Genomic DNA, 144,179 nt, shown 5'->3' on the forward strand with positions numbered 1-144,179 from the left:
CTGATAATGATAACAACTAGGAGTGTAATGTCTCTCTAACAAAATATTTATAAAACTCACTATGGGAATGGGAGAGGGCAGGAGGGATGTGACTGAGGAAGGTACTGCCCTGTATTCTTTGTAGCTAGCACGTCTGTTCTTCCTAGCTTTTAAAAACTCTTCAATGTTTCTCAGTTAATCTGGAGTAGATGGAACAGGCCAGGGAGGAAAGATTAGAAGAAAGGAGGCAGGGTATGAAGTGGTGCCAGGCTGGTCCTGAAAGGGAGGCAGATACAGACAGGAAGACACAGAGGGTTTAAGGATGAGGTGGAACAATGAGACGGCTGCTCAGGTGTGTCCTGCTGTTGCTGATACTTCCCTCAACTGGCTTACTGCTGAGTAGGCAGTGCCTGGCAAAATCTGTGGATTTCCCCAGCTCTGAGTTCTCTCTGAGGCTTCCGGCTCAGTCTGGAGCTGAGATGAACTCCGTGGGCTTAGTCTAGTGGGAAATGAGCTCTGAGAACAGCCTGGAGTCCTGGGAAAATTCACACAGGGATCCCCTTAGGCTGGACCAGCGTTCACAGGGCTACTGTGAGACCAGCCCCATCGTCAGAGACCTGGGCATTGACCATTCCATGGGGAAAAGAGCTGAGCCCAATGCCAAATCAGATAGGAGGGACAAGCTGTGTTCATTCTCATGTGACTGGGCTTTGTGGCCTGGCCCACGGATGGCAGGCTCAGGATGCTGTCTGGCAGAGAAAACCCTGGCAATGGGTTTGAGATGTCTTGGACTCTTTCTTGTTAAGCTTTTTGTAATACATTCTTGTCAACTTTCCGTCCTGAAAATACCACATTCAAAACTGAAAGAATGTTAGAAGTTGCCTGCTCCAACTGCCCAATGGTAAACACACCGTGCTACAGTTAGAGAGCTGGTCAGGCAGCCTCTGCCTGGATATTTACAGTGACGGGGAGTTCATTACTTCCAAAGGTTACATGTTGGCAAGAAGGTCAGAAATAATTTTTGAACCTTAAACAGATATCTGCTTCCTAGTCCTAGCTGAAAGGCTAGGAATAATGAGGATTCCTTCAAATGTAGTTTTGCCTGATTGTTATCTCTCTCTGTCAAAAACACCCCAATTCTTAACATCAAATTTTCAAAATTCAGGTTAGATTTCTTTTTATCAAAGTTATACTATACATTCATTAAAGAGTCAAACAGTTCTCGAACACCGATTGTAAAAAAGAGCAGTTCCCAACAACCGCCCCATTTCCTGGCTGGAAGCATCCACATTCAGCTCCTACTGCTGACTCTTGGAATACTTACACCCTTTCTCTGACTAATATCCTTGTAACACAGTCTACTGACTTTTTCAGCTTTATGTATAACCGATTTAACTTTCTACTTTGGAAAATGAGGTTTAAGCTCTTTTTCAAACCCCATCTCATCTACACACCCAAAACTTCATTCTTCCAATATTTTGATAAAATTACATTATAATTTTGATCAGCTCATTATACTTGCTTTACATTATTAAGAATCTGTACAGACTGTTCAGAGCTGTAGCAAGTTTTCTGCTAGGCTTACTTTTTTCTTCCCTGCTTTGTTTTTCCTGGAGATAATAATTGTCTTGGTGGTTCATACCTTAGAATTCTGTGCACTTAACAATTCAACCCCAGACCTTCTCCTAATGAATAACTTTCTCAATATTTTCCAATACACTGTCTACAAATTACATCTTCTTGAATAAATCTCTTCAGATCTCCTTCAATGTGGATTAACGACATGCTAGACTTGTCACAGAGCTCAAGGAGCCACTATTGGGAAACAACAAAGGGAATACATCGACCAAGAGCAGGGAACAGATCAACATAATTTCCTTAGCAAACATACTTAAAATAGTGGGAAAATTGTTTTCTTTACAAACACAAACACACACACAAACCCCATAAAGAATGGTTAAAGAGACATCAAACCCATTGCCCTGCCATCAAATTCTGTATAACATAAAAATAACAGGAGGAAAATATCATATAAATATGAATCTCAAGGGGGATGGTGTACCCTCTGGCAGAGTGTGTGCTCAGCATTCATAAGGTCCTAGATTCAATCTTCAGTACCCCCATTAGAAAAAAAATTAAAAAGAAAAGAAAAATGTATCAACTTTAAATATTTACATATGTACAAACATCCTCTTTTAAAACTCTGTTCTACAGGATATCCCGGGTTAATGAGAAAGTGCCTCTTCATGACTGTGATCCTGTTGATATTTGAGGGAGGAAATTGGAGTATGAATACAAGAAATAAAATCCCTTATGAAATAATGATCCTGGGTGACAATCATTATTGGCTGCTGTCATCACAAAAAGAGAGTCAACTGGACATTATATACCTCATGACAGGAGTACAAAAGTTCACATAACAAGTATTCTTGCACAAAGTTGAACCTCAATCAGATCAAGCTTTTAGGGGAGGATAAAATCACTTAGCTAAAGCAAATACATAGGATGGAGAAACAAGTCTAACACCACAGGGGAGAATGAAATCAGCCAAACAGGAAATAGAGAAACCCCTCAGCAATTTCAAGGAAAATGAGAAACAGGAATAGTATAGATTAGAACCCACTTGAGAGATATGCTAGCTGCAATGTCTGAACCTAGTCTGGACCCTGATTTCAACCCCAAAACTACTTAAAAGTGTATTTTTGTGACAATCAGGGAATTATTTTGTAACCCTAAAAAAAAGGAATTTTCCAATTTTATTGGAAAGAGAACTTGTCATTTCACTTATGAAAGGTTAAGCTATGTAGGGTTGTCTTCAAAATGATCCCGTAATGTGGGGGGGGGAGGTGGGGATGAAAGATGCAACAACAGTGACTCTGAGTTTATAATTCTGGAGCTGGGTGACTGATATAGGCAGGCTGGCTGTGCTGTTCTCTCTACTTCTGTACATGTTTGAATCTTTCCATAAAAAATTTGAAACAAACAAAAAGACTTCAGTGTTTTATAACCCTCACTTTGAAGGTTAAGAGGTTGGCCCAAGTAGTGGGCACCTGCATTGGGCACTGAGATTAGAAAGAACAGGCACCTGGCTCCAGGCTGACCTGGGACTACCTTGACCCTCCTCTTCTCCTCACCATCCACAGCCAGCCCATAACTGCATCCTGTCAGCTCCACTCCCCAAACGCATTCCTCCCTGGCTCCCACCATCTCTCATCTGGCCCACTCCAAGAGCCTCCTACCCGGCCTCCCTGCTTCCTGGGTCCCTGCAATTCATTCTCCACATTATCTTTGCAAAATGTGAGTGAGAGAAAATTACTTTAGTGCTTAAACTATCATGACTTCTTCTCACTACACTCTGAGTCTACACTCCATTCCGTGTTCCTGATGACCTTCTAAACCTCGTGTCTCATCACTCTCACCAGCGCTGGCTCCAGGATCTCCTCAAACCTGCTGAGCACATTTGTGCCTCGGGATCAATGGACAAGCTGCCTCTATTCCTGGGTTGAATTTTCCCAGATCCTCAAAGTCCAGCCTCCTTAACACCATCTCAGCTCACATGTAATCTATGCAAAGATAGCTTTCTTGACTCACTTCCCCCCAAGTCTCCCATCTCAACACTGTGTTATTTCCTTCATTTCAATCTTACATTGTTTCCTTATTCGCCCGATTATTTTTCTTTGCTCGGTTGTCCTTGGCCTCCCTCCCCCCAGCATCCTTGCCCAAACAGCATAAGCTCCCAGGGAGCAGCTGGCACTGGTGCTCTGAGAAGACACATGCTGAGTGTGACATTACAGTCACGTGGTGTAGTGAAATGGTTTTGAACAGCAGATACAGCAAAGCAGTGAGAATTTCTCTCTTATTTTATAATTTAAGTGAAATCTAACATTTACTCCTGTTTAATGAAGAATTTGGTAGATCTTTGTTCCCAGTTCCTGGACAGCAACCCCTAAAGCCTTGAAATTTCCCAAGATTGGTGTGTATTTGTTATCCATGGTGGACCCTTGGATGGCTAGTGTTCATGGGATGACTCAGGATGGGGACTGGCCAGCCAGAGACACCAACCATGTGATTAGAGGAGTGGGGCTTTGAGCTTTGTGACAAGTGAGTGACCACCAGGAGAGGAAGGGGCTCAACGTTTAGGGCTAAGGAAAGGTTTGAGTTACAGTTAGGGTTTGGGTTAGCCATGTTGGTAGTGACCCAATAAGTCATGTCTTTGTAATAAAGCCTCCAGTAAAATCTTGGGGCAACAAAGCTCACAGCTCCTGTGAGCTTCCTGGTTGGTAGCACTCTTGGAGGACTGTCACACTCAGATGCCATGAGGGCAAACCTGAGCCCATCTCAATGGAGTGCTCTCCACAACAGCTCACCTGATGAGATCTAAGGGCTGCTTCTTGTCTATGCTTCGAGGAGGAGCCCATTCCCCGTACAGAAGGCCCTGTTCGCTGGGGCAGCTGAGGTCCTCTGACGGAGGCTGAAGTTGCACTGGGAAGCAGAAGCAAACAGGTGAGAGTCACTGTCGCCACGTGTTCACATGTTCTGTTGATAAAATGTGGTGCTAACACATCATGGTCATTTGTAAATAAGGGGCCCTCACTTGCCAGAAGGGATGAAGGTACCATGTAATTTTTCATAATTCTCACCCAGGATTAATACTAACCCCTTGAGGGTCACTTGCAAACGTGGGTGGAAAGGAACGCTTGGATGTTACAGTCCTGGGACCACCGTGGGTACCCGTTGAGAGCCTTGCAGATGCTTAATGTCCTACAACCGGGCCAGTCTTCCTCAGCAAAAAAACTAGGCCACCCAAGTGCCCAAACTGCTGCAGTGGAGGGACACCTGATGGTCCAGCCCCCTCCTTGGACACCCAGAGGAACCTGGACTCTGGCTGGTTAGGGGCAGGGTCAATTCTAAAACCCAGGCTTTTTTGTCCCCAAAATTCAGTAGTTATTCGGTGACCGCACATGGAATATAAACAATAAAGAAATTTGACATGATGTTATATATTTAGCTGACTCAAGAAACAAAATTTAAATCCAGTCATTCTCCTTCCCACCTGACCTACTTTCCTTTCTCCTGTACTAGAACCAGATTATTACCCACCCAGCATTAACATGGATCCTGACTCCACTTACCTCCCTCCCAAACACCACATAAGATCATTCCTCAGCCTGGATGTGCGACCAGCAATTAAAAGAGGCTTTAGTGGAAAAGAACTGGTTGTGCACTGATGCCAACTAATCACTGTAGAATCCTGGTGTCCCACATTAATAATCATGACAGCTGTTTGCAAGTGTCCCCAAAGCTCATTTCAGACTGTAACTGCTAATTTTGCTGGGGCAAATATATAAATATTTAACATGTGGACTGCTGGGCTGGACTGCTATGCTGGGTCTCTGATCCAGGAATTTCAGTGTCTGCTCCCTGCACACAGCTCCCTCTTCTGTTCATGCATGTGCATCAAGCAGCTGTTTAGTGTCCATTTTAATATCTTAAACAGTGCATTTCAGTATTGTCTTCATCCACAAATACGTGTACCACACAGTAGTAATGATCAATCTCAGTCTTTGCTCTCTTTGGTCTTAGAGAGTCAGATAAATGGATAGCAAAAATAACAAAGTCATAGAGTGCTATAATTATAGTATTTCCTTTATTTCAATGACAGGATTTATTTAAAGAGCTTAGATAAAACATCATTGCATTTATGGCATCTTTAATCGTGTGAAGCTGTTACATTTTAAAAACTTCATTTCATGTGAGATGTTATCAGTTAGAGAAGTGCTTCTGAATTTGAGGGGTTGCTGTCATCTCAGACGGAGTCCCTAAAAAATGTCAACACTCTGCAGTATTGCCATCATGACAAGAACCCAGATGAAATTTGGAAAACCCTGTGGCTTTCTAGTGCAGACAGAAAATGGTATTTCAGGGGGAAAAAGCCTGAATTACAGAAAATGATAAATTAAATGGTCTAACATGCATTTCCCTTACAAAGAACTAATACTTCTTTGGTTGATAATAACATCTGTCAGTATTTATGAAAAGAGCTTACAGATGCATAGTATTTACTATTAGCCAGGGCTGTTCTAACATTGACACAGATTCATTAATCCCCATAGCAACTCTATGAGGTGGGTACTATTATTATCCCCATTTTATTGATGAAGAACTTGATAAACACAGAGGCTAAATGACATTTACAAAGTCGACAGCGAGAAACCAGCATAGGTGTTCCAGCCTGAGTCTACGATCTTGGTTACTACTCCTTTATTTATTTATTTTTTTTTTTGGTGGTGGGAGATAATAAGGTAATTCTGATGTGGGGTGGGGAGGTATTTAAGGTTATTTGTCTATTTTAGAGGAGGTGTTGGGGGCTGAGCCCAGGACCTTATGCGTGCTAAGCATGCACCCCATCACTTGAGCTGTACCCTCCCCTCTTGAGTCTATGCTCTTAGCTGATAATCCACACTGCCCCACATGGTAACTCTGGGGGAACTACAGTTCATTCATTCACTCATTAAACTCAGCCTTCCCGGTGCCTGGGATTCAGCAGTGAACAAGACAACATGGTTCCTGCCCTAAATGAGCTTGTCGCATCCTGACATATTATCTTCCTTTTACCCAGGAAGAAACAAGGTCAAGAAGATTAGCCTTTTCCTGTTAACACCAGAGGATACATGAGGTGCTTTATTTCATTTCTGCCATTTGACTTACATCATGGGGAGGGAAAGCTGCCTTGCAGATCCCAGAGCTCACAAGCCTGATAATCCCGAATATTTTTAACACTGTCCCTTACTTGATACTTGATCTGAGAAAGGATGAAGTAAACCTAAAAAGATTCTAAGAAAGAGTGTGGTTTATACAGGGTAATTAAACAGCCACTGTTCACTCTCCTAACAGGAATCTGTAGGCATATTTCTTTTCTTTCTCTTTTTTCCTTTGTATGGGCAGCTTTTAAAAACCAAACCAAGCCAACCAAACCAAATCACTGATAATTCAACAGCAGGTTCGAAATCACCCCCAAGACAGCAGCTAAACTCGGGTTAGACTTACAATGTGGCTTCTGGTGGCTGGATTGAAGAATGTATCTCTATCCTGAATATAAAAGTCATTCACACAGCTCTTCTCAAATAGGGCAATGAAAAACTCTTGCTCCGGTTGATAATAGCTTCATCCACTTGGAGGACTTTCATAAAACAGCTGAAATTATCAAAGGCTGAGGACCGGGTTTTCAGATCATTGGGCTTCAGAGGCAATTTTATGTGCAGTATCTCAGCGTATATACAGATCACCTCCCACAGGGTGTGTACTTTTGCAAATACAAGCTTGTCATCCAAAACCTATATTGGGAGAATGAAAACACAAACCAGGAAACTATTTTCACATTTTTAATACACAGATTTTTCTTACGTTGCTGTTAGTTGAAGCACTTGTGTAAACACACACACATATGACACTGGTAAAAGTGAAGATATATTAAATAGATTTGCAAACCATCATACATTTTTGCCTTAAAGATAATGTCTTTGTTGAAATTACTGAAAAGTTATTTAAAATCCTTACATTTCATTCATAAAATAAGCAATGTTTTAGATGAAAAAATTTTTAATTTGTAGTCCAAATTAATAACTAAAAATAGAAACACCAAAATATTCTTTGCAGTGGTATTGCAATGATAATTTTTTAAATTTCTGAAATCTTGGACTATTTACATATCTGTTCAATATAGTGTTAAACAGCCATTAAAAGGGATTTAAAAGAATTATATTTATTGATATGAAATATATAATAAAAGGAAAAAGCAAAAAAATGTGAAATAATAATTTTCCTTTTTGGAAGGGAAAAATATCTACATTTGAACAAAAAGTTTAGAAGGATTTTAAGTTTCTCTATGTATAATTAAGGTACAGATGATTTTTAATTCCTCTGTTCTTTCATTTTCAAATTTGGGGGGTAAATTTTTATAATAAAAAAATCTTTAAAAAGGTTCTTGCATAAATACATTAATAGATATAATTATGACTACATTCTCTGGCTATTAAAAAAGATCTCCTAGCTTTGGATCTGAAACATACATTCCATAATGCAGATTCTGACTGACTCTCCTCCCAGCCCACAACGTAGGCACGACTAGGGTGACATGTTTCAAATATCATTCCAGGTAACATGCAGGCTCCCAGCCAATGGCTGCAAAGGGACTGACACTTATCTGGTTGCTCCCAGCTGTAGACCAACACAGGTGAGGTTAGATTCATAGGCTCATGTTTTCTCTGTCAAAAGAAATCAGAAAATGTTAGGCTTTTACTTTCACCAAGGGAACAAGAAGTTGTTTGATTTTTTTATGCAAAAAAAATAACAACAAACCAATTTGAACCTGAAGAAAAGACATTTGCTCAAAACAGCACAGTAGCAATGAAGGTGCTCTGGCAGGCAGGGACTTTTTGGATTCCTGTGAGTGCTGGACTCCTCACATGGAATTCCCTTGGCACTCCAGAAGGCATGTGGTGGTCCCCATGGATTTGTGGCCATATGTGGTGCACAAAATTCTCTGGCTTTGCCACAATTTCAAAGCCTTTTTTGGCTTATGAAAGGTTTTGCACTCAAATGGAGTTTTCTTGAGTCCACCCACTGATGTCATTCACCAGAGTTATAGTCCAGATCTGACATTCTAGACTCTTAAAATCTTACATACATTCAAATGGTTCAGATTTGAATGTGTATTCACCTCTGCATGCCTGGGCCAAATTCGATATAGCCACCCGGACAAGTTCTGCAAAATACAAAGAAATTTTTCTCTCTGCAAGGCTGATATGTCTGTGAAGCTTTAAAAACTTCTGCATCTACAAAAATAGGGAACCAATTCAACAATATCACATCTATCCATAATGCATGGCAATTTAAAAAAATACTGTATTTACTGCTATTAAATTCTATCTGGCTTTTGACAAATTGTTTCCTAAACTGTAAGGAAAGTATATAAATGTAGAGAATTTTTGACCTTTTAAGAGAAAAAGGAACCCTCCTACTCTGTTTGTGGGAATGTAAATTGGTGCAGCCACTATGGAGAACAGTACAGAGATTCCTTAAAAAACTAAAAATAGACTTCCGTGTGATCCAGCAATCCCATTCATGGGTATATGTCTGGAGAAAAATATAATTCAAAAAGACACATGCACCCCAATATTCACAGCAGCACTATTTACAATAGCCAAGACACTGAAACAACCCAAATGTTCACTGACAGGTGGCTGGATAAAGAAGTTGTTGTATATTATATATATATATGTATATATATATTCATATATACATATATATATTTATATACACACATATATACACATGAGACACACACACACAATGGAATACTGCTGAACCATAAAAAATAAAATAATGCCATTTGCAATAACATGGATGGACCTACAGGGTATTATGCTAAGTGAAATAAGTCAGAGAAAGAAAAACAAATATTCTATGTATTAACTTATATGTATATCTAAAAAATAAAACAAATTAATGGCTATAATAAAACAGAAATAGTCTCACAGGTACACAGAACAGACTGGTGGTTACCAATGGGGTGAAGGAGGAGAGGGGAGGCAGGAAGGGGTAGGGGAATGAGAGGTAAAAAGTACTACATAGAAAATGGATAGGTTACAGGGTTGTATCATACAGCACAGGGAAATATAGCCATTATTTTATGGTGACTTTAAATGGAATATTATCTATAAAAATGTTGAGCCTCTGTGTTGTACACCTGAAACTAATATGATGTAAATCAACTACTCAATTACAAAATTTTTAATCAAAGATTTCTTTTCATATTACTTGCAATAATTTAGAAGCCAGCACTGTCAATAGAAACATAGTGCAAGTCACAATTTTCCAGTAATCCCATTTAGAAAATAAAAAGGAACAGATGAAATTAATTCCAGTAATAATTATATTTATCCCAAAATATCCAATATACTATCATTTCAAAAGTGTGATTAACACTTTTAAAACTTATTAGTAAATATTTTACATTATTTTTGTTGTACGAAGTCTTGAAAATGTATTACGTATTTTCCACTTATAGAACATCTCAATTCACAATAGCCACATGTGGCTGGTGGCTACCATACTAGACAGAGCAGATTACACCATTCACACTTCTTATAAATTACCTGCTCTTACTTCTTTAAAAAAACTTGCAGAAAAGGCTCTAGATATTCCCTATATCAAACAAAGCAACCTTGACGGGTGGGGAGTATCTTCATTATAAAGTGAAAAATAAAGGTAAGAGCCATGGTTACATGTATGTTAATGTAACAACACCTTCTTAATTCATTCAGGACTTTACAATCTTTCTTCATATGCCAAGGATTCACTGTCACTGTGCAATGTTTTTCGCTATTATCATCTTTGGAATTGACAGGCTTCTGATGACCCTACTTAGTGCATCTTTGCATAAAAGAAAATAACAAAACAGAGAAAAAGACCTTATTAAAGATAATTTAGGGAGGAGGGTATAGCTCAAGTGAAAGATTATATTCTCAGCATGCACAAGGGCCTGGGTTCAATCCCCAGGAATTCTTCTAAAAATAAATTAAATAAAAAAATCTAATTACCATCCCCCTGTATAAAATTAATTAATTACTTTAATTAAAAGTTAAAAAAATATAATTTAGTGCCTGCTTATCAGGCTACAAGTGCTACAATGAATGCCCCTCCCCCCATTAATTTAGAAGTCTCACAGTATTTCCCAACATAAAGGCTAAAATATAATTCAGAACACTTTCTGATGGTCAGCATGATTTTAACAAAAAAGTAGATAATTACCTCCCTGGTGTCAAAGCTCTGTCAGAGATGGGCACAGAAAATTTAGTAAAAATGATTTTGCAACTACCTTTGAAAGAAATGCTGAGAAATGATCTTTTCTGTTGGAAATTAGCCTGCTTTTACATTCTTCAGTAGGCATACATGTTTACAAACCAGGCAGGAACTGGATCCTATTTTACACATACTTTAGAAACTGATCTGAATTTTGCTCTCAACCTGCAAGGCTATTTCTTAGGTAATAACATAAGCTGGCCACTATACTAAATTTTGTTTCCCTGTTTGCTTAATCCTCACAACAACTCTGTAAGCTGCTATTATTACCCCCATATAACAGATAAAGAGCTTGAGGCAGAAAATAATTTGGGTAACTTGGTAAGTGGTGGAGCTGGGTAAGACTGCAGCCAGTCTGACACTCAAGTCCATTCTTCTAACCAATGTCTGATACTGCTACCTACATTCAGCAATGACCATTGATTTCATATTTAAGTGTGTCATTTCTAAAAGTGCAAAGCTATATTAGTACTGCTGTGTAAATTATTCTTTTGAGATGTGATTGTCAAAAAAACAAAAACAAATAAAATCAGGGTGCCACTGAGGGGAGGGCAAACTGAATATGGAAGGACACAAGGGGACTTTTTGAGGACACAGTTGCACAACTCTAGAAATAGCTAAAATGGCTGCCTTGTACAATTCTAATGTGTGAATTTTCTGGCCAGTAAATTACACCTTAGTAAAGCTATTAAATTAAAACCTGGGATACCAAATTAAGACTAAAACAGATATATATATCACACAAAGAACAACAGGCAAATATCATTATTTACTGCTCCATTTTCCTTCATGCAGCTTCCTTTCCTCACCCATTCCTGAAAGGATGATTCATTTTTAAAATAGTCTTTTAATTTATTCAGAAAATAATTTTTGACTGCCTACTATGTACCCAGGACTAGTCTAGGCACTTGGAATAGATCAATAAACAAAACAAAAGTCCTGTCCTCACGGAGCTTGGTTGGAGTCTTGCTGGGTTGGGGGGTGGAGATGACAATTCACACAACAGAGAAGCAGAGTAGGTGGCATGTTAGGAAGGAGAAACCATGGAAAAAAGTAGAAAGGGCAAGGTAAAGAGAATTGAGGGTATGGGATGAGGGTTATGTATTAAATACCACAGCAGCCCACACTGAGGACTGAGGTTAGAACTAGGACTAGGAGGTGAGAAGTCCCAGGTGGACAGAATAACCATTACCAAGGCCAGCATGTTCCAGAATGGGGGCACAGCTGGAGCTGCAGAGAAGGATCAGTGCAGATCCTATACAGCCTTGGAGGACGTTGTAAGGACTGTGGCTTTTACCCAGAGTGAAATGGGGAGGCACTGCAGAAGGATGACACAATCTAACTTAGGTTTTCAAGGCTCACTTGACTACAGGGTGAGAATAGTCAAAACGGGTCAGAGATGAAAGGAGGGAAGCCACTGAGAAGGGCTGTGCAGGAGGAGAGGACAGTGGCTTAGGGCAGGGAAGCAGCAGTGGAGGCAAGAGCCATGGTGAGAAGTGGCTGGGTTCTGGATATGTTTTAAAGGCAGTGTTAAACCAGATCTATTGACAGAATTCATGTGGGATGTCAGTCAAAGTCAGAATAACTCCAAGTTTTTTGACCCAAGCAGCTGGAAGGATTAAGTTTCCACTAAGTGAATGGGGGAGGCAGCAGAAAGAACAAGTTTGGGGGATAGGAGGTCCAAGAGCTCAGATTTTACACATGTTGGTTTTAAGATATCAGAGTTCCAAGTGAAGATGTCAAATCAGCAGAAGATTGTAAGAGTCCAGAGTTGGAGAGAAAAAGTCTAGCGGGAGACAGAAATGTGGGAATTATGGGTCACACAGGTGGTACAGGAGGACATGAAACCCAGGTACTCAAACATTAAGATAACCTGGTACTAACCATAGAAGTTATCTTTGAGGGCCTGCCTACTAGGTGTGGATATCAGTTCTATTTCCCGACCACTCAAGTTTTAAAAAGGAACTTACAAATCAATTCATGCAAGACACTGCCTCCAGTGGGTGGGTCCAGAGCTGGAGTGGGAGAATGGGATGGTGCACGCTACTCCCTACGGCAGAATGTGTGTGCGTGTGTGTGTACGCATGTGTGTGTGCACAGGGGGATGAGTTACACCTGGCTTAAGAAAAAGAGCTTGTAATTCTAGAAGTTGAAAGATGAAAGAACATCCAGATCTGGTAGAGGGAACAGGGGAAACACTGTGTACTGTAAGACATATCCACATAATGCCATTTCCCACCATCCTTTCATCAGGAACACAGTTGGAAAGGGGGGAATTATGTAGATACGTATGATGTACACAAATTTTCTGACTATGTAACACTGAATATCTACATATGTAGCAAGTTAATGATATTTATATCTGCTTCAAGTTTAATAACAAGTTCACAACAGAGGGAAAATAAAATATTGAGGACTGGTAGAAGTATCATAGAAGGCCTTTCAATGCTCAGAATGGAAGCAAAAGCAGCTTCACCCCACAAAGAATGTCATTAAGTGTCAAGAATGTTAATATTTGCTTAAGAAATTGAGAGTTACAACTTCCTGCTTCAAAGAATTAACTTTACGACAGATACCATACTATAAGCAACGTCTATAGTGGTGCTTTCTTAAAGCTATTTTTAGTTCCTGCTTTTTCTGATGTACTCCAGAAACTCTGCAGAGAAAACCTTCTATTCAAAGGCTTAAAGGAATGAAAAATGAAATAACACTGCATTCTTCTAAGTGTTCCCTGTACTGAAAGTCACTTGCAAATGCAGCACCCTGCCACAGGTCTACATTTTTAACTATAAAGTATTTTGTGCAATTTTTCAATTGCTATGTGACTTTGTGTCAGTCTCTCACTCAGAAGCAGAATGGAGTACCAGAAAATGACACATCATGTCTAAAACTACAGATGTGGAAGATGAACGTACACCAGGAAACAGCTAAGTGGGAGGGTAAGGTTTAACATTTAAGTTACCGTAAATGCAGTTACACATTCTCCCTGCTTCCCCTGTGAAGTGAAGAACTAGTCTTTTCCAGAAAAGTTCTCATTCTGAGAACTGTCTTCTTTAAAATATTTGGAGATTCTTTTTTAAGGTTCTTTCACTTTTAAGTCTTTCCCCAACTCTACATCCCATAACAAGTGTTAAAATTATCCAATAGCCTATTGTTACAAAACATACACTAAAAAAGCTGAGGTTTCCCAGGGCTTGGATCCCAGAACTCTGCTACCAAATAATCCTAAAGTCTTCCTTCCATAACTGACTCTTCTGCCAATTCCAAGCTGTGGGCAAATTCAGCTTCTCAGACCAGGTAACTTTCTATCTCTGCCTACGAACACTCTGCTGCCAGTAAAGGGAATCTCAGACAGGAAGCACACAAAGCCTCTAGTGAGGGTTGCCTCCTTCAAACAATCGAGATGCCATCACCAAGCAAATATTTAAACCTACTGCAAAACTTCTGAAGACATCTTACAAAAAATATAGTTTCTATAGATGCATACTCTTTGCTCTGTAATAGTGATTTCCAATGGAGGGAACAAAGGACCACATGACCCAAGCAATTTTTTAAAACTGCACATAACCGTCCCTCTTCACATGAGGACTCAGGCAAGCCCATCTTACAGGTAGGTGTAACAGAATGACAGCACCTCTAGGATTAGGGTGAAAAGCAGCGAGGTAGACTTTTAGTGAAAGGGGGTGATGTAATAGGCCCCATTGCCCGCTTACCTCCCACCACAGGACAATCATCTCAGATCGAGAACAAACACTTTGGGAAACAGAGGTTGTTAATGTTTTTATGGTTTTCTGCTGGAAATAATGCCCTCAGTCATGTGAAGTTGCGGCTGAAAAATTGAACAGGAGACCAGACATTTTCACATTCAGGACACAAATTCTCAGCCCCCGGGTGGCCACCATATCTGCTCTCCCCTTTGCCTGTTCACCCCAAAAGCTGCAGGACTCTCCTGCTTGCAATGACACCCACCACTTCTCACAAATTCCTGCCAAATTGACGTCAGCAGCTGGTGGTGCCAAAGTCACCATTTGTACTGCTCTGAAGTCCCTCCATTACTTTATATCCCTTCTATTTTCTCTGTTGTCTTCCTAGCTACACTTGCATTCAAAAGCTGGTTACCGCACTAACATTACCTCTATAATAAGTCCAGGATATAGGAAGTAGAGATTCAACTGTATCCAGTCCCAGAATACTTGTCATGCCACTCTAGTTTCCCAACAAAATACTCTGTTATCCCTCATCTCACCCAAAGAACCACTGCATTACTTAGAGGTTGTAAAAGTTGAGGGCTTTCTCTACTGGAAAACACTGTGGCTTGTGGCAGAGTTGTGATTTCAGTTTTTGCAACTAGTTACAGGCAAAAAGACGTGTTCCATAGATGTTCTTCAAGCGTTTGGAATTTAAACTTTTATTAGATTCAGAGCCGGCACACTAACTGTAATCTATGAACATATGGCCATATTACCAAATAAAGGTCATGTCTGCCATACAGCCATGTAAGAAATTGAATTACACCTGCATCCTGTAGGCCTTTAGAATTGGATGTGAAGCATCCTGTGAGATAAAAAACCTCCTATCCAGTCACAGAACACCTTACACACAACATCACATTAATGCCACTGAATACATTACTATAGTACATGTATGGTTAAGTTACATCTCCAATTTCTCAGAGCTGGAAAGGAGATGTCTAGAAAAGCTGGAAAAGCTCAATTACCAAAACAGCTGAAAAGTTAAAGCAGACTCCTGCACCTCCCAGAGTGGGGGGTGGAGGGGGCCTTGCCCACCACCCTGTCCTCCCCCAGGACATGGCATGTGGGGAAGCAGGCAGGATTGGGTGTCTGGGACTCAGAGGTGGAGAGGTGATGAAAGCAAGAGTGGAACTGCTTTGGTCCTAGAACAACAGAGCTGTAAAAAGCTCAGCTTCAGTCAAACCCGCTCACTCTCCCAGTTTCCCTCCCACCCATGTGACAAACAGAGCACAGTCAGACACTTTCTGCCCATGACGGTGACTACAAGCAGGAAAGGGACCAGGATAAAAGCATGTCCTATAAAAGATCAGTCTGATTTTAAAGACTATGTTATAAACAATGAACAGCACTTTCAGAGTGGGACACTTGTGAGGCGCTCAAATAGGGAGGAGGTTGCGGATCCATTTCCAGCACTTCCATGTCTTCTATCATTCCTATTTCTGACCTTTCCTTTGCCACTTTTTGTGGCACTGCCATCACTGGCAGGTAAAGGGGCAGCAATGGGACTTGGCCGTTTGGCTGATGGGGCTACATTTCCCAGCACTGGAATGAAAAGGCACTGGAAGTGGATTAGCTGGAAGATACAAACCGCGGTCCTGGGATGTGCCAAAAACTAACCAGTTGACCCTGGGTTAGGCTCTTAGTCTCTCTGGGCTTCCGGCTGTTTACTTATAAAAGAAGGTTTTGTCATTCCACAAATATATCCAATATGAAATGTAACGTGAAAGTCAAACATAATGACATCTCACCTGCTTGCCTCAGGGAACTGTACAAGCACTGAACACTGTGTGAATGTAAACACAGAGTTAAGAAAACTGTTGAGGTAAAGCACTAAACTGAACATGGAGATTAAGTTTTATAGATTTTCTTGTCTTTCTTTTTTAATTGCAACACTGAATTAATAGTTATTAGCTATACTCCACACCACCACCCCTGCGAATAAATAAAGTAGATAAGAACTGCCTGGATGCCTGCTATTGCCCGATGCTAAGCAGGGTGAGGGGTATAAAGGAGGATGAACAAGGGAGTCTTCTCCAGTTACGAGCTAAGTGAGGAGACACATAGGAAACCACCTGGGAATGGTACCAAGTCAGTACTCAAAGCCAAGGTTACAGGCTACTGTTCATAAACACTGCAGGAATACAAAGAGGAGCTAGAAGTACTTGGAGTAAATAGGGAAGACTCTATGAAGGGGATGGTTCTCCAACTAGTTCTCAGGGAAATTCTAAGCTGTTTTAACTGAGGACTGGATAGGAAAAGGCTGGTGACTCCTGGTTTTTAATAAGGCACAAGTTACCCTAGGAGGCTAAGTCACATAATGATTGGAATACATAAGGTAAGGCCAAAATGATGGAGGGTTGAGAATACCTGGCTGAGATCTGGTTGTGGTAAGTCTTTGACTTGACTCTAGATGTTGGAGGGTCAAAACTGTAGGTTGACTGAAAGTGGGGGGAGAGAATATCCAAGAATTCAACAGAAAGAAAAATTCATGTATCAGGGATGAAAGCTCTTCATGAGAGTATCAGCAATCAGAATAGACACTTGAAACCAAAAACATACAGTTCCAGATGCTGACAAAATGTGGAGGGTGGTGAGAGAAAGATAAATCAAAGACCATTCCAAGCGTTTGGTTATTCAAGACCGGAAGAATGATTATCCCACTGAATAAGTGGAGATGCTGCAAGGAAAAAGATTATGAAATTAGCTTCAGACATGTTGAATCTGACATATGAGCTAAGAGAAGGTGTTCTCTAAGAAGCTCAAAATTCAAAACTGAAGCACAGATCTAGAGTACAGGCTTAAGATGCAGGTGGACAAGACATGGTACATCTCCTAAAAGTAAACATAGGCAAAACATTATCTGACATAAATCTTAGCAATGTTCTCCTAGGGCAATCTACCCAGGCAATGAAAGTAAGAGAAAAATAAACAAATGGGAAGTAATTAAACTCATAAGTTTCTTCACAGCAAAGGCAACCATAAGTAAAACAAAACAACAACCTACGAATGGAAGAAAATATTTTCAAATGATACGACTAACAAAGCCTTAATTTTCAGAATATATAAACAGCTCATACAACTTAATAACAAAAAAAAAAAAAAACTCAATCCAAAAATAGGCAGAAGACCTAAACAAGCATTTCTCCAATGAAGACAGAAATGGCCAATTGGAACATGAAAAAATGCTCAATATCACTAATAAACAGAGAAATGCAAATCAAAACTACAATGAGGTATCAGCTAACAGCAGTCAGAATGGCCATCGCTCAGAAGTCCATGAATGATAAAGGTAAGAAAGGCTGTAGATTGAAGGGTACCCTCTTACACTGCTGGTGGGAATCCAGTTTGGTGTAGTTATTATGGAAAGCATGGAAATCCCTCAAAAAACTAAAAGTAGACTTACCCTATGACCCAGCAATCCCACTTCTGGGTATATAACTGGAAGGAATTCCAATGTGAAAAGATACCTGCACCACAGTATTCATAGCACCACTGTATACAATAGCAGAGACATGGAGGCAAGCTAAATGTAGCAACAGATGACTGGATAAATAAGTTCTGGTATATTTATACACTGGAATACTACTCTACCATGAAAAGGACAAAATAAACCCATTTGCAGCAACATGGATGGAGCTAGAGATCATCATTCTAAGTGAAAGCAGCCCGAAACAGAAAAATACCAAATGATACCACACATATGTGTAATCTAAAAAAAAAGACAAAAAGACACTGTGAACTCATCTACAAAAGAGAAACAGACTTGCAGACTTAGTAAACAATCTTAAGGTTACCAAGGAAAGGGGATGGGAAGGGATAAATTTGGGAGTTTCAGATTTACAAATGTTAGCCACTATATATAAAAATAGATTTTAAATAAAGTTTCTTCTGTATAGCTCAGAAACCTATGTTCATTATCCAGCAATAACCTATAATGAAAAAGCCGATACAGCCACCAACTGAGGAAGCGAGAGAAGAAAGGAGAGTTAGTTATGCTGAGCTAGAGCCCACCTCTAAAACCCTCGTCAGCCACTGAGGCTTCCCCGAGTACACTGAGCCCTCCTCCCAGGGACAGGCTGACATGACATACATCCTGCAAACCTGGGGCAGCAGAGACTTTCCCCAGGTCTGTCCCTGGGGAAGATGGGAGCAAGTCCATCTGCTCCCCCTGGCGCAGCACCCCTCCCCATAGCCCCCGCTTCCTGACCGCACCGTGCCTGCCTCTCAGGAAACCACTGACTTGAAAACAAGTGATCCACGAACCTGGGGCAGAGTCAGGAAGATGGGCAGCGACCTGGCAAGCTGGTCGATTTGCCCCCATCTCCCCCACTGCCTGTCCAGGGCTCGGCCTCTGCTACTCCAGGCACGGTCCCCAGGTCAGCCTGCTCCCGGGAGGAGGGCGCGGTGTGGTCGAAGGCAGTGGCTGGTTATGGGGTCTGCCCATGGGAGCCCGTGGATTTGCTTCAAACTCCCCAGCGCATGGCCTGAGCTTGGCCTCTGCTGCCCCAGGTTCGTGGAAGTCAGGTTACAGGTCAGCCTGCTCCTGGAAGGCGGGTACTGTGCTGTCAGGGAATTGCGGCGCCTGCGATGGCGGGATTGGGGCTACCTTGTGAGAGCGTGGGGGTTGCGACCATTTCCCGCTGCTGCTGCAACCATCCCAGCACACTGATCGCACTGCGCCCACCTCCCAGGAGCAGACTGACATATAACCTGAGTCCCACGAACCTGGGGCTTTAGAGGCCTCCCCCAAGTTCAGGTCGTTGGGAAGATGGGAGCAAATTCAGGGGCTTTCATGGGGCAGCCCCCATTCCATCCGAGGCCCCGCGACCGCACTGCAACTGCCTCCTGGGAGCAGGCCCTGGTCTGAGGGACATTCGGAGATGCTCCGGAGCCATCCGGCACCCTCCCACCTCATGGGGCTGTACCTGCTCTCCTAAACTCGGGTATAAGCGGTGGGAAAAACACGGGGTTCAGGAACTACTAATAGCGGGGTTACCACGAACCACAGCGGTGGCTGGGACCCGCCTCAGGGTCCTAACGGGACGCGCAGCCTGGACCTCACCTCTGCACCCCTCCCTGTGCGCCTCCCCAGCCGCACAGCCCAGGCGTCACCCGCCAGCTCCCCGAGCAGAGCGTCCCCACCAGCGCCCCCTTAACTGCCCGGCAGTGGCAGCTGAGCCGAGGGTAGGCGGCGGCCCAGACCCCAGGCCGTGTTCCTCTTCCAGGAGCGGGTCCAGGAGCAACCGGCTCCCGCCAGCTTCCACGCCTTCTGGGCGGGTTCCGGCATCCGTGCGTCTGTCCGTCTGCGTGTGTGCACCCCTCCACCTCCCGCCTGCAGTGCAAGCTTCTCGGGTGGGTCTCCTGCTTTACAGGACCTGGCCACTGGGGCTGGGAGGAGCCAGCTGGGTCCCCTCCTGCTGGTCCCGCTGAGACTCCATCCCCAGAGCCTTCACCCTGCCACCGACTGGGTCCTGGCACTGAACTAGAACCACGACTGCCCTGGGCCAGGCCACACACCGCCAGCCCCACTTCAACTGCTCACCTTCCCCTCCCTGTTACTACCCTCCCACCCCTGGCCAGGCCAGGCTCCCACCAGACCTTGAAGACAGGGCTCCTTCTCCTCACACTGAGGTCCCTGCCCTTACAATCCATCCTGCTAGGTCCTAACCTATGGCCCCTTCACCCACAAGCTTACCCCTCATGCCTCACCACAGGACCCCCAACATCCTGAAATTGTCCCCCTCACCCCTCAGCCATGTCAGTTCCACTCTCAGTGGGCCCCACACCCCTCAACCTGTACCCCCTCACCATGGGATCCCCTTCACTCTGAGTGCACCCCTACCCTGAGCTCACTCCCTCACCCCTCACCCTGTAGTTGGGGTGGGAAAATCCGGGCTCCAGTAATGATGACTACTGCCACCAGTGAGGGATCCTGCCCAGTGTGCACCTTCATACTTAATGTCTTAGGCTGCATGGCGAGGCAGGCTGGCCTGAAGGAGGTTCGAATTCCCGCCCTGGCACCCTGATCCCCGCACCTTGTGCCTCAACTGACCCGATGGGTCAGGGTGATCCCAGGCTGACAGCCACTGCCCTGTGGGCCTTGGGTGGTTGATTGTCCTGATGATGATCTGGACCCCTAGGGCGGAGGCACTGGTCACATGGAACTTTGGGGTTGAGGAGCTCAGAGGGTGCACTTGAGCCCAGGGGTAGACATCAGATGATGGGCTGTGTGCGTGGCCTGAGCTCAGCCCAGGTGGATGCAGGGATCTTGTTCATTCACACCAGGCCAGCGGGAAGAGAGACAGGAGCTTTTAAAATGTCAAAGTTAGGAAGCCAAGGCTGGAGAGCAAAGTAGGAAGGTGCACTGGTCAGGCCACCATGAAGCCTGCGGCGACGCTGGTCCCTTGCATCAGAGGAGACTGGCAGTTGACTGGCCAATGAGACATCCCCTGCTGTGGTATAGTTTACAGGAAATTGAAGGGATTTTGACAGGTAATTTTAATCCAATAATTGTCACTTTCTCTGCGGGAGATCAGGTCCAAAATCATGGTGAATCTGGCAGGGATTCTGCCTGAACTCCAGCCTGGGACAGTGGAGGACCCACCCAGGAATCATCCTCTTAGCTCTCACCAAAAGGCTTTGTTATGGAGAAGAACAAATCTGAGTCCATATTGGATCTGTTCCTTTTCTTTAACCCTCTGCCGTGTTTTCTAGACTTAGTCTTGCTAGCTCTGCAACTTTTGTAAAACAATGTTGCCTTTAGCCTGAAATAACACTTTTACACTCCTATAAAGATAAGAAGTTGCTGAATAGAAAAAGTTTGTTTTGTTGCAGATTTTATGGGAACACCATGATCTGACCCATGTGGACAGCTGCAAAAGATTCCAAGAACAAAGAAATCCTACACCAAGAAGTTTGCAACAACCAACCACAGCCCCTCCCCTTTTTAGTAGAAAGGGAGCCTGAAGTCTGACTTGGGGAAGATGGTTCTCCAAGATATTAGTCTGCCATTATCTTGGTCTGCAGCTATCTACGTAAACCAAGTCATAGTGCCTCTGTAAATCCTCTAACAAAACAAAAGTTATTTTCTATTCTGCAGCTTGTTGTCTTTATATAAGTACAAAAGTGTTAATATCCTTAAAGATCAGAGCCTTAAAAATAGGCTCTCCTGTATATTTCAGGCTAAAGACAACATTGTTTTACAAAAGGTGGAGAACTAGTAAGACTAAGCCTAGAAAAGAGGACACAGGGTTAAAGCCAAAAAACAGATCTTCTATGGAGTCAGATTTTTTTCTTTTCTATTATAGTATATTCTATTTTTGTTTTAAGTATATAAGAATAAAGTTTAGCCTTTTCCCATTTTAAATTGTGCAATTTTAAGAAGCATTAAGTGCATTCACAATGCTGTGAGACCAACACCACTGGTTGCAGGCTATTTCCTTCCTCAAAGTAAAAGCTTGTATACAAAGTGCACCCCACACCCTACCTCCCCCAGCCCATGACAAGCCCTAATCCCCTTTCTCTCTGTATGTCTTTACCTATCCTGGAGGCTCCCTATCAATGAAATCATATAAAAGGTGGCTTTTTTGTTTGTTTGTTTGCCCACATATCTTAAGTAGGGACGGGTGATTTGTTTGTTTGTTTGTTTTCATGTGAATTAGCTTTTTTGTATTTTGAGAGGAAAATCCAGATGGATTAAAGATGAGACATACCAAATGAAGCCCTTTTAGTAACTCTGTGCATAATCTCGTGGTAGGCACTGCTGTTCTAACTGTGAAACCAGAGCCAGAAGGGAGATGCTTAGCTTTTCTTGTGGCAAAATAAAACCAAACAAAAGCAGAAAACAAAGACCAAGAAAGACAGCTGGAAAGACAGACCACAGCCTGGAAAAAGCTTTTCTCATGACCCAAGGTCCGAGAAAAGCTTCACGTCCCTGTGGTCCAAAAACTCTCTTGAAGCCCAGTGTTCTGAAAAGAAACAAAACATACACAGGCAGTTCCAACAGGAGGCAGTGCAGGTGGCCAGTGTGTGCTAGAGATGCTCGACCTCTCAGGTGAGGACACAGGCAGATGGACAGACTGCAGAGGCAGCATTGGCCACCATCACACTGGCAGGTCTTTAGCCCGGTGACAACCAGCCCTGGTGAAAACGTGAGCAGGCAGAGGCCCCAGGAGGTCCCCTGGAGGGAAGAGCAAATGGATGCTCCTCTCCGGCAGAACAAGGTGTAGGATACATCAAAGCGCCACAGGTGCATCCCTTCCCTAGCAGTGCTGATCCTTAGAGAAAATCCCACCAAAGTTCTTGCATAATTTCCAAAGATAATTTTTCTTCAGTAACATGAATTCTAAATAATCAATATGTCATCAAGGGATTTTCAGAAGTGACCTGCCCTGGGCCCGAAAAATACACACACATAAATACACACATATGCACATAAATATATACACACATACATACAGGAAAAGAGACAGACAGTCTGAAACACAGAGAAGCAGGGGGAGACAGAAACAGAGAGAGAGACAAGACAGAGAGAGAGGCACTGAGAGACAGAGACAGAGAGAAGGAACACTGGAGCTGGTAATGAGTGGAACTCACGCACATTTTCACAAGTCAGTCTACATGTCAGAACCTGGTCCTATAGTCCATCCACCCTCCAGGGGAGAGTGTGGGGATCACACAAGGGTGTGGGAAAAGAAGGTAAAAAATAGGAAGCCATTGTGGGGCAGCCCACCACCGAGGCCGAGATGGGACACTGGGCCTGTATGTCAACATGACAGAATGACCTAGGAGGTTGTATGCCAGAGCGGACGATGTCAGAGTTGTATTTAATTTCAGTCTGATGACAGGGAGCTGGGAAGCAAACAGCAAGGAAAGTGATTTTCTCCAGATCCCAGGGCATACCCTGGCCTGTGTGGCATGTGCTCTGCGCTCTTCCAGCCCTCTATGGGGTCCTTCCTTTGCTGAGTCTGTGCACGAGCTCCCTGTGATGCCAGCCCATGGGGGTGACAGATGCAATAGGTGTTTCTAGGTCTAGAGACAGGATGGCTTCTCTAGGAAACAGGGGCCAGAATGATCCCCACTGTGCCGATGGGGGGTTGGGGAGACCCTGGGAGGCACGTGGCTTGTCCAGGGTGATAGCACTGCTGAGTTGGGGGAGCCAGTTTTGAACCCAGCTGTGTCTTCAGAGCTGCGGCGCTGGCTGCATCCAGGCCTTCTCAGGGCTATGGGAGGGCGCTGAGTTGGTGTCACTGTGTGTGGAAATTGCATGGAGTGAGAAATGAGAGATCGGCAGCCCAGAAAGGACGTTGGGGAGCTTTGTGTCAGGAGGAAGCTTGGATAAGTGGACTCCAGGAAGTGACCTCAGTTCCTTGGCAATAGAGCCCAACAGAACTTGGAACCGAAGTCACCAGGCACCCACTCTGTAGAGAAGACCCTACTCAGCTCACTTGGTTGGAGACAGAGGCATGTTCTGCTGCATCCCAATATCCCGAGGCCGCAGCCCCCGGAAAGCCCGCAGCGAGGGGCTGCACCAACGCTGCCGGCTCTGAGTCAGGTCTCACCCAAGGCGCCTCTGGCCTTTTGGCCAGAGAGATCCAAAGGTAACACAGGGAGGCCCAGGGCAGGCCCGTCCAGGCAGGGCCACCACTCAGATCCCACCCACGTAGCCCCACGGCCCCTTCCTGGAAGGTGGAGGTGGAGCAGTCATGTTGGGAATGGGTTTCTGCCTCAAGCAAGAGCAGGTAAGAGGCCTGGGGGCCCTGTCACATCCACAGCCCAGGTCAAAGCTGGCTGGCTGGGATATGGAGAGCCAGGGAAGGGTCCTACTGCCCGAGGTGGAGCCCATACTATCTTGGTATGTCTTTTCACTCCCTGGTGTCTGAGCTGAACAAGGTCCCAGTCTGATCTGGCAGCAGAGGGTCGAGTGGACAGATTCAGGAGTGTTCGTGGCCGGGCAGGGCTCTGAGACTTCCAGGCCGTGTCAGCTACTGGTTACCGTCATTGCAGAGCCAGATACCACATATTGAACAGAAGCTGATGAATAAGAACACCAACACCCCCTCCCCAAATGAAGGGCTACTGTGCCACTCTTCTGAGGGCCAGAGCAGTCTCCAGGTGGGTCTGGATATGGAGGGGTCCCAACCCCATGGCCCAGAAATCAGTGGGGCAGGCCTCCGACCCAGACATCACCAAGGGATCTCCCGAGGGAGCTGCCCGGTGCTGACAGGAAGCTCAGCACAACCGGCTCTGACCTGGAGCACCATGCCCACTTCACTGCAAGTCAGGTGGAGGACCAGGAGCCCTGAAGCACAGTCCGAAGGTCAGAAAGGCAGGGCTGGTGCATGTGTGTAGGTGAGGGAGGGGCGAGGGCTGGGCCACACAGGGAGTTGTCTCAAGAGGCTACTGTTGGGACCAGAGCAAAGAATGGCCTTAGACCACCTGTCTGGAAAAATTCAGTCACAGAACACATCCTGTGGGCACTTTCTGGGTGGGAGCTGTCTGGAAAGCTCTGGGAAGGTTTCTGTCCTTGAAGAGGCACATGGAAAGGGAGGCAGGTGGATAATTTTTCCTCTTTCACAGCATGAGCTCTTCCACAGGACTTAAAAGTCTCTCCACATCCAATAGTTACAGAGGAGGCAGGGGCAGGGGAAGTTGTCAGAGACCAAAAAACGGATGATCTGGATCCAGCAGGAGACCCCGAGCTCCCTCCTGCTGCTCCTGCAGCTCCTCCTGAACCTGCATCTGCAGCTGGACTGCTGGGCAACGGAGAACCAGTTCAGGCATCACCACCCCCTCAGACAAAGCCCCCTCTGCACCCACCTACACCTTCTTCTCCAAAATGTTCTCCAAAATCCCACCATCAGTCCTCTCCTCCCACTCCCAAACTTGATGTCTCTTCCGCTGGAGATGTTTTTGTTTGGTTTTCTTTAGTTTCCTTTGTTTGTTTCACATCATTTATGACATCCTTTATTTTTCTTTTTAGAGTTTCATGTAATAAAATACAGACATTTCCCCTTTTAAATTGTTCAATTCAGGGGCATTAGGGGCATTCACAATGTTGTGCGACCATCACTACCATCTAGTTTCACACTATTTTTTTCCTCAAAGTGAAACCTTGGATCCAGAGTGTGCACTCCTCTCCCTCCTCACCCAGCCCCTGACAATCACAAGTCCTCTTTTTTTCTGCATGTCTTTATCTCTCCTGGGTGTTCCTTGACAATGAAACTTTATGAAAGGTGGCTTTTTGTCTCGGCCCACATGTTTTAAGCTGGGGCTGGTGATTTTTTTGTTTTCACTTGAAACAGCATTTTTATTTTTTTAAGGGGATATCCAGGGGGATTAAATATGTGATGTACAAAATGAAGCCATTTTAATAACTCTGTGCATAATCTCAGGGTAGACACTGCTTTTCCCCCTGTGACAGCACAGCCAGAAGACAGAAGGGAGATGCTTAGCTCTTCCTGTGGCAAAAACAAAACCAAACAAATCAAAAAAATTAGCAAAAGCCCAGAAAAACGGCTTGAAAGACAAACCACATCCTGGAAAAAGCATTCCTCATAACCCAAGGTTGGAGAAAGGTTTCCCATCCCTGTAGTCCAAAAATATTTTGAAACCCAGTGATCTAAACAGAAACAGAACAGACATGGGCAGTTCCAATGAGAGGCAATGTAGGTGGCCATTGTGTATCAGAGACGCTTGACCTCTCAGGTGAGAACACAGGCAGACAGAAACACTGCAGAGACAGCACCGGTCACCATCACACTGGCGGGTCTTTAGTCAGGTGACAACCAGCCCAGGTGACAATGTAAGCAGGCAGTGGCTCCAGCAGATCCCCTGGAGGGAAGAGCAAATGGAAGCACTTCTTCAGGAGAACAGGGTGCAGGATGCATCAAAGGGCCACAGATGCATCTCTTCCCCAGAAGTTCTGATCCTTACAGTTCATCCTGCTAAAATCCTTAAACACCTATTCAAAGGTGCCTTTTCAAGGGTGTTCATCACAGCACTGGTTGAAACAGTCAGAATTAAAGCAACACTGATGTTGATGGAGAGGGGATGGAGTCCATTCGTTCTGGTCCATGTGGATAAATGAATGCTGTGCAGTTGGAAAAGTGAGTGCTTGGTCTCAACCCAATGTCAAGGGAGGCCTCAGGGTGGAAGCATGCAGACCCACTGTCTGCATCCAGCGTCCCATCTGCACGACCACATATGTGTGAAATCAGAATAGATGTAAATTGATCTGATTGTGAGTGTGTGAGAGACAGAGATGGAGAGAGACATACTGAGAGACACAGAGACTGAGACATAAGCACGAAATCATTCATGACAGTCACTTCTGTGGGTGGGAGTTAAAAATCTCTTTTCTTTTAGGCAATATTTCAGTTTTTTCTAATGTGTCTGTATTACTCTACTAATTCTAAAAGGATTAAAATCCTATGTTAATGTGACCCATTCATTACTCACCTGTGGAGTAATTAAAGTGCATTAATCCTATTTTTAAAAGAATTTAAAGCCTTCTCAGGACTCAGTTCCATGTCAGCTCCATGGCAGTTGAGGTTCTCCAGGAGGTCGTGTCTGTTCTGAATCAGCATCCAATAGAAGTGAGGAAGAAGTACCAGACTTGGACACTGAAGACTACAATAGATTACTGTTGAGAGAAATTAAGACCTACATTCACAGAGAATAATCCCATATTCATGGAACAGAAGATTTCATTCTACTAAGATGACAATAGTCCACGAATAGATTTAAGGACTCAAAGAATGCCTACCTAAATCCCAGGTGGTGTTTTGAAGGAATTGACAATCAATCTAAAATTCACGTGGAAAATCCAGGGGCTCAGAATACATGAGTTAATCTTGAAAAAGAAGAACAAAGTTCGAGGAATGGAAATTCAGATGGAACCCATGGTTAATACAAAAGCACTTTAAGCTGAAGATTCCTGAGATTCAATAGATGTAGAAGAAAACTTGTCATGGAAGCCAATTCTCTCCTCTCCGTTTGCCCTATTAAGTTAGGTTGATAAAAAAGCCTTTAACTTTCACCATTTAACATGGTAGTTACTTTTCTGGTTGGCTCCTGCATGTGTATAAATAAACCGTTTCTCTCGTTCATCTACTCTTTATTTCAGGGGGCTCTTTGGGAGGGACTCTGGATGATGGGGACGTGCTCTTTTCTCACCTTCTTTAGTGACATCTTTTGTCTATGGTGAAGTGCTTAAAAAAAGAAAAGGCTCATTGGTTTGGGGTGAGATTTGGAATATTTATACCTTTGGAGACTCCCTGGAGGAACAAGGGGGTTCAAAATTGCTGGGAGAATTTACTGGTTGTCTTGTCCAAATGCCAAACAAGACGCTATTTGCAAGGTTTTCTTTTTTTTTTTTTTAAGATTCTTTCCCTAAAACAAATACCCTATCTTAACCCCTTGGATGATCAAATAGAAAGAAAAAGGAGAATCATGTCTGACCTAAGAACTCTTCCTTCACAAAATGGAAGGACAGAATCAGATTCAGAGCAAAAGTTAAAATCCATTTATACCATCAACCCTCCCACTCTTCTGTACATTGTCCTCATGTAATCTGACTGATGGCGCCCTGGAGAAGGCCCTATGCCCGGAACTCGTGCTCATTTTCAGAGCTCAGCCAAGCGGGAGGTTGGTCCCTACGGACTGATAGGGGCTATTTGTGAAATCTTCTCTGCTGAGACCCACCAGACTGAAGGGAATTGTGTGCTCTGAGGGAGAGAGATCACACCAAGTCTCTGTGGAGCCATCTCTGAGATCATCCCAAATGCACACAGCTCTAACTCTGGACACGGGGACTTTTGATTGGCATCTTAGTTGGAAATCTCCTGGATAGAAAGAAGCAGATTCAAGATGTTGCAATTGGATGGGCAGGTGGGCCTCTCGAATTTGTCGATGAGGAGGACGCACAATTCTCTGCAGAATTAGGAACACCCATCTCTGCTCTGCTGACTTCATCTACAGAGAAACAGAGACGCGGCCCTAGGGGGAATTCAACACCCACCAACACTTCTTACTGACGTCAACGTCCCCACTTTATTCTCCTGTCAGGTCTCTGCAAAAAAAACCGTGACTCAGCCCCAAATATCACAGACCCATCACCCTGAACCACTCTGTGTCTGTGTCCAACTCAAGCATTAAGGCCTGTGACCGTTACTGTCAAATCGTGTCCTCTTTTCAGCCCGTCTCCCGCCATCATACCAGCCCAACCTCGGTGTCTCTCTCCAGGTCAGCAGCACTCTTCCCACTGGCTTCCCATCAGCTTACCTTGCCCTGCTTCCATTGCTTATTCCCCATATGTTACCCAAAACAGTCTTATTAAAGAATGAATCAGATCAAGTTGTTCTGTTTTGCAAAATAATCTCGTGATTTTCCATTGTATTCAGAAGGATATCCAGAGTCCCTACTAAGGCCCTGTGTGATCTGGTCCCTCACCCGTCTCTGCAGCCTCAGTTCTCACCATTCTGCTCCAGCCCATCTTCACCGCCCAGATGGTCCCCACCAGGACAGCTGTGTTTGTAACTCCAAGTCTTGTACTTACACTTCTCCCGGCCTGGGAGGCTTTTCTTGTCTGTTACCTACGTGGCTTATACTTTTGCTTCATTCAGGACTTTGTTCAAATTATTTTACCCTCAGAGAGGACTTGTCTGACCACATTATTTAAAATAGCATGCACATATTTCCTATTCAATCATTTTCTCTCCTAATATGTTTATGTTTCTTTATGGCAATTATTAGTACCTGGCAGTACATAATATATTTATTGGCTTACTGGTTTATTGTCTGTCTTTCTTACTAGACCTATATTCATGGAACCACCAATAACTGTTTTAACCAGTAATTTTCAAACAGCCTTTAAATGAATTCTCTTATAAGATGAGAATTTCAGAGGCTTCCCGGGTTGCTTAGGGGAAAAAAGAGAAAGGATTCAGGTTGAACTAGGTTATTAAGGACCTGGGAGTTGGTTATTTATTTTATACATAGTAGTGTGTACCTGTTAACCCCAAACTCCTTATCTAGTCAAAGACCGAGCTGACTACTATTTTTAAAAGACTTCTTTTTCTTTTTAAACTTGGGTTGTTTGAGGTCTCTTTTCTTCTTTGTTCCTTTCCTTTTTTTTTTAAAGAATTTTTCTTATTTTTTTTTACATTGAGATACTGCAAATTGAACTCAGCATGTACTCTACACCTTGAAATATACATCCCCTCCAAAGAAAATTATTTTTATACTTTGACAATACCATATTGAATTAAGATTTTTTTGTTCCATTTTCCCTTCATAGAGTTTATAACTGAGGGAGAGAGTCAGAGGAAGCCCTGGGCTATCCCTTCCTTCTCAGTGGGTTATTACACAGCAGAGGAGCTTGGCTGTACCCAGGTCCAGCTCACCTTTCTGCTCTGAGGGCCGATTCAGGCCACTTCTATAAACAGCGGTGTGTTAGAAGCAGCAGAAAGACAACTAGCGAACAACAATGACAAAACTGGCCCACCTGCAGTTGGACATCATCTGCTCTGAAACAAAACTCTTAAACCTCTTCTTCCTATTAGTGGGTGGTTTTCAAAATTATTCCCAAGGAGATGAATCTCACTCCATTTTTCTGGATTTTTGGGCCTTCTATGACTTTAACTGCAGGCTTGATTTTCTGCAGAATGTCTGCAGGGAAGCCAGGCAGAACACGTAAACAGACCCTGCAGGCCACAGCTGAGGCCTCTGGTCAAAGCATCCTTGTTGTGCAGAGCCTACATTCATAGGACCATTTTCATGACTGCTGTAAGTAGTTCTCATCCAAGTGTCCCACCGAAAATGTTTCTAGATAAAAGGTGGCCTGATGCAGATGAGCAGTGGGGATGTGGGATGCAGATGGCAGACATACTAGAAGGAGAGAAGGGGAATGTTTCTTCAGGCTTCAGTTTGGAAGATTTCTGATTTTTATATGGACATTAAACTTGGTCAGGCTTAAGCGCTGTTTTCTTTAAGATGGGGTGATGTACACGTATCCCAACAACTTCTAAAAAATATGCTGAAGCTGGATGTGACAGACTAGGGGACAGACAGCTTAGAGTGACACCTACTTTCCAGGATGCCTATGATCTCGGGCTCACAAAGAGGAAAAGAATACACATATCTTGCCTGTGTAGTTCTATGTGAAATTATTTTGACCCTTACCGGATGGTGTAAGATCAGAAATCATGTAGTCTTTCTTGCATCGCAAAGACGACAATTCTTCTTGATGTCTCAGCAGACTGTTTCTGATGGCCCGGTGTCTGTGTCAGCCATTAGCTGTATAGACTAATAGCACACAGCCACCCGTCCCTCAAGGAGATCACAGTGTGTCGTGGAAGAGAAAAATATAAATAGATTTTCAAAACAATGTGGTAAGAGTCACTTGACATCATGTATACTGTATGTTCAGAGGGGCTCTTGCACTACCTGGGGCAGGGTTCTAGAAGGTAGGGAAGGTGTCAGAGAGGAAATGCTTCCAGCACTGACATGTGAAGGATTCCAGTAAATTTCTAGACCAGGAGAGTGCGTGGTGGGGACGGGATTCTCAGCAGCTTGCGTGTCTCGTGCAGAGATCTGGTCATGTCTAAGAGCACTTTGCACTTAGGGAAGGAAGGTCAGTGAGGCTAGAGGCTGTGAGGAACTAACGGAAGCTGAGGCTGAAAAAAAGCAGCAACAAGGTGATGAGAAGTTGTAACGTTAAATCAGGGAGCGTGGACTTCCTCACATATGCAGCGGGGAATTCTTTGGGGTTTTAAGGAGGAGAGTGACACAGATTAGCCATTAAAAGTGAGCAAATTGGATTGTTCACTCTAAGGAACAGCACTGGGGAGACTAGCAAAGGGTGTGAATTAATGCAGTGGGGAGCAAGGAGCAGGGACTTAGTTGGGGGACATTAAGGAATAGAATTGTAGTACTGACGGGGGTGAGGGAGTGGCAAAGTAAAGGAAAACTCCCAGATGTATGTCACGGAAAACAGATGGGATAGTGATGCCATTGTTTGAAAAAGTAAACCTAGTTCTGAGTGAATGTAAATCCAAACATACAGAGCTTGTGATTTTTATGGGCTAATCAAATGGGAATGTGTACTTGTCAATTAGAAGTATATTTCTGGGAATGAACTGAGATGTCCATGCTGGAAAAGATGTGACTGTTAATCAGTGGACAGAGAGCAGGTGAAGCCATGGGAAAAAATACCACCCACTGACAGTTTAATAAGGAAAAGGGAAGGAGGGCACTTCTGGTTCAGAAAATATGGCAGACCGGAAACTTGAAGACCCACTCACTGAACACACATAAAAACGAAGGACACAATGCCGCCAATCTTTTCTTGTTTTTTTACAGGCACCTTTATTGTGATATGATTCCTGTACAGTAAAATAAGCATATTCCACATGTACTATTTGATGAATTTGATAAATGTCTACACCCAGAAAATCATCACCACAATCAAGATAGCTAACATTTCCATCACTCCCCAAGAGGGGCACTTATCAAATTCCCTTATTTATCACTTCCCATCCCCTTCTCTCCCTGGTAACTGTGAGTTTGTTTCTCTATGTCTGTGGGTCTGTTTCTCTTTTGTAGTTAAGTTCATTTGTGTCTTTTTCTAGATTCCACATGTAGGTGATATCATATGGCATTTTTCTCTTTTTCTGGCTTACTTCACTTAGAATGACTATCTCTACGTCCATCCATGTTGCTGCAAATGACATTATTTTGTTTTTTCATGTCTGAGTAGTATTCCATTGTATAAATATACTGCTACATCTTTATCCAGTCAGCTGTCAATGGACATTTGGGTTGTTGCCATGTCCTGGCTGTTATAAATAGTGCTGCTGTGAGCATTGAGGTGCATGTGACTTTTAGAATGAGACTTTTCTTCTGACATATGCCCGGGAGTGGGAAGGCTGGATTATGAGTTAAGTCTATTTTCATTTTTTAAAGGAAATTCCACACTGTCTTCTCTAGTGACAATGCAGCCTGTTTTGTAAAAGCAGAACCATGCTCAGAAAGCAACGTGTATTTCTAGGGGCCAGACATGAAGTGCAGTGAGTGTGGCCTGTTCAAGAATCAGAGGGCAGTCTGCCAGGGCTGGAGGAGAGTGACAAGGGAAGTGTGGTACAGGTAGGATTCAGACCACATGGGGACCTGACAGGCTGGGATAAGGAGCCTGGACTTCCAGTCATCCCTTGGTAACCATGGGGCTCTGGTTCCAGGACTCCCCCCAGACGTCAACATCCATGGATGCTGACGCCTTTTGTATAAAATGACATAGGACTTTCATGGAACTCATGTACATCCTCCCATGTACTTTTGTTTTTACATATACAAATTTTTTTTATTGAGTTATAGTCATTTTACAATGTTGTATCAAATTCCAGCATACAGCACAAGTTTTCAGTTATACATGAATATACAGATACATTCGTTGTCACATTCTCTTTCACTGTGTCCTCCTGTGTACTTTAAATTATCCCTAGATTACTCATGGTATCTAATACAACATGAATGCTATGTACGTAGTTGCCAGTTTATGGCAAATTCAAGAGTTGCTTTTTGAAACTTTCTGTTTTTTCCCAAATATTTCCAATCCACAGTTAGTTGAATCTGCCTGATAGGGAGCCACTAGATATGGAGAACCCCCAAGATCCTTCTTCCCACCTCCTAAATTTCCACTGCAAGCACTGAAGTGTTCCAAACATAGAAGAGCGCCATCTACCTGCTGGAAAAGCTGAGGAATTCCTTCAGCATATATAGCACAGGAAAGAAGTCTTAGGGCCAACTAGTGGGAAAGGAGGGCCTGCCTGGAGAGGAAGGAGGAAGGACCACAGTGGAAGCCAGCTTGTGCCCTTACTGGAGCTAGCTGATAGCAGTGAGGGACACCGAGGAACTGGGGACACGTCACGTGGGAGGCAATCCTGGCCACCAGGTGCAAAGTTCACATAGCTGGAACCCAGTTTGCAAGATCAAAATAACAAGGGGGGAGAGGGGCTGCCTCAGCCCCGGGATCCTGACAACTGCCACCGTGCTGTGACCCCAGCTAATGCGGCTCCCCTAGTAAGCCAGAAAAAGAAAACTCTGAGCCAAGATATTGCAGATACCACTGCAGCCACACAGATAACTAGATCTCTAAGCAAACAAAATGTAACCACCAGAAACTGGAATCTTTCCTTTTCTCTTCCTTTGGACCTTTGGACAGGGAGCCACACATCTCTGATGGGAACCACCTTTAATCCGATAGAGAGCTCACTTTTTCAGGAATAAGCATGGAGAAAAAGAGTGAGGTGATGGTTTAAAGTGGAAGTCAGAGCGGAAGCCCATCTGAAAAATGGTAAAAACATGCTTCTCAATGAATTCGAGTTATGGCAAAAAGAAGGAGGAAGGTTAAGAAAATCTCTATTAATATCCATTCACCATGCACGACTAGCCAGCCATAAAAAGACAGCATCTTAAATTAAAGAAAAAAAAACTTTTTTTGTGATGAATAAGAATGCCTTATTTTAAAACAAGGCTTGGGCCATCAACAACATGCTGAGAGTTGTTGATGAGGAGAACAAAAAATCTGCATAGAGATATGTAAGTGTACCAAGTCCACCGTTCAAAAAAAATTAGTCAATCATGTGCCCAGTTGATTGGGAAATCCCGATAAGTAAATAACTCAAAAGTGGGAAAGACATGGGATTAAATAGTGGTAGTGAGCAATGAAATCCAAGATGTTTATACCTGTATTTTCTTTGTTAATGTAACAAACTTAAAGCAACTGTCTAAAAAGTAGTAACTGGAGCATACAAAAACACACACTCACACACATACACAATTTGGAACAGCAGAGAGGTAAATTATGCTTAATTTATCATTAATAAGGAACAGGATCTAATAGGTTATTTCATTTTTGAGACTCTTATAGGAATTCTGATCCAACTGCATATAAAGTTATAAACTTAGAGTTGATTTATAAAAATTTTGATAGAATTTTGATTTAGAGGCAATATAGCTTCCAAATCACTGAAGAGAAAATTAACAATAAAAAAATTAATCAATTCAGGTAATATGGAGTAACAGAGACCATATTTACCATCCTAAAATAAATGACAAAATGGATACAATATATGAAGCAATGATTTTTAAGACACGTGAAAACGACCATCCACTAGGACCTTGTCCTGCCACCTCTATACCAAGGCTGCTAGGCCTCATACTGCCATCACCAAGGATGTCCACCAGGAGGCGACATTTCCTTCCTCTGCTCCTACTGCAGAGCCAGTCCTGAGCAGTCCTTTTCCAGGTGTTGGCAGGCAGCTCCCAGAATTGCTCTCGTGGGCCTTTGTCCCTTTTAGCCACTAGCAAAGGGATCAAGGATGAGCAGTGAGCCTCATTCCTCATCCAAGACCTAGGAAGCTATCTGGCTTCTAAGCAGCCCTTCACTCTTGTCTGCTGTCTGGTACTCACTGCCTGGCTTCCCGAGTCCCCAGCTTGGGCCGCCTGCATGCTGGCCACAGCCCATAAGAATCTGTTCCCCCGCCAAGAGGCCATGCGTGATCGTGAGCAGGGCTCCAGGTCTCTGGAGCAGCGTGGCTTGGACTGTGTCCTGGCCCTGGGCTCGTGAGCTCCATGCCCTTGGTTGAGTCAGTTAACATCTCTAAGCTACAGTTTCCTCATCAGTAAAATGAAGACATAATCAATATGGAAAAAAAATCAGAATCTGAGGGGGACTAAATTTCTGGTGATTGAAGATTATTTTAATTTTGAATTATACAGCAAAGAACATCATACAATTTTTACTACTTCATAATTCTAAAGGACAGCTTCTACTATTAAAACTAATGAATGCACGTACACACAAACACAAGTACAGACACACTGGATCCCCTCCACATACATCCCCATGTGCACACACACATGGAGTCATGTACCACACACACACATACCATACACACAACCACACACGTCCTCAGGCACACACACACACATAACATACAGAACCACATACATCCCCAGGCGCGCGTGCACGTGCGCACACACACACACAGTCACAGCCATGTACCACACACGTCCCCAGGTGCGCACATGCACACACACACCTCATACACACTTTAGTGTTATTCTAAATCAATTTACAATTGAGGGTCACAGTGTCCATTGTTTTATCCACTCAGAAAATCCTGACTTTGGAGCGTGAAGCAGGAGCCCCTCCCTTCTGGAGATGTTCTTTACCACTTACAGTGTCAGTAGAGCCAACATAACTGCTCTGGACCTCTGTAAGTGCAGGGCCAGAGAATACCTGGGAGCTCACATCCTATACATGTAAACATGTTAAGTGCAGTAGGTTCTAAACTCCTGCCTTTACAAATATACATTCATTATAAGGTGGGAGGCCAGGTTCAAATTTAGAATTCCCAGACACAGGGGAGTCCAGCAAAGAAAGTGAGCGTGTGAGGAGAGCTGATTCCCAGTCTCTGATCACTATTCTGACCCTTTTCTTCCCAATGCTGGATCCATCCCTTGCCACAAGGGGCCTTGTGTGTGTACAGGGGGACACTCAGAACTCAGGTCCGGGCTCTGCTCATACCCTCCATGCAAACAGCTGCCTTTTGGCCTCTTTGTGAGTCCTGGGAATCTGAACTCCGGGGAGAGCTGATGCAATCACTAGAAATGGGTCAGGGGCTGCTGAGGCAGGGCATTAGGGTCCTGGGTTTCTAGAGCACGGGATGGAGCCAATGACCATGTCCCCTTGGCTTTGCTGACTCCATCCCATGGAGGGCGTGGCCAGAGGAAGTGTCAGGGCCAGAGGGACCCTCTGTAGTGCGGGACCCAGGGCAGAGGGCCCCCTTGCTGGGGTCTAATGGCAGAAGCCCTAAGGAAATGTCTGAGGAGGATGTGAGGTATCTTCATTCCAATTAGTTAAAAAAAATAAAAGCTTACCACAGGCGTGGGTGGAAAGGGTTTTGTTATAAGAAGGGAAGGCACTTGCCAAGGTCTGGCCGTAGAGGGCTGGTGGTTTTGCCAGGTTGATGAGGAACCAAGATGCCGTTATTCTCCACTGGGTCTAAACACCTCCTGAATTCCTCCAGGTGACACTGAAATGCAGTGAGACACAGAACCCTCTTAAGTTGTTAAAATCTTCATGGTGAGCCATTCAACTCTCTCCTCATTCTTGGCTACAAAAGCACGATAAACACAGGCCAGAAACTCATCAGCATGTTGGTTGGTTCACTGTCCGTCTGGCGCCCCCTCTTGTAGGAGCCTTTAACACACCACCCAGGGCTGACCCAGCTCAGGATTATAGCTGATTTTCTGCTGGTGGCATCACTTGCTGGTGACACGAAGGAGGCATGTTAGCCACCACCCAAACACTGAGTCTCCTCCTGGGAGGAGCCTGCAGAACCCCCATCCAGCCTCTGCACCACGATGCTCCTTAGTGCAACTCCCGTCTTGCTGCCCTGGCCTCTGGCTCTGGGCAGAACCTCGCTGGATTGTCGATAAATGTCACCCATATACCACGTCTAAGCTTGGGGTCCAGATGTGACCATTGTTCTTATTTTCTTCCCATCGATGGATTGTTTGATCTTTGTGTAATCGTGTTGGCAGGAAGGCCAGTACCGCCCACTTGAGGCCTCCCCGAGCCGCCTCTGTCTATAACTGTCCTAGCACCCCAGGGGATGGGTCTGAAGCCTGACACTCAGACACGATGAGAGCTGGAGAGACAGGAATCTAGTCCTGCTGTGGCTTCTGCTGAGGCTCGATGTGGCCATAAAAACGGATCCCACAGGCAGTGATGTCACTTGACTCGCTGCAGGGATGCTCCCACACTGCCCCGCTTACCCCAGAGACTGAGGGCTTTCTGCTTGTTCCCGAAGGCCCCACCCCCGTGGGGGCACTGGGTCCAGTGGAGCGTCCAGCCTGGTTCCCCGCCAGCCCTTAGGGCCTTGGTGGAGACTGGAACATAAACTACCCTCTCCTTAGAGGCCCGTTTGTCCTTTCCAGCCAACAGACCTAGGTCATAAGCACTTTAACTCACCTGAGGGTGTTTTCCTCAATTCAGGGGCAGTGAGGAATGGGCTTCTTCACACTCCAAGGGCCCCAAGTCTGGATGCAGACAACCTGACTCTCCCCTCAGTCCTGCAGGTCCTGGCCACACCTGCTGCTGGTCACTGAGTCTGTGCTGTGTTCTTTCCCAGGACAAGAGGTGCACTCTGCCCCCACCCCGCCCCCACCAGCAGTGGCAGAGGCGGCGGACAGGCAGGTGAGCTGAGGCCTGAGACAGTGCCCCCAAATCAGTGCCCCAGAGGCCGCTGGTGACTAGAGGGACTACGGGGCAGAAGCCAGCATGGGAAGGGAGGAGGAGGAAGGTTCAGGATAAGGAGATGAAAGGGGGAATGGATAGCACTGTGAGGACCTTGACCATGAAAGGGAAAAGACAGTGACAGCTGAAGTGGTGTCAGTGTTAAAAGCTGCAGGCTTTTTATTTAATTTTATTAATTACCATTACATATAGTGACATATTTTTATTTGATTAAAGATTATGTGCCATGTCATATAACAGGATATAGTATGTTATTGTTTATTAAATAATACATAATAGTAGATATACTAGCATATAATATTCTGTTTATTATCAGATAGTATATAATATATATGTAGGTATTTATATACATAATATATAATTCATGCATCTATATAATATATAACACATAACAATTTTGGATTATGATTAATACATTTTATAACAAGATTACATAACAATAATGATGTAATATTACCCATTGTATGTCTTGGTTCATGACACATTCTCACCTTAGGTGCCTGTCAGAGGTATTTATGTATTAAAATTAACATTATATGAAACAGTTGTGAACCTATCACCCAGTATCAGGACTACTGACAGTGACATATTGTGTTCTATCCTGCTCTTGGCCTCTTCTCACAGGAAGTAACCAATATCCTGAATCCTGGCTTACCCTTGACTCGTGTTACTTTCACAAACACAACGTTTAAGATCAGTTAAAACAAATGAACTGCAGGTACATGCAACGAAATGGATGAATCACTCTATGTTAAATTGAAAAAGTAACCCTAGAAGGTGGCCTACAGTTTGCTATGCTTTTAACTGTGTATATATACATGTCAGCTAAACTCACCAAATTAAGAACAACTACAGCTAGAGTCCAGGTGGGAGAGGGACAGATAAAAGGTGAGGTGAGCAGATTTGCTGCAGGTGAGCGAGTTCCTTTCCAGTAACATGTCATTCTCTCTGAAGCAGGAGGCAAGGCCATCTGCTGTGAGTCAGGGAAGAGACAGAGGGTAGTATAGAGGTGTGCAGAGAGCAGAGAATGTTGACACCACTGAGTGATAAGTGGGGAAATGTGCTCACTAGAGAAATCCTGGAGGATTGCCTGGCAGTGGCAACATGGTGGGCATTGATTTGTAGTCTTAGAAATCTGTGCTGGAAGAACCTGCTGCCTGCAGGCTCAGAACAAATAGAGCTGGGTGAACCGAGATGGAAGTCGTCCTGTTGAGGAACTGAATAGATCAAGGGTCAAGGGAGGTTTGTTTGTCATAAAGAGAGTGCTGACTGTGGATGCAGAGCTGGAAGGTGGGGAAGTGGAAGTAAGAGGAACGTGGACAGGCAGGAAAGCTGAGGAGTCAGGGCATGATGCCCCAGTGAAGGTGAAGTAGTGCCAGGGAGGTTGGCAGAGAAGCAGCTGGATGGCTAGAGTTGGGCATTTAAAGGAGAGAAGCTGGACCTGGGGAGGAGACACGCCCAGTTATGAGCCCGAGGGTAGGGTGAATGGGGGTTGGCTGGCTCAGGCTGACAGAGAAGAAGACCCTACAATGACCATACTGGGTGGTGGAGGGAGAATGAACTTTGACGTCTTGATGGTAGGTGGCAAGGCAATACAGAGCTCGTGGTCCAGGTGATCCTGACTGAGGCAGATGAGCCGGGAGGCCAGGGTGGCAGGCACTGCTAGGAATGGTTCTGGGATTTCCAGGTGCTCCCAAGAGAGGAGGAGCAATCATCTGAAGGGGGAAAGTGAGCACAAGAAGGCCAACCCAGGCTCCTGATCAAACGGGGGGTGTGAGGGGGCAAAGTGTCAACTTCAGAGACGGTTGCCCAGGAAGCAGGGACCACGGGTGAAGTGAGGGGACACTCAGAGGAGAGAGGGATAAGAGTCTTCTGGGTGTAGGTGGATGAGAGGCCCCAGGACAAAGGAACACAGAGGCACAGTGATGAGGATGGACTGGCTCTATGGTGACACTGCAGGGATGGCTGGAACTTTGTCCTGAAGGTTTAGTTTTGGGGGGCTACTGGCCTCATGAGGATCCCTCTCTCAGCAGCCTGCACAGACGCTCCCGCTCCTGAGAGCTGTGAGGCCACCACTGTTCCCGGAGCAGCTCTGCCTCCATCTTCTATCAGACTTTCCTGCCCAGCCCCCACCGCCAGTGAGGGAGCTGGGGCCTCACAGCTGTTTCCCTTGGAGGGACAGAGGCTTCGTGGAGTAGCAGGCTGATCTTACTTTTCTCTGTAACCCAGGGCCTAGCAAAGTGCCAGCCTATGGTTGTGCCATTCAGAGGCTCGGATACTTACAAAATTAACTCAAAGCAGTAGAATAGCAGAGCTGGAGGAAGTGACCACTGAGCTCACAGAGTTCACTGCCCCCACCCCCATTCTACAGATGAGGAAACAGAGACCAAGCGGTGAAGCAGCCTTGGCCAAGGTCACGCTGCTCATTAATGCTGGCCTGTGTCGGGCATGCCAAGTGACGAGCTGCAGTGAAGGGCCTGAGAGTGGGCTCTGCAGCCAGACAGCTTGGGTTCAAGTCCCAGCTCTACCACTTACTAGCTGTGTGATTAATGACTGTCCTTCCTGTAAAGTGCCACCTCATTCGGTTGTCGTAAACACAGAGTTCCGGGAACAGCAGGACAGAGTTCTGTAAGGGTTTGCTGTTGCTTTGGTTACTATTATTATCACCAAGTGAACACTGAAATGAAGAACAAAGACAGCAAGCATTTTTATTTTAAAGGATTTTAAAATCCGATGATGAATGTTTGATTTAATCTACTCAAATTTGCATTTGACCCTTATTAACAACTACACAATGGATGACTTTTGAGGAAATGTTGCTTCATGTCTTTAATTCTCACTAACGACACAGGCTATTCAACAGGAAGCAGTTTTTTTCCAGAAAGAGGGACAAAAAGTTACCAATATCTCTGTACCTCTCGGTTCCCAGTGAGTTGGTTGTGACCTGTTATCCCAACTTTTGGGAAGTGGGATCTCCTCCTGGGCTCGCTGTGCTTCCCTGCGGCCTCCAGGGGGAGCTGTTCGCCCACACGAATCCAGTCTCTTGGTTCATATCTTTGCTTCAGATCCCTCAAGGACTGCCCATGCCCCAGGGCCCCACATGCCCCGCCAGCCTCGCCTGCTGGACTCCAGGACACCATCCTGGGTCTCAATCACCCTCTGTTCCTACGCCAGCCACACTTCTCTTCACTTTGTCCTTCAAGTGTGGGCTCCTGTGGCTCGCCACCCAGCAGGGGTCTCCTCGTCCTCCACCTCGGGTAACTGCATCATCCTGCACGGTGTCTAATGAACCCGTGTGGAGGCAGGAAGAATACAGAATAACAGGTGCTCAGAGGGGCTGCCTTTCCCACTGCAGGGCCCCTGGAGAGCTTTCTCCTGGCTGGTTATTCACAGGCGCTGAAGCTGTGGAATCTCGATCTCACCAATTTAAAGGGCATCATCACTAATTACAAAAGCAATCATTTTTTCAGTAGCAAAAGGAGAAAAGACTTTGTGCCCCACACCTCCAACTTTCTTCCTCTGCCTTCAGAGGTAATTCTCACTCTCTGGGCAAGGGTAGAAAGCAACACACAGAGTATTATTTCTCAATGTTTTTTTCCCACTCTGAAGATTGCTTTCCGAGAACCAATGCAGGCTAGGATGGTTTGGCTTCCCTGGACTGAGGACTCAGAGGTGCAGGGGGCATAGGGTTGGGAGATAATTCAGCATTATTGAACCAAAGACATTAAAAGGTTCTACTCTAAACAGAAAGGAAGCAGGATGCTATAGAAATGGGAAAACCATATTTGGAAATGCAGTAACGAGTTACAAGAGAATAAACATGAAGATGTAAAAAAGAAAAAGTACATCAAGATACAAAAATGTGGGAATGGGAGATGGTAGCAAGAAAAGATAGATTTTTCTCTCTTTCTTTTTTTTCTCATTAGGATGTGTTGGAGCCTACGTGATTATCAGTCTAAAGGAAATAGATATAGTAATGGGTTGATATACTTCAAAAATAAGATAACCACAAATCAAAAGCATACAATAGAGTCGCAAAAAAACCCGAAAAATAAACAAACTCAAAATGGCTTAAAGACTTAAACATTAGACAAGACGCTATAAGCCTCTCAGAAGAAAACATAGGCAAAACATTATTTGACACACATCTCAGGAATGATTTCCTAGGACAATCCACCCAAGCAACAGAAATAAAAGCCAAAATAAACAGATGGGACCTAATTACACCTATCAGCTTTTTCACAGCAATAGAAACCATAAGCAAAACAAAAAGACAACCTATGGAATGGGAGAAAATATTTGCAAAAGATAAGACTGAACATGGCTTAACTTCTGTACTATATAAATAGTTCATTCAATTTAATAAGAAAAAAAAAATAAACAACCCAATCCAAAAATGGGCAGAACAACTAAACAAGCAATTCTCCAATGAAGATATACAAATGGCCAATAGGCATATTAATAAAAGGCTAATATCACTAATTATCAGAGAAATGCAAATCAAAACTACAATAAGTTATCACTTCACACTAGTCAGAATGGCCACCATTCAAAAATCCACAATCCATAAATGCTGGAGAGGCTGTGGAGAAAAGGGAATCCTCCTACATTTTGGGTGGGAATGTAGTTTGGTGCAGCCACTGTGGAAAACAGTATGGAGATTCCTCAAAAGACTAAAAAAAGACTTATCATTTGATCCAGCAATCCCACTCCTGGGCATATATTCAGACGGAACCTTAATTCCAAAAGATACCTGCACCCCAATGTTCACAGCAGCATTGTTTACAATGGCCAAGACATAGAAGCAAACTAAACGCCAACTGAAAGATGACTGGATAAAGATGTAGTATTTAGATATAAAAGAATATTAATCAGTCGTAACAAAGAAGGAAATAATGCCATTTACAGCAACATGGATGGACTTGGAGATTATCACACTAAAGTGAAATAACTCAGACAGAGAAATACAAGTATCATATGATATCACTTATATGTGGAATTTTTAAAAATGATACAAATGAACTTATTTACAAAACAAAAACAGACTCACAGACTTAGAAAACAAACTTAGGAGTTTGGGATTAACAATTACAAACTACTATATGTAAAACAGACAAACAACAAGGATTCACTGTAGAACACAGGGAACAATATTCAGTATCTTGCAACCTATAATGGAAAAGAACCTGAAAAATAATAGACTATGTATATGTACAACTTAATCACTATGCTGTATACCTGAAACTAACAAAACATTGTAAATGAACCACATTTCAATTAAAAAAAAGATAAGCTCTAAATACGTTTACTCAAAGAAAATCTTCAACACTTACCTCTTACAAAAAGTAAAATGGGAAGCTTGAACAGGACCAAATTATACTGAATGAGAGGTTACATACTTTCTCCAGCACGTGGCCCATACTACACACACATCGTGTTTTCCTTCAGGTAAGAATGGCCCTTACTGCCCAGGGAGCGAGTCCTGCTGGGACAAGGCCTCTGTGGCAGTGGCCTCCTTTTCACCGATCCATATCACCCGGAGGCCAGGGTTTTCAGAGGGGAGGGAACACAGAGCTCATAAGCTTCAGATCTATTTCCTAAGAAAAACTATGGAAAGATCAAATTCAACTGCAGTGCGGGAAACATGAGCAGGGCCCCTAAGCAGACCGACAAGCCCGAAGCAAGATGGCCCGATGCTCACATCAGAACCAGAACAACCGTCTGGCCCCACTTAAACCATCACCAATTCACCTGCAATGAACTGTTCATACTCAGTGTCAGGGATGCTTCTGTTGAGACTTGAGAGATCAAAAAAGTCAGACCAGGGAATCTGGACCCGGTGGATATCCAGGCTTTGCCAATGGCAGAGGCGGCCCCAAGGGGGTAGCACCAGCACCAACTCCTCCATTTTCAGCAGGGTTTTCAGGAGGAAGGTGATGTGGATACAGACGCCCCTATGGAGGCTGAAGCCCTCTGGAGGGTTGACGTCACATGGAAGGTACCTGGCAGGGAGCAAAGGAGAGCAGGTCTTCAGCACCAGGCCTCTGAACAGGAATCCCAGCTTACATATAACAGATACAACGGGAATCCCTGCTCAGCACATGGCCTAGACTCAGACACGTTCAGCAGCTTCTGGTTTGTATAGTGGAGGCACTGCCCACTCATCTCCATGTGGCCAATTACTTCGAGTCTGGAAGCACATGCAGAAGATATCTTGGCATCAGTCTAACAACGCTAAGCACCTGACTAGTACCTGAGCACCAGTTCTCCAGGGGCTCTCAAGCTTCCTGGTCTACAGACCCCTGTACACTCTTAATTACTTAGGACTCCAAAAGGCTGCTGTTTATGTGGGTTAAATCTATCAATATTTCCTGTGTTAGAAGTTAAATAAGAACTTTAAAAAATGCTTATGAGTTCACTTAAAAATAATAACAACCTACTACATGTTACCATTAATAGTAAGCAAAAAATAAGTCTATTTTTCTAAACAAAAATCATTAATGAGAAGAATAGCAGTAATTTTAATTTCTGCAAATCTCTTTTGGACTGGTGAGAGCTGAATTCTATCTGCCTCTGCATTTCCTGTTTTGTGATATCACAGACGAGGTTTTCCCTGGAAAACCCCACAGGAAACTCGGGAGTGCAAGAGTGTGCAAAAGGCAGGTGACATACCGGCGTTTCTACGAAAATAGTCTTGCATCTCAGGGGCCTCGGACACACTTTGATAACTGCTGCCCTACCCTAGGCGAGACTCTCCTACACAAGAGCCAGGCAAGGGTCCTGGCTTCTTTAATGAGTTACCAAAGCCACACCCCTCCCTTCTCTGTGTAAATGTTTCCCACAAACTCCATTACTGCAGATGAGGATGTAATCCTCAACTGGGGCCTCTAATCCCAGAAGACTGCCAACCTTGAGAGGGAGGGCCCATCTACCATCCCTACACTCCGCACAGTCTATTTTGTGTCAAGCCCTAGATAACTGCTAATCGGCACTGACCTTTGTCTTATTCCTGAGGTTTAATGAAGGAGTCAACATCTGGATGGAACTGAAATTTCCCTGCAGATAAACAAGGCTGATAAACCACCCAATTCCAACATCTGATCCTGGGGCTCTTCAAAACCCGGGTAAGGCCCCGCTTCATAAAGACGGGTCCTCCGCCTGCCCTTCCCAGGGGTTCTGGGAGGCCGCGGCCACGCAGGGCTACCGGACTCTCGGTCCCAGCCCCAGCGCCCGAGGGGGAGGAAAGCCCAAGGCTGTGCCCCAGCCCTGACCCCCCCGCCCCAACCCGCTCCCCGGCACCACAGCCCCTCCCCAGCCACCACACCAACCCGGATCCCACCCTGGTCCATGTCCACTGGCCCCGCCAACGGCGCAGACATACATTTACCATCTGTGGGACGCCGCCCCAGACAGGATGTCGGCCGCCGACTGACCAGGCCAGAACTAGTCACCCGGCCTAGCAAGGCGCCATCCCCAGCAGCAAGCACCACCATGGTCCCTGGCAGCTGCAAACTTCCGGAGCCCGTCTCCCGCCCCAGAAGTGCACGCAGGCCCGCGCGGAGCGCGGTGCCTTTAGCCATGGCAACGCCGCGGGGCCCTCCTCTAGCGCTTGCGTCTGAGTCCTCTCGAGGCTAGACGTGCGAGGGCAGAACTTGTGGAGCCAATGGGAGCCAGGGAGCGGCCAGGACGGGGGCTTGGGGGGGCTTATGGGACAGTCGGGCTGGACCGGGGCGGGCAGGGCCGCGAGGACGTCATCACCTGCAGGTGGTGCCGGCCGGAGGCTGGGGCGGTGCTGCCACTAGTGGGCGAGGCAGCGGGGTAGCGAGGGTGCTAGGCGGGGACACCCTCACCTGTCTGTGTGCAGGGGTTCAGTCTGGGCTCCGCGGCCTCCGCTTGTACTGGACGTGGACCCAGGCTGCCGGTGGGCAAGATAGAGGACTGAGCCCAGGTAAGCACGGCTGGCCATTTCTGGCACCTGAAGTGCAGACCCACCAGGCCCACTGCCAGCTTTGAATTCGTGCTGCTGGGCAGTTTCCAAGAAGACGGGATCTGTCCCAAGAGGGGAGGTAGGGCAGGGGTGCCAGATGCCAGGTTGGGTGTGGTCTCTCAGAAGAGCCACGGTGAGAGGGTGCAGAGCAGCCCCTGTGTTGGCAGGGCTAGGAATTTGGGGTATGGTGTGGGGATGGCGTGTGCCATGCTCTGTGGTCTCCCCAAGAACACTCACAGCCAAGCAAGGGACCCTGCTCCCTCCACCCTTCACTGCATCCCCTGGTTTCCCCAACACCACCACCCCTGCCCCCCGAGTGTCCCATGACCTCTCCCCACACCGGGCACTGTCCCTGTTACAGGTACTGAGCTCCTGGTGGTTCCAGCCCGAGGGTGGGGGCTGTATCTGACCAGTTAGGACACCTGGAGCCTTTGTATGAAACCTCAGACCATAATGCAGGCGTGCACAGAGGTCCCTCAAACAGGATTCCCTGCATGGCCCTCTGCACCACGCACCCAGAGCACAGCTGTCACACCGGGCCAAGCCTCCCAAAGGACCACTGGTCCCTCTCCTCCTGTCACTGATCAAGAGTACACCACCCACACTGCTGGGTATTTAGGGGGCCTTAGAAGAGCAGCTGGTATTTTCATGGGCAAATATTTGCTCTTTTGGGAAGATTTGAGTGCAAAGGGATGTACGGTATGCTTTTTCTGTTGCCCTGGAACTGGTGACTAGGATGCAAACTTAAGTCAAAGCAGTTTTTAGAGAGAGCCACAAAATATCTAACCCAAAGATCACTGTTCCCCAACAAAGGCAACACCACCTGGCAGGTGGGGTCCTGGTCCCTCTTTCTGGAGGTTGGGGTTTGCACCCTCCAGCTGTGACAGAGCCCGGAACAGCTCTGAACACGCTCCAACAGGCTTTCCCAGCACAAACTGCCTTTATTTTGAATCTGGGTGAAAGAACCAGCTGAGAAATCTGGGTAAATCTCCCTGGGTGTAACCATGCCTTTTATGCTGAATGAAAGAGCAGCTCTCAACATGCTAACATCTTAGAACTGAATGTGTGTTGAAGCCTTCATGCATGTAGCGTGTTAGGAACAGCATTTCATGGTGAGGGGAACTATATAACTTACGTGTGTATGGGGAAGTCCTCACTCCAACAGGCTTTTCCTACGCAAACTGCCTTTATTTCGAATTTTGCTCTTGCTGAGATATCTTGGTAAGCGTTCCTAGGTGTAACCATGCCCATTATGCTGGATGAAAGAGCATCTCTACACTTGTTCACATCTCAGAAATGAATGTGAGTTGAAGCCATCATTCATGTAGCGTGTTGGGAACACAGAATTTCGTGTTGAGAACTATGTAAATTACATGTCTATGATGAAGCACTCGCTCGAACTGGGTATTCCAGTGCATACTGCCTTTATTTCGAAACTGGCTTCTCAGAAGTCCTGTGGTCTCCACTGCAGTTCTGTCTCCAAGCCCAGGGCCAGCATGGTGACTCTGCTCCCCCTGTCTATTCTGGGAGGTCAAGGTGTATTCCATGGCCCTTCCACCATTGTTTCTTTTGGAAACACCCCGCAGATGAAATGGGCCTGAGAAAAGGAGAGCTGGATACCAGCAGCCACTGCCCAGTGTGTGGCTCCTGGGAGGGGCATCTCCTCTCTGTGGGCTCTGATCTCCCCTCCCCTCTCCCCCACCCCCACCCCTCTCCTCCTGCATTTCCTGATTGATCCCTGGATAATGGTCCATACCAGGAATGACCTGGGAGAGGTTTTATGAGTCTTTAAGGGAAAAAAGAAAAAAAGAAACCTTTAGACAAATTACTGAAAGTAACTTCCAGCTTTCCTGGGAAATTCCTCTTTCCAATGTTTAAGACTACTTGACAGGGTGTCAAGTTGCCTAACCACTCACGTCTGAGCAAATGCTACCTCTCTCTCCAGCTTCCCGCAGCATCTTGTGGCAACTTGGCCACAAGAGGGCTAGAAAGCTCTTTCCCCACGCCAGCGCCAGCGTGGCTTTGGAGGCAGTGGAGGCCGAGAGAAAGGGCCCCGCCCTGAGGTTTGGGGGGCCTCCAGCCACAGTCAGAGGAGCGGGGGTTTTCAGAGTGGCCCAGAAGGGAAACCAGGCAAGGTCGCCTGGCCCATGTCTTCCCTGCCCAGAGAGCCCCATGAGCTGCTTTGGGCCCCACTCCCCATTTGGGCCCCCTGCAAATAGGTACCATGGAATCCACAGCTGAGAAGGCAGAAGGACGGCCCTTTGGCCTGGGGTCCCAGTAGGTGTGTCCTGTGAGACCTGTGGCCACATATCTTCCTTGTTTCTCTGGGTCACTGAAGGGTCTGTGCTGGGCACCTTGGTGGTCAGGGACATGGGAACAACTCTAAACTCTGAAGAAGGACAGAGAGACTCTTCCTGGAAGCAAGGATTCCAGGGAGACACCTTGCCCAGAACTGGGGGACTGTGTCCTGAGTAGACTCCTGGGAGGCAATGTGGGGCTATGGGGTCTTCTTCAGAGAAGGAAGCAGGTGTGATCTCCGGGGGTGGGGTCCTGCTTTGTCCAGTCATGTCCTTGTGTAAGACTCATTAACAAACACCTCCAGTTCACCTAGGGGTGGCCCCAGGTTTGGGGGTAGAGGAGGAGAGTGAAGGGTGCAGACTTAGGGCCCCCTGACCCACACAGGGAACCAAGGGTCCGTGGGAACATCTTGGGAGTCTAGTGCAGGTGCGGAGGACGAGCACTAAGAACATGCCAAGTCATGCAATCAAGTGACCCGTGACCACGAGACACAGGTGTCCGTACACAAAAGGAGAGAGATAGAAATTTAGATCCAGGCTCTGAGAACCTTGAGAGGGGCTGGAGGGACCCAGGGGCCCTCAGGAACAGCTCTTCTAGGGGCACAGATATCCCAATACACACATTTCTCATGGATGCTTTTTGGGGTGCAAAATGAGTTACCAGGATCCTGAACTTAGTATGGAATCCCATCCCCTTGTTCATCACGGTTCCTGGCAATAAATTTCTGTCATTTGTCCCTGGACATGCACAGGGGATTTGACTGCTGTGGGGGTCACTGCAGGACTAGAATCTTCTGGTGTGGGCTCTGTGACCACAGAAACCCAGGGGAATTTCTTAACGGGAGCACCTGGAGGCCCATGCCTGCAAGGACCACCCTCATGGGTTGGCCAAGGAGCCCGTGGTACCCAGATCACCAAGTGACGAAGTTGTGAGGTTGCCTGTGGTATCCTGGGGGCATGTGGATTTCTGTGGTCAGCACATGGGCCCAGCACTGCAGGATGGTCTGCACAAAGATGGGCCTGCCCACCTGATGATGTCTCTTAACACCTGCAGGGAAACTGCTCCCTGGGCTCCTGGAGGTCCATATTGAGAGTTTCCTTCCAGCCATGTGGAGTCACCTTCCCCTGATGCAGAGGCAGACCTCTCCCCCTTGAGGCTCAAGGGACACCTGGCTCAGGTCCCACCTGTGTGCCCTGGATATGCAGAGCCCCAGAGCTCTGGCATAGCCTGGGGTGTGGTCGTGTCAGGGCAGGAAAGGCCCAGGGAAGGGGCTCATTCAGGGGCAGAGGCCACTCTGCAGGGATGCTGGAACTGGCAGTGATGCACTGCTTCAGAACTCTCCTGGGCTGTGTTTCCAAGCTGTGGGATGGAAGGGCCTCTCCTTCCTGCAGTGAAGTTGGGGGAACTAGATCCATCATCAATGTCAGCCCTGAAAATGGAGGCTGCACTTCCTCCATTCCTGGAAAGAAAAATCAGGCCCCTCCAGTCCAGGTGACACAGAAAGTCATTCAGAAATGTTCGGGGTCCCCACTTTAGGCTTTGAATTAGAGCTGAGCTGCTCAGGAGGCCGGAACCCTGTCCGTTGCTCCAGGAGTAGTCTTTCTGCTGGGGGACAGGATCCTCAAAAACACCTGTGTCTTTTTGGGACACTCCCCTCTGACCACCTGGGAGGCAGGGTGCAGTTCTGGGAAACCATGTTTCCATGAGCAGAGGGCCACCAAGTGGTGAGGGCGCAGGAGACTGTGAGAATGAGTCCCACAGCCTTTCTGGAATCAAAAAACTGGCAAATGTGAAAAAGTGTATAATTTGTTTTATTGAACAGGCTGCTTATGTACATTTGGAGGGCCAGATTGAAGGACTCTGCATCCCTCCAGGACAATAGCCTCAAGAAAAGAACAGACAGAGCAGGGGGAGATCTGGGGTTTCTCCCAGGAATGAGGCAGAACAGGGATTTCTGCAGATTTGCAAGGAGTCCCCGAACACTGAGTCCGTGGTTACAACCCCACGTGACCCCTGTCGTGTTTGGCTTGTGCTCTGGGTCTGGCCTGAACATGTATTTTTCGAGCTGAGTTCCAGAAACTCAGAGGGTGAACTTAGAGGGGCTGTGTGTAGAACCCAGTGAGGAGGTGGAGGGTCCTTTATATTGAGTCCCTTCAGTTTAATCACCGTAGCTGAAGCCCAACACCCCCCAGGCCCCTAGGGTGGCTGTGGAGGGAGAACAAGCCTGGCAGGCGACCTAGGGCTCCCACTGCTGTGTCCCTCCCTTGTCTTCATTCCCTTTCACCCTGGAAGGTGTGATTGTCTCCTGTCATGGTGGCCACAGCAGTGTCCCTGCCAACAATCTCTCTTCTCCGTCAGGTGGGGTTCCCACCCCCGCTCAACCTTCTCTCTGCATGGATGCTGAAGGACCAGGCCCACCTGAAGTTCTGAGCTTGAGCAGTAAGTTGGAATCAAAGAAACCAATAGAAACAAAGAAGCAAGTGATTGTGGCAAAGCTCCCCACCACAGAGAAGCTGCCCTGCGAGGAAGGGAGGGTGTGGGCATGCCCATTTGTTTCCTGTCTCCCAGTGCTCTTAGCTTTCTTATTGCAGACCTGCATGGTTACAACAAAATGATCTGAAAAACTGAAAATATTTACTCTCTCGCTTTTACAGAAAAAGCTGGCCAGCGTCTGGTCCCGGTACCAGGCAAATGATTGGAGTTCATTTCCAGTTTGGAAACATCTTGGCAGGCCCAGGTTTGCAAAAGTCTTTAAGAGAAGTTACGGAGTTTTGCTTCTAAAAATTTTACGGCTGTATATACTTCTGAGATGTGGTTGTGCTGTGTAATTCTGAGCCGGGGTTTTCTCAAACTGTTTCTCACACTTATACCACACATTCCTAAATTCCAAGGGGAACTGCATATTAAGGAAGCTATGGAATTTTGGAAAATGATACAGATCTCATTTTCTTTTCAGCATTGGTGTACCTCCATCATGGCAGTATTGGTTATGTGTTATTGATAGGGGAATTTAATAGTAACCAGATTAATAGAAAATAGGGGATTTTAGGTACACAGGTTCATCTTTTCAACATTTTTTGTAATGTTTGCAGTTTAAGATGACCATACCTGAGAAACTGGCAGCCACTTAGAATGAAATAGCATTTCCTCTGAACCATACTTAATTTTTATTTCGTAGAGAGCAGGAAGGGTAATCACACATCACACATTTGGGGACATCAAAGGGAAAATGTAACTTTCTGGGAGTGCACTCCCCCATCTCCCCCTGCTCTTTTCAGTGTCCTATTCTCCCTGGAAGGCTCTTTCTTATCTTCTGCTCATGTCTCCAGTAACTCTTTCTTCCTCCTCATTCCTCAGCTGGTAAGGTTACTTTTCTACTTTGAACAAGCAAACAAGCCAACAGAAGAGAAATTTCACAAGCAACTCCCAGCACATCCGCTTGCCTTCTGATGTCTGTGATCTCACACTCGGTGCCCCACCTCTTATTACAAGTGACATCGAAAGCCAGTTCCTACAAAGGTCCCTGGGGCCCCATCCCTCCCATCTTCTCTGGGTTGTCACTCCCAAAACCATCTTCTCTTTCACTACCTCATCTGTTTTTCTCCTGCTAGTTGGCTCCCATCAGTATATAAACATCCATTCTCTTAAAAGAAACAAACAGCACTCCTTGAGCCTAATTCACCCCCACCAATTGCCACCCTGTGTCTTTGCAGCAAATCTTTAAGGAGTTGTTTAAACTCACTGTCTGCATCTTCTCTTGAGCCATCCCCTTTTACACCCACCCTGGCTTTTCCCCTGATCCCTTGCTCTATGGAAATTGCCCTTTCAAGGCCATCAGTGACCCCACCTTGCTAAATATAGTGGTCAATTTTCAGTCCTCATCATGCATGGCCCCTCGGCAACATTTGACCCAGCTCTTCCATCCCTCCTCCCCCGTGTTCCTGCTTCACTCAACCTCCAGCCCATCACTCTGTCTGCTTTCTGCTTTTGGTCTACTGGCTTGTCCTTTGCCAATGTCTCCTCTTTTTTCCAAACATATACTGTGGGTGTGCCCCACAGTTGGTTCCTTGGCCTCTCCTCTCTCTCTCTGCTATTCCTTTGGTGGAAGCAACCCAGCCTTGGAAATTGGCATGTCATCAATTTCTCAATTTCTCCAAAACGCCATGATTTGCCCTTTCCATCTGGAGCTTTATCCCTGAGACTCACATTCTTTTTCTTTCATTCATTTTGCTTTCACACTCATACATATATTCTACTATGTAATTACTTTTCCAAATTTTGAATCAGTATATATATATCATGTAAAATCCTCAAATCTGTATCATTTCCGCTAAGATGCTTATTCTAGCTTAGAAAATTTCTTCATTTCTGTATTTATGTGAATAAAGCGAATAGTAATTCTACAAGCCTCATAGTTAAACATTGTGTTTGTTTGGGGCTATTATGTAACATGAAATATTGATACATCAACATAGTCCATTTTCATTTATTTTTATGTAACACCGAGATGAGGTTTTTGCACTGAAGACTGGTTTTATTGAAATTTTACCTACGTTATGGACAGTCAGTTTATCTGAAAGCCCTCATTTCTCCCCTTTTCTGATGTATTTTCCATTTGCATATATATAACATATACCTTGGCATGAAACAAAATTCCCAAATCAGTCACAGAATACAATTAATACATTTAAATTATATTTTTTAAATGTTAAAAAGATAAAGAAAACAGACTACTCTACCTATTAGACATTCCTGTGGCAATATATAATACACCCCTTAACAATGACATTGAAGAACTGAGCTGATTCCAGCCCCTTTCCACCTGCTCAGCTCCACCTTGTTCCATACCCTGTGGATGGAGTGGACATCCTTCCCATTGTCCAGGTCCAGATGTGGGAACCGTGTCCTTTCTCTTTCTCTTACACGCACAGAAAGCAAATCATGCTTGTTAGAAATTTCTGGATACACTGTCTTCATTAACCACCTGCTCCATGCTCCCCACCCTCCTAAGAGCCACCTTCAGCCCTTCCTGGACACCAATAGCTTCCTGTTTCCATCTTTTCTTTCCTACAATCTCTCATCCACACAGAGTCAGAGGGAGCCTGTAAAAACATATATTCAGGGGGTGGGTGTAGCTCAGTGGTAGGGCTCATGCTAAGCATGCATGAGATCCTGGGTCCAATCTCCAGCACCTTCATTAAAATACATAAATTACCTCCCACAAAAAAACACAAACACAAAAGCATAAGTTGGACTACATCACCCCTCCCCTCAAAACTCATGAAACAGGTAACCATTTCATTAGGAGCCAAAGTTGTCACAAAGGCCTCAGGACCCGGCGTGCTCTGCCTCTCCACCCACACTCTCCCCCTCACTCTGGGGGCCTCTGGCTCCGGCTCTTCCTTCTTCCTTCAGATCTATTCTGCTTCAAGTTCATTACTTCGTGAGATCAGCCAGGATTGCTTTATTCCCTCCTGCCTGCCTCCCACCCCACCGCCATCACCCGAGTTTGCTCATATCACTCTTTTTTTTTTAATTTTTCCAAGCTCTTGCTACCCCCAACATGCTGCCTCTTTCCTCTGCTAAACTCTGAGCCCCCAGTGATGGGGAGTCATGTCTATTTTGTTGACTGATAAAGCCCGAGAGCCTTGAGAACGGGTCTAGTTAGAAGATTCCCGTACACAGTAGGAGCTTATGCACATTTGCTGAATGAATGCAGAGGCCCTGGTCCAATCCGATGGAGCACTTTTCTGTCCTGCTCAAAGAATAACTCTCCTTTCCACCTGAGAGGGGTTGACAACTTCCTTGGTGATCAAAGGCAAGAATTTTTTGCTTTATGCTGTTAACATTAGGCGGGGAGACTGGGGGATCTTCATATATATTTTTAAATTTGGTTCACTCTGCAGATTTTCTTTGGTCTCTGTATAATTTTGAGAAACTCTTTATGAGTGATCATTCTTCCATCAGATTGAACAGGGTCCAGGGGGAAGGACCAAGCCTGTCCCATCGGCCAACCTATGTGTCATGTCCTGGGACCCAGTGGATGCTCAGCACGTAAGTGAACCAACAGGGGTGAGTGAAGAGAAGGGAGCATCTCCTTATTGTTGTGGCGGCTCTCTGTCAGATGCCTTGAGATTTGGGGAAGGGTTTACAAGTGCAGAGGGGAGAGGTCAGGTCCTCTGTGCTCTTCCTGAGTGCCCTGGCCTTACCCATTCCTTCAGCCCCTCTGGGCAGCCAAGATGAGGAGCTGGGCCACTGGGGGTTGTGCTGATCAATAATCCACCTTCACCTCAAGTCCGGGGGTTAGGTACACCTGGTTGTAGACTCTGGAGTCAGGTTTTTGGAGGAATTCCTCACCGAACTATGTTTTGGGCTTTATATTTTTCTCTATAACCTCCAGCTGAAGAAGAAGATTGTCTTAGACACATGAAATGTGAGGATGCCTACTGTCCCCTCGGAACCCAGGTGGGGCTGGGAGTCTGCTGTTTGTACAGCCGGTGGGCTCGTGTTACTTTGGGCATCCCTGTGCCTGAATTCCTGCAGTACACTTGGTGATAAGGACGGGGGTGCCTGGCTGGGAGGGAAGCGGGTCAGGAGACTACACAGCTGGGGTGACTTTAACCTGGGGTCAGTGGGAGCCTGCTGATGCATGGCATGTCGGTGCAGGGAACTCTCCACACTCAGAGGGGTTCCCACTCCCGCAGGGGCCCTTTGATCAGGGTGCTGGGCTGTCAGGGGACCGCAGAGGTCCCAGTGAGGATTAAGGTGCCTTCAGGCAATGGGAAGTGAGGGGTCCAGTGGCACTTAAATTTACTGTGCAACCAAGCCGAGCTCCCACCTATTTCAGCCTGTTTCCTAATCGGCAAAACTGGAATGATATTAACCATCCCACGGGGTCATTGATGGGCTGGGACAGACTAGACAGTCAGGAGCTGGAATTCCTCTGTCCCCTGATTGTTTTCCTCCTTTCTGACTATTTGCTCTCACCAGCTCAGTCTCTCTGTCTCTGTCTCTTTCACTTCTAACTTTCTCTCATGCTCTGGTTTCATTTGATTTCCAACTACCGCCCCTCCCCATTGCCAATCCTCAGATGAGTGAACTTGATTTCTGTGTGTCAGTTCCAAATTCCCAGGAAAGATGCTCTGTCTCCCTCTGGATCTATTGTCCAATCCATCAGTTGTGGCCAGAGGAGCGAGTCCCTCAGGGACCTGAGGAGGGTCTGTGCCCAGCCCCCCAGCCACTACTGTGGGAGCACATAGCTCTCCGAGGAGGAGGTACTGGCTGTGACCTTGTGTCAGACGGTATGAATTTATGACTCTTCTTGCCCCACTTTCATCCTCCTAAACAAAGAGGAAAATTAAACACTCCCGGGATTTGTGTCATGGAACACTCAGGGTGGGGGCTAAGGGGGCTGGAATCTCTGCTGCATTTAAGGGACTACAGTGAATCCCCAACGAGAGCCTGCAAAGGGAACACCACTGGCCCCACCCGGCACTTAGGGTGCTGAGTCTGCGTGATGTTGAGCTAGGCTTCTGACCACAGCTCAGGGGTCTAGTCTGACCAGTTAGCCTTTGAAACCAACCAGCTTTGGATTCCTCAATCCCTCCCTGAGGTTTTACCTGAACCACCAGCTTCTGTATCTCTGAAGACAGATGATGAGGACCCTTCACGTTAGCCGTTCGCACAGCCCCTTGCAGGCCTTTGTGCTGCACGGTCTGCCCGGCGAGCTGACCAAGGTTGGTATTTTACTGATTTTAGAAATAGTCTGGTTTCCTGATGCACTGTTTCACTGAACAAGCAACAGAAGCCATGTCTCGCTGATAAAAGCAAAAAGGGGTCTTAATGAAAATATACTGGGAGGGTATGTGGAGTGGCCAGGACCGGAGCCAACCCATGAGCTGTAGGAGGTGTTAGGGAGCCCCAGGCACCACACCGGGCGGGGTGCTACCAGGCCCCCTGCCACCCCAGAAGGGACCCCCCTCCACCCGACCCTCCACCTCACTCACTGCAGGTTCATGTCCCAGCAGGGCCAGGTCACACTGCAGCCACCAGCACACACCTCAGTGGGGGAGTTGGCCCCGTCTCAGCTGAGGGCGTGCCTGGTGTGGGGAGATGCCCAGTTAGAGGAAGGCAGTTCTCCTACTGTTACAACTTAAGGTGCAAGTCAGTGCCCATCACTCAGGAGAGCCAGGCTGGACGGACCTCATTGTGGTGACTAGGCTGTCTGAGTTCACTTATTACTTTCTACGTTTGAAGGCCCTGGAGGGAGAAATAGTGAAGGTTCTAGTACTTATGTTGTGTTTCCCACGTACCGGGTGTGGTAATCAAGCCACTTCAGACAAGGCCCAGAACAGCCATGTTAATAGACCATGGAGCAAGTCATGCAGTCAGGCCTCTGTTGTCCTGAAACCCATGTCCCCATCGGCTCCGTAGTTACCAGTGGAAACTGGGGGGATTTATGGGACTGTGTGCTCCTGTGGGGGCTGGTATGTGTGTGTTTAAATCCACATCTTCAGAAACTCGGCTAGAACAACAGCCATTGATTGCAGGGAGGCAGAGGAGGGGAGGCTTCCAGCCTCTGGTCCAGCTCGTGTGGAGCTCAGAAGTTGCTCCTTCTGTCCTGAAAACAACACCAGAGCTGAGGGAACTGCAAACCCACTGCTCTTCTTAGATCCCAGAAAACTGAGGAGAAAAACTGCTCTCAAACCACAGAGGCAGCCTGGCAGGCTTGGAGAGTCACAGCTCCCAGGGCAGAACCGGCTTCTGTGAGAACCCCGGGGGAAGGCAGATTTAACAGTTCCCTGAGGCCAGCGGGAGGCTCAGCTTGGGGAAGTGTGAGTGTGACATCTCCAGGGGGCCAGTCAGAGGGGCCCTATGCCCTTTTTCATGCATTTTACCTCCAGGACCTTGCCCTGTTCTCAGAATGAAGGTCAGAGAAAAACTCCTCATGCTTCCTGCCTGGAATGGAGAAACTAACTCTATTGAAATATACCCAGAACATTCTGTTTCATTGGGGGAAGTTGTTTTTTGTTTGTTTGTTTTTATAATGAGAAATTATTTTACCAGAGCCTAACCAACCTTCGGGAAGGGAAATCCATTCTGTGTCACCCAAATTGGGCTGGGGGGAAAGAGGCACACTTGTGGAGGTCACAGCTCAGGGCACAGGCTCAATGAGAACTAATTACAGGACTACAGATGCCCTGCTCCCTGCTCTGTCCCGCTCCCCCAACACCTTACCTCCATGACAGTAGGGCCTCTGTGTAATAACAGAAATAAAACTAAAAGAAGTAAATGTCTCAGGAGTGTCTAGGGAAAACCCAAAGACAGCGGAGGAGATGAAAACAAGGAAACACAGGCGGCTTTAGCCTCTCACACCAATAGCTGTAGCAAACTACACACAGCCCAGCCCCAATAGATAAACAGAAAACCTCACAGAAGAAACTATTTATTTTGGTTCTCTTACCCAGTGCATTCCATGGTGCATCCTCACCTAGAATTTACTGGAAGCAAGTCCATCTCAGAAGGGACAAAACTGAAGAGGGATGGCTTTCCAGAGTCTGAGGGACAGAGAAAGCACCAGCCTGAGTGAGAGCACGGTGAGGGGTGGGGTAGGGGTTGGGCTCCCTTCTTCCCCAAATAAGGAAACTTCCTGAGGCCAGCACAGTGGGAGGGAGGGCCATGGGGTGGAAGCAGCCAGACTTCTTCCTGAGAACTGATGGGATGCCTCCAAGGGACCATTCAGGTGCACAAACTGAGCCCTGAGGGTGGGAGTCAGTCGGTCTGCCTCAGAGCCCAGGACTGAGGTGGGCGCACAGCTGGCAGGTCTTACTTTGCCAGATCCATTTCACTTCCCCAAGCCCTGTGTAAAACATGAAGCATGGACGGCCTGGTGAGCACAGCTCTGCCCTCAAGACCGGTTTCAACTCCTCTCTTCCCGGAAAACAGCATCTCTGAGCCCGTCCTGGGTGACCTCACAGAGATCACCCTAGTGGCCCAGCCTAGTGACCTAGAGCATGTAACTTCCTGCAGCCAACCCAAGACGTCCACTGATGCATCATATACTGGCAAAGATGTGAGTTTTTGTGCATTGGTCTAACAGCAGAGACTCTGTCATAGGCCCAAGAGGTGGTTTATGGGACATGCAGGGGTCAGGAGTGTAGGCAGTGCAAAAGTGTATGTGGTGGCAGGGGTGCAGGGGCTGTGGAGGGCACAGGCAGTTCAGGGGATGCGGGGGTGCAGGGGTGCAGAAGTGCAGGGAGTGCAGACGTGCAGAGAGTGGCATGGGTGCAGAGGTGCAGGGAGTGTAGGGGTGCAGGGAGGTGCTCAGGCACTTGGGTAGGCTCAGAAGGCAAGTGCACATCTTTGCAGTCAGCCTGACCCCGGGAGGCTAGTGTAATGGTTTGGGGCTGCGGAGGTAGCAGCAGCGGCAGCGGTGGCGGGTGGAAGGCTGCCCGGGCAAGCCGGTCGATTTCTTCTCTTCCCTACAGCCTGGCCTGGGGGGGTCTTGGCCGCCGGAGATTTGCCAGATGTTGGACTCCAGGTAAACTTGCTCCTGGGAGGTGGGGCGGTTAGGTCAGGGGGCTGTGGCAGCGGTGATGGGGCGGAGCGTGGCTGCCTCTGGCGAACTGGTGGAATAGCTGCCTTCTCCCGGCTGCCGGGCCTGGGAGAGGCCTCTGCTGCCCCACGTAGCAGGACACACCTGTCCCACTCAGCTTGCTGAGTAGGGAGTGGGGGCGGTGCCATTAAGGTGAGGGGCCCACGGGGGTAGGGGTCTGCCACGCGGAAGCCGGTCAATTTGCTCCCCTCTTCCCCATGGCAAATCCTGGGGTTGTCCTCTGCTGCCCAAGAAGCCAGATGCCCGTCTCCAGGTCAGCTTGCTCCTTGGAGGCAGGCGCGATGCAGTCGAGGGTCAGAGGCAGCTGCGAAGGCCGCCTGCCCCGCCTAATGGGGCCACTTCTTCTCCTCTCCCCTCCCCTGACCTGGCCTGGGGACGGCCTCTCCTGCCAAAGATTCGCCTGACACCCCACACCTGGTCAGGTTGCTCCTGGGAGGTGGGCACAGTGAGATCGGGGGTGAAGAGGAAAGGGGGGCTACCCCTGGTGAGCTGGAGGATAAGCTCCCATCTCTCTGGAGGCCTGATGTGGGGGCGGCGTCTGCTGCTCCTCGTTCCCAGGTCACCATTCTCTGGGTCATATTGCCCCGGGGGTGCGGTAGTGTGCGGGGACGGCGGGGTGTTGGCGGGGGTATGGAGCCTGCCGCCTGGGAGCTGGTGGTTTACCTCCCATCTCCCCCGCAGCTTGGCCTGGGGGCAGCCTCTGTTGCCCAGGTCGCAAAGCACAGTTTCCCTGACAGCCTAACCACCGGAAGTGGGCAGGATGTGCTGAGGGGGTGGAGGCAGACTCCAAGGCAGCTATGGAGGGGGCTGTCCCTGGCCAGCTGGTCAATTTGCTCCCATCTCAACCTTTGCTGCCCAAGTTTCACAGGACACCCTTCTCCAGTTTATCCTCCTGGGAGGTGGGCACAGTGCATGCAGCCCAAAGTCTGGGCTCTCCCCTGGGGAGGGGCAGAACTCTCTTGTTCTCCTTTGTCTTTATTCTTCAGCAAAGTGGTTACTGGACCCAATTCTTAATTCTGAGAATGTGTCGCCTGAGTTACGGAAGAGCTGCTGGACAGTGAGGTTTCTGGGTGGGTTTTCACATCAGCTGATGCCCCAGGCAGGCAGGAAATCTATTACTCAGAGCTTCTTAGCCTGGAGTTGGGGGATGGCCCAGCCATCCTCACCATGCTTTTTAATAATGTGTTACTACCCTCTTTTTCCTAGGTGACACTTTAGGTTATTGGGTCACAGATTGCTGGCACACTCATCCCTGTTCTCAAACATCTTTTAAACTTTGGTGAAGTGGTAAGTAGGGCAAGATGATTTACTGAAAGGTAAGAATACTTAAAGTTTCATTAAAGCTACATTCTGCCAATCTTTCTCAAATGATTTTTCTGTGATTCTAAATCCACGACCAAGTGAATGTTGTACTCCTGTGTAAATCATTGATCTTCACATCACATTTGTTAAGTGGTCAAAGAGATTTGTTAATTAGATTATTCCTGAAAGGAAAAGCTCAGGCTTTTGAGAATTCCTTGTCTGATGTCACCCAGGCAGTCACAGTAGAAGACAGAGCTGATATAAAAATCCCTCAGCTGCCTGAACTGCAAAGCTTCTGGGATTACTGATCCCTGAAATGCAGGTGACTCTTGATGATAATCTGGGGGATGTTTTATATGATCAGATTCTTCCAGTTCTGTAAATGGATTCCTTGGCCCCAGCCCCGGGAGAACTGGTCATAAGGGCCATATCGTGAGGGGTGGGATGGGAAGGCAAGGTGTAAGAGCTGGAATCACTGAGATTCCACACTCGCTAAACACAGACTCCAGAGCCTAAGTGTTGTCAGGTTCTGTTCTGGATTTGAGAGTGTGTTCAGACATGATTCTTGCCCTTCAGGAGTCACTGCCTGGGTGGCAGTAACCTTTCCATATATCTGGGGAGGATGGCAATTAAGTACATGGGCTGTTATGGCTCTCAGTGTGCCCAGGCTCGCTCTTCCAGGCACTCATGGGACTAACGAGGGTCATGTTATTCACTCATTCACTGATTTATTACCCTTGAATTGATCATTTGTCCCATAGTAAGTGAAACAAGGGATCAGGAACCTGAGTTTTGTCCCCTCTCCTATCACTGATTGTATCTGTCACACGGGCACCCTGCCTATGCATTGTGAAATGGTGGTATTTCTTTCCCAATGGAGCTGCACTGTCAGTTCTGAGAATCAGGGGAGATACATGTGTAGGACAGCACCCTGACTCACATGGCACCCCCCCCTGAGACAGCATTGTCGATGCTCAGGTGACCCGATGTAGACCGTGGTGCTAAACCAGAGCATGTTTAGTGACCTTGGTGGCTATGAAAATACAGACTACTGATCCCTACATTTGGAGACTCTGAGGGTGTGCACCACAGAATTCTGCATTTTATGAAGCACTTTAACTAATTCTAATGAAGATGATCTGAGTGTCCCACTGAGAAACACTGGTGTGTGATGCACCAATATTGAGGATTCTCAGGGAACAATGTCTTTTCAGGATGGTCCAAGGGCCCTCACTTAAGACTTTTGTCTTGGGTTTAATTGTATGTGTTCAGAAATAATGTCTCTCACTTCCAGTGCTTGTCAGCATGCTCTGTGCAGGGACTTGCACTCAGTAAATGGCAAAAACTATGATTCTTCAGGTCACTGAGCTAGAGTGTGAGCATTATAGTTTTTGGTTTTCTTTATAGCAATGCAGAGTCTCCCGAGAAGAGATTCAGTCTGAACATCTGAACAGCTTTGTGTCAGGCTTTGGAAGACCACTGGTGCCCAAGGTGCTATCTGGCAGGGCAATGACGAATCTAGGTCCCTCTTACACTGCTACATCAATGAAGTGGACCACTTGGACAAGGCCAAAGCTGGTATCCCATCCATAGCCCTTGACAGTGATATTTGGCTCCAGGAAGCCATCAGATGTAGCAGGTGGCCAGAGGAGGAGCCAAACAGGCTCATGAAATGTGGCATCACCAACTTTACCAACACAGACCAGAACTCTTCCTCTGGGGAAGATAATCTCATGATTTTGGTACCACGAATTGTTTTAGAAAATAAGCCAGTTGCCCAGACCTCACACAAAGACTTGAATTGAGAAACGTGCTTTGTCAAGTGTCTTTCTGAAGATGTGAAGTCTGTCTTTGTATGGCAGGAAGTCCCCTTTCACAAAATTGTATGTGTTTGTGTCTGAGAGATAGAAATGGGGACAGACAGAAAGACGAAGAGCCAGAAGAGAGCCCCCTCAGAAGAGAGCTAGTTAAGGTGAGTTTTTGTGCCTTTAACAATCATATGGGGTTTTGGAAGGAACAAAGAATTTTCACTGTCTCATTCTCCTCATTGGAAACCTTGGCCACGTCCTCAGTGTCAGAGTCCTTGAACGGGGGTTGCCACGGTGCATTTTATCTGGCGCTGCCACTTCCACACGCTGCCTTTAGCACGTTGCTTTGCCTGTCAGGGCTGTCATCCTTTTAACTGTAAGGTGAGGAGTCTGGAGTAGATGATCCATCCCAGCTCTACTGTTTTGCAAATTTCTGATTTCGTATTTGGATGAGGCTTGGATACACCCAGAGCAGTATAAACCAGGCCCTACCTCCTGTCTCCTGCTGGGGTATCCCTCAGGTTTGTGCCTTCTACTCAACCCTTTACTGAGCCCAGCTTTTTTCAGGAGCCCAAATGCCTACCGGGATGGCAGGAGACTTGTCTCTTGTGGTCACGGTGGCAGACATTTCTATTGGTTGTGCTGAAACAGCTCTTCTGAGATCTTCCAGCCACCCTTGCTCAAACTTGAGGACAGCCCTACAGTTCCTTTCTTAGGAGGAGGATCAATCCATGGTGCATTTTATGACAATCCTGTCCCCAGGAATGCATGGAAGTTTATCAGCTGAGTGAGGGGAGGTGCCTCTGTGTCTCTGTGTCCCTGTATTTCTGTCTGCTCACAGTGCCCTGACACCGGCTGCTGAACAGGAAAAGTGCTATTCACCATGCTGTGTGTTTTGCAGTTGTGTAGGTGATGGTCTTGTGGCTCATGTGTGGGCTTTGAGCTGGGATGGTGAAGGGCTTATAGATACCTCATCAACATGTATTCGAGGAGCCCTGGTGCCACACAGACTTGATTCATGAAGGCATCATGCCTGTACACTGGTTCGGAAACAACTTGGTTTTGATCAGTCACACTGCATTCATGAGTCGCTGCTAATCTCTGGGTGTTTTTTTCATTTTAGATTTATTCACTGCATGTCTTTGTTAAGCTGAAAAATACATTTATTTCACCAGAATATTCTCTGATTCTTTGTTTTCACACATCCAGTTTTTTAATTCCTTTAAAAATGATTCTGTGTTTATAATGCCTCCTAATTTCTATCATCTCTAGGTTCCCAGTGGCCTGAGCCATGCACCAGATTTGATGTAGGAACTGTTCCACCAAAAGAAATCCCTTCACCATAATATCTTTTGAGGAAAATATTATTCTTTAAGACTCTAACACTAAATCATACAACAAAGCATGGGACATTTCTTGGAGTTAATACATGTTCATGCAAAAAGAAATGATATTTTCATTTCACAATGTTGATTTTAATAACTTTTACTAATATGAATATTATTATTCATAATTTAAGTAACCAAATAAAACCACAGGTATTTATTATGAAGATTGAAAACTATTTACACAGTCTCTCAATTAGAAGTAGCTTTATTAGAAGACTGATGGGTATTTAAAGATGGAAAAATACCCATGATGACACCATCATTTTTATTAACGAAATATCAAGAACTGTGCAGGGTTAAGATTTGACCCTCTGCAAGCTGCCAAGTTAGCATGAGGTAGTTTGTGGATGCTGACAGAAGACAGGAGACTCCCCCAGGATCAGAGACAAAGGACTTCCCGCCAGCACAGCAGGAAGCCTGTGGTTCATGTTCCTGTTGGTTCCTGAGTTTCTTTCCTGTTACTCTTGTAACAAAGGACCAAAGACTTAGTGGCTTAAAGAAATACACAATCATCCTCTCACTGTTCTAGGGTGCAGAAGTGCAAAGTCAATGTCAGTGGGCTAAAACCAACCTGTGGCCAAGGCTACATTCCACACTGAGGCTCTAGGGAGGGATTCGTCTTCCTACCTTTCCCAGCTTGCAAAGGTGCTCACACTCCTTGGCCCAGGGCCCTGTGTCACTGTGGCCTCTGCTGCCACTTTACATCTCTGTCTCTGACTATATAGATATAAAGGAAGAGTCTTCTACATCTAGTATGGACCCTTTTTCCTAAATGGACATTGTATCCCTATTTATCTGCAGATTAAAACCCCTTGCCTCCAGGGTGCAGTGGCATCAGCTCACAAGATTACCACTCTGGGCTTTAAGTGTCCTCTTTTTATTGTCACCTGGGAACTTCTCTCCACATTTAGCTCTGTGTTACTTTTGTTGTTGTATTTTACCCGGCATTACTGAAAGTTTTACTTAAAAGGGATCCTAATTAGCTCTGTTTACCTGTTTCCAGAGCTGAAAGCTTCAGTTCTAGAGTATCTGTTTGATTTTTCTTAAAAATACATTTCAGTATATTTCTCTGGTGAAAGTCGTTACCCTGTTATCTATTCTCCCATCATTTCCTTATTTTCTTGAATATATTAAAAGTATTTTATAGCCTTTATTGGTAACTCTGATGCCTACATCACCTGGGGGTTTGCTTCCTTTGTCTAATATTTCTTATTCTCATATTATCTGTCATATAGTCTCAACATGTTGCATGTCTAGAAATTCTTTATTACATGGCAGACATTGCAAATGAAAAATCCATATGTTATCTTCCATGAGAGGTTTTATACCTTCCCATTAAGAAGACAGGGTGAGGGACTGATCATGTCACTCCAATCAGGCTCTGAGGTAGATCAGGACTGAAGTGCCTTTTTTCTTAAAACAGCTTTGCGGTATACTTGGAAAATAATTTTCACACGTTTAAAGTGTACAGCTTAATACATTTTCACATAAATATATCCCCAAGAAACCATGACCACACTCAAGACAGTGAACATACCCATCACCCACATAGCTTCTCTCCTGCCTTTTGTTGTCCCTCCCTCCCTCCCCATCTCTTCCCCTGGAAACCACTGATCTGCTTTCTATCAGAATATATTGGTTTGCGTTTTTAAGATCCTTGTATGAATGGATTCATGCAGTATCTACTCTATGTTGTCTGAATTCTTTCATTCAGTGTAATTATTTTGAGAGTCATCTGTGTTGCTGTATTAATAGCTTATTTGTCTTATAGCAGAGTATTGTTTAGTGCTGAGTTTTTACTGAATAGTTTATTGTGAGCAGTGTTTGGATAGACCATCATTTGTTTCTCCATTTACTTCTTGATGGATGCATGGGTTATTTACAACTTGAGCTATTATAAATAAAATTGCAGTGAATATTTGGTTACAAGTCTTTGTATGGACATATGCTTTTCTTTTCTAAAGCACCAGATGAGGAATATCTGGGTTATATGGTAGATAGGTGTTTACCTTTTTTAAAGAAACTGTTCAAGACTTTTCCAAAACGGTTGTACTATTGTAAATTCCTTGTGGTGTGTATCAGTTCTGGTTCCTCTACTTCCTTGCAAGCAATTTGTAAGGTTGGTCTTTCCAATTGTATTCACTCTAGTATGTATGTGTACTAGTATCTCACTGTGGTTTTTAAAAGCATTTCTCTAATGACTAATGGCATCTTTAATCAGCATCTTTTCATATGCTTATTATCCATCTGGATATCTTTACTGAAGTGTGTTTTCTGGCCTCATTTATTCATTCAGGTGTTTGCATTATTATTGAGTTTTGAGACCTCTTTATTCTGGATCAGATACAAAGAGAGACGCTTATCAGATATATGATTTGCAAATAGCTTCTGTCTATGGCTTGTCATTTCATTTGCTTAGCAGTGTTTAAAAGAGCTTTTAAAAGTCTTCATTTGGATAAAGTTCACTCTATCAGTTTCTTTTTAAAATAGATGATACTTTTGGTGTCATAGCAAAGAAATATTTGCCAAACCCAAGGTTATAAAACTTAAGCCTATGCTTTTTCTCCAAGCTGCTTTATAGTTTTAGATTTCCTATTAAGATATATCATCCATTTTGAGTTAATTTTTGTATATTTTGTGAGGTGTGGATCAAAGTTCATTTTTTTTTTGGCGTATCACTATCTAATTGTTCCACCATTACTTGTTGAAAAGATCCTTTCTCCACTGCATTCTTCTTGAGAATCAATTGTCTATATAAGTGTTGGTTTAGTTCTGAACATTCTATTCTGCTCCGTTATTCTATTTTCCTGATTGAAACCAACACCATACTTTCTGATTACTGTAGCTCTATAAAAAATAAGTCTGAAAATCATATAGTGTAAGTCTTCCAACTTTGTTTTTCTTGTTAAAAATTGTTTTGGATATTTGGGATCCTTTGAATTTTTATATGAATTTTAGAATCAGTTTTTAAATTCCTTACATAGTGTTTTGCCAAAATTCCACCTATGTCTTTGGCCATCTCCAAAGCCACATTTTCTGAAGAAGTCTCTTTAGATCCCAGGTGAAAGGAATTTCCCTTTCGTCTGTGCTCCAATCACATTTGATAATATTTGATTACATTTATTCATACTTGGCCGTATGTACTTGTCTGATTTTTTCCTGCCATATAGTAAATCTCTCAAGATTAGGAATCTTGACTTGGTTCCCTCTGTCTGCTGAGAAAACTAGTTCTATGCTTTGCAGGAGTGAGCCCTGCAGTAAAAGGTACCTGCAGCACACATCTAGCTCATCGCTTGCATATCGTCAAGGAATCCTGCAGATTTAGAATTGTTTATTGATGGTTGTCTCCAAGACGGCTCAGTCTTCTTTATTTCTATTGCTACTGCTGCAGTTTCAAAGAACAATGGGCTAATTATTTTCTAAATATCAAAACATACTGTAATTGAGTTGTGACGCAAATTATGTGTTGCTTTGTGTTAACACCCTGCTTAGTGTTCACAGGCTCCTTCACTCATGGAACTTTTTGGAGAATGTCATATCCTTAGAGATAACAATGCTGTCTTTGGCGACCTAAGCAGCAGTATCTGAACTCACTCCTGCTGTTTTTCCAGGGTCTCCTCTAGCCCTCCTCCAGCCCTCCATGGGGGGACCTGCAGTTCTGCCCTCAAAAAGCCTGTTGCTTCTCAGGAAGACTTCCCTCTGAAACATAATCGTGTCCTTCTTGTGGGGACATCCAGTCCAGGGACCTGACAGCAGGGGAAAATGTTTAGCCTGCTTTTGGTAGAACCTAAATTCTTCCATAATTGTTAGAAGCAAATCCAGTGAGGAAACTTGTTGGCATCTAACAAATCAGGATAAATGTCTGATGAGGAAGATCAGCTTCCCCATCCCACTCAGGCGTCATGTTGATGTTACACTCACCTTGGCTAACATTTTCTCCTGTGAGCAACGTAAGGTTCAAGACGTTATGAATGGCTTTCTGTTTTTCTTCCTTAGTCTTTCCACATTCACTGTGTCTCGTGAGATTATATGCATCCTGCTTATTTTCAGCCCAGCACTAAGTTTTTAAAAGGATCACGTGTTTAAAAGGCTAGTGGACAATTTGTTAGAAGATAGAAATCCTTAGATTTTGATCCTAGAGTTGAATCTTGGTTAGGGGTGAATGAAAATTCCTGTTAAAATTTTAAATTCAGTGATATAAAGTTTTAAAAATAGTTAAATACTAGTCAATTTCATTAAACACTATAGCAGTTATTTACTTTTAAGCCTGTTTCTGGGACAATTTTGCAATGATTGCCTCCCTTTATTGATTTCCTCTTTATCAGAATCCTTGAGAGGCCCCTGTCATCATTTTCAGTATCATCATCATCATCATGGAACTGATTCCTCTGGAAGATTCTAGGAAAATAAAGAGATGGGTGGGTTTATGTGTAGGTCAGTGTGTGCATATACAACAAGAACAGTTGTCAGACATTAGATGCAAGATACCCATTTCATTTAGATAAGAATTTGGTCATGAAATCCTGATGTGGTGAATGAAGGAAGTGGTGGGAACAGGATAGTCAGTGGAAAGGAGGAGGAAGTGAGCAAAGTGGGGAGCATAGATCCTTGATTAAGTGATCAGCACATTGGTGAGATTGAGGGGAGTGTGATGGCAGAATCATGTCCCTCCCTGGCCACAGGGTAGCCACCTGTGACATGTTACTGTACATGGCAAAAGTGATGAGAGATATTTTAGGACAAAAATCTCAGAGGATTTCTATCTCCTAAATTGTCTATTAGTTAGCATTTTAAACCCATGATACATTATTAAAGATTAGTGCAGGGGCACAAATAAAACATATTCATATAATCTCACCAGGCATACTGAATGTAGAAAAGCTAAGGAAGAAAAACAAAAAGTCATTCATAAGTGCCTTGAACCATAAATTGTTCATGAGAGGAAATGTCACACAAGGTGAGTGTCACAGCCATGTACATAATGCCTGAGTGGGATGGGAAAAGGAGATCCTTAGATGAGACAATAGGGTGAGTAGCCTGGATTGTCCAGGTGGGCCCAATGTAATCACAGGGGTCCTTAAAATGGAGGATATTTCCCAGCTGAGTTTAAAATCAGAGGGATGCGTAGCCATGGAACAATATTCAGAAAGGCTGCCGACCATGAAAATGGAGGAAGTCGTGGGGCACATGCTAAGGAAGGTGGATGACATCTGAAAACTGGAAAAGAAAAAAACTAGGAAACATTCTCTTCTAGACTCTCTAGAAGGAAGGAACACTTCTGGTAACTTGAATTTAGCCCAATGAGAACTGTGTTGGATCTCTGACCTCCACAGCCATAAGCTGATAAATCTGTGCTGGTTTAAGCTATTAAGCTTATGGAAATTTGTTACAGTGGTAATAGGAAAATAACATAGTGACCTGTAGTGTAAGTGATTAAAGGTCTAGAATGGGGTGTTGAGAGGATTCTGACATTTACACCAAATAAACAACCAGGTGAAGTGGGAAGGTGTTTTAAGGAAGACCTACCTGGCAGGGCTGTCAAGCAGACTGGAGCGAGGGGAGCATTGGCGTTAGAGGAATCAATTAAATCTCTACCAGAAAAATAAGGAATAAAATGTAACAGGGCTTCAGTGTTAGTGGATGTAGGAATGGAAATGGGCAGAGAGATATAAACATTACTTTGGAATTAGCTACAGGTTTCATGACTGCATGTTGGGGAGAGTTAGCCAATGGGTGGACTGAATGTTTGCATCCCCTCAAAATCCATATGTCGAAACCCCATCTCCCAGGGTGATGGTATTGGGAGGCGGGGCATTTGGGAGGTGATTAGTAAGATGAAATGAGGTCATGAGAGTAGAGCCCTCATGAATGGGATTAGTGTTCTTATACAGGGCCCCAGAGTGCTTGCTTCTCTCTGCTCTCGGGCCCATGAAGATAGTGGGATGACAGCCATCTTCGAGCTGGCAATCCTCTCCCAGATACATTGACCTTGAAAGTCTCAGCCTCCAAACCGTAAGAAATATGCTTGTTAAGCCACCCGACCCACGGTAATTTGTTACAGCATCCCAGACTGATGAAGACAGTGCAGAATGCCTCTCAGTTTGGCACTGATTGCCTGGAGAATGCTGAAACCTAGGGAAGTGGTCAGCACAGACGTTTACTCATTTAATCCTGCCAACACAGTAGGAGATAGAGTCTACATATTCATCGCTACTTAAAAGGTAAGGAAAAAGAGGCACAAATAATAACAATGACAACAACAACAATAATTTGTCCAAGATTCACATAGAACCCCCTGGAGGCAGAGTGAGAATTTATACTCACGCAGGCTGGCCCCAGAGCCCCTGCTCATAACTAGTAAGTCAGATCACCTTGCTTATGTGGATCAGTTTTCTTCAACTATGGTATGAGGGTACTGTGTCCAGTAACTTATAATTTCAAAATACTTCACTGTAAGGGAATCATTAGTCACAGGCATTACAAACCACAGGAAGCTAGACATACAAAAATAATTTGTTAGGGCAAGATAACCAACAATGTTTTTAAAGATTATACCTGCTGAGACTTTGCAATAAAATGTTTATTTATAATTCTGTCTGGCTACAGAATAACTTCATAATCCTGCGTGTGGCTCTTGGCTCCCATGTTGGACAGCACGGGCCTAGAGAATTTAAATGACATGCCCAGCCTCGCCAAGGAAGCTCATGGTCGGATCAGAGCTATAGTCTGGGACTTTTCCTTCCGATCCAACAAGTCACTTATGGAAGTTTAGAAGCTTCTCCTTTGGTGCCCAGATGTCTATCCGTACTTATGACATTTTGTCAGGTGTCCAAGCCTGCTCCTAAACATCAGCCAGAACCCACTTCTCCACTTTTTTGGCCAGGTAATACCTTCTAGCAACTTCCATTACCTTATTGGCATCAGTTCTTAACTGGAAGGGTAGTGGCTAGAGATGGAAATGTGTCCACATGACAGGTTATTCATAAACATTGCAGGAGTGATCAAGAGAAGAAAACGTCAGGAAGACGAGTGGAAGCAGGTCATTTAATATACCGAATGGGTACTTTCAATGTATGTTTGCGTTTCCAAGTCCAGGCTTGTTCTGCTCGTGCATTACAGGCCAATAAATCGGGAGACCAGGTTTTGGGGCAAGAAATAGCGACTTTAATTTGGAAAGCCAGCTGAGAAGATGGTAGAATAATGTCCTGAAGAACCATCTCCCCAAGTCAGAATTCAGGCTCTTCTTATATTAACAAGGGGAAGACGGAATGATTGGTTGTTGCAAACTTGGTGTATGAATTCTTTGTTGTTAGAATCCTTTGTTCTTGCAGCTCTTCACCTGTGTCAGATCCGTGTAAACCTCCAACAAACAAATGTTATTTTCTATTCTATAACTTGTTATCTTTATATGAATGGAAAAGTGTTAATATCCTTCAAATTCAGAGCCTTGAGAATAGGGTCTCCTGTATATTTCAGGCTCTAGGCAACATTGTTTTACAAGCAAGATGAAGCCTAGGAGACAGAGCACAGGGTTTGAGTCAAAGGAACTGATCTAATATGGAGTCAGATTTGTTCTTTCCTATTACAGTAGTGCCATGGAGAAGGTACTTTGGGCAGCTTTTTGTACGGTCCAGGAGGCTTTATCTCTCAGCCTCAGAGTGCCTCTATTGAAAACCCTTCATAGCTGTCTGGCCTGCTGGGAAACCACTCTGCCTGTTTTGCCCTGAAGATGTGTTCTGTTTATAACTCATCTCTACTCCTTGGAAAACAACTCAATAAAAATTCAGTTGGTTTTCCACCAGCCATGGGCAGGGGTGAGGGAGAGCAGGTTAATATTTTATTAAATAAATAAATAAATAAATAAATAAATAAATAAATAAATAAATAAATAAATAAATAAATAAAAGAAGTCTTAAAATAGCACTGAGCACATAAGAGAGTGTCAATAAATGCTTCCTGGCTTAAATCAAAAGTGATGGCTCAGTGATTCCATGGCTGCTGTATTTGCTGAGCTAGTTACTCCTTTGCTCCATTACACTTTTTTTTAACTGAAAAAGAAATACATGCATATGGTTAAAAAAATTCAAACAGAGAACAAAAAGACATAAGTGAAAGAAGTTTTCCCTCATCCTCTTTTCTTTCAGCCCTCCCTGGAGATGCCACTGTTTACTATCTTCTGTGTGCTTTTCCAGATATTCTATGCACATTCCCACATATGTATGTAAATTCCTTTAAAGTTTTACTGATTTTTAACTTAAAGGGTTTTAAATCCTCAAGTGGCTTCTGCCCCAGTAATAGAAAAGAACAAATCTGACTCCATATTAGATCGGTTCCTTCAACTTTAACTCTGCGCTCTGTCTCCTAGGCTTCATCTGGCTTGTAAAACAGTGTTGCCTAGAAACTAAAGTATACAGGAAAGCCTATTCTGAAGGCTCTGACTTTTAAGGATATTTTAAACTTTTCCATTCATAAAAAGATAACAAGTTTCATAATAGAAAATAACGTTTGTTTTGTTGGAGGTTTACAGGGATCTGACCCAGGCAGATAGCTACAAGAACAAAGGATTCTATCAAGGAATTCCTACACCAAGAAGTTTGCAACAACCAAGCACATAGGAAAGAAGCCTGAATTCTGACTTGGGGAGATGGTTTTCCAGGACAATTTTTTGCCATCTAGGTCTACAGAAAGTTGCTATTCCATGCCCCAACATCTGGTCTCCCAATTTACTGGCCTGTCCTGCAGTGAGGAGAATGAATTTGGACTCAGTAACACTCTTATCTACCTAGCAAGCTGGGCACTGGAACTGAGGGCAGCTCTCCCACACCCAGGGACCTTCTGTGAGCCCTTGATGGTTCCCCGAGGGTGGGGTGTGGTTTACCCAGGAGGGATGGGGACAATGCATCAACACTCAGGCAGTCTGCTTACCTTATGGAGTTCTGACCTTGTACCTCCCGCTCCCCACCAGCCCAACACTTGGGACAGAGGAGCTAAGGCAGAGATCATGCCTGCCTGTTTCCCAGCCTGTAAAAGGGGAATATGTACTCTTCCCAAGGTAGTTCTGAGTGACAACACCGGCGGGTACTTGGTTCCCGGAGCAACAGGAAACCCAGCTCTGTGTGGGGGCAATGGGTGTGATACCCGAAGGGGTTCTGCAGAGGCCTTGGCTGGAGGGCTGGACCAAGGAGGTAAAATATGAACTGTGGGCCTTGAAGGGTGCAGAGGCAGGACTGCTTCCACTTTCTGGGTGCCCCTAGGGGTAAAATTTTTCTCTATGTCTCTGCTACTCCCCTCCCCACTCCAGAACACTGCCTTCTCTCTGCTCCTCCTGTCCATCTGTCTCCCTCCACTTTTCACCTCCTCCCCTCCTCCTCCCTTCTTCTCCCTCCCTAGCTTCCCCACCTTCTTTCCCAGAGTGGATCACTGGCCTTCCTGTGCATGCGCAGTCCTTGCCAGCTGGACCACGGGTTGGAAGCTCCAGCTCCAATCCTGGGATAGGCCCTAAAGGCTTCTCAGCTCTGTCACCCAGTAGGCCTTTGTCTCCTGCCCCGGGCCAGTGCCTATGGCTGTGGAAGTGCAAGGAGGGGGCTCTCGGGAAAGGGTTAAGGCGGCTGCGGGAAGGCGGTCTGACGGTCACAGACCATGAGGGCGCGACTCAGCGTGGGTTCAGCTGAATTTCTCGGGCCAGACCCCTCTGCCCGCGCCACCTGCCCCGGCTCCTCGGCCACACCTGTCCAGGGCCAGGAGTGCACCTGCCACCTCTCGCCCCAGCCGGGCTCCCCTCAGTCCGCAGCTGGTGTCCCCTTCCCCTCTCCCGCCCATGAGTCCTCTCCTTCCAGGCCTCCTCTCCTCGGCCGCCGACCCATCCCCGCCACTGGGCGGGCTGTGTCCAGGTCTGGCGGGGTCTGTCGACCCTGAGGAAGGCGGGCAGCTGGGGCTGGGGCTGGCCTCCAAGCGGGGCTGCAGCCCGCGTCCCCCACCCTGCTTTCCCTGCACAGCGACCCTGGGGCTGCCCTCCTCTCCCTTTCCCGATCCCTGAGGTCCAGCTCAGCGGCATGGGCACTGCTTCCTGGACTGAGAGCCTCTGGCTGTAAAGCCCAGCTTCTCCTGGTGGAGTTGGGAAAAAGAAGCGCCTGTGCTGAGCGAGCTTCTGTCTCCTTCCTCAGTGTTTCTGCCCCAGTTAAGTACATTGAACACTTTCAGGTGGTATGATTGGGGTGCTTGTTGATGTCACGTGTTTTTATACTGATAGGGATTACAGTGTTGAAAGCAAGGCTTGGTTCATTTAACAATGAGCTGAAGGCATGAGGCTGTGTCATTCTCCATCCTTCCCTCTCCCAGGGTGAAGTGTGTGACCCTCGATCTTAAAAAGATAGTTACAATCCCTGACTAGTCCAGCCCAGCTAGTGTGTGTTAAAAGGAACAGCACCACCAGAGGCGTTGGAGACCCAGGGACATTGCAGTCCTAAAGAGCTCCTGGCAAAATCTGTTTTTTGTTTGTTTGTTTGTTTGTTTTTCTTAAATTGTGGAGCAGACTAGTTGTATAGAGGGAAAAATAATTGTCAGGAAATATTTTTTTCATATAACAGCTTTATTGTGATTTTGTTCACACACCATGAAGTCCACCCACTTAAATGGTACAATTCAGCAGCTTTTAGCATATTCACAGTGGTGCAACCATTATTATTCCAGAACGTTTTCATCACTTCAGAAAGAGCAGTGGAAATGAATGGCCTATCCACCCCTTCCCAGTGGTGGTTCTAAAGAGGTTTCTTGGCTATTCCTGACCATAAATTAACTTGTTACATTCCATGAAAGATCTGGTAGGAATTCTAATCAGAATTGCATTGAGTCTGTCTATCAAAGCAGGAAGAATGAACGTCTTTATGGCATAAACTTCTTCTACCCATGAATATATCTGGGACCCTATCTTTTCATCTGTTCAGAGCCTGGCCCATGGGAAATCCTCACTAATTGTTGGGCTTGTGAATGATGAGATTCTATACATCATTAGTTGCAACTATAGCCTTTCACAGAAGAGAAAAGTAACCTCAGTGAAGCCAAGTGACTCTCTGATGATCAGAAAGAGTGACAGCCAGTGCTGCAGTGATCCAGTGGACTTGGTGGTGCTTGCAACCAGAGTTCTCCACCACCTACAGCTAAGGGGATAACAGTGTTCTTTTACTTTTTTTTAATGGCGTTGCTTTTATTTTTACTTATGTTTCAAAATTATTTTTTATTGAAGTGTAGTCAATTTACAATGTTAGTTTTAGATGTACAGCAGAGATTCAGTTATAAACATATGCATATGTATATAAATATTTTTCAGATTGTTTTTAGTACAACCCATTACAAGAACTTGAATAGAGTTCCCTGTGCTATATAGTAGGTCCTTGTCATTTATTTTATGTTTTTTAATGTGTATCTGTTAATCCCCCCTTTCCTTTCTGCTAACCACAGTTTGGTTTCTATGTCCTTGAGTCTATTTCTAGCAGCACCATTTTTGCTAGAAATATATGCTGGTTGGCTGCTTTCAGTTTCAGTAATTCCATCTTATCTGTGGGCGTTTTTCTTCTGGTGGGCCTGTGTGTGGTTTACACACGTGATAATAGAGATCTGTATTTGGGAGAACTCCAGGCCTCATGTAGTCCCTGGTACGGAGTGCCCACTGAGCTGATGCTTGAACTGGGAAAAAAAACATAGCAAATGTTGAAATTTCCACTAAGGTTGAGACTTCCATGTTTCTATAAACTGTTTAGCCCACCTTAATTTTGGCTGCACCCATACTGGATAATTTGGTGGAATTTCATGGTAAGATGGTGTAGAGACAGGGCCTTGTATGCTTCTTCTCTTTCATTTTTCTAACACTCATTCTCCTAGGCCTTCCATATCCTCCCCCAGAAGTGCCCAGGGATGGCTTGGTGCTGCACTGAGGCAATATTTGTTTATAAGGCTCTTTCCCCATCTTTTGTGAGCCTCCGTTTCCTTCTTTGCACAATGAGGGCTTAGACTAGATAAGTGCTTTTCAGTTACTTTTAAAGCCATGTTTCCTTTGAGAAACAGAAATTGCAAATCTCTCCTCCCATCCCAACCGTGTTAGATTTTGACACGTCCTCCAATGAGTGACATAGCTCTTTGTGGAAAATTGATGTGATTGTTATTCCAGGTGGCACAGAAAAGACTCTTCAGAGATTTATTGCATGGAGAGGGCAGGAAAGCGGCAGTATGTCACACTTTCTAGTGTGAGTACTGGAGCAGGGCCTTGGGTTTAAATATGGTGTCTTACTGGCCTCTCTCTAATCTTGCACAATGTGATAAACTTCTCTCCAACAGTTTCTTAATGTGTCAAGTTGGGGTGAGACTATTTTAAGGCTTTTGTGAAACATTATACACATAAGCCATTTCTGTCTTGGTAGGAACAAGACCTGTTAGTGAGTCAGGGATTTAAAAAAAAAAACCTTGTCCACATCACTATGTCTGTGTGTATTTGAAAGTTCCTGCAGGGTGAGGGTTGAGTCTAAAGTCCATCATGGGACAGGTAACCCATTGGTCTGTGTGCCCTAGATTGTCCCTTCCTCCCCAGTCCTCTTCCTCTCAGTGCAGGATGAAGTTCCCTAGTAGATTTACACAGAGGTCTTGTGGAAATGGCTTTTCATGTTATTGTTTCACCAAGGAGGGCTGCTATCATGATATCTGTGGCCAGATTTTGGTGACCTGAAGGCTATGCAATTGGGGGTTTCTATTTAATAATAAGAAAAATAATTACAAGTACAAAATTAGACCAAGGGTGGTGGCAAGGGCTCTTTAAATTAGGGCCCATTATCTTTGTTAGCTTCAGGTGCAGTGGCCTCTGGCCACGAGGAACAATCCTCGTGCTCTGAAGTTGGAGGGACCAGTGGGTTCAGTGGGAATGTTTACTGAGTGTATCCCATAGTCTGGACATTGCCTTATTTGTACTGTGTGTTCCTTACTTGAGACAGTGAGCTCATTTAATCTCAATAGCCTCTTTAAAAATTAGGCTTTTGATTATGAGATATAATGTAGATTCCCTTGTAGTTGTAAGAGATAATATGGAGAGGGCCTATGGACTCTTTGCCCAATTTTCTTTAATGGTTCCATCTTGCAAAGTTGGGGTACAATTCATTACTAACTCACTAAGCCTTTGAGATTTGTGTTATTGCCCTCATTTCTATTTATGATTAAACTGGGGCTTAGAGAAGCACACAGGCCTGCCCAGGTCACCCACATGGTTAGTGTAGAGTCGGGTGGAACGTGGGCTTGGGATTTCCAGCCAGTACCATTATGATGATCTGTGGCAGGGAGCAACATTCACTTTGCTTGTTTATTCATTCATTCAACAAGCATTTATTGAGTAAACTGTGTTGGTCACATACTTTCATGCAGTTATCTGATTCTTCAGCATTATGGAGAATCAGGTAATGTTTTCTTTTTTTTTTTAAATCTGACAGAATTAGCTCTGAGGGGTTATAAACCCCCAAAAGGAAATATAACTCTTAAATGAGGGATAGTAAATTTGTACAGTTCCTTCTTCTTATGCAGGTGGTACCCTAGGCACTTTACATTTGCAAACTTCCATAATCCAGGTATATTCTTGTAAGGCAATGAATTTTTTTTAAACTGAAGTATAGTCAACGTTGCAATGTTGTGTCAATTGCAAGGTGTTTTTTAGTTTTTTGAATTTTGAATTAAAATATATTTTTGAGGGGGTTAATTAGGTTTATTTATTTGTCTCATTTTTTTAAAATGAGGTACTTAAGATTGAACCAAGGTCTTCGTTCATGATAAGAATCTGCTCTACCACTGAAGTGTACCCTCCTCCCCAAAGCAAGTTTTCTTATCCATTATTCTGCAGCTTAGGAGATCAAATAAATTGGAGTTGAAATCCAGATCTTTTGATCCCACTATGGTTCTTTGAATTATATCCTGCTGAGGGGTGGGGAAGCAGTTCCTTTATTCATTCCTTTATTCAGCAGTTTTGAGCACTGACTTTGCATCAGGGCCTAGCTAGGTGCTTGGAAACAGAAAACAAGAAATGACCCTTTTCTGCAGGAGCAGGTAACCTAGACCAAAAGCTGTGTAATGTGATCTGAGCTATGGTAGCCATGTGCAGACACTGAGGACAAACTGTATACCCGATTTGCTTGGGCTTCCCCTGCATTCTGACTGGTACACACCAGGTCACTGCAACCCAGTGAGGCCCGCAGCCCGCAGCACAGTATATACCTCGGTCTCCTCTTCCCTCTCATCAGGGCCTGCAACATGAGCATCCCTGACTTCATGCAGTGTGCTGAGGACCACCAGACTCTCCCCGTGGTGGTCCAGCCCGTAGGGATAATCTCAGAGGAGAATTTCTTTTGCATCTATAATCGAATCTCCTTGGTGAGCCAGATCAGCCCGTGCTGCTCCCAGTGGGCACTCTGTATCCACTATAGACACCACTATGCACCTGAGAATAGGTAGAATGATTTCCAGACCCTCTGCAACGTCGTAGGCCTTGTCACCATTACCGACTGCCTCTTGGCCAAGACCTTTGAGAAGCTCCACATGCAGAGGAGCTGTATGGTACCACGCTCAACGACTCTCAGCACTTTGTCTTTGTGCTTCATGGGGAGGTGGACGAGCAGCCGTGCCCCGAGGTGGCCTTCAATTTACGAGGACTGCAGGGTGGTGGAGAAGAGGATAGAGGACTTCACTGACTCACTGTTCATCATGCTCAAATCCAAGTAACTGGACGGGGCCTCCAACAAGTCTGGGGACAAGATCCCCCTCCGCTGCGTCCTGTTTGAGAAGAAGGACTTCGTGGGACTGGACACAGACAGCAGGTAAGTCTACCTGGAGGGCCAGCCACCCTGGCTGTGTGAAGAGTTGCTTCCCTAAATCCAGAAAGAGATCAGCATGGAGGATGGCTGTCTTGTAGCCAAGGCGGGAAGGAGGTGCAGCCCGCCGTTTTTCAGACGTTTAAAAGTGAATCTGCCTTTGTTTCAGAGAGATCCTTCTACATTTAGTATGGACACTTACTCCCCCTTTACAGCCAGGACCCTTGGTGGGACCCCTTGAGTTGCTGTCCAATAGAGTAGCCACAGCCACGGACGCTAGGAGAGCTGGGGAGGAGGCTGGTCTGAGCTGAGATGTGCTGTAGGTCAAATGCACATCAGATGCTGAGACTTGCCTAGTAAAATGAATGTAAATTGTCTTGTTATTTTCTATATTGATTACATGTCAAAATGATAGCATTTTACATACAGTAGAATAAGTGAGATCTGTTCTTAAAATCATTTCCTAGTTTTTTGGGTTTTTTTTTTAACTTTTTAAATGTGGCAACTGAGAAAATTTACATGGCTCTCATTTCATTCCTGTTGGACAGCCTGTCCTGGGACAGTCTCATCCCTTTGCTTATAGATGAGATGCTGAATCCCGAGACACAGTACGAAGCGCTGGTTGAGCTGGGGGTAGAGCCAGTGTCTCCTGCCTCCCAAGCCCAGCACCTGCTCGGCCCAGGCCCTCTTTCCCTACCTGACAGCCAATATGCAAAGTTAGGACATCAGAAACACCACCAGGGGTTTCCTAATGAGCTCCTTACGCAGGGAAAGGTGTGTCACGGAGTATGGGACAGAGCAGGGAAGATTCGTCCTCACTTTGTCCCTGTGATTATGTCATCAGCACCACTTTGCCTTGAAAGTGCAGACGAGCTCTTCTGGGCTGCCAACCCCCTCACCCTCTGCTATGATTCCCTGTGTAACTATCGAGCTGTCCCTCGGGCAGAAAAGGGTGAGATGCCTTTGCCGAGAGGTGGTCCCCCTTTGCTAGGGAGAGTGAGGGAAGCTGTGTCCCCTCTATGGCCTCGGGTCTTGAGTCTGGAGAGTGCTCATGGCGGTCCCACAGGTGATGGTCGGAGGACCTGGCACGTGCTGCCGGGCCCTCTATGGAGGCGGTGCTGTGTGATTCTTGAACTTACGTAAGATCAGATCCTACTTTCTGGTTGTTGGTAAGTTGGAGGAGAAGATGCCAGTGAATTGATAAAAAGAATGTCCAGACCAGTCCTGTGAGTGACAGGCATAGGGGACCCGAGTCCCACCTGCGTGTGGTGCCTGCGTGTGGCTCTGGATGAATTTTCAGTTCCTCCCCGGACATGCCTCTATGGCTTAAGGAAGGGGTGAGGCATGTCGTGGCCATGAGCTGTACTTGTCCTTGCAGGGCCCTGTGATCTACACGCCCACGCTCCCCTTCTGCTCCTTGGAGATGAGGTGACAGGTTTAGTGGCCTGAGCAAAGCTGAGGGAACAGCTTCCAGCACCGGGCCACTCACAGGCTGGCTCCATTCACCTCACCTGTCACCTCCTGCTGAGTCCCCAGGCATTAGTCAAGGTAGGTGCATCAGTGCAACATAAGCAGGGACCACCTTCTCCCCTTGGACAGACTGGTGGGTGAGCAGTGGCAACCTGGAGCCCTGCCCCAGGCCCCTGACCAGTGCCTCCTCTTTTGTCATAGGAGGCACTTGTGACATTTTTGCTCACCAACTGCTTGGCTCTGAGTCTGCTGACCCACCAGAGAATGCCATCAAGTTTTTGCCTTTTGAAGTCTGTCCTTGGGATTTGGCAGAATAGCTGGATGTGTGCTTAGCCCAGAGTGATTGACACTGTCACCATTGTTTACCCAGAACCTCGTGTACCAGGCATGGCTCTCGACATCAAAATACAGCAGCGCATTAAACCTCCCTCCTGGTGGGTCTTTCTGTTCTGGTACCATAAGGACTCAGCCAGCAACTGAATGTCAGTGAGATAACGCAGCCAGTGAGCTCGGGTCAATCACATTCTCCTCCAGTCACTTTTACTCCATTGTTGCTTTTACTATTCCACAGTCATTAATTTTTAAAACAATGCTTTGGTGCAGGAGCAGAGCCTAATTCTCTTTTACTCTTGGTGGGAGTGAGTAAAATTTTCCAGCTTGAAAAGTGACCACATTTTGTAACTCAAAAGCTGTCTACACGCATCTAGGTGAAGTTTTGGCTTGGGGCGCTGACCACATTGGTGTCACCCGGCAGCGCCGCTCCCCTCAGGCCCCTGCCTTCCCTGGAGCAGGAGGTGAGTTTGGGTCTCACCATCCCCACGTCCCTGTCTTCATCACACTCACGTAAATTTTTGTAAATGCTGTCAGTTATTTTTGTTCTCTTGTGTTTGTAATTTTCACTGTTCCTCTTTTCCTTTTGCTATTTTCCTTTTTCTCTTGTTCCGCCCTGTGAGCATGTTGTTGGGTCTGAACCGGTGGGCTGTGCACACCCTGAATTGTAAATAGCCAGATCGCCACCCGTGCTGTCTCCATCGCTTTAAAAATCAAAAAGTAAACAGTTGCTTTGATCCATATATTAGCCAAGTCATCTTTTTATTATCTAGGTTTTTGGAATTTTTGCTCTGTTAGCTCATCACCCAATGGTGCTTGATACCTGTTAAAATCCTTGTTTTGAGGAACCTGTTTGGTCCTCCTTATATTTGGTGACAAATGTGCCCTTATTAATTTTGTTTATTTGTTTTGAAGAAGTGAGATGCTAATTAATTTAGGCGGCTGCTGAGCGATTTTTTTTCATGGATTATTTAAACTTGGAAATTCAAAATCTGCAGCACCTTGTTTGATTCTGGCTTTTACAAAAACATGCTAGGCACGCAGTTCCTGGCTGTCACTGTGTCTTGCGTGATGGCGCTTCCTGGCAGGTGGTCACTGGTGAGGAAGTAGCCGGCTTCAGGGTGAGCACCTGCAGGGGACATTGTTGCAGGAAGCAGTCACCGGTTTTTTGTTTTTTGTTTTTACATTTGCATTCACCATCCCTGTGCTATATACTTTAATTTGCCTTCATAGAGGGGCAGGAGCAGATTTAAAATCCATGCCACTCTTTTGTTCCGTTTACGAGGCTGGTTTTTCTGAGTATCAGGACAACATGGCCTTCTCCTAAGTAGCTGGCTCACCTGGATCTGGTGGACACAGGGACTGCTAAAGGGGACCGTAGCTTCCTCTCTGCTTCAGCCAGTGGGCATTCAGAGCTGGGTCTGTAGTTTGCCTCAGCAACCATGCAGGTCTCCCTGCACCAGCCTTTACTTTTAACCCATATTGGCAGTAAATAGCTGACTCTGTCTGTGCAGCTGATGTCCACCACTGACGGCCGTGTTGTTTGTTTGTGGTAGTGAGACTCCAACACTCCAGTCAACTGTGAAGGGACCTTGCATTCTCACCAACACCCTGGTTCATCTCACCCAGGGGAATGGTTTCACCACCACCATCATGCTGGCCATGAGACCTGTTTCTCCTTTCATTCTCTGGTCCAAATGTGGACACTTCATCCTTCAGTGACTTGGTCTCTCTTGAGACAGGCCAGACTTTCTGAAAGAGTCCATCACATTCTGGGGGGGAACAGAACAGAAGTAAGTGTCACAAGTAGGAGTCTAGGCTATCAGGGTTGGCAAATGCAGGCTGGGATCTGTGATGGCTGGGCTGTTGCCTGGACACAGGCCTTTCCTGTGGCTCCCGAAAGCCCAGGGGTCGGAGTGAGAACAGCTTTCCATGGGTTCCCCATCCTCATCTGCTCACTGGCAGGTGTGTCAGCTAACTAGGAGCTCCCCCAGATCTCGGGCCCTTCAAAATTCAGACTACGGGAGAATCTTGAGTCCCTTCTCCTGATCCTCCTTTGGAGAATCCAGTGCTTTCTGAGTGACCAGCAGCAGGAGATGCCTCCCCCTCCAGGGAGCTCCCTTCGGAGTACTGTGTCACTGCACCTTGCTGTGAGCTTGTCTGGTTCCGTCCGTGGTCCCTGAAGAACCAGACTTGAGACTGGCTTAGAGACAGAAATGACAAGACTGATTCCAAAGCAGGGCCGGGGGGAGGGAACAGGGGAAATTGAATGTGAACTCAAACACCAAGGTGGGTCCTGGGGCTGTTACTAAAGTGGGGAGCCTGGGAGGTACTTGCCAGGAATCGAAGTCTAGTGTAAATGGTGGACACGAGGCATTTTTAAGATGCCATTTCTCATCCAAGTTAGGACTTCAAAGAGGCACTCGGGTCTATGAGACTGGGGCTCAGGTGAAGGAGCCAGACTAGAGATACACATTGGGAGTGGTCATTCTTAGCTGGTGTTCACAGCCGTGCAAGTGGATGAGCTCATCTCGAGAGGTGCAGACTGAGGCTGAGGGGGGGCAGGGCAGTGCCTGGGTTGGAGGAAAGCCCAGACCATGCAGCTTTGGTGTGTCAGTCTGTGGCGTTTTGGATTTTCAGAGCAATGGCATTTATCCTTAAGGGTCTGTGGGTTGGGCAGTGCCACCCAGGAAGAAATCTGAAGGGAGGGTCATGGCCACGTGTGCACGTCTTGGTATGATGCAGAGGCTGCAGTGTCCGGGAGGAGAACTTCCTCAGAAGCTGGAGTCGGAGTGGGGAGTGGGGAGAAAGTAGTCACACTCCCCTGTGAGGAAGGGAGGGAAGCCTAGGGAGTCCCCACCCTAGAGGAATCACTTTCCCATGAACAAAAGGCAATCAGACAGATTTGAGGTGAGAAGGGGTGGGCGTTGGGAGAGGAGCCAACCTGGAGAATGGTGCTTGGACAGTTCTGGAATAGTCTCCCTGCAAAACAGAATTAAAGAAAGCCCAGACTCTTAAGAACATTGACAGTGACTGGGGAGGAAATAGTTGTTTTTCTGGCTTCCTAAGGGTAAGGCATGTATCCGGGGACACACAGAAGAATCGGGCAGTCTGTTCCGGGGGCTTGACCCTTACCGGGGGAACAGTGCAAGTTTAAAGGGGGAAAAGAGCAGCGGAGGGAAACTAGCCAGGCCCCGGGTCAGGTACCAGTCGGCCGCCCTACTTGCGTGTTGCATTCACACCCATGCCTCCAAGGTGGGCAGCGGCAGCCCCCTTTTGCAGATTGGGAAGCCTTCTCAGAGGGGTTAAGGAATTGGTCCATTTAACGGCTAGTAAATGCTGTAGCAGGATTCAAGCAGGGCCTTGTCAGACTTCAAGGGCATGTTCTCTCTACTAATTCTGGTACCTCCCTGTTGTACCTGGAATGGTGAAGTGGGTCAGTTTTGGAGCCTTTCAGAAAAAGTACGATTTAAGTGCCTTAGGACTGTTTCACAAAGTGTCAGTGTTTTTTGATGGTTCGGAAACACCACAGTGCTTTACACTCCACAGATGTAAAGTCTTACTCCTTTGATGATGACATGGTTGCAAATGACGTACAGGTGCAAAACCAGACTTAGCAGATTCTGAAGGGAAACTCTCCAGTTCTCCCTTGATCGGCTTTCTTCCATGTGATATAACTGTGCTACAGCGTAGGCCTGAGCTTTCCGTATGGAGTGAGGATTTGATATCCAAAGTTAGCATAGAATGGTCAGATGGAGAAAATCGACGTTGACAATTTATTTTTGGGTTTCATTAGACAAGATGCAGTATCGCTTAATGGCCCATATAACGTATGAAATTGAGTACAGAACATTGCATTTCTTACTTTCTACTGAGAGCTGCCTTCCAACGTAAGGTTGTCTGCTTTGGAAATTCAGCTCAGCCACTAGGGCGCCTGTCAGTGTGTTTCTGTGATTGTATTTACACAGTCCATATAATCTGGGCTTCCTCAGCCCCAAACACTCCAGTGCAGAATCATAGGCTGTAGCCATCACTTAGTTATACAAATACTTCTACAACTATATGATACCAAAAAAAAAAAAAAAGGGAGAGACAGAGAGAGATTGCCTTTATCAAATTTCCTTTGGATTTTAACTGCAAACTGTTGTTGAGCAGCTCTGGTTTCCTTTGGATATGAATATACACATTTCTTTGCATGTAACTTGGATTTAGACTAAAACACCAAGCCCTTGCTTTCCATGAGCCACAAAAATCATAGCCAAATGACACACGTATGAAACATTTTATTCTTTTACTCTGAAAGAGAATCCTTGAATTTGGGAGTTGGGCTGTGATTTTGCTTTTTGCTCTTCCCACCCCTCTTGTTATCTCACTCCTTTTTCCCATGTGGCCTCCAAGAGTTCATGGTCTCAAACGAGCAGGTGGACAAACACCAGTTGGTCGCCAAGCAGTGCTGCTGTAGAGGCAGTTCAGCCAAGAGCTACAGGACATCATCAGAGAAGATTTCCTGGAAGAAATGAGCTCTACATTCAGTTCTGAGGACAGAGTAAGAATCATCCAGGAGAAGGAATTAAGAGGGTGACTCAGGTGGCAGGAGCAGCCCGGGTAGAGGCCTGGAGGCATGTGGGGTGGGGGCTCGGGGAGAGTGCCTTTTGTGGTCCAGGGTGGAGGGTGCCCCTTCTAGGGAGGACACTGGAAAGGTCCTAGAGGTGGAGGGCTTTGGAGAAGCTTGGTTTCTACTAGAACTGACTCAGAGGAGGCAGTGAAGGGTGTCAGCAAGAAGTGACCCTCAGGAGAGTTACTCCTGGTTTTGCTTCTGATGTTTTACAGAAAGAAGTGGTCGGGACGGGTGAAAGCATCTCTGCCTGTCCCTTTGAGATGCACCTCTTTATTCATTTATTCATAACACACGCAATTCTGAGTGTCTAGGGGAAAGGGGTTGGACCCACAGAAGTAAGCAAAATGTACTTGTTTCTTGAGAGCTTAGCAGTGTCAGAAGCTGACTTGGCATAGAAAGTTCTAGGAACACAGCAGGCGCACCTAATCCAAAGTGCGGACATTGGAGGGAAGGAATGCTTCCTTGACAAACAGTCAAAATGAGCCTGGAGGCAAGTGGGAAATAGCAGCAGGTCAGGGGGCCCCTGAGGTCACTGGGGACCTGGGTACTTAGGTGAGGCTGGGCGAGCAGGGTCGGGTGTGAGGCTAGAACTCTACCAGGGAGTCTCTAAAGGGTTTGAAGGGGTGATGTAATCAAACTTGTGCTTTGGGAAGGGTGCCCTGGCTGTGTGTTTGTGTGTGTGTGTGTGTGTGCATGCGCATGCGCGCGGGTGTTTGTAACGGGGAAGAAGGGGAGGGTGCCACAAACTGGGGGGGTCATTAGAAGACCATTCACAGGCTGGGAGGTGACCCGTGGGAGAGGGGAGTTGGGGCTGCTTGGGCGTGACAGCAGGGGCATTGTGAATGCCAGATTTCCTTATGGGGAGGGCTTGTTAGTGGGGTCGAGCTAGTGGCACCTTGTGGCTGGAAGAAAACAGATGGAGGCAGGGAGGTGGACTTTCCTCTTCTATCCTTCCCTGCCTTGTGTGATGATCTTAGCTCAGCCAACATATGGAAGAAAAGAGCAAAGTTCCAGGGTAGCCCAGGACTTTGTTGAGCTTGTTCGAGTTAGATCTGATAGGATTTAGGCTTGTGTTGAGATCTGCATGTTCACATAGCTGGAAACGTCCCGTCTTTTGGATTTCCATAGGGCTATTTATTCTTGATAAAGATTGCTATCATGGTGAGAGTAAATTTTATACAGCTGCTGTCTTTCTCAAAAAAACTCTTATATTTTAAGAAATTTAATATTAAAAAGAATAGGAATATTTAAAAATGATAAAGTAAGGCTTTGGTGTAGTTTCTTTGGTTTCTGTGTTAATGTAGAGTTAGAGCCTTTGCATTACTTAATAGCACATTCTTGTCAGTATTTAAAGAGCTGTTAGTGAGCTCCCCAGGCCCCACTTCTCAAAGCATCATTAAAGCTTACTCTGAAATAGTGAAGTCATAAATTTCTTTTTTGCAGAAGCCAAACAGTTGGTTTATAATCTGCAGCATAGCTCCCTGTGTAAAATAATAATAGGTTCAAAATTAAGAAAGTGGAAGATAATTGATTTTTTTAAAGCTGAAACATAAACTTTCTTGTGCTAATGTTGCTACTGGAAATTTTGAAAAGAAAAGTTGTACTCTAATATCATCTACGTGAAAACATATATGTCTATCACGTTTGAAAAGTAACTGCACAGTGGTTTTTAAAGTCAGGACCATTCCATCTGAGATACTGGCAATGATGGTTGCTGGTTGTCAAAGGAAGAGCCTAAATTTGCCTTCTTAGCTCTTTTCTTTCTTTTCTTTTCTTTTCTTTTCTTTTCTTTTCTTTTCTTTTCTTTTCTTTCCCTTTATCTCTCTCTCTCTTTTTTTTTTTTTGTGAGTGGGTTGAGTAGTGCTTTGCCAGCATGATTTTGGGGCAATTTGGGGGCAGATATCGTGCACCAGCAGTGAGATATTTCCATGCATTTTACTTTCCGGATATCACCAGAGCACATATGGGGGTTTGTGCCTGCAGGCCGGGATGCTGCAGGACTCCCTGGTACATCACCATTATGTCTTGGAACTGCTCCAGTCAGTGAATGACTTTCTGTGGCTTGGAGGAAAGGTGATCTGATGCAGATGATCAGATGTGTAACTGAAGTACTCTTACTTGAAATAAGAGAAAACCTAGCAAAAATGGCTCTAAAATACAAGATGAGGGAGGAGAATTGGCTGAGCTGCTTGTAGTGGGGAATATTCTCAGGTGACTCCCTCATTGTGTCTCCTGCCACTCTCCCCCACAGCCCTGCACAGCAGTCATGCTGAAGCAAGCATGCACTTTCTCAGAAATGCACTGAATTTCCTTGTGCCTCTGTTTGTTGGCTTTTTTTTTTGAAAGCACATTTTGCCCTTTGCTTAAATGCCATCCCTGCTAGTCACCTCTTACACTCATTCTTCTGGACCTCGTCCATACATAGCTGCTGAATGGATGAACAGAATGTAGTATCTCCATGTAGTGGAACATTATTCAGATGTAAGGATGAATGAAAAAGAAAAATAAATAAAGGGGAATATGAAAAAGTCCACCTGCTCTGGGAAGTCCACCCTGACTGCTCAACCCGCCCTTTTCCCTTTGAAACCTCACCCCTTATACTCCTCTCTACTCCTTTTGATAGTATTTACCACATTCTAATAAACTTTAACATTAAAAAAAAAGAGAGATGCTGATACCACTTCGACATGGACGAGCCTTGATAACAGCATTTTAAGTGAAAGGAACCAGACACAAACGACCACATATTGTTGATTTCAGTGATCTGAAATGCCCAGAATAGGCACATGCAGAGGCAGAGAGCAGATGATGGTTGCAAGGGCCTTGGTTGAGGGGGGTTGGGGAGTGACTGTTAGTGACAGGGGTGTTCTTTTGGGGCGATGAAGTGTTCTGGAAATAGATGGTGGTGAAGGCTGTACAACTGTGAGTGCAGAAGACTGCTGAGCGCTGTCTCTGGGAGTGCCTGTGGTTGGGGGTGGCTTTATTTTGTTCTCATCCAGCAATGCGAAGAGTCATTTTGTGCTGAGGCCATTCTACTCCTGTGAGTGGTGAGGCTAAGAGATTTTGCAGAGTCATGTTTCTTTTTTCCCCCTTGCTGAGTGTAGGCAAAAAAGGTTTAAACCTGAGAAAGTGCTCCATCTACAGAAGTGTCTTTTAGTTTTGCATGGTGTAAAACTCTTGGGAGCTTTTTAATCATTGAGGACAGTCTGTTGGGGGAAACAGCCAGTGAAGCCTGGGTGAGACCTGGAAGAGCCGCGCTTCCCTCCCTGACACGGGTGGGGATTTCACCCCCTTCAGGCAATGAAGGGCCCAGACCCGTGAGCGGAGTTGACAATCATGGATATTTATGTGTTTCCGTTGCTTCAACTTGGATATTAATTTCAAGCTGAGTCAGTTTGTGGCGGCAGCCTCATCCTACATCAGGAAATAATAGTATCTGCTCTTTGAGGTGAAGACTTGACAGACTTGATTATTTAACAGTCTCCCTTGAATTGATATCTCAGATTCCTTTGTCAATAGCAAAACAGCAGAAATACAGACGTCCTTTAATGCCGATGTGACTTTAAGCAGGTTTAGCCTCTGTGCCTCAGTGGCCTTGTCTGTGGGTGGGGAAGATGATAACAATGCTTCCCTCAGAGGTGCTGGTGAGGGGAGAGTGAGAAGCACAGAGGGAGGACTTACACAAGATGCTCATAAATGAGAAAATTTAGTGCTCTCAGCCTGGTGAGGCCTCAGGGGCAGAGATGTCAGAACAGAGCAGTCCTAGCCGGAGATCGATCCGTGTTGGCAGCTGTTATGATTAGTATCACCACTGTGGGTTATCAGGAAGTTTTAAAACTTGGTAATATGAATTCATGAATAATGTTAAAAGACTATACAACTCAGATCCAGTTTACATAGTTCTCAAGATTTCCTCTGAGAAATGGACATTTTTTCCCCATCTTAAATCTGAGTTGAGTCTCTAAAACAATTCTGTAGTCCTCCATCTTTTTGGCTTAATACTCCATTTCTTAAAAAAAAGTTTTTAAATGGAGTTACTGGGGACTGAATTGAGGGCCTCATGCATGCTAAGAACATACTCTCCCAAATGAGGTAAAATCTTCCCCCTGATTTTTTTTCAAACTTTATTTTCTTAGTATTCAGAGGTTAGATGCCTCTAATTCTTTTTCTGGAGACTTGTCCATGAACCTGTAAATCTATAATTAGTGGACAAAATTTGATTTATAAAAAAAATCAATAGAACATTCTGCAATCCATCTAAAAGGAAATGCTCATTGACTTAAAATGTTTCTCCTTTATAGTGACTTCTAATTTTTGGCCTAGCGTAGCTTATTAAAAGTAATCCTCATCTTCATAATCACCAAGCTTGCTCTGAGGACAACTACCTTAAGCTAAAATGATTTCCTCATGTTTTACTTCATAGCAGGTGTTTGAGGGTAGGTATCATTGTCTCCTTTTTTGCAGCTGAGGGACTGAGAGGTGGGGTAGCTTGTCCCTAATCTCACGCAGCTGGCAGTGGCAGGCTCAGGGCTGGAACTCAGGCTGCACAGGATGCATTCTCAATTGCTCCTCTGATCATCCTCACGTTGAGTGGTTTCCCGAACTCCTGTGACTCCATAAATAACGGATTTTAGCGATCTCAGCCTGATGAGGCTTTCAAAGGAGATACACCAATGAGAATGTGGGACAGAGTGACATAAATTAAAATTGTACATTTTCACAAATGTTGCATTCTCAGGTAATGACTTAAAAAGTTTTTATTTTATTTAATTTAGTGTTCTTTAAGCACTAAAAACAAAACATTAAAAATGATTATAGTGCAAAATTGGAGTGGGCTTTGAAAGTCCAATGATTGCTAATGATGTTGCTTGTTTTTCTCTAGTGGTGCTTATTGACAGAAAAATTTACAAAGACTGAATTGGTTTTATGTAGTGTTAGTATGGAGGAAAAGTTTGTCAGTGAATATTGAAAGTAAAATCTTTACTCTTTTCTTTCCTGATGTTGAATATGTAAGTTGTTTTCATAGCTTAAGTACATTTCCTCATTTGTGAAATTTCAGTGATGCCGTTTACCTTATCTGTGAGAGGTAGACGCCTTGTATAAAAAATACCCAAAAGCTGCTTAATAAAAATGTTCTGTCACAATGACAGATAGTTTAGAAGGATCAACTGTGAATACTAAAGAGGGTGGCTTGTTTCTGATGCATATTCAATATGGATATATATGAATATGTTTTAAAGTAACAAGCATTCAGGGTTTTGTATGTGTGTGTGTGTGTGCAGTATAAAGTTTTAATGAAATCTGTATCATTCTAGTATGAAAGGGGCTAGTTAAATTGCCTTAAGCAGATGATCTTGAAGATTATTTACACAGAATGTGTATTGTTACATGTCAGAATTCATGTTGCCATGTAACCATCCACTCAGACATTTAAATTCGTAGGACTCTTACAAGAACCATTAAGTTTAGAAAAATCCACTTTGATCATTTTCAGGGAATAACCTTCTATCTTTTGTGAATAAAGAAAATTTTGATTTATTTTTCTGCACTCTTAATAGGTTTTAAAATATCAAAACATTGATATGATATGACACTGTTTTAATAGAATTAAGCTCATGCTGTATTAATATATAAATCAATGTTTTTGTATTTCAATACACTTGTATGATTTCCTGGCTGAGAAGTACTTTGCAAGATACTTAGATTTCCTACTGTTGGAAAAATACAGACGTGACTTTTATGAATAAATTCCTAGAACAGATCTGTTGGTTTTTGCTACAGTGCAAGACATGAGGCCTAGGAGAGCTTTGCTGCTGATTGCCAGGAGGACAGATTCCAGATCTCAGTCTCCACTCCTGTAAAATGAAGTGGCTGGACTGGAATCTTTTCTCTTCTAAAATGTGTTTCCATGAGCCTGTGTCTTTTGTTTATATTCAGGCGTATTAGCAATATCAGATTAAATACTGAATACACATCCCTTCCCCAAAGCGAAGTGCAGTATGTGCTACATAATCTTTTAGTTATCTGATTCTTGTTTCTGATCCAACAGGCAATGTTTGTTTTGCATCTTTCCCGGCAACCTGGAATGTCTTTTTAGCAATAGGTGGCGCTGTTGCACCTTCTTACAGTCTTAATTTTGCTGTTTGTAAAAGAAGGCTTAAACAACGTTATTTTTTTTTTTTATTACTTTGCTTAATGCTTCAGGATAGCACAATGTCCGTTATGTCTGTCTATCTGGAAAAAATATTCTGCTTATATCTTCGTTTTATTCTGTCATCTCGCTGTGAACATTTCAGGCTTGCTGTGCAAACAATGGCAAAATCGGTCTTTTCTTCCAGTGTCAGAAACCATTGAGCCGGGATTTTATAAAACAGCTAGAAGCGGCCTCTGGAGCACCTTAAAGCTGAAAAGTGTACTGAATTCCCTGAGTATTGACCCAGCCTCTGTGTGTCAGTTGCTGGGTGGTGATTTGGTACATATAGGAAGGGGTGTAGTTTTTTGATTTGGGTTTGCGTGCACGTGCTGCCACTGAGCCACGTGAGCCTGAGTCAGTTTGTTCTGAGTTTTTCCCTCATCTGTGAGATGGGGACACTCATATCTGCTTTGTAGAATTGTGAGATTTAGAAATTATTTAAAGTGTTTAGTACAGTGGGCATGTCAAGGTGGCTCATAAACTTTAGCTCCTGTTTTTTATGAAGCCATCATTTTATAGTCTTTGGCAATTGCTAAGAAACAGGAAAATAAAAAAAGCTGGTTTTATGATGAAAGATATTTGAGGAGGTTCCATATTTCCTATAAACATAATTTAGCATCAGCAGAGTCAGGACCGTTACACAGTAGCAGTGAATCAATGTTAAGCCACAGAATTTTTTGTTACTTCATATATGTTGGGGCTTAAGTGGACCCAATATTTATACACATGTTTTCTCCAGCAGCCAACTGAGAGATGACACAGAAGAACAGGCAGGCGATAAATGTCTCCTTTATTACTGATGAAGCCACGTTCTCCATGAAATTGAGGGCTGTGGGAGAGTGGGTGTCATGATACTGTGTCCGGAATTAGAGACTCACGCAGTCCCAGTTAGCTCTGGGCCACAGTGAGCCTTTCCTTGAGAAGATCTGCCCCATAATGCACAGGGCTGTCCTGCCATGGAGCTGAGCATCCCGGGTGCTTCCCAAGGGTGGCCAACACTGGAGGGAAAGGAAAGGTTTCATATGCCCTGCTTGTCTCCCCGTACTCACACCTCAATCTGTTAGTGTGAGGAGGACTAGCAGTGGGCCAGGGGTCAGGGGTGTGAAGGAAGAATCACTCTCCATGGATCAGAGGAGTGGGGAGGAGGCATCCCCTACCTCAGTTTAAACAGCTGGTGGGATGGAACAGAAGGGTGCTCCCCAAGAGTTTATAAGAGGGGAAATTAGGATATCTTTGGCACTCAGACTAGCCTTGAAACAGAGAAGATGTTTAGAAGGGAGACTTGTAAATCACTTTCATATTAAATTGACATTTGTTGAGCACCAAAAATGTGCTACATTCTTTTCTGAGCGTTTCACAGAAATCAATCCTTCAATGTTCACAACAAGTGAGTAAGGAAGGTTTCATTGTTATCCCAGGTTTAAAATGTGGAAATTGAGGCACACAGATGGTAAGTAATTTGGCCAAGGTCACAGAACTAGTAAGTGGCAGAGCTGGTATTTAAACCCTGGCTGTCTGGTTTCCAGGCTTTGGGTGTTTAGAGGTATCTGCATCCCTGGATCTCTGTACCTCTGTGCATCATTTAGCCCAGAAAGGACAGGGAAAGAAAAGTTACACAGGTGCTCACAGTCGTGTCTCAGCCACTGTCCATAGAGAGTGCACAGTGATTGGCGTTAATTGTCTTCTGGGCAGCAGATCTGTTCGTATAACAGAAATGTAGTCCATTGAGTTAATCTAGAAACCCTTTCTGCTCTGCTTCTGTCCACGCTTGCCATGTGACTGCCTGCCGTGATTGGGCCATTGAGGAGAAAATGTACTCATGGTTGAACTCTGATATTTCAGTCTGGTTTGTAGTTTCACATCTCCTGTTACATTAATAAGTTAAGTTTCTGGTTTTCTTGCATCAGTGTCTCATGTGTTTGGTTAATGTGAAACCAGTTCATGGGAGCCCAGGGGTGCTGACGGTATAATTTCTGAGCATGTTGTGGCACTTCTACCCATGCAGACCTGGCCGGAGGATTTCCGTCTTCTTCACTGATTTCCCTCAACAACAGGGTCCTCTCCCACCCCCGAATGTGAGGCTGGGAGCTCTCTGAGTAGGCCAGTCAGAGGCCAAGTCCACCAATCAGAAAATGATGAGGTACCTGGAAGTGGGTTTAATAGAAGAAAAGGGCTTCCAGGTAGTCTGATGGGCTGTTCAAGTCTGTTTGTTGAAAAGCTAGCTGTCCAATTTTTCTGGTTGAGCTGCTTCTTTGCTGTTGAAAAGTCTGGATTAGATGAAGGGATTTTAAAAAGCAGAAAGGTGTGATTTCAGATGGTACATCCACACCGGTGAGAAGTGATGGATGACCGTCTGTGTGAGGCACAGACAGAGTCTTACAAATTTCATAAAACAGCTTTAAAAGCTCTGCCATCTGAGTGCACTTCATAAGGGGTCCAGTTCATGACTGGGCGTGCTGAGATGGCAAATAATTGATGATGGCAGAAAGGACACGGAGGCATCAAAAATGTCTCAGTCATGTTCCCTGTTTAAAGGATGTTGCACAATATAATCTATTTGAGCTGGTTCTTCACTGAACAGATTTGAGTGTTTTCTGGGACTCCCTAGTCCCCCAAGGTTCCATGCAGCTGGGTGTCCCTTCAGTGCAAATCTTTCAGCACTCATCCTGGGCTGACATGGTGTCACGGGGAGCTGGATGGTCAGCGTCCGCGGCTCCTCCGAGCTCCATCTCCTCATCTGCAGTACCAGGTTTCTCATCCGTGTCTACTTAGTAGAGTTTCTGAGAATCACACGTGATGGTTGTAAGGTTGTCTCTGTGATTGGCATATAGTCAATATTTGATAGAAACACTTGTTTTTTAATTATAATTGTGGCTCCTAGATGGCAGTGGTTTTTAGTCTGCATTTATTTTTTATAACTTTATTCTTATTTTTAAATAAGCACTTATTTTTATTTATTTTTATGAAGGTGCTGGGGATTGAAACCAGGACATTGTGCATGCTAACCAGGTGCTCTACAACTGAGTAATACCCACCCTCCTTGTCTGCACTTAAAAAATAAATATTGCAATACACAAAATAGCTCTTAAACACCATCATGGGACCTATTTTCTGTATAGACAACTGAATACATATGCTATTTCTTTAAGAATAAATGTTGTTGGGACATACATTTCTGCATCTGTTTACGTGTTTAAAAACGATCATAGGTGGCGATAAACACCAGTCTTGGATCCACTACTTCTTTGAGTCTGCTTTGCCATCATGGGAAATTACATTCTACAGAGAAGGCTAATTGGGTCTCGTTGATATTTGGATGATTTAGCAGATAACCAAGGCTTTCAAAAGCTGACAGTTTTGTACTTTAAACTAACTACAAAGTTATCTTCTAGAAGTTGGAAGTCCTCAGCTTGTGAAGTGCACAGTAACTCAGTGTGTATATGTCTGTGTCTCTGTGAACGTGTGTGTGGTGATTTCAGGACGGTGGAAATAAGTTCCATATAGCCTTCAGATGCCTTTCTCCTCCAGTTCAAGGTGTAGGCATATATTTACACAAATAAATTGATACTGTTTTGTGATTTGTCATATTGTTGTGAATAAGAGGTTTTCATACTTGTTTCAGAAGGGATGGGGAGAATGAGCTTAGAAAATGGGAGGAGATAGAGGCAGGGAGGTTCTTTACACTTTGTGTAGGATGAGAAACAGTAGCTTTTCTTTTTTCTTCTAAAGCAAACTGGCACTGAATTATAACATACTATTACTCAGAATTGCTTTTCTGATCAGATACGTGTGTCTCACATTTTTCAAGGCAACATGAATGATGAAATGTGTTTTGGCAGTTATCTTTAAAAGTAGTTTTATTTTACAAGTAAAAGGCAATAGCCTGTTCTTTTTTCCAGCTGTACAAGAAGTTCTCATTGATCCAGGTACATGATCAATGTGCTTAGATTCTTTGTTTTTTTTTTCTTTATAAGTGCTTGTTTCATTGTGGTGTGAATGAATGTTTTAAATTTCTGGATTTTGAACTTTGGAACATGCTGATTTTTCAGAACTGTTAAATACTTGATTGTTCTTTGGTCCTCGTTTGGTGGGGCACCCTATTGATTTATGTTGTCTGTTAAAGAGGGAAATTCTTCCTCTAGCCTGAAGATCATTAAATGAATTGTTTGCAGTGTGCCTTTAAAATTCTTTGAATTCATTGAACATGTTTTTCCAGTGAATTTTGAATTGACTCATAGTAATGACTTTGCTTTGGTTCTGTGGCTTTTGCTCCTCTCCACATGAATTTGAATTCTCTGTTGCATTTTGTATATGTGTTCTTAACAGGGGAAGAAATTTTGCATTTTTTACAGAGGTGGGTTTTCCTATCCCCTCTGAATGCCTTCTGTAATTTATACAGCGAAAATCTGTTATTGCAGTGCTTAATTATTTCATAAAATAAGTTTTTTGGCTTAATCAGAAACAATGACAAAGAATGATAATAAAAAATATGAAAACCTTCCTTCCTTTGAAGAATAGAAATAAGGTGGTCAGGCTCACGCATGCTTTGTACCTGACACACTTACATTCATGTCATTGTGTATCATGATTCGGAGATGGAGTTGCTTCAGGTTTGTAGATATTTGTTTCAACATTTGTGTTGAATTCATTCTCTAGGCTGATGTTTCCTGTTGTGTTTGCGGAAAGCGTAGATGAAGGGAAACAAATGTTTTGTTTTGTATTCAGGAGGCCTGAGTTGCTGATGAGAAGTGTTGAGGGTGGTCTGAGGAAAAAAGTGACACTCCCTCTCCTCCCGGCTGAAATTGATGAACAATGAAATCAATTATGTGTATCGGTATTTGACCAATAGAAGTCAGACAGCCCGAAAAGTCTAGTTATGCCCAATGGAATGTACTGAATTCACCTGCAGAATTAGGTGTTTTACCAAGTAGAAGCAGCATAGAGCAATCAGAAAAATCAGTCCTTTGATGAGATATAAAAAGAATATAATAACTTTTATTTCTAAAACTTTTCTACGTTAAGTTGCATAGAGCTAAATTTAATTTTCAAGCACCAGGAGTCAAGAGTGTGGGTGGTTCTGTGGGATTGTTATTCAGGGATGTGCCTAGACCCTGCTGGAGTGGCCGAAGCTGGCAGGAAAAGACCCAGAGCCAGGATTTGTCATCCTAGGGTGTCCTCCATAAAGGTTCCATGTGGGAGCCCATGATTGGGTTAACAAATTGTAACAGACCTCAGACGCCTGTCAACTTTAAGAAGAAAAAATGTGCTTAGTAACTGCTTTCAAGCAAGCACCTATGCATACTCACTTCTGTCTCCTTGCCATAAGAAGCAGAGACAATGCCTTGCTTGCATAGTTGAGGATTTAGATAGCACTCTCCTCATTGCACAGCAATGACCCTGGCCCTCAGCTATAAATGCTGGGCGTGCATGCTGTTAGATAGTCTATTATCCCCAAAACAAGGACCTGGCTGGTCTGGTGGTCCGCTTTGTAATCAACATATCTAAAGAGTGTATCTTGTACCCCTCTCCCCATGACTTCCCTAAAGATACACTAAGCCTTTATACTCTTTGTGGATTCTACAATCTCTGTCTCATCCTGTCTTTCCCCAAGTTCCTGTTTACTATCACACAAGTGTTAATGACTTTTTCCTTTGATTATACACAATAAATATGGGAGCATTTGAGAGGCTCCTGGAGTTGGCTCCCTAATCCCTCTCGCTTTTTTTTCCTTTTTCCACAGTCTTGAGTAATTCATTCTTTGTTGGTAAGACTTCTGCCAGCCAGAACCCACAGTTCCAGGTGACAGGGATGCAGGCTTTATCTCTCCTACCCTAGGAAGAGAGAGAAGAAGATTGAGATCTGCTCCCCCGTGGTCCCTTCCTGCCCCAGGGCCACACTAGTTCACCTGAAGCCTTCTGGCCTCTGCTCACAGGGCCTCTGTCCCAGGGCTGACTGCAGCCTTTTCTTCCCTTGTCAACATTTCCTGTGCCTTTCAGAATTTGGTCTCTTCTCTGCAATTCAACCCTGGCAGATGTGATGGTGGTCAGCATGCTGGTGGGCAGTCCCTTGGGGACTGCCAGGAGCCATGCTGATTCTCCTGAATCTCTCACTCGGGGTTACAGAACTGTCGATCACTGGAGGAAGCCCATTCACGTGAGGTCAACATAGCATTACATCACTTTCATTTTATTTTGAATTTTCAGTGAAGAAATTATTTGTAGCAAACTGTTCCAGATTTTCGGCCACCTGCCTTCCTCACCACCATCCCATTGTTGGCTCTGGTCCTTGTTTTAAGAACCAGGTTTCTTCTCTGGTCATTTCTCGCAGCTGGGCTTCCCGAATCCTTGATCTGCATTTGAAGCAGAATGCTTCTTCATGATGTCTAACTGATTTTCCTTTTCATGTCTGAATATTTCGTGTACACTCAGCAACTGTTTCAAGTGAAATGCTCGTGTCCAATTTCAGTTAACTCACATTTGCTGATCTGCTGCTTTGTTGCTGAGGGCAGTTTCTTCTTCCTGTAAAAAAAGTTAGCAATTTGCATTTACTATGGGAAGGTACTGGCCCGAGGTATTTTTGTTCTTAACAGTATTAATACAATTCACCCATTATGATGTACAGAGGATTTTACTCTATGCCCATGATTGTGCATCCCAGTCAATCTAAGAACATTTTCATCCCCCCAACCCCTTATGCATAAGCAGTCATTCCCATCTTCCCCATCGTACCACACCCCCAGGGAGCCACTCTTCTCTCTCTGTGGATTTTCCTCTGCTGGGCATTTCATGTAAATCAAGTCACTTCATGTAATTGGAACCGTCTATTGTGACTGACTTCTTTCACACTGAGTAACATTTTCAATATTTGTCCACGTTGTGGCCTGGGTCAGTACTCTATGCTTTGCTATTGCTGAATAATATTCCACTGCATGGCTGGGCCCCTCTGTTTACCCATTCATCACGTGATAGACATTTGAGGTTTTTCTGCTTTTTGGCTGTGATGAGTAATAACGCTGTGAATATTCCTGTAGGAGTTTTTATGTGAACATTTGTTTTCAGTTCTCTTACGTGTGTGCCCAGGAAGCAGAATTGCTGGGTCATTCAGAAACCAAATGTTCAACTCTGAGAACCTGCTAGGCTGTTTTCCAAAGTGGCCACGCTGTGTTATATCCTCACCAGCAAGGGCTGCTGTCTCCGCATCCTCTGTGTCCTCATTAGTGCTTGTTTTTTTTTTTTATTATAACCTATTGTAGTGAGTTTGAAGAGGTTTCTCCTAGTGGTTTTGACTTGATTACCCTTACAGCTAATGATATTGAACACCGTTTCATTGTGCTTATTAGCCATTTGTATATTTTCCTTGAAAAATATCTTTTCAGATCATTTATTCATCTTTTAATTGAGTTGCTTTTTTATTGTTGATTTGTAGGATTGTTTTGCTTGTTTTTTATCTGTTTTGTTTTGTTTCTTTTTTTTTTTTTTTGGAGAAACAAATTCCTTATCAGATAAATGATTTGAAAAAAAATTCTCCTGTGTGTTGTTTTTTCACTTTCCGGATGGTGTATTTGAAGCAGAGTTTTAAATTTTGATGAACTCCAATTTATCTCTGTTTTCTTTTTTCCTCGTGCTTTTGGGGTAATATTTAATATATGAGATATTTTATTTAAGCTTTTATATATAAAATAACTAAATTCTTAGGACTATTCTAGGAGACGGGTGCTGTTGTTTTCCCCAGTCTATGGATAGGAGACTGAGATGTAGAAAATTTCACTGACTTAGTGTCAAAGCTACCCAGTGCTGTGGGAATTCAGACCCTCATGTTTGTCCCTAGCATCTGTGCTCTTCACCACCATGCTCCACTCCTTCCTGGAATCATTAATGAAAAAGTCTTTCCTTTTCTGATTTCTTGTTAGTTATTTTCTCACTGGGGACCTAATCTCCTCATTTTCCTTACAGAGCTCAATGTACGTTTATTTTAGGTCTCATGTAGGCAGAAGCATTGCTATCAGTTAACTTCTTTATTACTCACTCTCCAGTGATGATTGCTGCTAGTTAACCTAATCAAGTCATGCTTAACTCTTTCCTGCTCATGACACTAAAAACAGTCATGACTTACAGAATGCTCAAAGAAGAAATTACTTGATTGATTTTATTTTGCTAACCAATCAAACCAATCAAATAAAAACCCCAGAGTTGACACAGAATATAAGCCCTCCAGAATAGTGTCTCTGCCTTCCTTGTGTTTCATTTGTTTGGTCACAGTGTCTGGATAGTGCCTTGCTGTCCAGCAGTTTTGTTAGGATACGGTGCTCGTGAATCATTGTAAGGACAGAAATTTGACAACAGACTGTGTTGTTCACTTCATGAGGGAAAAGATAATATAGAAATACTGCTCAGATCTATTTTAAAACTAAGTTTAGAATTTTGAGAAGAGTTCAAGAAACCATACAAAGATCTTTTTTTTACTAATTTTAGATCTATCTTAGACACATTATGTTTAAATAGCAGACTAACTTATCAAATACATTTGACAACAGGAGTATATTATCGATCATTTGTTTTAGTTGAAATATTCTACTTGAGATAAATTAATGATTCCCCATAAATGAACAAATATGTTTGTATTTCTATGCAATATGGGAGCAGACTTCATATGTTCCCGTATAATATATATGACTATGTGTTTTAATCTGTCTGTCAGTGTTTTTATAGTTTTTCAGCAATGTTGTAACTTTAGAATTCTTCTAAGAAAATCACCCCTGTGTCTAGTGCAGTTTGTACTGTGTATCCTGTCTTATGCATGGGATTCCACTCTACTCTCAGTGAGGAATTTCCTCTCCTATTGAGTTAGTAGCAGAGTTAAATGAACTGTGATTTCTAGGCCTTTCCTCTCCATGTGTTTGCAGTTGTCTGCCAATTACAATTTTCCCTTTCTTGAGTTTTAATTTCTCAATTAGAATTTTTGAAAATAACTATTAATATGTTGTATTGGTCTCCCTAGAAACTTGATGTGTTTGTGTTTTTCAGTTTTCAATTTATGAAAACTGTAAATGCACACTTGTTTTTAAGTAGTCCTTTTTCACTAGATATTTGTTTACCTTTTTATAGTTAAAATAATTTCTTCCAAATGAATGAATCAGTGTGCATGTTTAAAAGAAACCTTACTTTTTATTTTTCATATTGTAACAGTTATATTCATTGTAGAGAATTTAGAAAATAAGGATAAACACAGTAATAACTTCACATTGGCCTATAATCTCAACTGGAGATACAGTTGTAAGGTTTGAAATTGAGAATTACAATTCCTCTCTCATTGTTCTTCTTTTTCAAGTACGTTTTAGTTACTGAGACCCTGGAATTCTCATATGAATTGTAGCAGCAGCTAGTCAGTTTCTGCAGAGGAGCCCGCTGGGATTGTGATCGAGACCACGTTGAATATATGGATCACTATGGGGAGCACTGGCATTCCAAGAGCACTATCTTCTGATCCAGGAATGTGCGTGGTGTGTCTGTCCAGGTATTTAGGTCTTCTTTAAGTTTTTTTTTTTCAACAATGCTTTAAGTTTACAGAGTATTATTTTACTTTTTTTTTTTGCCTTTATACTGAGGACAAGTGTGCAAGGTACCTGTATCAAAAGTATATTTGAGCCCCGCCACTTGCTGCCACCATGGTTGCTGCGCTCTTGCTTCGCCCGCTGTACAATCTTGCACAGAATAGGACCTCAGTAACTCTCTCTCGAATGAATGATTATATGATTGTTGGATGATGCTTGAGAGTCCTTGTGATGATTCTTTTTTCCCATCCTTTCCCCAATTCTTAACTATGCCCTTACTCTTCCTTTCCTCCAGCCTTGGCTTCAGCCTACATGTGGCATTGTTTTTTCTTGTCTGTAGACACTTCCTTTCACTGGTTCACGATAATGTTACATGTAGGTTGTGGAAACTTGCTAGATGTCAAGAAAGAGCAAATCGATTGCATGCTAGTATTTTTAGAGTATGTTATTCTTTTATCAATTGAAATTAAATCAGGCTGACCCCCTGAGCCCTCCCGTGAGATCTTTTTGCCTTCCTACATGTAATACTGCTCTGGTTGCTGCATTTGCACTTTACCCAGCCTTGGTTTTGGAGTTGACTAAGTCACAATCAGTGGAGCCCTCTTGTTAAAAGATGAAGAGAACATTTGCTCCTACTCCTACATTGGGACTTGGATGACATGAAGTACCAGATAAAGAATGGAGGCCCACCTCATTCTGACCCCCGCTCTTTCTGTTCATTTTTCCAGGGGAAAAGAGTACAATTCAACAGTATAAAGATTGATTGTGAGCTAATGAGATAGACAAGACAACCGATCATTTATTAAATATCCTTTCATGCCAGAAACAAATGTATTATACACACAAAAAGCACACAAATCACGGTAGTACCATGATTACAAACATGGGTCCGAGTTCAAGTCCTGCTCTGGAGTGACCAAACCTGTGGGATGGAGAACTGGTAGGTCGGCTTAGCCTCTCCTGGACTTGTTTGCTGTCCTGCAGAGCTTGCTTGCTTGCGTCCCCCTCGTAGAGGTGCTGTGGGGTGTAAATGACATGCGTGGGCAGCCTGAGCCCAGATGCTCATTCCTCGTAAATGCAGGAAAGCATAGCTTTTGCGGTGATGGCTTTATGATCGCCCCGTGTAGACTCTCAGTGCTCCAAAAGGATGCTTTGTGGTTTGGGGATGGGATTCTCACTTCTGTAAATACCCAAGGATTGTATTATTGGGCCCTAAAGATTTGAATCTATTTTTTAGAAAGTACATATTGTAGATATATTTTTCAAGCATGCGCGCTTTTTTCTTTTATTATTTATATATCCACCATCTCATCACTTTGTGAGACTTTTCATGGAATCCAGGAAACAGTCCTAAGCTACCTGCCTCTTCACACTTCTCCGTGGTGGTTTTCTTCCCTGACTAGAAGAGGGTTTTGTATAGGAGATTTTCTTTTTTCCTCTTTTCTTGGAGTCTCTCTGCCTGCCCATCTCTCACCTGTCCATCTGTCCATTTCTCTACCCACTCATTCTTCTGACTTGTTCCAAAAAGCATTTGAGACAGCTTACAGAAGACTAGATACCAAATAAACAGGTGAGAAAATTGGGCCAAGGTCAGACAGTGAGGCTAGGAGGCGAGCCTGTGTGAGGGTTGCAGGCATGGGACACACGCCTCGCCGTGACTTATATGATCGACAGCAAGAGTGTGCCTGAGTCTCCCAGCAGACACAGGGAAACAGGGTTTGTGGGAGATGCTCACTGGCTGTGAAATAAATAAGTGGCTTAGGAGAAGCCCAGCCTTTCCAGCTACTAAGGCTTAGGAGAATATTTTGAGTGTCTTCCAAAATCAGAGTATTTCATCTTTTCTTTTGTCACAGTTCTACATATAGTTGGTTACATTCTATACCTGGAAATTTCTAGAAAGTTCCTTCCCACGTGAGTCTCATGGCTCGGGAATGGGGTGGTTCTGCTCATTGACGGGTGTTAGCCCGAAACAGAAAATGACAGCCTCAAAGGAGCCTGGGATTTGTCAGTTATGTTTTGTCAGTACTGTAGAGTTCAAAAAATGCTTTCACAGTTTCTCTCCATCTGAGGTGGCAACGTGCTGTCTTACCAGCATCAGGAGCTCAGGGCCACGGGATGGTGGGTTCTGACTGCACTGCCGTCAAGACAGCTAGCTAGTCACTGCAGGTGTGGTGCTTTTACATAGGGCATTTCATGTTCTTTACTAGAATGTTTCAACAGGGAGTTAATTAACTGAATCAATTAACATTTAATAAATATGATGCTTTGTTGAAATGACAGTTATAGGTAGAATATAAGCTGTGAAGACTTTAAAAACGGTTTCATTACTGAAATTTCAGTAGGAAAGATACACAGCTTACCTTATTTATGCCTCTCTTTTAAAGTAACAAAGAAACAAGTCAGAAAAGGCAGAGGATGAGTTCTGTTCTTCCTCTCGGCTTGCAGGTGCCCTCACCTCCAGTAGCATCAATCCAGACACCAGCACTGACACTGGCCGTGCTCAGAACTGCCTCAGCCCTGAAGAAAAAACTGACAAATAGAAGGGGGCCAGGCCCTGTTACAGCAGGTGCTCTCACTTTGTGGGTCCTTATGTAACTGCGCGGTGTTATTCAGGATCGCCCTTTCTACATTGTGTTACGCTGCTGCCGTGTCCCCTAGTTCCTTGTTTCTGTAAGTATTCATGTATTATTCTCCAATGCATGGTACTACACACTTAAAAATGCTTTTTTTAGATGAAAAATAATGTGCATTTAATATAATAAGTCTGGAAATAGGGGCAAAATAGGCTATACTGGTCTCGTTACTCAGAGATAATAAACGCGTTAACATCTTTTTTCTGTTCTATTTGTCAGTGTGTATCACCTCTGTTATAAAAAACCAGCGAGCACTCTGTGCCTGTTTACTGTGTGGAGACCTTCATTTTCCATTCGGCTTATTACATGTTTTCCTACAATATTCTATCTCGCCTGGCATGAGTTTTAATGACTATTATGGCATTCTGTCTTGTGGAGGCATCGTCCATTTTACTTCGGACTTAAACTTTTAAATTCCAAGTATACTTAACTGAATTTCTGAAAAGAGAACTGTGGTGGTACAGGAAGGCCCCTACCTCCCTTCCCTTTATTTCCCGAGAGTAAAAGCTGTTGAAAATTTGGTATATATATTTCATGACATTTGTGCCTATTACATACGTATATATACACATATGAGAAATCTATGTATACGTATGTGTATATATGCTTTATTTAAAAGTGAGACCACACTATATGTTTTGTGCAGCTCGCTTTATTCACTCGGGTATATCATAGACGTCCTTCCACTCCAGACTCACCTGGTCCTTTCAGATAGAGTGGAGCGTTCTCCTGATGTGTGGGTGTGGTCTGTCGTCCACGGATAACTTTTGTGGGACAGTGCTGTGGACAAGGCCCTGGACCACGGCAAAACACCGTCTCCGTCAGAGCCCACATCTCGCCGTGATTTACAGCATCATTGTCTTGATGGTGGACACTTAAGATTTCTCCATTTTCCACTGTAAGAAATGATGTTTGACTGGCAATCTTCTTCTACAGACATTCCTGTGATCTTGTATGAGTATTCCTTTAGTTGAGGCTTCTGGAAATTTAGTCCCTGGATGTGACATTTACATTCATCACAGACTCCTTTCAAGTGACCCTAGAAATTCCTTCTCCAGTGGGGAATGAAAAGATGCGCAGTTAATTATGTAACCAATTCTCTATTGCTGGATATGATTTCATTTCAGTTTTTCTTCCCACCATTGTAAACAGTGCTGTGTAAATGCCCTGATGGGTACATCTTTTTGAATGATTTTTTTTTCCTAAAGAAAACGATTCCTAGAAGTGGAGTTGTGTCAGTGTGTATGTACGTTTTTCAGAGTTAACATATCCATTGACATGTCTTTCTCCAAAAATGTCGCTCATGGTTTGTTCTCCCACAGATGGACACTAGCTAGAATATCTTTTAAAAATATTTGACTATATGATGAGCAAAAGTGCTTTTTCACTGTTTTAGTTTGCATTTGATGACCAGTGAGGTATTGAGCATTTTTCACTCATTTGCCATTTGACTTTTTTAAAATGAATGATTCCTTTTTTCCTTTGCACACATTTAAGTGAGGGAGCTTCTTGTTGCTTTGTGACAGCTCTTTGATTGTTATGAACATTAACTTCTTGCCTTCATCAACATGTATCACAGAGCTATTTCTTGTCATTTCTTGCCTTTCATTTTGTTCAGGAGGCTTTTTATTTTTGTTGTGGCTCAAAATATTCTTATGATATTAAATGTCTTCTTTGTGGGGTTTATCTTTGACATTATTCTTAGAAATACTTTCTTATAATGGAATAAATCTCTTCTGTAGATTTTTTAATCTCTAAGATGGAGATGATAGTAGTACTTGTTATAGTGAGGGTAAGTTGAGTCTATAAGAACAAAGAGTTGTATTTGCTGTTATTAGTACTTTTTAATATTTACATCACTGTCTGTAATTTTTCTTGTGGTCATTATGACAGGAATAAAATTTATGCTTCCCAGGTGATTGTCTGTTGTCCCAGGACAATTATGGAAGTCACACTATTCTCTTTGATTTGAAATCCCACCTGTACAAAATACCTACATACACTAGAGTCTCTTTTTGAGCTCATAGTTCCTTTCTGTCAATCTCCCTTTCTTACTCCAGCACCATATCTTACATATTGTAAAAATTTATTTAATAACTGGCAGTCTGATTTTTTTGATTCTTTTCTTCCATCCCAAATTTTCTTGTCTAGTATTATGAATTTATTATTCCTGAAGAATTCCAAAATATTTTGTTCAAGTTAAAAAAATTCAGATTGGAGTTTTCATGGTTTTTTATGTAAGTTTTGAATTTTTCTTAGGAGAACTTACATCTTTATAAAACTGCTTTCCTCCATGCAATATGTCGATGTCTCTGCATTCACACCTCTTACTTTACCCCTAAGTACAGTCCTGTACTGTCTTCATTTAGAACATGGGCATTATTTTTAATTTATTCCAGATTATTTTTTATGTTTTTGTTAATTTTGTAAGTGATAATTTTTTGCTATTATATTTTTAAATGCTTAAAACTGACATTTAGAAAGGAAGATTCGGTTTGTAAATACTCACTTTGCAAATTGTCATTTAAAACTGTAAGTAATTACTTGTTCCGGAATCCTTTCTTTTCTGTTTTTAAAAATTTGTTTCCAAGATTTTCAAAATGGTCATAGCTAAGTAGTATAGGTGGGGAGACAAATCGAGAGAGGTAGTGTTGCTCATGTACAGACTGAGCAGTTTCATGGGTGCCTTTAGGCTGGAGAAGCCGCAGAAGAGCCCAGGTTAGACAAGGGGTGGCTTTGTATGCACTTGAAAGCCAGCTTTCCTGCCTGTATGGTGGAGCCTGGTGGACGTGGCAGGTAGTTGATCAAGGTCTGATCAAGGTCATTGGCTGCACAGAGTGCTGTGTATGTGAGAACTAGTGACCATTGCCATGGGAAATGCTTGGTGCCAGGAACACTGTAGGGGAGCTGGAGAGCCTGTGTGTTAAGGATTTTCCAGTCCTGTGAGTGGGAAGGGCAGAGTCTGCATTCACATCTGAGTTTGAATTCATCTTCTTTAGTTTTCTTGTCCTCTGACTTTTGTCAAGTTATACATCATCTTTGAACTCCTGTTTTCTTGTCTCTCAAAACAGGAGAATTACGAACTGCTGCTAGAGTGTTTGATCAGGGTAAATGCTTTGTGTCTAGAAAATGCCACGTACAGTCCCAAGCTCAGTGAGAAATGGGCTGTCGACTCTTCTTCTGCAACTCAGTGCTCGACAAGACATCGGGGGAAAGCCAGTCCCTAATATTCATGTGATGCAAGGAGGAAAAAAATTAACATCTTGCCTTTCCCTTGCAGTATTCTTACTTCTTTGCTTCATTTACCTCTTTCCTCCTTTACTCTCCCCTTTCACCTCCTCCACCAAAAGAGACTGAGACTCTCTCAGAACACTAGATTCAAATTACTTTAAAGGTTTGCTCATCCCCATGAAATGACAGTGACATAAAAAAAAATCTGTACACATCCCAGACTTGATTGTATTTGATTTACACACAAACACACACACACACAATCAGGCTACCTCCCATTTGCTGAGGGAGAAGGACCACTTTTTCTGAGTTTTCTTTCACTGAGCGTGAGAGCAAATTCTCTTAAGCAAAATTTTGCCTGGCTTCATGCAAGTTTTTTTAAATTGGATTTCTGCCTTGTGTCCATAGAAATATTCTCCTATTAGAAGAGAGGAAGTGGAGACATAGATATTCTGCTGAGATATTGGTGTCATCATATTTGAGTTGCAAAGGATGTAAGACAGCATAGAGTCGTAACTTTTTATGGGTGAGAATCCATGATAGTGTAACTTGGACAAGAACCCGGGTCTTCTGTCTTCGTGTCCACGTGGATGAAGAGGCAACTGGGTGGGGGGCGGCAGGGATCCTTCTTGCTTGTGTTCCAGGTCTTGCATGTTTTCATTGCTCAACTGCCTTTAGCTTATGTCCATGTGGCCTCCCATGGGAAGGTCACTCTGTCCTGATAGATTGAGTTTCTAATCAGCAAAAAGGTCTGGACCCACTCATGGGTCCCAGCGTTTTTCTGCTGTCCTGTTGACACTTTATATAAATGAGACGTAAGAAACTTCTGGATATAAAATCCTTATTGTTTTAATTTGCCCTCGAGTTCCATAGGAATGGGGTGCTGTCTCAGGCTGTCTAAGGCTAGATCTGAACAAAGATAGGGTGATATGCTTTGCTGCTGGACCCTCCAGAGTCGAATGGGATTTCCACCTTAGGTTTTAGAATCAGGCAGATTAGTTCAAATCTTGCCTTTACCAGTTATTAGCTTTGTGACTTTGGGGAAGAAACTTTACTATTTTAGGGTCCATTTTTCTTTTTCTGTAAATAAGTTCAGTGTTTCTTTTAGGGTTTTTAAGAATTAAATGAAATAATTCCTTCATTTATTCCTAAAGTACTGATCACATGGTTCTATGCTGGTGGCTTAGTAGTTGATTACTAAGGGACTCAGCAGTGAGAATGGGGGTGGGGCCCCCTGGAACATAGAGCTTGTATTCCAGGATATGCCTGTAAAAGACTGGATGTGCAGTGGATTTTTAGTAAATGTCCACTCCTTTCCTAATCCCCATTGATTGTGTATTTATCTCTATACTAACATATGAAGAATTTTTTATTGCAATTTAAATCTCTTTGTAGTATTTAAAGTATGTAGCTATAACAAAAATACATGAAATAAAATGATTTGAGTTTTATTTTCCTTTCAATAAGCAAAACAAAATAAAATACAAAAGAAAAGAAAAAGTTTTGAAGGAGTGGAAATAATTTTATTTCTGTGGAATCAACAACCTTTGTTAGGTTTTTCGGTTGTGTTGTTAAACAGCATATAAAATTGACAGGTTGTGACTTCAGTTTGGTTTTTTTAACATTTTTTATTGATTTATAATCATTTTACAATGTTGTGTCAAATTCCAGTGTTCAGCACAATTTTTCAGTCATTCATGGGCATATACACACTCATTGTCACATTTTTTCTCTGAGATTTATCATAACATTTTGTGTATATTTCCCTGTGCTATACAGTGTAATCTTGTTTATCTATTCTACAATTTTGAAATCCCAGTGACTTCAGTTTTGATAGCTAGGTGAGTATAGTTTCCTTTTGTTGTTGTCTTTGATGAATTATTTGCACTAGATCATAAATGATGTGCATGTTTCATATTGGAAATGAGAGAACAGTGGAGACATACTACCCCCAATGCAGTCATTTTGTTACCGAGTCCAAACCCATTCTGCTCGCCACATGACAGGCCAATAAACTGGGAGATGAGGTGTTGGAGCAAGGAATAGTGACTTTATTTGCAAAGCTGGCAGACCCAGAAAATGGCAGACTGATGTCCTGGAGAACCATCTTCCCCAAGTCAGAATTCAGTCTCCTTTTATACTAAAAAGGGGCGGGGGTGTGGTTGATTGTTGCAAACTTCTTGCTGTATGAATTGTTTGTCCTTTGAATCCGCTGTTCTTGCAGCTGTCCATGTGGATCAAATCATTGTGCCCCTGTAAAACCTCCAGGAAAACAAAGGTTATTCTCAATATTGCAACTTGCCATCTCTACATAAGTGCAGATGAGCTAACATCCTTAAAGATCTGAGCCCGGAGAATACGCTCTCCTGTAGATTTCAGGCTAAAGACAACTTTCTTCTAGAAATGGTGCAGAGCTAGCAAGTCTGAGCCTAGAAAACAGGGCACAGGTTTAAAGCCAATGGAACAGATCTAACATGGGGTCAAAATTGTTCTTTTCTATTATAATTCCCTTTTCTGCTTCATAGATAATTTTAGTAAGAAACATGAGCAATTTTGTATTTTTGCTTCTTAATAAGCAATACGTGGGCCAACTATATTTTTGTGAGCAGGGATGCTGTGCGGGCATTGGGGTCACAGCAAACTCTTGTTGGGGGTGACTGACACTGAAACATGTCTGATGCCCCATGAGTTTTGGTGAGGGTCCCCCTAACCAGGGGCTCTCTTCAGGAACCAGCATATGGGCATTGACCTCTGGAGACCTCATTTTCGGCTGCAGGAATTTCTTTTAGATACTGCGATTTAAAAATCACACCAGCTTGGGGTAATTAGGGAAAAAAAGGAAAAGGAAAAGATTTGGAGTAGAATAGAAGAGAAGGACATAAGATCTCGGAGCCTGAGAGCTTGGCAGCGGGGCCTCGGGAGAGAGGGGAGCAGAGGAGGGGAGGGGTCCAGCTCTGGAACCAGCTCCTGCACCTGTCCCCACACCCAAGACACATAGCTTTTAATTGGCCTGGACCACCTCTCTGGGCTGGATGTCACCCTGGGCACAATTTGAGAATCGAAGGTAAGGGGTGGACAGCACTCACCTAGGGGGGTCACTGAGGACTTCGGTCAAGTCCACAGTGCCTTTTCTGGTCATGTGTCTTCACTTGTCCTTTATCTCAGGATCTGAGGAGGAGGAGCAAGGAACTCAGAGAGAGATCCAGGAAGATATTCGACTGTGTTAAGAGAGGACAAAATGACACGGGGAGCGAGGACTTTTCAGCAAAGTAAAATGAGTTCACAACTATTGCTTTAGAGCTGCAGGTGTGAGAGAGACTAAGCCTGTACTTAGAGTGCAGGGGACAAGTGGAAAGGAATGGCAAAATTTCCACTGACAATTGAAATTTTGTTAAATAGCATGCTACTGTTGATTGTAACACTTGAATGAATGTAGGCATATTTCTGTGGGCATTTATACGTTCACTCAACACCACCATCTCCTTGTGCCCCCATCGGGGATGGGCTTTCTCAAGCACAGTGCCCCTCCTGCTTGGGTGGCCCACGCTGCGGGACCTCGCCTGGGGCCGGGCTGCTGCAGGGCACTGAGTCCCTGAGGCGCGGCCTGTGATACACGACAGGAACATCTCTGCTCTTGACTGGGGGCCTCCTTTTCCCCCTGCAGTGTAAGAATGCCGGTGACTGAGTTAGAAGCATGCTTCCAAGAATTCCGTGTCCTCGCCATCCAGAAGTGGAGCCTGGAAGCTTCCAAATTTCTCCAGAATGCGGTCTACATTCACCTTCGTCAGGTGAGTGTATGTCCTTACACAAGTGGAGGAATTACTGCAGTTTTCCTGGAACTTACTCACCACTAGTCCATCTGATTTTTCTGTGCTAAGATTCAGAATGGCCTGCTAAAAACTCTGCAGTCATATCTTGAAACTCTGATGAAGAGGATTATTTATTTTATTTCTCTATATGACAGTCTTTTACTTTCAAAATTCAGAAATTTGGTTCTTTCAGGAATTTTTTGGGGGGTTGGAGAAACAACTTTGCTCTTACCATCATTGCGACCTGTAGTTTTTTGCCTCTCACCTGTCTTCTGTCACTTGTGAGGCAGTTCCATTTATGACCCTGTCCGGGTTGTTCAAGTTAGAAAACAAAATGTCTGTAAAAGTACAGTCCCTTTTACTCTGAAGACATTCCACAAATACTACTAAAATCTGGGTGTGGTTTTAAGAAGACAGAATAATTAGCACATGTACTTGCAGGTTGCTAGTGCAAAATCCCCTAATCAATAGCTCAAAATCAAAAATCTTTCTAATCTACATTGGATTTGTATGAGAAAGTGATGCAGTTTGCTAAGAATCCAAGACCAGGGTTAGAATACAGGCTGGTGAAGCTCAGCAGGTCCTCCTGAGCCAGCACTGTGTCAGAGGGTGGGGCTGAGTGTGAGAGGGTGGGGCCTTGGGGAAAGGGGAGGGCCAAGGTGAAGGGGGTCCTGCCCTCACTGAGCTGACAGTTTCATGGCAAACAGCTTCACCAGGTGAAGAACTTGGGGTTTCTTCTAAGAACAGTGGGTTTGAAAAGAGTCTTAAAAGCATAGGAGTGACACAATCCCATTTGTCTGAAGTAGGGGAGAGCATCAGGGAGGTCACTTGGGAGACTCGTGTGTCCAGGTGGGCAGTGTTGGTGGCTTCCAACTGAGCGGTGGGAGAGTCGGTGGCACAGTCACTGGGAAAAAGCTAACAGATTTTAGACATGTTTAGATAGTAAAAAGGAAAGGATGAATGATATCTGTGAAGGTAGGATGGAGTAAGGCCCAGTTTCCTGGGTGGATTAATGAGCTAAATGATGGTCCTGCTGTGCTCTGAGGAGGGAAAGCTGCAGAGGGAGTTCTGGGGGAAAACTGATGAGTTCAGCTGTGGGTAAAGTGAAAGGCTTTTAGATGTGTTGACTGGGAGCTCAGGTGAGAGACAGTAGCGAGTAGAGGGAGGGGGGAGAGACTTTCAAATAATTTTGTCTTATGAACATACAAATAATTATGAGTAATGATATAGTTATGCCTCTATATTCTGGATTTAAAACCCATTAACATTTTGCTATATTGACTGCAGAGGTTCCTAATATTTTTAATAGAAATAAAATAAATAGAAACAAAATAATGGAGTTAAAGAACATCTAAGAGTTGATGTGTGTCCTTGTACGTATTTTGAGACCTCATCTGTCTATAACCATAATCTATAAAAAGTTAACTAATTTAGCATAAGAGTTAAACAGAGGGACGTGGCACACAGTGTTGGGCCTTGAAGCTGATCTTCTCGGGCAAATTATGTAGCCTCTCTGTATCTTAGTTCTATATTCTGTGACTACCCCGGGCCCCTCATCACAGCTGATTTCCTAGACTAGATGTTGGGAGGGAGGCTGCTGAAGGGAGTAATTAGTGGCAAAAGCTAGGGACACTGAAGAGAGAGACAAAAACAGATTAAAGCCGATATACTCAGTAGAAACAAATACCCTCAAAAGAGAAAGAATCCTGCAGTATTTTGAGCCACTTAGATTAAGGGAAACAAACCCACGTGGACCCAAAGCTCTTGAGCATGTGAGTATTGTGGGTGGGAAGGTGTCATCAGAAAAGGGTTAAGAAAAGGTTTTTTGGTTTCCCTTGATGTTTCCAGTAAGGGTGGGGAACAGAAGCGAAAACCCCCCGCTTCACAGTGGAAGCTGCTGGTTTGTGTGAAACTGACCAAATGTTGGAGACCAGTCATCAGCGATACTGGCAAATGAAGAGACTTCTGGTTTGGGTGGGGCAATTACTGTGTCTTCCAGGTGACCTTCTGGCTGGGGTCTGTGAGGCGGGAAGCAGGTTTGCAGGGTAGCCCGGGCATAATCCCTGGCTCTGAGGCTGCTGGTCTGACTAGCAGACCTGGGCACCCAAAGTCCTAATGGGGCAGCTTGGGATGTGGCTAGGGACACCTCCATGCTGAGAGCGAGAGGAGTGCTTCCCTGAGGGGGTGTCCCTGTGGAGAGTGGAAACATCCTCCTGCAGTGGAGGAAGAGCCTCTGAGAAGGTGGCAGGATGCACAGCCAAGACAATCCTGAGAACGGAGGGTTTGGGAAGCCGGAAGTCATACAGCGGCCAGAGCAGCCTTGTTCCTGAGAAACTAGAGGAAGAAGAGGCTGAAAATGCAGGGTAGGTTCAGACCCTGTTGTGAGCTATGAGTGACAGTAAAGGACTGGTCAGGCAGGCACGAGAGAACCCTGTGGGTGTCCCAGCTGGGGCGTCACGCTGGAGGGAGGAGCAGAGTTATAGACTGTGCCACTTATTAGCTGTATGGCTTTCAGCAAGGTCACCCCACCTCTCTCTATATGTCTTCATCTGTAAAATGACACAGTGTCAAGCTCGTGTCATCAGAAGGCTAAGTTTAGCTCTGATCCTCTGTGTCCGGTCCTGTCAGTGCTGCTCTGCAAGGTTCTGCACTGGCTGCTCTTACTCTGAGATGGGAGGGCATAGAGTGAAAATGTAGCGCCCGAGGTCAGGAAGGGGTTGATTTAAAAACATTCATGTAGCCGCCTGCAGCTGCAGACCTGCAGACAGTTTGGTTGATGGTCGTGGAGAGGACTTTGAAGGACTTAGCATCGTCTTAAGAATTATTTCCCTTGGGGACCAGAATTGCCTTTGCAGATTAATGTTGACGATTTGGGCTTCTGGCAAAGCTGTTTTCAGAGATGGACATATACGTAACATATAGTATAAAATAAAATGCTTTTATTTGATGTGTGGGACTTTGCAGCTGTTGGGAACAGCTCTGTTGGCCTGGTCTCCACCGAGGACACTAGGAGTCAGCAGAGCATGCGGGAGTGCAGGCAGCCCGCCGTGCTTCAGCAGGGGGTCCTCCCCTGCATGGCACACTGCTGAGTTGACACTTCTCTTGAGTTTGGTTGCCAGATGAGCGGTCAGCAAATTAATGATTTCTGATGGGATTTTATAATGAGAGGAAGAAAGAGGGACCCGTAGTTTTTCTGGACTAGAACACGCTTTTGGTTCCTGATCCAGTGTGTTCCATTACAGAATTGATGAGTTGTGTCTATTCTGGGACTTTCAACTGAAATAAATGTGCAGCCTGAAAGTTAAGAATTATGCTTTTTTTGGAGGAAGGACTCGAGGCGGGATGACAGCCTTCAGATCTTCTTGCTCCCAAGAAGTAGGGGAGGAGCTAGAATTATATAGGAACTTCACAATAAAGACCATGTGGTTGGAACAATGAAAGATTGCTTGTTATCTAAAGAAAAGCAGGCATCTCAAGTTCAAGAATTTATTGCTTATCTATGTATGGGAGGAAGCAAACATTTCAGCTCATTGAATTCATTCCTTTTACAAGCACTAGCTATCTAAGGCCAGTATCCTGTCCTTTCTTATTTTTGGTCCCCTCAGAGGGCACCTTTGTGAGTGTCTGCAGAGGCTGGGCTGCAGGCATGTCCTCGGTGGGGGGTGGTGGCAGCTGTTGATGACTTGGTTTCAGCATTCTTTGTTTACTGACATGGTTGCAGTATTTTCATTCACATTGTAGAATATTCGTTCACAGACTGATTATGGATTATCTGGAACTTTGGAAAGGAACCGAGGTGGAATTACTGCAGATACCTTCTACTTTAATAAGCCGTGTACAAACATAAACACGGATTAAGCATACATTTTGATTTGGTGGTGTAGGGAAGGGATTCTTTACATTACAGGAGAAGGCAAGGCAGAATTCCTCTACTTTGTAGGCAGGGACGTGAGTCCACCTGTCTTTTCTGTAGCAGTTTCTGAAAGCAGGTTATGGTAATTAACCAACAGTGACAAACAGTGGCACATATTGCATTTAAGAGCTGGACAGCTACAAACTTGTGTATTGGAGAGGTGGATAGGAGAGAGATGGAGCCTAGGCCTGGGCCCAGATTCAGGCTTAAATCGCCATTTCCTCACCATAGGGCCTTGGACTAGAATGTAATCTCCCTTAAACCATTAGTGAATCTGTGAAGTGGGCATGACAATATCGGTTTCTTCCTGGGTGCGTTGTAAGTTGTAAAGAGTATTATAACACACATGAAGCACTTAACATGCTGGCACTTAGCAGTATTCACTGTGGGTGGCCGCCCCGCTTGGCGTATGTCAGAGCCATAAAGGCAGCATGTGTCTGTAGAGGATGGACTGGTAGCCCCTGGTCTGGTTGTGAATTTGGTGATTTCCTTTAATCCTTGTAACTTTCTGTGCCATGGGCACTTATTTTCATGGACAGATGAGGAATCCCAGGGTAAAGAAGACTGTGTAATTTGCCCAAAGTCAGACAATAATTTTGGGTGCAGGGGCTTCGGTTCAGCATGGGCCCCTGGGATTTCTGCCTCTCTGTTCAGCCCCAGAGCCTGACATGGGGTCGGATCTTTCCCAGCCCAGAATATCCAGCAGGCAGCAAGACACTCCTGGTCCTGTGCAGCTTGAGCAACAACTCCGGAGGAGAGGCAGGTTCTAAATTGATAAACATAAAAAGAGACGCATGCAAACTGTGATCAGCTCTGAGAAAGAAAGGATCACGTCTCGCCCTACAGAGTTGGGAGCTCTCCCGTTGGGGCTCCTGTGGGGGCGTTCATCTCAGCTAAGCAAGCTCTGCTGCTGCACCAAGGCAGGAAGGCAGGGCACGTGTGGCCAGCTAGGCAGGGCCTTGTTAATTATACTCATTCCCCATTAAGTGGCAGCTGTCACGGGCACTTACCTAGTAAACAGATGTCGGCCTTAGTCATCACGCACTTTGCTTGGTAGTTTTATTGGCCCCATCTTTGAGATGAGGTAATTGAAGCTGGGGAGTTTGCTGCATGCCCGTGATTACCTTGGAAACACCCCCACTGGTGTTTTAACCTAGACTGGTGTGGCTGTCATGTTCCAGCAATGTGAATGGCATCGTGTAGCTTCTCGCAAGTGGTCCAAATGACTGACATTGATTTCCTTAATTCATAGGAAATGGTATGTGAAAGTAAGAGAAAAAGGTAGTGAGAAATTGTTTGGAAAACAAGAAAAACATCCCAAACTTCCCCAGCTGGGGGAGCGTACCCAGTGTCACCCACCCCACACACAGCCTGGCACCTCCTCCCTGCTGACTCCGTGTTCAGAAAGCACTCTGAGCCTGTGAAGAACATCTTGCCTCATGACACTGTTGACTAGGACCTGCTATCTCTCTGTTCCTGGTTAACACTCTCTTCAAAGCCATTTAAATTTTATGCAGGTTCCTCCACTCAGATGTAAGAATAGCCTCTTAAACTTCTTGATGCAACTCCTTAATGAAGATCTTGCAAAGGAAAACTAGCCAAAATCTGGGAGGTATGCACATAGTGACTGTAACCTCAGCACTTTGTCAGGTTCAGAATCAGAGGGGTGGGAGTCTCAGGAAAGGCTTTTCTAAGGTAGAAAGGAGAAAGTGAAAGGACGCAGACTGTGTGAGACTGAAACATCTGGGTCCCAGCCAGCTAGGAACCTGCATTCAGGATGGTGTGTGGGGAGTGCAGAGTTCTCACAAAGAAAGAATTGGTGGGATGGGAGGGAGGACAGTTAGGTTCTTTACTGGAGAAGGAAAAAGTTGGCTGCACATTTCCTGGTTGAACAAGAGGACTGTGATATGATGTGCTTGTACTTTTGAGAGAAGGGTTTTATGGGGACAGGCCTAGGGAGAACGCTCTCTGGCTGGGGAGTCAGCACAACAGGGAGCACAGAGAACCTGGCAGACCACAGGGCCCCTGCTGGGGGAGGGGCTGTCCGCCAATTTGAGCCCTGGTGGCTGCTTCTGTCCCTTAGCTGGGGCCTCAGATCTCCCTTTGTTACGGAAATGACAGGCCAGCCAAGAAACAAGCACCACTCGGAGGGTTGCAGTACTCATATTTATTATGCCGGCAGGCTCAGAGGGGCTTCTGCTCCGAAGCTCTGAGCATCTCCAAGACGTGCACATGAGGTTTTATAGGGTTAATTACAAGTATGGGGCTATTAGCCAATGAGGTTCAAACAACAAAAAGCAAGGAATCAGTACACTGGAGCTTATCAATTTGGAACAGATTACGTTACTGACACTTGTTGAGCTTGGATTTACCAGTTAGCTTGTTAGCCCAGTAAACTGACACTAAACTTTAGATTTACAATTTAGCCCGGCAGAACTTATATCAGTAAACCGACACTTATCACACTTAGATTTGTGACTGAGCTCGTTAGCCCAATAGACTGACACTAAACTTCAGATTTATGAGTTAGCCCAGCAGAACTCAGATCAGTAATCCGACACTTGTTGTACTTAGATTTGTGACTTAGCTTGTTAGCCCAGCTGGGCTTTTCCTTCACAGTTATGGTTTTTAAGTTGTGTTTAAAAAATTTTTTAATTTCTCTTTTAGCAGGATGCTGAAATTAAATAAATATGTAAACAAACTTATCACACTTAAATGCTTTTATACATTTTAAGCTGTTTAGTAGTTAGTTAAAAACCTAATTGAATAATAAATTGATAACATTTTTAAATTATTTTTTAATTTTTTTAAAGTTATAGCTGATTTACAATATAAGTTTCAGTTGTACAATAAATGCACAATTTTTAATGTTATTCTCCATTTATATTTATTGTAAAACTTTGGCTATATTGCCTGTGTTGTAAGATACATCCCTGTATCGTGTTTATGTTACATGGAGCAGTCTGTATAAGAAAGTTGGGTAACTCAGAGTCTGGGGCATGGCTGTGTCTGACCCAGGTTCTTGGTCCCCCTGCCTGTCAAAGCCAAGGCCCTCACTACTGTCTGCAGGGGAGCGAGTGGAGGCAGCTCTCATCAGTGCTGGCACCACCCTCTGAGTGGCAGTGACAGCAGTGACTGTCTGTGGACGTGCAAAGTGTTGTTCCAGGAGCTTTACATGCATTCCTGCATTTAATAATTAAAGCCCTCCTGTGAGGAATCTTTTTATGTTTTTAATGAATAATACATTTTATTTTGATTTTGATTGACTTCAAACCTCCAGAAAATTTACAGGAATAGCACAATAAACACTTAGATACAGTTCACCTAAAAGGACACTATTTGGCCTTTTGTGTCTGGCTTATTTTAGCATAAAGTTTCAAGGTTCATCCATATTGTAGCCTGAATCAGTACTTTATTCTTTTGGTTTGATAATATCCTTTTTTTTTTAATTTATGTTCTATTTAAAAATATTTTCATTGTAGTCTAGTCAGTTTATAATGTTTCATCAGTTTCTTGTGTACAGCAAAACACTTCAGTTGTATAGGAACATACCTGTATTCGTTTCCATATTCTTTTTAAACTTAAGTTACTATAAGATATTAAATATATTTTCCTGTGCTATACAGTATAAACATGCTGTTTATTCTATACATAGTCAATATCTGCAAATCTTGAACTCCCAATTTATTCCTTCCCACACCCTCTCCCCTCTGGTAACCATAGATTGTTTTCTATGTCTCTGTGTCAGTTTCTGTTCTGTAGATAAGTTTATTGTTTTGTTTCTTTGTTTTTTGTTTTAGATTCCACATGTGTGCCATCTCATATTGTGTTTTTCTTTCTCTTTCTGGCTTACTTCACTTAGAATGACATTCCCCAGGTCCATTCATGTTACTGCAAATGGCATTATTTTATTATTATTTTATGGCTGAATAGCAGTCTATTTTACAAATATACTACAACCTCTTTATCCAGTCATCTGTCAGTGGACATTTAGGTTGTTTCCGTGTCTTGCTATTTTAAATAGTGCTGCTGTGAACATTGGGGTGAAGGTGTCTTTTTGAATTATGGATCCTTCTGGATATATGCCAAGGAAAGGGATTGCTGGGTCATTTGGGAAGTCAATTATTTGTCTTTTGAGGAACCTCTATACAGTTTTCCACAATGGCTCCACCAAACGTCATTCCCACCACAGTGTAGGAGTGTTCCCTTTTCTTCACAACCTCTCCAGCTTTTATCGTTTGTGAACTTCTGAATGATGGCTATTCTGACTGGTGAGAGGTGATACTTGATTGTGGTTTTGATTTGCATTTCTCTGGTAATGATATTGAGCATTTTTTCATGTGCCAATTGGCCATTTGTATGTCTTCATTGGAGAAATATTTGTTTAGGACTTCTGCCCATTTTTGGATTGAATTTTTTGTTTTTCTTTCTTAGTAAGTGTGAAAGCTGTTTACATATTCTGGGAATTAAGCTCTTGTCAGTTTCATTTATTGCAAATATTTTCTCCCATTCCATAGGTTGTCTTTTTGTTTTGCTTACTGTTTCCTTTGCTATGCAAAACCTTGTAAGTTTAATTAGATCCCACTTGTATATTTTTGCTTGAATTCCTATTGCTTGAGTAGACTGCTCTAGGAGAACATTGCTGAGATGTATGTCAGATGTTTTGCCTATGTTTTCTTCTAAGAGGTTTATAGTGTCTTGTCTACATATTTCAGTCTTTAAGCCATTTTGAATTTATTTTTGTGTATGCTGTGAGGGAGTAGTCTAACCTCATTTATTTACATGCAGCTGTCCAGTTTTCCCTACACCATTTGCTGAAGAGGCTGTCTTTACTCCATTGTATGTTCTCGCCTCCTTTGTCAAATGTTCAATAACCAAAAGTTTGTGGGACTATTCTTGGTAATTTTGTTTATCCATTCATTGATAGATGCATATTGTTTGTAACTTTTGGCTACTCTGAATGATACTGCTATGAATATTGATGTGCAATTTTTTGTGAGAATACGTTTTCATTCTGTTGGCTGTACAGTTGACCTGCCATATCTGTAGTTTCCACTTCATGGATCCAGATGGCTGATTGTAAAGGGACTCGAACATCCTTGGATTATGGTATCCAGGGTGGGGGGTTCCTGAAACCAACCCCCCGAGGATACTAAGGGATGACTCTATATGTAGGAGTGGAATTGCTGAGCCATATAACTCTAATCTGTTGAGGAAACACCAGACTTCTCCAAAGAAGCTGCACCATTGTCCCTTTCCACTGGCCGCATAGGAGGTTTCTCTGCCTCCTGAACGACACTTGTTATTGTCCATGTTTTGATTATAACCCTTCTAGTGGGTGTGAAATGAGATGTCATTTTGATTTTGATATGGCTAGTGATGCTGAACATTTTTTCATATGCTTTTTCGCCATTAGTATATCTTTTTAAATCCTAGGCAAATTTAAAAATTGGGTCGATTTCCTTGTATTGTTCAGTTGTAAGCATTTGTTATATATCCTGGGTACTACTCTCTTATTAGATAAATGCTTTGCAAAATTTTTCTCCTATTCTGCATATTGTCCTTTCACTTTAGTTTTTTAAACATTAAAACAATTTCTTTATAGGGGAGGTAATTAGATGTATTGATTTATTTTATTTTTCTTGCTAAGCACACACTCTATAACTTGATATACCCACTTCCCCTGTCATTTCACTTTCTTGATGATGTCCTTTGTAGGAAAAAGGTTTTACTTTTGGTGAAGTCCAGTTTATATTCTTTTTTCTTCTATCACTTGTGCTTTTGGTATTGTATCTAGGAAACCAAAGCCTATCTTAGGACCACAAAGATTTATACTGTGTCTTCATTTAGAAAGTTTATAGATTTAATATTTACCTTTCTGTCTGTGATCCATTTTGAATTAATTTTTATTTGTTATATAAAATATGGGGGTCCAGATTCCAGATTCATTCTTTTGCCTATAGATACCCAGCTGTCCCTGCACCATTTGTTGAATAGACTATTCTTTCAATGGAGTGTTGTTGGCACCATTGTGGAAAACTGACTGTAGATGTAAGTTTTGTCCCCCTGGGTTTTATCGTGCTTCATAGATGTATTTATCCAAACTTATGCCAGTACAATACTGACTTGAGTACTATAGCTTTTTAGTACACTTTAAAGTGAGTCCTTCAACTTTACTCTACTTTTTCAAGATGGTTTTAGCTGTCCTGTGCACTTTGCACGTCCATATTAATTTTGGGATCAGTTTTTCAATTTTTCAAAAGAAGTCAGCTCGAATTTTGGTAGGGATTCCACTGAATTTGTAGATCACTTTGGGGAGTCTTAACATTTTAACAATATTGACTACCATTCCATGAACATGGAATGACTTCCATATATGTAGATCTTTTAAATGTTATTTCGGTGATACTTCAAAATATTCAATGTACAAATCTTGTAAATTTTTGTTGAATGTACCTCTCATTTTATTTTTAATGCTGTTGTAAATGAAAGGCTGAGCTTCTGAAGGGTGGGACTTTATATCAATTAGTGTATTTCTACGATTCCTTCACAGCAAACACCCTAGGTTTATATTTGCTACATAAATCTATCCATAACTCTTCCCAACCTTGTGTTATAAGAAACCAAGACCCAGGTTAAGCTACCTGAACACCTATGTGGAAGTAAGAAATGAGACCCTTGGTTGGGGCTTTGTGCAGTTGACACTCAGAGCTTATTCAGGATGGCTTCATCTTAATTTCTTTTAAACGACCCTTTTGGTGTATTTAGTCAGATACATTAAGAGCATGCCCTTTTGATGTGCAGAGGAGCTAAGACTATCATTTTCAAATAATTTCTAGTGAGAGTGTTGTACTTGAAATCTAATTTGCATCAATATTTGAAGATTTATGTTTCAGGAGCTTTGACTAAAGAACACCTGTCTTTATTCAATAATGACAAATAAATGCTCAAGCAACATGTAAGAGTTTGAGCAAACTGCCCCCGCCCCGTAGCGCTGGTTGGCTGCAGCTGTAACTGGAGTCAGCGCTTACCTCTCCCAGTACACTTGTGCTGATCTGCTCAAAGGAGTTCGTCCATCAGTTGTCAGAAGTCTGTTGGGCAAAGGCATAAAACATTGATAGAAGGTTTAAAGCTCACGTCTCTTTTCATCACTGACTTTGCTAATTGGGTGCTTACACAGCTCACTTCACTGCCCTCCCCTGGGCTCAGGCTCCACAGTAAATAGCTGGTGAGACTCCCTCTTTTCCAGAAGAAGACACATTTAGCTGTTAGCCTTCTATACCTCGCCAAACTTAGAATTTTAGTTTGTTGTTTTAATTCTATTTTTGGTTGGCCATCTCCTGGCAGGAGAGACATTTTATCTCATGGCCATGTTTCAATTAGCTGTTACTGAGAATTGTTGATCTGATCCATAGTGTATGTATTTTATTAACTTTTTAGAGTATTTATCATTTTTCTGTCATTGCCCTTTAATTTTGAATGTCCCTTCAAGTCTGTATCCTATTTAAGTCCTTATTTTTTTTAATTAATAAATGTTTGTCAGTAGTTAAGAAAACAAAAGAAAAGAAAAAATGCACATGATATTAAATTTAGGAAATATCTAGTGTGCTTTCTGTCTCAGCAATGGAGGGTTCTAGAAACTCCTGAAGACCTTCATTACACAAGTTCCTTAAAATGCTGATTAAGAAATAAAACCTTCCTTCCTCATCTTTCAAGCTGCACCGCTAATTGTCAAGAAACTGAGGGGAAATCCTCAGAAGCTAAGACAAACCAGAAGGCAGGTATTCTGGGAGATACGCAAGCCTTAGAAGCACTCGGGTGCTGGCTGGCTCCTGAACTGAGTTTCAATTGCCCTGACAGGAGGGCAGGAGTTGAGCCCCAGGCCTCTCACACTGGGGGTTGGATGGCTGATCTTATGTAAGGCCAAAGCCCTTTCCGAGAACCCTGGTTTACTAAAGTGTGAACTAGGGAAAAAAAATTCCTCAAGGCAAGAAAGGAAGGAAAGTTAATTTTGTTGGAAGATGAGAAAAATAACAAATCCAAAGGAAGGATATAGTTTAAAGCTGTTCTGGCATGAGAGCGACCACAAACTCCTGGCAGAAAAGCACAGCTACTCCTGGAATGAGAAGTTGTTTTTTGAATGAATCAGTGAACAGCCATTCTGAAAAAGACCTCCAGAATCTTGTGGATCAAGATAATGGACTGCAAACACCTCTCTTCCAAGTTCTCATTCAAATAGCCAGAAAGGTTTTAAAGGAAAGAAGCCATAATCATAGTTATATTTATTGACTTTATTATATGCTAGGAATTCAGAGGTGACTATGGAGTTGTCTCCTCTTTTATGGACCTTACTTTCTCTTTGGGGAGACAACCTGACATTGTTGGGGAGCTTGGTGGAGGGAGGTGTTAGTCTGTTGCAATTAGCCAGGAGAGGAGATTAAGTAAGCAGTGAAGGGTGGGTGACATTTTTAGCTGAGGACAGTCTTGTTCTGTTGGCTTTTAATTGTAGGCTCGATGAGCTGTCACTGGAGGGAATAGATCTTATGGAGTATGGACTTAGCTCAGGCCTCTTTAGAATGGACAAGTGAACCTAGAGAAAGACACTCAAATCTGTGCAGACATTAAAGTTCACTCGAACATGCTCCATCCCTGAGCCAAAGATAGGACAAATATGCAGCACTTCTTGAAGAGAGAGGAGTGGTTTTTAAGGTTCTCTAAGAATGAATCCCAGGGAAACGAGACGGCCAGTTGTCAAACTGTGACTTTGCTCTTTGGACGGTGTACCGACCAAGGGTATTGGCCTTTTATAGGTTTACATTTCTCGTTAATACATGTCAGGTGATGAGGACGTGGGCACAAGTGTTTGACACGTTGTCGAGGTGACTTTGGGTACCTGCCTAGAAGCACGGGCACAGTTGCGGCTGCGTCATACATCTTGCCGCCCATACCGTCCCCAGTCTCCGTGATCACGGCAGAGTGGTTCCTTGTTCACCTGTCCGTCTCCTCTGTGACATCATAACCCATGAAAAAACCGGAGCGTATTAACTTGGCTTTCTTAAAATTCAAAGGAACAGATCAAATATGGAGTCAGATTTGTTCTTTCCTATTTCAGTAGTGCCATGGAGAAGGCACTTTGGACAGCTATTTGTAAGGCCCTGGAGGCTTTCTCTCTCAGCCTCTGGGCACCTCTGTTGAAAACCCTTCATAGCTGTCTGGCCTGCTGTAAAAACACTCTGACTCTTTTGCCCTGAAGATGTGTTCTGTTTATAACACATCTCTACTCCTTGGAAAACAACTTAATAAAAACTCAGTTGGTTTTCCACCAGCCATGGGCAGGGGTGAGGGATAACATGTTATTAATTTATAAAATAATACTACTAATGATAATAATGATAATAATGATAATAATGATAATAATGATAATAATAATAATAATAATAATAATAATAATAATAATAATAATAATAATAATAATAATAAAAGAAGTCTTAAAACGGCCCTGGGCACATAGGAGAGAGTCAATAAATGCTTCCTGGCTTAAATCAATAGTGATGGCTCAGTGATTCCATGGCTGCAGTATTTGCTGATCTAGTTACTCCTTTGCTCCATTACACTTTTTTTTAACTAAAAAAGAAACACATACATATGGTTAAAAAAAATTTAAACAGAGCACAAAAATACACAAGTGAAAGAAGTTTTCCTTCATCCTCTGTTCTTTCAGCCCTCCCTGGAAATGCCAATGTTTACTATCCTTTGTGTGCTTTTCCAGATATGCTATGCACATTCCCACCTATGTATGTAAATTCCTTTAAAGTTTTACTTATTTTTAACTTAAAGGGATTTAAATCCTCAAGTTGCTTCTGCCGGGTAATAGAAAAGAACAAATCTGACTTCATATTAGATCAGTTCCTTTGACTTTAACCCTGTGCTCTGTCTCCTAGGCTTCATCTTGCTTGGAAAACAATGTTGCCTAGAGCCTGAAATATACAGGAGAGCATATTCTGAAGGCTCTGACCCTTAAGGATATTTAACGCTTTTCCATTCATAAAAAGATAACAAGTTGCAGAATAGAAAATAACGTTTGTTTTGTTGGATGTTTACACTGATTTGACCCAGGCAGATAGCTGCAAGAACAAAGGATTCTAACAACAAGGAATTCCTACACCAAGAAGTTTGCAACAACCAAGCACGTAGGAAAGGAGCCTGAATTCTGACTGGGGAGATGGTTTTCCAGGACATTAGTTTGCCATGTAGGTCTACAGAAACTTACTATTCCACACCCCAACACCTGGTCTGCCAACTTATTGGCCTGTCTTGCACTGAGGAGAATGGATTTGGACTCGGTAACACTCCTATGTACCTAGCAAACTGGGCACTGGAACTGAGTGTTACAGGAACAACAGGCCAGCCAAGAAACAAGCACCACTCGGAGCGTTGGAGTACTCAGATTTATTACGCCGGCGGGCTCTGAGGGGCTTCTGCTCCGAAGCTCTGAGCACCTCCAAGAGGTGCACATGAGGTTTTATAGGGTTAATTACATGTATGGGGCTATTAGGCAATAAGGCTCAAACAACAAAAAGCAAGGAATCAGTACACTGGAGCTTATCAACTTGAAACAGATCACGTTACTGACACTTGTTGAGCTTGGATTTACGAGTTAGCTTGTTAGTCCAGTAAATTGACACTAAACTTCAGATTTACGAGTTAGCCCAGCAGAACTTATATCAGGAAACCGACACGTATCACACTTAGATTTGTGACTTAGCTTGTTAAAGCAGCTGGGCTTTTCCTTCACATGAGGACAGCTCTCCCACACCCAGGGACCTACTGTGAGCCCGTGATGGTTCCACTAGGGTGGGGTGTGGTTTACCCAGGAGGGATGGGGACTATGCACCAACACTCAGGCAGTCTGCTCTGTCTGGGGCTCTGATCTTGTACCACCCGCTCTCCACCAGCTCAACACCTGGGACAGTGGAAATAAGGCAGAGATCAAGCCTGCTTGTTTCCCAGCGTGTAAAAGGGGGAATATGTACTATTCCCAAGTTAGTTCTGAGAGACAACACCTGCGGGTTTTTCGTTCACAGAGCAACAGAAAACCCAGCACCGCGTGGGGGCAATGGGTGTGATACCCATAGGGGTTCTGCAGAGGCATTGGATGGAGGGCTGGACCAGCGAGGTATAACTTGAGCTGCCAGCCTTGAAGGGTTAGAGAAGGGTACAGAGGCAGGACTGCCACCTCCTTCGGGGTGCCCCCAGAGGTAAAGCATTTTTCTCCATCTCTGCTACTCCCCTCCCCTCTCCATATCCCTCCCTTCTCTCTGCTTTTCCTGTTCATCTGTCTCCCTTCACTTTTTCCCTCCTCTCCTCCTCCTCCCATCTTCTCCATCCCTTGCTGCACCAGCTTCTCTCTCAAAATCCAGAGGATCACTGGCCCTCCTCCGCATGCGCAGTCAGTGCCTGCTGGACCGCGGTTTGGAAGCTCAATCTCAGATCCGGGGATTGGCACGAAACGCTTCTCAGCTCTGTCGCCCGGTAGGCCTTTGGCTCCTGCCCAGGGCCGGGCTTCTGGCTGTGGAAGTGCAAGGTGGGGGGCTCCCGGGAAAGGGGTCAGGCGGCTGCGGGAGGGCGGTTCGCCTGTCACAGCCTGCGAGGGCGCGAGTCAGCGTGTGTTCAGCTGAACTGCTCGGGCCAGACCCCTCTGCCTGCGCCATCTGCCCCGGCGCCCTGGCCACACCTGTCCAGGGCCAGGTGTGCACCTGCCGCCTCTCGCCCCAGCCGGGCTCCCATCAGTCCGCGGCTGGCGTCACCTTTCCCTCTCCTGCCTGTGAGTCCTCCCCTCCCAGGCATCCTCTCCTCGGCCACTGACCTGTCCCCGCCCCTGGGCTGGCTGTCTCCCGGCGGTCGGGATCTGCAGACCCTGACAGGGGCAGGCGCCTGGGGCTGGGGCTGGCCTCTGAGCAGGGCTGCAGCTCGCGTCCCCACCCCCACACACGCTTTCTCTGCCCCGCGACCCAGGGGCTGCCCTCCTCTCCCTTTCCCGCTACCTGAGGACTAGCTCATTAGCGTGGGTGCTGCTCCCTGTGCTGAGAGCCCCCTGCTGTAAAGCCCAGCTTCTCCTGGTGGAGTTGGGAAAAGGGAGCGCCAGTGTTGAGCGAGCTTCTGTCTCCTCCCTCAGTGTTTCTGCCCGAGGTAAGTACCTTGAACAGTTTCAGGTGTTATGATGGCGGTGCTTGATGATGTCATTGCTTTTATAGTGAGAGGGATTACAGTGTTGAAAGCAGGGCTTGGTTCAGTTAAAAATGTGCTGAAGGCATGAGGCTGTGACATCCTGTTTCCTTCCATCTCCCAGGGTGAAACGTGTGACCGTCGATTTTAAAAAGATAGTTACAGTCCCTAACTAGCCCAGCCCAGCTAGTGTGTGTTAACAGGAACAGCACCACCAGAGGATTTGGAGACCTAGGGACATTGCAGTCCTAAAGAGCTCCTGGCACAGTTTGGTTTGTTTTGGTTTTTTGTTTTTCTTAAAATGTGGGGCAGACTAGTTTTATAGAGGGAAAAATAATTGTCAAGAAATAGTTTTTCATATAACAGCTTTATTGTGATATTGTTCACACACCATGAAGTCCATACATTTAAGTGGTACAATTCAGCAGCTTTAACATATTCACAGTTAGGCAACAATTATTATTCCTGAACCTTTTCATCACTTCAGAAATAACAGTGGAAATGAATGACATATCCACCCCTCCCCAGTGGTGGTTCTAAAGATGTTTCTTGGCTATTTCTGACCATAGATTAATTTGTTACATTCCATGAAATATCTGGTAGGAATTCTAATCAGAATTGCATTGAATCTGTCTATCAAAGCAGGAAGAATGAATGTCTTTATGGCATAAACTTCTTCTACCCATGAATATATCTGGGACCCTATCTGTTCAACTGTCCAGAGCCTGGCCCATGGGAAGTGCTCACTAATTGTTGGGCTTGTGAATGATGAGATTTTGTACATCGTTAGTTGCAACTGTAGCCTTTCACAGAAGAGAAAGGTAACCTCAGTGAAGCCAAGTGACTCTCTGATGGTCAGAAAGAATGACAGTTAGTGCTGGAGTCATCCAGTGGACTTGGTGTTTGCAGCCAGTATTCTCCACAAAATACAGCTAGGGGAATTAGAGTGTTCTTTTACTTTTTCTTAATGGCGTTGCTTTTATTTTTACTAATTTTTTTAAATTATTTTTTATTGAAGTATAGTAAATTTACACTGTTGTTTTCAGATGTACAGCAGAGATTCAGTTATAAACATATGCATATGTATATAAATATTTTTCAGAATGTTTTTAGTACAACTCGTTACAAGAAATAAAATATAGTTCCCTGTCCTATATAGAAGGTCCTTGTCATTTATTTTATATTTATTAATGTGTATCTGTTAATCCCCCCTTTCTTTCCTGCTAACCACAGTTTACTTTGTATGTCCATGAGTCCATTTCTAGCAGCACCGTTTTTCCTAGTAATATATGCTGGTTGGCTGCTTTCAGTTTCAGTAATTCCATCTTATCTCTGGGTGCTTTTCTTCTGATGGGCTTTTATGTGGTTTGCACAAGTAGTAATAGAGATCTGTATTTGGGAGAACTCCAGGCCTCGTGTAGTCCCTTGTACAGAGTGCCCACTGAGCTGATGCTTGAACTGGGAAAAAAGCACAGTAAATGTTGGAATTTCCACTATGGTTGATACTTCCAGGTTTCTATAACCTGTTTAGCCCACCTTAATATTGGCTGCACCCATACTAGGTAATTTGGTGGAATTTCATGGTATGGTGGTGTAGAGACAGGGCCTTGTATGCTTCTTCTGTTTCCTTTTTCTAACATTGCTTCTCCTGGGCCTCAAGGATCCTGCCCCAGAAATGCCCAGGGCTGGCTTGTTACTGCGCTGAGGCAATATTTGTTAATAAGGCCCTTTCCTCATCTCTTCTGAGCCTCCATTTCCTTCTCTGCACAATGAGGGCTTAGACTAGATACGTGCTATTCAGTTTCTTTTAAAGCCATGTTTCCTTTGAGAAACAGAAAGTGCAAATCTCTCCTCCCATTCGAACCCTTTAGATTTTGACACATCTTCCAAGGAGTGACATAGCTCTTTGTGGAAAATCGATGTGATTGTGATTCCAGGTGGCACAGAAAAGACTCTTCAGAGATTTACTGCAGGGAGAGGGCAGGAAAGGGGCAGTATGTCACACTTTCTAGTTTGAGCACTGGAGCAGGGGCTTGGGTTTAAATACGATGTCTGACGTGGCCTCTCTCTAATCTTGTACAATATGTTAAACTTCTCTTCTTCAATTTCTTAATGTGTCAAGTTGGGGTGATAATACTTTAAGGCTTTTCGGAAACATTATACACATAGGCCGTTTGTGTCTCTGTAGGAACAAAACCTGCTAGGGAATCAGGGATTTCTTTAAAAAAAAAAGAAATCTTGTCCATAGCACTCTGTCTGTGCGTATTTGGAAGTTTCTAGAAGGTGAGGGTTGAGTCTAAAGTCCATCGTGGGACAGGTGGCCCATTGTTTTCTGTGCCCCAGTTTGCCCCATCCTCCCCAGTCCTCTTCCTCTCAGTCCAGAATGAAGTTCCCTAGTAGATTTACACAGAGGTCTTGAGGAAATGATTTCTCATTTTATTGTTTCACCAAGAAGGGCTTCCATCATGATCTCTGTGGTCAGGTTTTGGTGACCTGAAGGCTATGCAATTGGGGGTTTCTATTTAATAGAAAGAAAAATAATTACAAATACAAAATTAGACCTATGGTGTTGGCAGGGGCTCTTGGGAGTGGGGACCATTAACTTTGTTAGCTTCAGGTGCAGTGGCCTCTGGCCACGAGGACCCATCCTCGTGCTCTGAAGTTGGAGGGACCAGTGGGTTCGGTGGGAATGTTAACTGAATGTATCTCATGGGATGGGCTTTGTCCTATTTGTACTGTGTGTTCCTTATTTGAGGTAGTGAGCTCATTTAATCTCAATAGCCTCTTTAAAAATTAGGCTTTTTTTGTGAGATGAAATGTAGATTCCCATGTAGTTGTAAGAGATAATATTGAGAGGGCCTATGGACAGTTTGCCCAATTTTCTTTATTGGTTCCACCTTGCAATGTTGGGGTACAGTTAATTACTGACTCACTAACCCTTTGAGGTTTGTGTTATTGACCTCATTTCTATTTATGATTAAACTGGGGCTTAGAGAAGCACACAGTCCTGCCCAGGTCACCCACATGGTTAGTGTAGAGTCGGGTGGAACGTGGGCTTGGGATTTCCAGTCAGTACCATTATGATGTACTGTGGCAGGGAGCAGCGTCCACTTTGTATGTTTATTCATTCATTCAACAAACATTTATTGTGTAGCCTCTGTGGGTCACATGCTTTCATAGGGTTATCTGATTCTTCAGCAGTACTGAGAATCAGGTAATATTTTCATTTTTTTAATCTGAGAAAATTAGCTCTGAGAAGTTATAACTACCCCCAAAGCAAATATAGCTCATAAAGGAGCGATAGTAAATTTGTACAGTCTCCCATTTTTATGCAGGTGGTACCCTAGGCGTTTCACAAATACAAACTTCCGTAATCCAGATATATTATTCTAAGGTAAGGATTTTATTTTTAATTGAACTATAGACAAGTTTACAATGTTTTGTCAATTGCATGGTGTTTTTTGAATTTTGAATAAAAAATAGTTTTTGAGGAGGATAATTAGGTTCATTTACTTGTTTCATTTTTTAAAATGAGGTACTGGGGATTGAACCCAGGGCCTTGTACATGTTAAGCACGTGCTCTACCACTGAACTGTCCCATCCTCCCCACGGCAAGTATTCTAATCCATTATTCTGCAGTTTAGGAGTTCAAATAAATTGGAGTTGAAATCCAGATCTTTTGACCCCATTGTGGTTCTTTTCGTTATATTCTGCTGAAGTGGGGTGGGGAAAGCACATTCTTTGTTCATTTGTGTATTCAGCAGTTTTGAGCACTGACTTTGCATCAGGGTCTGGCTAGGTGCTTGAAACAGAAAACAAGAAATGACCCTTCTCTGCAGGGGCAGGAAGCCTAGACCAAAAGCTGGCTAATGTGAACCAAGCTACGGTAGCCATGTGCAGACTCTGAGGACAGACTGTACCCCCGGCTTTGCTTGGGTTTCCCTTGCCTTGTGGCTGGTACACACCAGGTCACCGCAACCCACAGGGGTCCACAGCCCACAGCAGAGTATGTACCTCGATCTCCACTCCCTTCTCGGCAGGGCCTGCAACATGAGAATCCCTGACTATGTGCAGTGTGCTGAGTACTACGAGACTCTACCCGTGGTGGTCCAACCCGTGGGGATCATTTCAGGATAATTTCTTTTGCATCTATAATCGAAACTCCTTGGTGAGCCAGATCAGCCCGTGCGGCTCCCTGTGGGCACTCTGTATCCACTACAGGCACCACTATGTGCCCGAGAATGGGTGGAGTGACTTTCAGACCCACCGCAAGGTCGTGGGCCTTGTCACCATTACCGACTGCCTCTAGGCCAAGGCCTTTGAGAAGCTTCACGTGCAGAGGAGCTCTATGGCACCACGCTTAATGACTCTCAGCTCTTTGACTTTGTGCTGCATGGGGAGGTAGCCGAGCACCCGTGCACTGATGTGACCTTCAGTCTACGAGGACTGCAGGGTGGTGGAGAAGAGGATCGAGGACTTCACTGAGTCACTCTTCATCTTGTTCAAGTCCATGTGGCTGGATGGGGCCCCCGAAAGTCTGGGGACAAGATCCCCCTCCTCTGCGTCCTGTTTGAGAAGGAGGACTTCATGGGACTGGATACAGACAGCAGGTAAGTCTGCCTGGAGGCCCGTCCGCCCTGGCTGTGTGCCAGGTTTCTTCCCTACATCCAGAAAGGGATCAGCAAGGAAGAGGGCAGTCTTGTAGCCAAGGAGGTAGGGAGGTGCAGCCCGCCTGTTTACAGACATTTAAAAGTGAATCCGCCTTTGTTTCAGAGAGATCCTTTTAGGGTTAGTGTGGACAGTTACTCCTGCTTTTCAGCCAGAACACCTAGTGGGACCCCTTGAGTTGCTGTCCAATAGAGTAGCCACAGCCACTGATGCTAGGAGCTCTGGGGAGGAGGCTGCTCTGAGCTGAGATGTGCTGTAGGTCAAATGCGTATCAGATGCTGAGACTTGTCTAGTAAAAAATGTAAACTATCTTGTTACTTTCTATATTGACTACATGTCAAAATGATAGTATCTTACATACAATAGATTAAGTAAAATCTGTTCTTAAAATCAGTCTCTAGTATTTGTTGTTTGTTTGTTTGTTTGTTTGTTTGTTTCTTTGTTTACCATTTTAAATGTGACAACTGGGAAAGTTTCTTTACATGGCTGTCATTTCATTTCTGTTGGACAGCCTGTCCTGGGACCGTCTCATCCCTTTGCTTATCAATGAGATGCTGAATCCCGAGACGCAGAACGAGGCGCTGGTTGAGCTGGGGGTGGAGCCGGGGTCTCTTGCCTCCCAGGCCCAGCACCTGCACAGCTCAGAACCTCTATTCCTGCCTGACAGCCACCATGCCAAGTTTGGACATCAGAAACACCGCCAGGGACTTCCAAATAAACTCTTTATGCAGGGAAAGGCGTATCACAGAGTATGGGACATTGCAGGGAAAGGTTCATTCTCACTTTGTCCCTATGATTAAGTCAATGGCCCCATTTTGCCTCGGAAGTGCAGACGAGCTATTCTGGGCTGCCTAACCCCCCACCTTCTGCTCTGTTTCCCCATATATCTATCATGCTGTCCCTCGGGCAGAAGAGGGTGAGATGCCTTTCCCGAGAGGTGGTTCCCCTTTGCTGGGGAGAGTGAGGGAAGCTGTATCCCCCGGCCTACGGCCTTGAGCCTTGAGTCTGGAGAGTGCTCATGGTGGTCCCACAGGTGATGGTCAGAGGACCTGGCACGTGCTGCCAGGCCCGCTGTGGAGGCAGTGCTCTGTGATTCTTGAACTTACCTAAGATCAGATCCTACTTTCTGGTTGTTGGTAAGTTGGAGGAGAAGATGCCAGAGAATTGATAAAAAGAAACTCCAGACCAGCCCTGTGAGTGATAGGCACCGGGGACCCGAGTCCCACCTGCGTGTGGTGCCTGGTGGGCTCTGGACGAATTTGCAGTTTCTCCTGGACATGCCTCTATGGCTTAAGGTAGGGGTAAGTCATGTAGTGGCCATGAGCTGTACTTCTCCTCACAGGGCCCTGTGATTTACATGCCTGCGCTCCCCTTCTGCTCCTTAGAGATAAGATGGCAGGTTTAGGAGCCTGGGCAGTGCTGAGGGCACAGCTGCCAGCACCGTGCTACACCGAGGCTGGCTGCATTCACCTCACCTTCTCCTCCTCCTGAGGCCCCAGGCATTAGTCAAGATAGGTGCATCAGTGCAACGTAAGCAGGGACCACATTCTCTCCCTGGACAGGCTGGTGGGTGAGCAGTGGAAGCCTTGAGCCATGCCCCAGGCCCCTGGCCAGTGCCTCCTCTTTTGTCATAGGAGGCACTGGTGACATTTTTGCTCAACAACTGCTTGGCTCTGAGTCTGCAGACCCACCAGAGAATGCCAGCTTGTTTTTGCCATTTGAAGTCTGACCTTGGGATTTGGCAGAGTAGCTGGATGTGTGCTTAGCCCATAGTGGTTCACACTGTCACCATTGTTTACCCAGAGCCTCGTGTACCAGGCATGGCTCTCGGCATCAAAATACAGCAGCGCATTAAACCTCCCTCCTGGTGGGTTTGTCTGTTTTGGTAACATAAGCACTCATCCAGCATCTGAACGTCCTTGAGAATTTGGCCAGTGAGCTCGGGTCAAGCATGTTCTCCACCAGTCAATTTACTCCATTGTTGCTTTTGCTATTCCACAGTCATTAATTTTTAAAACAATGCTTTGGTTCAGGAGCACAGCCTAATTCTCTCCTGCTACTCTTGGTGGGAGTGAGTAAAACTATCCAGCCTTAAATGCGACCACATTTTGTGGCTCAAAAGCTGCCTAGACGCACCTAGGTGGAGTTTTTGTAAGGGGCGCTGACCACGTTGGGGTCCCCCAGCAACACTGCTCCCCTCAGGCCCCTGCCTTCCCTGGAGCAGGAGGTGAGGGTGGGTCTCACATTCCCCACGTCCCTGGCCTCACACACTCACGTAAATTCTTGTACATGCTGTCAAAGTCATTTTTGTTCTTGTGTGTTTCTAATTTTCTCTTGTTCCTCCTTTCCTTTTTTTTTTTTTATTCCGCTTTCTCTTCTACCGCCCTGTGAGCATGTTGTTGCGTCTGAAAAGGTGGTCTGTGCACACTCTGCATTGGAAATAGCCAGATTGCCCTCCGTGCTGTCTCCATCACTTTAAAAAGCAAAATCTTAACAGTGGCCTTGATCCATGTATTATCCTAGTCATCTTTTTATTTTCTAATTTTTTGGAATATTTGCTTTGTTTGCATATCATCCACTGGTGTTTGATACCTGTTAAAATCCTTGCTTTGAGGAACCTGTTTCGTCTTCCTTATGTTAGGCACCCTTATTAAATTTGTTTGATTGTTTTGAAGAAGTGAGATACGAATTGATTTAGGCGGCTGTTGAGGGATCCTTTTCATGCAGTATAAAAACTTGTAAAGTTAAAGTCTGCGGCATCTTGCTCGATTCCTGCTTTTACACAAACGTGCTCGGCCCGTGGATCCTGGCTGTCGCTGTGTGACATGCGTGACGGCGCTTCCTCGCAGGTGGTCACTGGTGAGGAAGTGAGAGTCTCCGGGGTGAGCAGCTGCAGGGGACACTGTTGGAGGAAGCAATCACCATTTATTTATTTATTTATTTTTTGTATTCAACTTCCCTGTGCCATTTACTTTGCCTTGCCTTTATAAAGGGACAGAAGCGGGTCTAAAATCCATGCCACTCTTTTGTTCCCTTTACGAGGCTGGTTTTTCTGACTATCAGGACAACATGGTCTTCTCCTAAGTAGCTGGCTCACCTGGATCTGGTGGACACAGGGACCGCTAATGGGGACCGTAGCTTCCCCTCTGCTTCAGCCAGTAGGCTTTCAGAGCCGTGTCTGTGGTTTGCCTCAGCAGCCGTGCAGGCCTCCCTGCACCGGCCTTTAGTTTTAACCCAAGTTGGCAGTAAATAAAAAAAAGTGTCTGTTGCCGCTGATGTCCACCACTGACGGCCGTGTCGTTAGTTTGCGGTAGTGAGTCCCCAACACCACAGTCTGCCTTGAAGGAAGATGCTTTGTCCGACCAAGGACCTTGGATTCTCATCCCTACCCTTGTTCATCTCACCCGGGGGAAGGCTTTGGCAACCACCATCATGCTGATCATGAGGCCTTGTTTCTCCTTTCATGCTCTGGTCTAAATGTGGACACTCAATTTTTCACTGACTTGGTCTCGCTTGAGACACGCCAGACTTTCTGAATGAGTTTATCACATTCTGGGTGGGGAAAAGAGTAGAAGTAAGTGTCACAATTAAAAGGAGTCTAGGTTATCCGGGTTGGCAAATGCAGACTGGGATCTGTGATGGCTGGGCTGTGCCCTGGACACAGGCGTTTCCCGTGGCTCCCGACAGCCCAGGGGTCGGAGTGAGAACAGACTTACCTGGGTTCCTCCATCCTCATCTGCTCACTGGCAGGTGAGTCGGCTAATTAGTAGCTCCCCCAGACCTCGGGTCCTTCAAAGCTCAAAACATGAGGGAAACTTGAGTCCCTTCTCCTGGGCCTCCTTTGTGAGAATCCAGTGCCTTCTGAGGTGACCAGCAGCAGGAGATGCCTCCCACTCCAGGGAGCACCCTTCGGAGGACTGTGACTCAATGCACCATGCTGTGAGCTTGTGGGGTTACGGCCAAGGTCCCTGCAGAACCAGACTTGAGATGGGCTTAGCTACGGAAATAACAGGACTGATTCCAGGGCAGGGCTTGGGGGAGGGAACAGGGGAAATTGAATTTGACCTCGAACACCTAGGTGGGTGCTGGGGCTGTTACTAAAATAGGGAGTCTGGGATGTAACTGCCTGGAATCGAATTCCAGAGTAAATGGTGGACATGAGGCATTTTTAAGATGCCATTTCTCATCCAAGATAGGACTTCAAAGAGGCACTCGGTTCTATGAGTCTGGGGCTCAGGTGAAGGAGCCAGACTTGAGATACATTTTGGGAGTCGTCATTCCTAGTTGGTGTTCACAGCCTTGCATGTGGATGAGCTCATCTCGAGAGGTGCAGACTGAGGATGAGGGGGGCAGGGCTGTGCCTGTGTTTGAGGAAAGCCCCGACCATGAATCTTTGTTGTGTCATTCTGCGGCATTTGCGATTTTTGGAGTAATGCCATTTATCCTCATGGGGTCAGGGGGTGGGCAAGGCCAGCCAGGAAGAAATCTGAAGGGAGGGTCATGGCCACGTGTGTGTCTTGGGAAGATGCAGAGTCTGCAGGGTCCGGGTGGGTAGAATCCTCAGAAGGTGGAGTTGGATTGGGGAGTGGGGTGAAGGTAGTCACACTCACCTGTGAAGGAGGGAGGGAGTCCTAGGGAGTCCCCACCCTTCAGGATTTGCTTTCCCATGAAAAGAAGGCAATCAGACAGAGGATCTGAGGTGAGAAGGGATGGGCGCTGGGAAGGGAGCCAACCTGGAGAACGGTGCTTGGAAAGTTCTGGAATAGTCTCCCTGCAAATTAGAGTTAAGAAAACCCAGACTCTTAAGAACATTGACAGTGACTGGGAGAAGGCAGTTGTTTTTCTGTCTTCCTAAGGGTAAGGCATGTATCCGGGGATACACAAAGGAATCGGGCATTCTGTCCTGGGGACTTGATCCTTACTGGGGTAACAGTGCAAGTTTAAACGGGGAGAAGGGCAGCAGAGGGAAACTATTCAGGCCCCTGTTCAGGTACCAGTCGGCCGCCCTACTTGCATGTTGCATTCACACCCATGCCTCCCAGGTGGGCGGTGGCAGCCCCCTTTTGCAGATTGGGAAGCATTCTCAGAGGGGTTAAGGCATTGGTCCATTTAGCGGCTAGTAAATGCTGCAGCAGGATTCAAGCAGGGCCTTGTCAGACTTCAAGGGCATGTTCTCTCTACTAATTCTGGTACCTCCCTGTTTTACCTGGAATGGTGAAGTGGGTCAGTTTTGGATCCTTTCAGACAAAGTACGATTTAAGTGCCTCAGGACTGTTTCACAAATCTCAGCGTTCTTTGATGGTTTGGAAGCACCGCAGTGCTTTACACTCCACAGATGTAAGGTCTTACTCCTTTGACGATGACGTGGTTGCAAGTGACGTACAGGTGCAAAACCAGACTTAGCAGCTTCTGAAGGGAAACTCTCCAGTTCTCCCTTGATAGACTTTCTTCCACGGGATGTAACTGTGCTGCAGCATAGGCCTGAGCTTTCCATATGGAGTGAGGGTTTGATATCCAAATTTATCATAAAACGGTCAGATGAAGAAAATCGACATTGATAATTTATTTTTGGGTTTCATTAGTCAAGATATACTGTCAGTTAATGGCCCATATAGTGAATGAAATTGAGTACAGAACATTGCATTTCTTACTTTCTATTTAGAGTTCTCTTACAGCATAAGGTTGCCTGCTTTGTAACATCAGCCCCACCACCAGGGCACCTGTCAGTGTGTTGGTGTGATTGCATTTATACAGTAAATGTAATCTGGGCTTCCTCAGCCCCACACAATCCAGTGCAGAATCACGGGCTGTAGCCATCTCTTAGTCATGCAAATACTTGTAAAATTATATGATGCCAGAAAAGAAAGAAGAGAGAGAGAGATTGCCTCTATCAAATTTCCTTTCATTTCTAACTGCAAACTGTTCTTGAGCAGCTCTAGTTTCTTTGTATATGAATATATACATTGCTTTGCATGTAACCTTGGTTTTGGACTAGAACACCAAGCTCTAGCTGTCTACAAGCCACAAAAATAGTAGTCAAATTGCACACGTGTGAAATAGTTTATTCTTTTTTCTGACAAAGAATCCTTGAATTTTGGACTTGGGCTGTGATTCTTGCTTTATGCTTCCCCCATCCCTCTTGAAATCTCTCACTCCTTCCCACATGGCCCCCAATAGGTCGTGGTCTCAAAGGAGCAGGCAAACACCCAGTTGGTCAACATGCAGTGCTGCTATAGAGGGAGCCCAGCCAAGACCTGAAGGACATTATCAGAGAGGACTTCCTGGAAGAAATGGGCCCTACATTCAGTTGTGAGGACAGAGTAAGAGTCAGCCAGGAAAAGGCACCAAGAGTGTGGCTTAGGTGGCAGGTGCAGCCTGGGTTGAGGCCTGGAGTCTTGTGGAGTGGGGATTGGGGGAGAGTGCCCTGTGTGGTCCAGGGTGGAGGGTGCCTCTGCTGGGGAGGCCCCTGGAGAGGGCCTGGGTGGAGGGCTTTGGAAGAGCTTGGGTTTTACTAGAACTGACACAGAGGAGGCAGTGAAGGGTGTCAGCAGGGAGTGACCCTCAGGAAAGGTACTTCTGGTTTTGCTTCTGATATTCTACATAAAGTAGGGAAGGGACGGGCGAGAGCAGGTATGTCTACCACTTCGAGACCCACACCTTAATTCATTTATTCATAACACGCGCACTTCTGAGTGTCTACGGGATAGAGGGTAGACCCACATTAGTAAGCAAAATGTATTTGCTTCTTGGGAGCTTAGCAGTGTCAGAAGTTGACTTAGCCTAGAATGTTCTAGGAACAGAGGAACAATTTGCGGAAGTTGGAGGGAGGGAAGGCTTCCTTGAGAAGCAGTCAAAATGAGCTTGGAGGCAAGTGGGAAGTAGCAGCAGGTCAGGGGGCCCCTGAGGTCACTGGGGACCTGGGTACTGAGGTGAGGCTGGGCGAGCAGTATTGGGGGTGTGGCTAGAACTCCACCAGGGAGCCTCTGAATGGTTTGAAGTGGGGTGATGTAAACAAATTTGTGTTTTGGGAAGGCTGCCTTGGCTCTGTGTGCGCACGTGCGTGCGGGTGTGTGTATCGGGGAAGAGGGGGAGGGTGCCACCAACTGGAGGGGGTCATTAGAAGACCATTCACAGGCTGGGAGGTGACCAGTGGGAGAGGGGAGTCCGGGCTGCTTGGGGATGGCAGGGGCAGTGTGGATGCCGGATTTCCTTATGGGGAGGGCTTGTTAGTGGGGCCGCACTAAGGGCGCCTTTGGCTGGAAGAAAACAGATGGAGGCTGCCATGAGGACTTTCCTCTTCTCTCCTTCCCTGCCTTGTGTGATGATCTTAGCTCAGCCAACATTTGGAACAGAAGGGCTAAGTTCCAGGGTAGCCCAGGACTTTGTTGAGCTCGTTCGAATGAGACCGTATAGGATTTAGGTTTGTATTCAGATCTGCATATTCACTTAGCTAGAAACGTCTCGGCATTTGGATTTCCAGAGGGGTTTTTATTCTTGATAAAGATTGCTTTCTTGGTGAGAGGAAATTTAATACAGCTGCTGTCTTTCTCAAAAAATCATATCTTTCAAGAACTTTAATATTCAAAAGAATAGGAATATTTAAAAATGATAAAGTAAGGCTTTGGTGTAGTTTCTTTGGTTTCTGAGTTAATGTGGAGTTAGAGCCTTTGCATTACTTAATAGCACATCCTTGTCAGTATTTGAAGAGCTGTTAGTGAGCGCCCCAGGCCCCACCTCTCAAAAAATCATTAAAGTTTGCTCTGAAATAGTCAGGTCATAATGTTCTTGTTTGCAGAAGCCAAATTGTTGTTTATAATATGCAGCATAGTTCCCTTTATAAAATAATAATAGGTTCAAAATTAAGAAAGTGGAAGATATTGATTTTTTTAAAGCTGAAACATCAACTTTCTTGTGCTAATGTTGCAACTAGAAATTTTGAAAAGAAAAATCCTACTGTAATATCATCTACGTGGAATAAATATATGCCTTTCACATTTGAAAAGTAACTGCGCAGTGGTTTTTGAAGTCAGGGCCATTCCAGCTAAGCTACTGGCAGTGATTGTTGGTGATTTTCAATGGCAGAGCCTAAATTTGCCTTCTTAGCGTTGTTTTTTTTTTTGTAGTGAGAGGTTTGAGTAGTGCTTTGCCAGCATGATTTTGGGGCAATTTGGGGGCAGATATCGTGCACCAGCAGTGAGATATTTCCATGCATTTTATTTTCCAGACATCACCGAGGCACATGTGGGGTTTGTGCCTCCAGGCCAGGATGCTGCAGTACTCCCTGATCCATCACCATTATGTCATGGAGCTGCTCTGGTCAGTGAATGATATTCTGTGGCTTGGAGTTATGGTGGTCTGATGCATATGATCAGATGTGTAGTTAAAGTGCTATTACTTGAAATAAGAGAAACCTAGAACATGGCTCTAAAAATACAGGATGGGGGAGGAGAATTTGCTGAGCTGCTTGCAGGGGGAGTCTTCTCAGGTGATTCCCTCACTGTGATTCCTGCCAATATCCGCCCAAGCCCTGCATGGTAGTCCTGCCGAAGCAAGAATGCACTTTGCTCAGAAACGCATGGAATTTCCTTGTGCCTCTGTTTGGTGGCTTTTTTTTTTAAAGCACATCTTGCCCTTTGCTTAAATGGAATCCCTGCAAGTCACCTCTTACACTCATTCTTCTGGACCTCATCCATTCATAGCTGTTGAATGGATGAACAGAATGTAGTATCTCCATGTAGTGGAACATTATTAAGATGTAAGAGTGAATAAAAAAGAAAAAATAATAAAGGGGAAGATGAAAAAGGCCACCTATTCTGGGAAGACCTCCCTGACTGCTCAACCGCCCTTTTCCATTTGAAACCCAATCCCTTATGCTCCACTCTACTCTTTTTGATAATACTTACCACCTTGTAAAAAACATTGTTTACAAAATAAAAAAGAGAGATGCTGATACCACTTCAACATGGACGAGCCTTGATAACAGCATGTTAAGTGAAAGGAACCAGACACAAGCAGACACAAATTTTTGATTTCAGTGATATGAAAAGCCCAGAATAGGCACATGCAGAGGCAGAGAGCTGGTGATGGTTGCAAGGGGCTGGGTGGAAAGGGGTTAGGGAGTGACTGCTAGTGACATGGGGTTTCTTCTTCGGTGATGAAGTGTTCTGGAAATAGATGGTGGTGAGGGCTGCACAACCGTGAGTGTGCAGAAGACTGCTGAGCACTGTCCCTGGGAGTGCCTGTTGTTTGGGCGGCTTTATTTTGTTCTCACCCTGCAATGTAAAGAGTCATCTTGTGCTGAGGCCGTTCTACCCGTGTGAGTGGTGAGACTCAGAGACTTTTTAGTCATGTTTCTATTTTCCCCCTTGCTGTATGTAGGCAAAAAAGGTTTAAGCCTGAGAAAGTGCTCCATCTGCAGAAATGTCTTTCAGTTTTGCATGGTGTAAAACTCTTGAGAGCTTTTTAATCATTGAGGACAGCCTGTAGAGGGAAACAGCCCATGAAGCCTGGGTGAGACCTGGGAGAACCACGCTTTCCTCCCTGACACAGGTGGGGATTTCACCCCCGTTCAGGCAGTGAAGGGCCCAGACCCATTAGCGGAGTTGACAATCTTGAATATTTATTGTATCCGCACTTCATCTTGGATATTAATTTCAAGCTGAGTCAATTTGTGGCGGTAGCCTCATCCTACATCAGGAATTTATATTATCTGCTCTTTGAGGTGAAGACCAGATAGACTTGATTATTTAACAGTCTCCCTTGAATTGATATCTCAGATTCCTTTGTCAATAGCAAAACAGCAGAAATATAGACGGCCTTTAATGCCGATGTGACCTGGAACGGGTTTAGTCTCTGTGACTCAGTGGCCTTATCTGCGGTTGGGGAAGATGATAACAGTACTTCCCTCAGAAGGGCTGGTGAGGGGGGAGTGAGAAGCACAAATGGAGGACTTACACGAGATGCTCATGAATGACCGTATTTAGTGCTCTCACCCTGGTGAGGCCTCAGGGGCAGAGATGTCAGGACAGAGCAGTCCTAGCCAGAGCTCGATCCGTGTTATCAGCTGTTATGATCACTGTCACCACTATGGGTAATCTGGTAGTTTTAAGACTTGGTAATATTAATTCATGAGTAATGTTAAAAGAGTAGCTATCTCAGATCCAGTTTACATTGTTCTCAAGATTTCCTCTGAGAAATGGATGTTTTATTCTCCATCTTAAATCTGAATTGAGACTCTAAAATAATTCTGTATTCTTCCATCTTTTTGCTTTAATTCTTCATTTCTTAAAAAGAAAAGTTTTTAAATAGAGTTACTGTGGACGGAACTGAGGGCCGCATGCATGCTAAGCACATACTCTCCCAAATGAGGTAGAATCTCCCCATAATTTTTTTTAAACTTTACTTTCTTAGTATTCAGAGGTTACAGGCCTCTAATTCTTTTTCTGGAGACTTGTCTATGAACCTGTAAATCTATAATTAATGGACAAAACTTGGTTTATTAAAAAAAATCAATAGATTATTCTGCAATCCATCCAAAAGGAAATGCTCATTGACTTAAAATGTTTCTCCTTTATGGTGATATCTACTTTTTGGTCTAGGTTGATTTATTAACAGCCATCCTTATCATCATAATGACCAAACTCACTCTGAGAGGAAACCTAACTAAGGCTAAAATGCTTTCCTCATGTTTTACTTCATAGCAGGTGTTTGAGGGTAGGTATCAGAGTCTCATTTTTTGCATCTGAGTGATTGAGAGATGGTGCAGCTTGTCCCAAATCACACACAGGTGGCGGTGGCTAGCTCTGTGCTGGAACCTAGGCTGCACAGGATGCATTCTCAATTTCTTCTCCAGTCAGCCTCACATTGAGTGGTTTCCCGAACCCTGTGAGTCCATAAATGGCCGATTTTAGTGATCTCAACCTGATGAGGCCTTCAAAGGAGAGACACCATTGAGAATGTGAGACAGAGTGGTATAAATTAAAATCGTATATTTTCACAAATGTTTTATTCTCAAGTAATGACTTAAAAAGTTAATATTTTTTTATTTTAGTGCTCTGTAAGCACTAAAAACAAAACATTAAAAATAATTATAGCGCAAAAGAGAAGTGGGCTTTGAAAGTCCAACCATTGCTAATGATGTTACTTGTTTTTCTCTAGTGGTCCATATTGACAGATATACTTCCAAAGTCTGAATTGGATTTATGTAGTCTTATTATGAAAGGAAATGTTGTCGGTGAATATTGTAAGTAAAATCTTGACTCTTTTCTTTTCTGATGATGAATATGTAAGTTGTTTTCAAGGCTTAAGTACATTTCCTTATTTGTGAAATTTGAGTAACATCATTTACCTTGTCTGACAGTGAGAGATAGACGCCTTGTATACAAAGCACCCAAGAGGTGTTTAATAAAAATGTGCTGTCACAATGACAGATATTTTTGAAGGATCAACTTTGAATACTAAAGAGGGTGGCTTATTTCTGATGCATATTCAATATGTATATATATGATATATATTAATATGGCTTAAAATAACAAGAATTCAATTTTTTATTGCAGTATGAAGTTTTAATGAAAACTGTATCATTCTAGTGAGACAGGGACAAGTTAAATTGCCTTAAGGAGTCTACCTTGAAGATTACACAGAATGTGTATTGTTACAAGTCAGAATTCATGTTGCTGTGTAACCATCCATACAGAATTTTAAATTCGTGAGATTCTGACCAGATCCATTAAGTTTAGAAAAATCCACATGGATCATTTTCAGGGAATATGCTTCTCTCAATTGTGATTAAAGAAAATTTTGATTTTTCTTCCTACACACTTAACAGGTTTAAAATATCAAAACATTGATTTGACATGTCACTTTTTTAATAGAGAGAATAAAGCTCATGCTGTTTTAATATGTAAATAAATGTTTTTGTATTTCAACAAACTTGTATGATTTCCTGGCTCTTTGAGAAGTACTTTGCAAGATACTTAGATTACTTACTGTTGGAAAAATACTGACGTGACTTTTATGAATATAGGCCTAGAACAGATTGGTTGGTTTTTGCTACAGTGCAAGACATGAGGCCTAGGAGAGTTTTGCTGCCGATTGCCAGAAGGACAGATCTCAGGTCTCAGTCTCCCCTCCTGTAAAATGAAGTGTCTGGACTGGATTCTTTCCTCTTCTAAGATGAGTTTCGATGAGCCTGTGTCTTTTGTATATATTCAGGCGTATTAGCAATATAAGATTAAATACTGAATACCCCATCTTTCCCCCGAAACAAAGTGCAGTGTGTGCTACATAAGCTGTTATTTATCTGATTCTCCTTTCTGATCCTAAAGGCAATTTTTGTATTGCATGTTTCCCGGCAACCTGGAAGGTCTTTTTAGCAATAGGTGGCGCTATTGCACCTTCTTACAGTCTTAATTTTCCTGTTTGTAAAAGAAGGCTTAAACAACGTTATATTATTTTGATTGCTTTGCTTAATGCTTCAGAATAGCACAATGTCCATTATGTCTGTCTAACTGAAAAAATTGTTCTACTTATATCTACGTTTTATTCTGTCACCTCACTGTGAACATTTCAGACATGCTGTGCAAACAATGGCAAAATCGGTCTTTTCTTCCAGTGTTAGAAACCAGTGAGCCGGAATTTTATAAAACAGCTAGAAGCGCCCTCTGGAGCACCTTAAAGCTGAAAAATGTATTGAGTTCCCTGAGTATTGACCCGCCGCTGTGTGTTAGCTAGTGGTAGGAGATTTGGTAAATATACGAAGAGGTATAGTTTTTTGATTTGGGTTTGCGTGCACGTGCTGCTACTGAGCCACGTGAGCCTGAGTCAGTTCGTTCTGAGTTTTTCCCTCGTCTGTGAAATGGGGACGCTCTTATCTGCTTTGTAGAATTGTGAGAATTAGAAATTATGTAGTGTTTAGCACAGTGGGTATGTCAAGAGGGCTCATAAACTTTAGCTGCTGTTTTGTGTGAAGCCATCATTTTATAGTCTTTGGCAATTGCTAAGAAACAGGAAAATAACAAAAGCTGGTTTTATGCTGAAAGATATTTGAGGAGGTTCCATAGTTCCTATACCCATAATTTAGCATCTGCAGTGTCAGAACTGTTACACAATCGCCCTGAACCAACCTTAAGCCACAGAATTTTTTGTTACTTCATATATGTTGGGGCTTAAGGGGATCCAATACTTATACACAGCAGCCAACAGAGAGATGACACTAAAGTGTAGGCAGGCAATATATGTCTTCTTTGTTACTGATGAAGCCACTTTCTCTATGATCTTCAGGGCTGGTGGAAAATGCGTGTGATGATACTGTGTCCCAGAAGTAGAAACTCACACTTTCCCAGGTAACTCTGGGCCACAGCAAGCCTTCCCTTGATAGGATCTACTCCAT

Source organism: Vicugna pacos, chromosome 9 (genome assembly GCF_048564905.1).
Source record: "Vicugna pacos chromosome 9, VicPac4, whole genome shotgun sequence".
Classification (NCBI taxonomy): Eukaryota; Metazoa; Chordata; class Mammalia; order Artiodactyla; family Camelidae; genus Vicugna; species Vicugna pacos.